The 144,179-nt window shown below is 39.0% G+C and overlaps 4 protein-coding genes across 6 annotated transcripts; 1 reads left to right on the top strand and 3 right to left on the bottom strand.

The window, feature by feature from the left end:
* Positions 1-18,993: 18,993 nt before the first annotated feature.
* On the bottom strand, positions 18,994-46,766 carry suclg1 (succinate-CoA ligase GDP/ADP-forming subunit alph). Its single transcript, XM_056236876.1, has 9 exons — positions 46,656-46,766; positions 45,135-45,235; positions 38,146-38,262; positions 35,759-35,971; positions 33,653-33,710; positions 32,290-32,373; positions 32,035-32,186; positions 26,938-27,126; positions 18,994-19,321 (listed from the first exon to the last, which is right to left on the bottom strand). The coding sequence occupies exons 1-9, from the start codon at positions 46,687-46,689 to the stop codon at positions 19,295-19,297; spliced, it is 975 nt and encodes a 324-aa protein (XP_056092851.1). The 5' UTR covers positions 46,690-46,766; the 3' UTR covers positions 18,994-19,294.
* A 1,586-nt stretch (positions 46,767-48,352) lies between these two features.
* cisd2 (CDGSH iron sulfur domain 2) lies at positions 48,353-50,816 on the top strand. Its single transcript, XM_056236880.1, has 3 exons — positions 48,353-48,538; positions 49,187-49,401; positions 49,812-50,816. Exons 1-3 carry the CDS (start codon positions 48,436-48,438, stop codon positions 49,899-49,901), a joined length of 408 nt encoding a protein of 135 aa, XP_056092855.1. The 5' UTR covers positions 48,353-48,435; the 3' UTR covers positions 49,902-50,816.
* Positions 50,817-56,527: 5,711 nt separating this feature from the next.
* Positions 56,528-115,415, bottom strand: si:dkey-162b23.4 (sodium/hydrogen exchanger 9B2). 2 transcript variants are annotated; one of them, XM_056236875.1, is made up of 14 exons: positions 115,404-115,415; positions 80,174-80,194; positions 79,402-79,579; positions 78,157-78,370; positions 75,297-75,467; positions 70,661-70,803; positions 70,367-70,494; positions 70,106-70,281; positions 67,507-67,613; positions 67,229-67,378; positions 66,315-66,423; positions 64,880-65,016; positions 64,524-64,707; positions 56,528-56,666 (listed from the first exon to the last, which is right to left on the bottom strand). In XM_056236875.1, exons 3-14 carry the CDS (start codon positions 79,492-79,494, stop codon positions 56,605-56,607), a joined length of 1,674 nt encoding a protein of 557 aa, XP_056092850.1. In that variant the 5' UTR covers positions 79,495-79,579; positions 80,174-80,194; positions 115,404-115,415; the 3' UTR covers positions 56,528-56,604. The 2 variants fall into 2 exon arrangements, with proteins under 2 accessions (XP_056092850.1, XP_056092849.1); XM_056236874.1 differs by lacking the exon at positions 115,404-115,415 and having other exon boundaries at positions 80,174-80,238.
* bdh2 (3-hydroxybutyrate dehydrogenase, type 2) lies at positions 81,090-88,773 on the bottom strand. 2 transcript variants are annotated; one of them, XM_056236877.1, is made up of 10 exons: positions 88,696-88,773; positions 88,064-88,151; positions 86,988-87,066; positions 85,200-85,296; positions 84,851-84,959; positions 83,817-83,877; positions 83,450-83,563; positions 83,294-83,352; positions 81,420-81,512; positions 81,090-81,256 (listed from the first exon to the last, which is right to left on the bottom strand). In XM_056236877.1, the coding sequence occupies exons 2-10, from the start codon at positions 88,133-88,135 to the stop codon at positions 81,203-81,205; spliced, it is 738 nt and encodes a 245-aa protein (XP_056092852.1). In that variant the 5' UTR covers positions 88,136-88,151; positions 88,696-88,773; the 3' UTR covers positions 81,090-81,202. The 2 variants fall into 2 exon arrangements, with proteins under 2 accessions (XP_056092852.1, XP_056092853.1); XM_056236878.1 differs by lacking the exon at positions 88,696-88,773 and adding an exon at positions 88,334-88,351.
* Positions 115,416-144,179: the final 28,764 nt, after the last annotated feature.

Raw genomic sequence — 144,179 nt, 5'->3', positions numbered from 1 at the left:
TTCAGCCATCCACACATGCACAGGAAGCGATTCACAAATGAGTTGTGTTTGTGACATAAAACTGTTTATGTTTATTTGCAAATCTCATTTTATTTATTTGTGAATTTGATTCATTTTTGTGAATCTCTTTGCATTTATTTGTGGATCTCGATCTATTTATTTGGAATAATGCAAAAATTCGAACCCCATAGCCTATTACAAAATAGATATTTTGAAATGAAAAAACACACACACAATGGTCAGAAAAAGAATCTTCAAAATAAACTCTTGAGACACTTTCACCCAGTTCTCTTTCTCTCCAGGGTAAAAAAAATAAATAAACACAGAAATAAGACATGCACAAAGACTGAACCCCTGTGGTGTAAACTTCATTCAAAATCAACACTGTCTGCACAGCGAAATAAGTCCAAAAACAAATCTATTGCGACTAGGATTGTTTCAAACAACACAAATAAAAAGACAACAAAACCCAAGAAAACAACACATCATTTTCAAGATACTAAATATTAAATGTCTTGAGTGTTAACGTTTCCTCCATAGCACTAATGGAAGCATCATTTCATTTGATTGAAAATGCAAGAAAGATACTGATGCATTCATTTTTAGCTAATGACAAAACTCACAAACTTAAATTAAAACGTCTCACTTATTTCAACAATGTTAAAAGCATCTCGCTTTAATAGCTCTCCAAGATGAGAGCTCTTTGACTTTCTCGATCAAAAAGATTAATTGACGTGTTTATTTGGATGCCGGGGTTGTATTGTCTTCTTTTTTTCACGGGGTGGGAAGTTGGCAAGGAAATGGCGCAGCTCCTAATTTCATGATGTGATGGGATCTGCCTCCCTGCCTCTTGACTGACGAGCTTATCATGTGGATGGATAAGTGATGGTAAGTAAACTGTTTATAATAAAAAACGGTCACAATGATGCAATGCCATCGCTTTCTTTTCACAGGCGACAAACAAAAAGCCTCGGGAACCCTCGGCAGAACCATGATGAATGGAGACGCCTTAATCAGTGACTAGACTGCAAAATCCACCATCAAATTAGCTCAGGATATCACGGGGAGACAGAGACATGGCAAAAGTGAGAGGGGGAGACAAAGATGAATGATATTCTTGAAGCGAGATGATAGAAGCCCTCTCGCTATTTCATGTTTTCAGAAGTGTCGCCTTTAAAAGATCGACTCGAGATGCCTTTGCATCAGTAATAAGTTGCAGCCAGGGTGTTTTGCTGCTTGATGAAACCAGCATGGATGTGTGTAGGTTAAATTGAATTAGCATGTGGCTGCGCGGGGAACGAGGCTCTTTGAAACAGGATGTGATCAGGCTGATGCTTTGAAACGTTCAGACGTTTGCCGTCAATGTAAGCGCACGCCGGTGTAATCACAGACCGAACTCAGAAACCAACCGCGGGGAGCTCAAGCAGCCTACTGCTTTTTGAAGTGTAAAAACAGAAAGTATTTAATCTTATTCCAGCGCTAAGTGGGCAGCCGGGCTTTATAGCTATCTTATACGAGCACTTTACCTTCTACGATTCCATGAATTCCGAAAGGCATAAAATAAAAATGGCTGGGGACTCGAGGTGGTAGAGTTCTGAAGCCAGTGCCATGAAGCTGAGCACTGCTTAATGCGTGTAGTTGAAGCAGTTTTGGCTTTAAGTAAGATGTCAGGCTGACTGCTTGACCAGGGCGCAGAGGAGTAACTGTATTTCTCCATCTACTGAGGTGAGCACAGCTGAGAAGAGACTAGATGAAGCACTGTATCACAGCATGGCTTTTTACGGCCTGGAGCTGCTCATCTAGTTAACAGGGTTGAACAAAGGTTCCCCTTGAGGAAGAATTAATCACTGGATTTGCATTAGTGGCATCAGAGGCACTTAGCAGCTAAAGTTATGTAGCTATCGGAAAGGGCTGTATTGGGGCTGCGTTTCTCAATCATCAAGTGGATCATTTTGGTGGCAATGGTTCTACTTAGGCTTACGATGCTTATGGGAAACAAAGGTTATGGTTTGTAATGGTTTGGTTATGTTTGTGAAATATAATTTGCAATTTTTAATCAACCATTCACTATAGCAGACTTTATTGCAAACAAAAGACTGTCTATGTGAGACTAAACAACATCAGTTTTTTTTTTTTTCAAAATGGTCAACAGAATAATTTATATTTGAGAAGCTAAAGAGTAACAAAAAGTGGAAAGGTCTTCAAGGTGCATGCTTAAAAGTACAGAAATCACAGCAAAATATGAATGAATTAAAATTACAAGTTATTAATTAAAACATATATCAATAAAAAATGGATAAGGACGGATTTTATTCAGAAACAAGCTATATGGGCATGGTACAAAAAAATAAAATAAATATACAACACTGTTCAAATGTTTGGGGTCAGTAAGATTTTTTTATATTTTTGAAAGACATTATCATTATTACATGTATTATTTTAATTAGGCATTGTTATTGTTACTCAATGATGCGTTAAATTGTAACAGTAAAGGTGTTTACATTATTCCAAAAAATAACTATTTCCAATATACGTTACATTCATCAAAGAATCCTGAAAAATGTATCCCAGTTTCCATCGGTCAATGTCACTTTATTTACTGTACAAAGCACCATTTAAAACCACAACTGTTGAGCAATGTGCTGTATTATCATATAGCATAAATATAGCATACTATAATACATTTCAACATTGATACTAATAAAAAATGTGTCACGAGGACCAGATCAGAATATTAGAATGATTTGTGCAGGATCACATCGCTGCATTAACATTTACAAATATATTAAAATAACAAAACAGTTATTTAAAATTTTAATAATATTTCACAATATTATTATTATATCAGGTCAACCGTGGCGTTTTACATATCTCATCAAAACCAAGCGTTAACAGTCAATATTATTATTAATTAATATTGTGTTTTTGATAGATTACTGTGACTTCGCCATCCTCGCATTCAAGGCATTAAACATTCCTCCTCCGTGCCTTGAATCCTCAGAGTTGAGTTGAAAGAAACAAACAAAAGCATCTGTCCACGGAATACAGAGAGATATGAGCAGCGAGATGCCACCTTATGAATTGCACCCAAAGAGCTGTTTTTTGTTGCTGTTTTAAGGAAGTGATAATATAATTTCACAGGTTAAAGTTATTTTACTGTAAGATGAAATGAATACTTTTATTTTCTGTAGCACAACAACTTAAAAGTGCTGCAAGCGCTGTTAGCCATCTCACTCATTTCTGCCAGTCTGAATTAGCTCTCCAAAAACTCAAAATCAACCTGAAACCTTGGAAAAACAACCTGATTGGCTAAACAACAGCATCCTGCGGTCAGATTCGGTTTTACCGTTTACAAAGCCTAGGGTGTGATATCTCAGGACACTTATTTTAGTGATATCTGTCAAGTAGGAAACACTTTTTGTGAGCTATTCAAAGTCGTGGGTTTGATCCCTCTAGAATGCATGATAAAATGTTTGGCTGTGTAAGTTGCTTTGAATAAAATTGTCTGCCAAATGCAGAAAAATAACGTGAATGTTATTTTAGCAACATCGTCAGCTGTCAACCCTCAAATTTGCAATAGACGGAGCAGACAATCAAACCATCTTGTACTCTTAATTCATTCTTAATCAAAGTTAAATGCTAGATTTGTCAATATTCATACAAATCTTGACATGAGATTAACTAAATGTTTTTCTTACATCTGACAGTTTCGACACATAATGAATGAAAGACAAAGAAAACATTTTGTGAGAAACACTCTGCTTAGGTCCCTGAGAAGCCCCTCCTTCCAAAAAGAGCAATGTGCTCTGATTGGTCGGCTGTACCAGTGTGTTGTGATTGTTCAACCACTTCGAGCATGTTTCAGAAATGTCACGCCCGCAAGTTTCAACTCTATGCTACTCAAACAGGCCTATATTTTGCGTATGCCTTGGCCAGGAATTATTTGGGATATTGTGACGTGTGCGTGAGAAACCTCAAGACTAATCGAGGACTTTGTGCTTTGTAACTTAGCAGATCTTTTTCATGGTTAAACAGCAACATTACCCACTTTAGAAAGTTAAAAAAAAGTGACCCTATAGGTACTACAGTAGAATGCAGTGCCCTATTATATACTTTCAGCTCCCAAATAGTACTATCACATTGATAGCAATAATACAAATGATAATAATACAGAGGCTCATCAGCACATTAATAGTACTGTCCCTTTGCGCACTTGAATTGAAGTATAGGGTTTCAAAAGCCACAGTTTAAACCGTGTTTGCAACAATAGGCGATGTAGTCATTTGCTGGTATAGATTTGAAGCCAATTCTGTTCAAATGAATAAAGAACTTTAGTAAAGCTATCACAGCCTCTTCAGAAACGCATTAGGAGGGAGTTCTTTCCATTTAAACCATGATCACATTTCTCAAGTGAAGTGTCACAGTGGAAAAACAATAGCTCATTCCTACAGAACCGTCTCGCTTTGTACTCATCAGCTTCGCAAGCGTGAAAAATGAAACCTTATTTTCGGCGCAGTGCAAAAATCATCTCTAACTGGCTTCAATAGGAGCAACTGTTTATCTTTTCCCACCCATGCTCACCCTCCCTCTCTCTAACCCTCCTCTTCATGTTTTTTTTTTTTTTTTTTGAAGCGCTGCGGTAAGTCTGAGTCACTGCTATTCGCATACAGCAATACCTCATGCAAATTGCATTTTTTATCAGTTTTTATCGCTTCTCTCTCTCTCAGGTGTTCATTTAAGAGGATTGTGATGAACAGCCATTGCAGCGACAGAGATAAATCATATGCCCAGTGAATTACTCCATGTTTACCTCTAGAACGAGCAGCAGTGTCTAATTACATGCATAAACACACAAGAATATTTACTACACTGACTTACACTGAGAGAAAAAAAACAGCATTTCGAACAAAAAGCTGAGAAAATCGCGTTTTTGTCAAAGACTTTGTCCGGATCGGATACAGAATGACGATCAAATCATAGATCGAGTAGATAAAGTCTATCAACACATTCAAAGCTTGCACAGTTGTGTACCTCTTCATGGGTTTGGGTGGGGGGAGCGTTAGGCAGTTTTGATTTATAAGTTGTTGAATGTTAGGTGATCACATTAGCTTACTTGTGCGTAAAGCCCAATTATACTTCTGCGTCGAATTCATGCCGTAGCTACGTCGTAGGCTGTGTGTGTAGCACGTGTAGCCTACGGCGTACCCTGACGTGCACCTCTCTAAAAATGTAACAATGCGTCAATTCTACGCGGACCGCAAGCGCTGTGATTGGTCTGCTAGAACCCCTCCCTCGGGTTTCACATGCTCCCTCTGTATGTGTAATTGCACGTCAACGCGGACAACAACACAGAAGTATAAATCAGTCTTAAGCAACTTGTTTCCGCTCCTGGTAAGGTTTACGCAAGGGGGTAATCCATCAGCCGGAAACTGAAGTTTCCCTTGGGGTCCGCCATTGTAGCAGACCTTCACCTGCTGTTAGCATTCCATTGACTCTCATTCATTTTGGCATCACTTTTACAGCGAATAACTTTGCATTACGTTATGGCCCCGTAGAAGCCGTTTTTGTAAAAATAGGCTAACGATTGCGTCATAACCACGCGACTCTCTGTCGCACAGTAGAGAAATTACCGTATAGACAAGAGGAGAAAAAACTCATACACCTGGCTGCAGCCATACCTAGTCTGATTGGCTCGATCGTCCTTCATAAGCATGTATGATAGAAAATGTGTTCATAGTTGGTGTAGGATGTCGTTCAAATCTATATGAACTGGAAAATCTAAAAATCTATGAGCAAAAAAACATTAGTGTAACGGGGTTCAGTTGTTATGGGAAGAAGGAGGTGGGAACCGGCGAACATTCAACACTTTAATAAATAAATAAACAAATACAAAAACGAAAGTATAAGCTAGCAGCCCCTCATGGTCGACTGCTGGCCACATAAAACAGAAACAAAACACAACATAAAATCAGACCTATTCCTCTCTCGATCTTCACTGTCGTCGCTCCTCCTTTATGCCTCCGCTCCTCCGTGAGAGATGCTAGACCGGTGCGTCTCACAGGTGTCGCTCATCAGTAATCACGCCACCGGCCTCGCGCCGCTCTCTCACGGCCCTCGGCCTCGTCCTGCTCGCCACAATTAGCCTTTATCTTGCAATGTCCCTGAAATTATTGTTTTGCTAAATTAAGCTATTCTTTATGTTAATGCACGAACAATCCCACAACATTTGAACAAAAATGTATTGGTTGATAATCCACAGCAGGAAAGCAGGTAGAGGAATGAATTATGAATTAAATTATTCATGAAATGTGATTACTTCATATCACCATAGTAGAAAGGAAATGAAAAAGATATATCAGAATCATTTTAATTTAAATAACATGGCAAGACACTCTTATAGTTGCGTGTGTTATTGGTTTTTATAAGCCATGTCGGCAGTTGTAGGATAACTAAATGACAATGTAATAGGCTGTAATAGGCTTTTTTACTTTTTTTCACTATATTGCATAGCATAATATCAGACTTTTTCTATAATGCGGTTCCTCATTATTTTAAAGTGAAGAAATCGAGACCCATAGTGATGTCCGTTTGGTGAGCGAATCTTTTGAGCCGACTCTTTTCAATCAACTGGTTCACAAATAATATCAAATGGTTCATTTGTGAATTCGACTGATCCAGAATATTAAACTTGCAGCAAACGAATCAAGTGAACAATAAACACTTGATTTGTTCCCGCTCAAATGAGCCAAGATCCGAGAGTAATACAGTATTCTCAGATCAAGTGTGCTCCTATTAATTCATAATAATGTCAGACTTGTCACAGTCACCACCATCATCCTCCCTGTCCCACACCTGCAGGCACTCTTCAATCACTGATCACCTCCACCTGTTTCCCATCATCAGGCCCATAAAGTGTCTCTTTCCCCTCACTTCTGGGTCTGATCTCGTCCTTACCAGACGCACAGACTCCTGAACCTCCGAGCACCTGTCTATCTTCATCAGCCTCCAACCTACCATATCCAGTGAATCAGCCATTATCTTCTACCTGCCATATCCTGATCCATCTGAACCACCAGCTAAGTTCCATATCCTGTCCTGAACCTTCTTCATCATCCTCCAGACTCATCTATTGTTTATCTCCGTGCCTTTGTATAATAAACCCCTTCGTTCACTACTTACCTGTCTGCCTCTCTCTATACTACTCAAGTAGACCTGAACCTCTACGTCACAGTAGATCAATTCCTTGCGTGACAAGACTGAGCTCTAAAGTCTATCTTATTTGTGTCATATTAGAAACCACACTTTTACTGGAGTAATATTTGATTAGTGTTTCTCTACTTTATCTTAAGTGCAGGGTTTGTGTACACCGTCCACCACGAATTAACATTTAAATTAATTTCTAGGCAAATGTTGTATATGTGCATAATAGTGAAGACAACTCTGAACACATTTACTATCATGTATGCCTATGAAAGGCGACCGAGCCAATCAAAGTAAGTATGGGGCGGAGCAACACATGTAGCCCCGCCCCATTCTGCAGGCTGCAGCCAGGTCTTTCTCAAAAAAACGTATCAATGGCGGGGAAGCGTTCTGTCAATTGCTGAGAATGAGTTAAAGTAAAAACATTATTTTTCTGGCTATTTTCAATTTGATGCATTTTCTAAAATGTCTCCCCGTCATTTGCATAGTTCTACGGGAAGTGGAGCACGGTTAATGACTTTTTCATGCAGTTCAGCAACCGAGGACCATTGCTCGCACACTGCAGCTCCACTCAGAGTGGCAGACTTAACAACCATGAGACATTAAAACAAGAACGCATGCTGACTTATCACAGAATGAACCGCACTTAAAAATGGCCTAAAGCCTTTTGGGATTGGAGAGGTGGTAGGAAATCAGAACTTTTGTTGCCTTTAGACCCATAATGAATGGCTTGAAGAAATTTGCATGCATGCCCAAAATCATTCAGAATAAATTAGTCATCTCATAGTACGCATACATTTTGCTTGCCGGAGGGTCTCTGGTGTCTGCGGCTTTTGTTAAAGAACAGTTTTGGTTGATTGATTTTGAACAACTTGTTGTAAGCGCATTGGTGGCTCTAAATTACAGATCTATTAGGTCTCTATTTCTAAACACTGCTTCATGATACACTACAGCTGATTTCCCTGTAGAAATGAGGGGTGGTGTTGTTAAAGGACATGTGTGGGATTTTTTGACTGAACTGAATGTATGGTGAAGTGGTAGCTGCAAGTATGTTCAATAAGTGTTATATAGTGACCCGGGACGTCATTCACTACCCTCCTCCTCATTCATTTTTTAAAGTTAGACACCTTGTCATGTGGTTGAAGGAGCGAACCCAAACTAACAGGCAGACTAACAGGCAGACTAACAGGGATTTATTGAGGCACAAAACAGAAAACAAAAACCCACGAGGGGGCAAAACAGGACAGAAGGGCAGTACAACTAGACTAAAACAGGAAATAAACTAGGACTAGAAATAGACCGTTACTGACAAGATGAAGAGAACAAATAGCAACACTAACTCACAATCTTAATGCTAGATACTGACGAAGTACTCACAGAGAGTCACACGCAAAGGTTGACAATGTACCGACACAGGACAGCAAACACAAGGGGATTAAATAGGGAGAGACTAATGAGGGGAACAGGTGACACAGACTAGGTAATAATGAGTAAGTATAAGTAATAAGTATCTAACGAGACAACACAAGCACATGGCCCAACAACAGGCCATGCGTGTTATGTCCGTTCAGGACAAATTAATCTGTGTTTTTGGTAACGCCTTGATGCATGTGTTGAGTATGCAGCTGTTTTGGTCTGAAATGGGAGTTCCCGTTTTTCTAAAAGTAAAGTGAGTTGTCTGCATTAACCTCTTGTCCAGCGTCCTTTTTATATGCAACAATGCGCTTGTGGTTCTGCCATGATCCTGCCACAAGACTAGGAAAATCAAGAACATAATGGCAGAATCATGACAGACCTACTTAGTATTCCTCACTTAATTCATTATAAACAATATAACAAGAAAAAATTATAAAATTAGAATAGAATGTCTGTTTTCCCATTCATTTTATCTAAAAATTGTATAGGGTCGCTAAAGACCCGAGGCGTGCAACAGTGTATGCAAGTATATTTTTTCTGCACAACAATAATTGAATCTTTGATGACAGAATAAGTACAATTCACCTTATTTCAATGTCTGATACACAATGATGAAGTGACGTTTCAGAAAACAAAAGAATAGGAAATATCATCAGCAAAATTTGAAATGGCTCAGCAATTTACTGCAGAAGTACTGAACGCAATCAAATATTAGTGTCACTGTCACTTGATGGTGGATCTGGCGAAGAAGCTGTCAACAATCAAAATATTGATTTTAAAGATGGTAAAAATGATAAAAGCCAGATGTTGAATGTACTGGGAAATGAGCTCTGACGAGGACAGTGATGATGGTATTAAACATCTGCTCAAACTGAACCCTTCCAAAAGTGAACAAAATATGCTTTATTTTATTCTTCTGTGATTGTTACTCTAATATCAGGAGAGTTTTATATTATTGTGACAGGTAAAGATTCCATCCGTGTTAGATATAGATTCGGGTCGCTAAAGACCAGAATATGCAATTATGATTGGTGAAACATTCATGCATTTAAGGCTTAAAGCTGCAGTCTGCAGTTTTTCCTCTTTGGCACCATCTCTGTTCGAAATCTGCAATTGCAGTTATTCGTGGAATTATCAACTTTACGTGGGTTGTGCCTCGGCACGGCACAGCACGGATGAATCCAATGTTTTGAGGAGAGTGTGCGGCTGTCAGTCACCGCGCCGGTGTGGATACTGGTATTCAGAATCACAGATTCTTCTTTTTGGAAGTATGACCAACATAATAATTTTCACCGGAAAATGTCATCTGAACAAGTAAGTAACATCCACTTTTGTTCTGACCAACTAAGGGGGAAAAAGCATTGCAGTAAATCACGCTGATTAAATCTAACGATCACTTATCATATCCCGTCAAACCGTGCAAATTATACTTTGTTCTCAAATTGTTAATGTTAACAACATCAGCATTGCGTGACTACATTTAATGCCCTTCCGATATTTATCCTTGTTTTCGCATGGGCCGGTTGCAGTCTCTTTTTTTCTGTAGCCACTTTTTACAACGGGTGAGTCTCCAGTTGTCACTGGTGATTTTCGTTTGAATCTTTCTGGATTTGCCATAAAATTGATAAGTTTAATTATATCAAGTGCTGTGAGAAAAGACTATAAATCTCCACCTCCAACATCCTCACACGCAATACAGCCTACTAGCCGAGACTCCTTCTTTATGTGTGCAGATGTGACGTAATGACGCAAAGACATGCACGAATATCTTGCGGAAATCCACCAGTACCACTGGAATTAAAAACATTATTACAAGCTTACCGCTTTGAATCGAGCTAAGGCAAGGAGATAGCGTTGAACACTGGCTGGTTATGTACATGCTCAAAAATATATTTTGGATAATTTTTAACACAAAAAAGTTACGGACTGCAGCTTTAAATGAATGTAATGCAGTAATATGAATAATTATTAATTTAGCTAATATTTTTTCATTCAACCTTAAATATTCAACACACACACACATTATATATATATATATATATATATATATATATATATATATATATATATTTAATTAACTCAAACAAAACTGAAAGTTACCAGGCTGCCACAAAGTGTGCCAGATTTGTGGCATCAAATATTTTAAAGACACTCTAGAATTTTGATTGAGGCAGAAAATTCCAAGTAAATAAGATGTCCCATTGCCAAACTACCATTTTTGGCACAATCTGTCCTGAACCCTAATCACCACATAAAACCAGACAAAGTGTGAAAGGTGGTTTAGGTTGTCATTCAGATGGTCCCTTTCTGAATGAACAGTTGAATGAACAGATAAATAAAGAGCATGCACCAGATTTTATTTTGATAATCCAAATTTACCCTATATGTGATTTGTCTGACCCTTTTAAACTGTTTCCACTTGGTTCATTTTAATATGGCCCATAAAATGTCATTTACCATTCAAAATATTGCAGTTCCCACAAAAAGGATGGAGGAAGTGCTCAATTCAAACAGTCTTCAGACAATGACCTATTTAAGTCAGGTGTTCCCTAAAATGGCACTAAAACACAAAAACAGAGTAATTCATCTAAAGCAACAAATCACTCTACCGGCGGTCACAGGATTCACAAACAATTACCAGTATTTTATATGAGCTGTTATATAAGCGAAACATTGATTTGTCTGAGTGGCGGAGGATTGATTGTGCAGTTGCGTCCATATAGACTGAGGTATGGTTTAACTACAGGAGGAGAAAGAGAGATGGAGGTGAAAAAAAGATATATTGTATTGCTGAGGCCACAATGAGATACTTGCAGTCTGGCTACCCTGGAGTGCTGAATTTATTTGACTTCATGAAACAGCAAGCGTGTTAACTTTCCTTACAGACACATTCACATGTAACAACTGCAATCGCACAGTCCAAAAAAGTTGAAACAAACTGTAGTCCAAGGCTATATAATAAGTATTGACATTTCATTGTAGAGAATATTTTGGAGTTGTAATTAAAAAAATGGAATAATAATAATAAAAATAATTTTGCCGCTGAGAACATTTTATGAAAACAATTTAAAAGAGGCATCAGTAAACTAAATAAAGTTTATCAATACAGATTTGAGTGATTCTGACAACGTAAAGTTGATGAAAAAAAATATATTTTTGGCTCTAAACATTCATGTTCAAAATTATTCAACCCCCAAAATTCTAAATTTGTGGAGAATCTTTTATTCTTTATAACCTCCAATAAACTCTGTATGTGCTTTGAAGCTTCTGTCACCCCTCTACTGCAATCTTGGCCCATTCCTCGCTTGAAAAAGCTTCCAGATCACTGATAATCTTTGGTTTTCACATTACCACTGCTTTCTTCGAATTCCCCAATATTTTCAATGAGATTTATGGCATTTTACGTTCTTCTTGTTCAAGATTGGCATTCGGCAAAATGTCCCAACATGAAGGCCATGCTTGTCGTGTTCTTCTTACTCTGCATTGAAATGTTTTTTCTTCCTTTTTCTTGCAGGTCAAATTAGCAGCAAATTGAGGGTTTTTCTCAGTTACTCTGCTCAAACATTTTAATGATATTGTGCTTTTTCTTCAACACCCTCGAAGGTTTTCTGGCATAACACATTTTAAACTTATGAATTAGGCTGGCAGCTGTGTCTATCTTTTGTGTTTTGGAAATTTTCTTTGTAGCCATTGACTTTCTAATGTAATAAAACAATTTGTTCTTTATAGCTTTTGTGAGAGCTCTTTTGACTTGACTTAACCATACAGTGCTGTATGAAACATCAAAATCAAAACAAAAATGGGTCACGAGCACAAAACCAAGCATCTTGGCCATCCCAGTCCCTGACCTGAACCCTATAGAAAATGAGTGGGCTGAACTGAAGAGAAGAAGCGCCAACATGGATCTGGGAATCCGAAGGATCTGGAGAGATTCTGTATGGAGGAATGGTCTCTGATCTCTTGTGTTCTCCAAACTCATCAGGCATTATAGGAGAAGACTCAGAGCTGTTATCTTGGCAAAAGGAGGTTGCAAAAAGTATTTAATAAAAGGGGGCAAATAATTGTTCCCAACGTGTTTTGGAGAAAAACATTTATTAATGTGATTTTCCCCCCAGTTTCAATTATTTTACTTCAATGAAAGGATTTTACGTCAATGAAAATATAAAATATCAAAAGGATTAACGATGCAGATTTCTTTTTTACAGACATTGTTGATCATATTTACCAAGGGGGCAAATAATTCTGACCAGCACTGTATGTATAAAATGTATGTAGGCTATGCCTAACAGCACAAGCTAATTCAGTTTTGTTATAGAGTTTCCAAAGGCTTAAATTGTGTATAACACAATTATAAAATAAGTGACTTAAAAACAGCAGTGTTGGGAGTTGAATAATTACGACATGGCGTACTATTACAAAAAAATAAATAAAAAATCTCTAAATCCTATAACATTACACTCCTAGAAAGAAAGGTACAAAAGCTGTCACTGGGATGGTACCCTTTCAAAAAGCTCACCTTTGTAAGAGAGCATATTAGTACCTTTTCTTTTTTTTACTCTGTATCTTTAGAAAAGCTTAGCCTACATTTGTTAAGTATTACAGTCAGGGGGTTGAATAATTTTGATTGCAAATTTATACATCTCATCATGGTCACATTTAACACCTGAACATGAGATATCGTCACCTTCCTAAAATAATTGCCCAAGTAATTTTTTCAGGTTTCTCATAAAACACAAAAAACTGAACCAATAATTGAATATATTATATTTGTTTTCGTTCTTCTTGATGCAGCTGCCATCTTGAAAAGCTTGTAAAATTGCCTAAGTGCCATTGTCTTTTGACTTAGGCAAAATAAAACGGCCTAAGTGGGCGATTTTACCAGAGGTGGTCAACATCATGGAAAAAAAAAATCATTTTTGTCAAAAAATTACTTAGGCAATTATTTTAGGAAGGTTACGCTATAAGGAACATGTTCATATGAATCTAAAAGTAAAAGCCCACCACACACGTCAAATAAACACCACTCAGGCAGGGAGGAGGCTATATCGTGACAGGCGTGGGTACGTGTGCTCGAAAGAGTTCAGTGGGTAAGCGACAACAAAACCTTTTCTAAAACTTGACGTGTATGAAAAAAAAGCTAGTTTGTATTATCACTTGTCACACTGCCAGTGCGCAGCTCTTCATAACCAAATCGAAGTCACTGAGGTATGAATGGAAAAAGCAGTGTGCATCGCAGCTCTGCTTCATTAGCTATGCGCAAAGATAACGACTGCCACGGCAGTGTTGGCCACAGTAACGTTCCGGGAGAGTAGATACCCTAAGCCCCCAAACAAATAAAGTCTTAAATTCGACCTCCCAATCTTTATTATGGTAATTTCTCTAATGCAGATTGGGACATAATTGGTAACAATATGTACACAGCATAATCTTTTCCTAGGCTGCCTGACAGTGACGAAATGGAGATAAGAGTACAAAGAAGTCTGGTGAAAGAGGACATTCATAGGCTCCATTAGCATCTATTTTTTTCTGTTTCTACAAAATGTAGCAATATTTAGAGCATTGTATAAAAAAAAGTTCACCAAAATATGAAAATTCTATTGTCGTTTACTCACCCACATGTCGTTCCCAAAGTCAAACATTGACTCTGTGGACCACTAAATAATACATTTTGCTACTAGTCACACTTTTCCACGAAAAGATCGAAAGTGCACATAAGAGCTTCTCATGTCAAACATATCAAAATTAATTATTTAAAGGGATACTCCACCCAAAAATGAAAATTCTGTCATCATTTACTCACCCTCAAGTTGTTGCAAACCTGTATGAGTTTCTTTCTTCTGCTGAACACAAAGGAAGATATTTTGAAGAACGATTGGAACTTTGGCACCATCACCATATTTTTTTTTCTACTATGGAAGTCAATGGTGCCAAACAACTGTTTGGTTCCAATCGTTCTTGAAAATATTTTCCTTTGTGTTCAGCAAAAGAAAGAAACTCATACATGTTTGCAACTACTTGAGGGTGAGTAACAGAATTTTCATTTTTGGGTGGAGTATCCCTTTAATGATTCAATACATTTTCCCGGTGAGCTGTAACTGTTGCAACCAGATTTAGTCGAGAACCAGATCAGTCCGATTTGTAAACAAATCATAGCCTATACTGTTTTTGCTAACTCGATCAGTCGTTTTATTGAGGGGGGGAAAAACAGATGTAAAAGAACATTTCATTCACGAAATCAGACATCACTATAATGAAGGGTTCAAGGGAGAGCTATGGTGGATAGGCCTATATCAAGAGGAGTGACTTAAATGTGATCCGTTTCTTGCTCAAACCGGAATATAGGCAAAAAATTCACATGACTTGGAATGTAGCCTACAGTAGCCTAAATGACAATGTTCATTTTTGGGTGATTATCCTTTAAAGTCTTATTTAGAGGAATAAAAAAATGAAATCTTACCAGACTCTTTCATTCTCAAAGTTATTCATTCATTTCTATAAAACGGTTTATACCAAGCTCCCACGAAGCCTTGTTTGAAAGGATACCGTGTGGAGGAACTGTGAGGAATGGTTGTGGAAGTGGTGATGATGACGCATGACAATGGAGAATGGATCTTTATGATAATATATGAAGGGCTTGCGTCTGTATTAAGTAACAAAGAACTTCCATTTTTCTTCCTTTGTCATGAATTTATAGAGCTTCTCTGCTAAGCTGCCACTGATGTTTAATATAGCCTACTGTCAGGACTGTATGAAGTAGGCTACCTGAGGAGGAGGCATGTAGTTTATTTTAAGACATTTCATGTAATCATTAGCATCTGTGATGACCAAATGGAAGTTCAATCTATAAAAAGTGAAACCCTTTTACAGACGCCACTGTCAAAAGTGGTGTGGTTTAAATGATAAATTTCTCTGTGGACCTTGGTTGGCGCAGACAATATACATTGTATGTAACTTTTCATGAACTAAAACAAATCTGTGAGAAATAAAAGTACAGCCTGTTCAATAGACTAGCCTAATATATTATATATTATTCACAAATATATGATGTTAACACAGTACACACACAAAAAAAAAAACTAAATATATATATACACACTCACCTAAAGGATTATTAGGAACACCATACTAATACTGTGTTTGACCCCCTTTCGCCTTCAGAACTGCCTTAATTCTACGTGGCATTGATTCAACAAGTTGCTGAAAGCATTCTTTAGAAATGTTGGCCCATATTGATAGGATAGCATCTTGCAGTTGATGGAGATTTGTGGGATGCACATCCAGGGCACGAAGCTCCCGTTCCACCACATCCCAAAGATGCTCTATTGGGTTGAGATCTGGTGACTGTGGGGGCCATTTTAGTACAGTGAACTCATTGTCATGTTCAAGAAACCAATTTGAAATGATTTGAGCTTTGTGACATGGTGCATTATCCTGCTGGAAGTAGCCATCAGAGGATGGGTACATGGTGGCCATAAAGGGATGGACATGGTCAGAAACAATGCTCAGGTAGGCCGTGGCATTTAAACGATGCCCAATTGGCACTAAGGGGCCTAAAGTGTGCCAAGAAAACATCCCCCACACCATTACACCACCACCACCAGCCTGCACAGTGGTAAAAGGTATGATGGATCCATGTTCTCATTCTGTTTACGCCAAATTCTGACTCTACCATCTGAATGTCTCAACAGAAATCGAGACTCATCAGACCAGGCAACATTTTTCCAGTCTTCAACTGTCCAATTTTGGTGAGCTCTTGCAAATTGTAGCCTCTTTTTCCTATTTGTAGTGGAGATGAGTGGTACCGGTGGGGTCTTCTGCTGTTGTAGCCCATCCACCTCAAGGTTGTGCGTGTTGTGGCTTCACAAATGCTTTGCTGCATACCTCGGTTGTAACGAGTGCTTATTTCAGTCAAAGTTGCTCTTCTATCAGCTTGAATCAGTCAGCCCATTCTCCTCTGACCTCTAGCATCAACAAGGCATTTTCGCCCACAGGACTGCCGCATACTGGATGTTTTTCCCTTTTCACACCATTCTTTGTAAACCCTAGAAATGGTTGTGCGTGAAAATCTCAGTAACTGAGCAGATTGTGAAATATTCAGACCGGCCCGTCAGGCACCAACAACCATGCCACGCTCAAAATTGCTTAAATCACCTTTCTTTCCCATTCTGACATTCAGTTTGGAGTTCAGGAGATTGTCTTGACCAGGACCACACCCCTAAATGCATTGAAGCAACTGCCATGTGATTGGTTGATTAGATAATTGCATTAATGAGAAATTGAACAGGTGTTCCTAATAATCCTTTAGGTGAGTGTATATATACATATATATATATATATTGGGTTACACTTTATTATAAGGTGTCATTGTTACAGTGTAATTGTTTATAGGCTACTGAGTAATTATAATTAACAACATGTACTTACTATAGGGTTAGGGTAGGATTAGGATGTGGTTGAGAGTTATTTGCATGTAATTATGCATAATTAACTGTTATTATTATGGTAAGTACATGTAACATGTAACAAGGACACTGTAAAATAAAGTGTTACCTTATATTGTTAGTGAATATTATTTGGTCCTACTTTATATTAAATGTAACTACTTAATTTAAAATTAATTTGATTGTGTACGTTTTTTTAAAAATCCCTGCATGCAATTACAGCTGTAATTAATTTCTGTAATTATCTATAATTGAGCCTTCCTTCTACTCGTATCCCACCTCAACAGCAAGTGTTTTTCGATTTCAAAGAGTCAAGAGTCGATTTTCAAGTGTGACCTATAATTTACAAATTTACACTATTGTATTTCATAACTATCCATGTATGAGTTTTCAGTTTCTCAGTTGAGTTTCAAGAAGCAAAAGAAGTTTGAACATCAAACTGAAATACTCAGCTCCTCAACAGATTTTTGGATCTACAAAGATAAATGTTGTATTACTCGACTGCACTTTATTTACAGGTGGGCTTATGACTAACTACCTGCATTAAGAACAAATGGTGCAACTATTTTAAGTACAGAGCTAGGTACAAACTAAACTAGCTGTGAACTTTCTGTCCCAATTTAAAAGAGCTCAAGAACTGGTGCCAACTGACTACCCTGGTGAACACTAATAAGCTCGAGTCTTATATCTAAGAATAAAAGTTGGTGCACATCCACAAAATTTGCACAACTGTAACTTTAGATATCACACAGTCAGCGAATCTGTGATCATTTTCCTCAAAGTATGCGTCGCAATTCCTGTTCGCCACAAAGGCAGATACAGAGATGTGATGTGTCAGTTCAAGAGCTCATCTCAATGTTTTTCCCCCTCCTGTTTCTTACAGTTCAGCTGGAGGGCTGTAATGATAGTCAGTGTAAGATACATTCGGTGACATTTCCATGCTGACCTCCTCCCACTCTTTCCACACAAATTGGTGTTATTGAAATCTGAGCAAACTCGCACATTTTTCCGACAGACAACCTGTGCAACCTCACATAATTGAGGCTGATAAATATGTGATTCAAACTAAGAATATTCATCAACTCTGAGCACTTCTGAAATGCACCTGGCAAGAGAACAAATTTGCATTTTCATTCTTTATCGGAGTAAAATGTGAATGCATGTCATTAGGCAGGAGAGATGCAATTACAGGGCGAAAGGAGAAAGTCCTCCCACACACATTTTTACCTTCCAGGGGCATGTCAGAATTAATAAACCTGTGTGCAAATGAAAATCCTTGCTAAAAGCATGGGACAGGTGACATGTAGTTTCGCTCTTAACGATGCAAACTAAATTTCAATAATTTGGCCCATTTAGCTCTGCAAATTCGTCACGCTAAAGTGAAAGTTGTCATATGAAAAGACTAAAATAATCCATCTGCCGTCCAACTCTCAATGATACTTCATGACAACATTACCTGACACTTCATGACAACATTACCTGACAATGACGCCGCCTTCAGTACAGATTTTCCAAATCTGTCGCGGCTATCTTCACGTGTATAATTGTACCTGCCACATGAAGTAGATGCGGAAAAAATATCTTTGCTTTCAATGCCAAAGAAAAATGACATTTAATGCACTCAAAGACTCAGAAGGTCACGCTGAGCCCGTGTGAATTGCAAAAAGAAACTCAAAGGCTTTCAATTGTGCAAATGAGTTCCAGCGCAAAGGGAGAACAGCATTCTAGAGCGATTCAGTAAAACAAAAAAAAACAAAATAATAATAATTCACACATTAGATCTCACAACAGAGGGGCGATAGATTTATCAAGACTGCCCAAAGGATAACACGCATCTTTCAAGTACACCATCGCCAGAGACGTGCAATTGAGCTGCAGTCGGTAAATGGAGCGTAGACAATGATGAAAACGTACAAATAAATTAACTACTACAAGGTAGTGTATTAGAGATATATTTTCTGGGGGAGGGGGAAGAGGACATCATCACATAAAGCAACAAATGGCTGACATTGCTCCGAGTGTAGCTGGATTACAAGGTGGATATGCTCCTGTGCCGTACACTTCTAAGACAAAGGCTGTGATAGATTTTGAAATGTTTTTATTTCCTCTGGTCCAAATATGGACCATGTATTCATAGAATCAGCTGAAATGTGTGCCCGGTCGAGCCTGGAGGAAGGTGCTGGACTCCAGCAGGGATGAAGGTCCTAAGGCAGGGAGGGCAGTCTGTTTCTGACACGTTACAACATCTTCCTCTTCTCAAACTCCTGCAGAGAACAGGGAAGTGCAAACAGGAGTCAAACAAACATGATCAGCAAGGGTCTGCCTCGAATATGTCCAGAGCAGGGGTCTGTTATGCGGTTAGTTTGTGCGAGTCAAGAGTTTACTGGTTTAAAGGGCTGAAGTAGACAATACAGAAGATAAATTAGGTGAATTAAATATGGAAATGGAGGGAAACATAAAAGAAAAGAGAGATTCATAAGGCAGTCACTTGATCATTTTAAATCTTACCTACAAACGTTTTATGTGCTGTTTTTACTATGCGAAGCACTTTCCGAAACCCATTTAAAGTGTATTATTATTATTATTAAAACAAAAAGTAAAAACAAGCAAATTTATTTGTTCTTTATTTCTTCAAATGGAACACAAAAAGAGAATGTCCACATTTCTATTTTCTCCTTTTCTTTGGCTGCACAATTAATTGTATTTTAATCGTGATAACTATTTCTGCTTCACTAGATTAATCATAAAATAACCGCCACAATATTGGACCACAATTTATACTGAAAATCCGTTTTCCTTTTAGTTTGATATTTCCGCATTGGTAACAAACCTCCTCTAGCGTTCATGCTTGGGGTTGCCAGGTGTCCCAAACAGAGCTTTTCTCTTAAAAGAATACATTTCTTCTGTTTTACTTAATCTTTGCAATCTGTGCATGCTCTCTGTGTGTGTGTGTGTGTGTGTGTGTTTCTACCATTTTTTAAATTACTAGACTTTTCAGGCTTTATTCAGTCATCTTGGCATCTCTAATAGTCTTTCTTTAGGAATCTATAGCATTTTTTTTTGTTCATATATGTGGAAATTCTGAAATGCTGAAAAGCTCCCTCCATTAAACAGGAGATGGCTTTGTGAGTCTCAGGATTTGAGGCCATATAAAGGTTAATCGCACAAAAAAAACATTTAGAGAAGCTGTGGGTAAACACACAAAGCTGTGAGAAATGTACAATGTATGATGCAAAGACAAATGTAGATTGTTCCAGTCAGAAATAGCTATTTACATAGTTAATTTACAAAGGCATACAGCTACAGGGTGATGCATTGTGCTTTTGAAAATGCATTTTCCTCAACTAAGGGTGACGGAATGGTGCATTTCAGAGAGAATTCCCTTATGCAAATGTCATGTTTTAGAAACGAAGATGCTCGGGATCTTCAGTAAAAATACTTGAAGCTCTACTGTCATCTAGTGGTCAAGCAGTGCATTGTCTCCAGCACTCTGAACTAATATAGCAGGAAATGGCCTTGAGTAAGACAAGAAATTAAGTATTTGCTGTGATTACATCATTAGTAATATGAGAGAGGATAAATGAATGAGAGCATGATTAGTATCTTCCCGTGTTGTATCCAGTAGTACACACTAGTAGGAATGGATGGTTTACTGAATATTCACAATATGTTTGCCTACATGTGAAATTAAATGAATGATTGGGCATATTAAGTCATTCATTTTCTTAAAAAGTTAAAGCGTTAAGAAAGATACTTAAAAAAATAAAAATCTAACACCATTTTTGCCGATAAATTTCCATGAATCAGTTAAAATTGTCTGCTTACCTTAAGTTTTAAAACACGGATTCAAAAGTTTGTTTGTATCATCAGTCAAAAATCTTTACAGAAGCGTCCCAGTGTGGCATTTTACACTCTATATAATGTAAATATTGCTGTAAACTACTTGATATCATCTTGAAAAAATGAACATTTTTAAAATAGCAATACAGTTTTCAAAAGTGATGGAAAAGCTGATTGAGTAATCATTACTCCAGTCTTCAGTGTCACATGAGCCTTCAGAAATCATTCTAATCAATCTTATTTGGTGTGCAAGAAACATTTATTATTATTTTGTTGAAAACGTTTGTGCAGCTTAATATTTTTCTGAAATATTTAAAAAAATTTCAGGATTGTTTGATGAATAGAGTCTCTTCAGAAAATTTGGACTAAACCGCTCAATTGACCGTTCACAAAAGCTACGCCCCCTAGTTATTGTTACTACGCCCGTCAAACACGACCAGCGCGTCAGATTGCCATGACGGGAAGAGGTATACCCGTGCGTGTCAGTGACCTTTTTTTGGAGCAATACTCAGCGATATCCTCCAGATCGAGGCACAAGGGGTTACAGTATGCAGTGGAGGGATATATTCAAAATATAAAAATACGCAATGAAGGAGACATGACTACTATCGAGGTGAATGCTTATACCGGTCTCAAGCGAAATCTGAGAAACCCCTAGTCTGGTTAAAACCAGACCATTCTCAGTTGTAACTGAGTTATGGTCTGGCAAAGCGTCATAGACAAATCATTTCCAGAGGGGCGTCACCAACGGACGTCGCGGATAGACCTAAAACCAATCAGAGCGATGAAGGAGATGACGTATGCAGAGCAGCAGAAACATCTCCGAGTGTTGTTCTTTGCTCGGTTTTTAACAAAAAGGAAACGTTCAAATCGCTTAAAAGAGACACGATAGCTGATTCGAACGAGTGATGTTCGACGGCGGCATCCATCTTTGTAATGTAGGCTACAAAATCTGTTTCAAAATCCCAGCGCTGTCGTCATCATGTAAAGCCCGCCCCAACGTTTCTGATTGGTGCCTCGATTTTGACGGATTGGAAATGTGCTTGAATGAGCTCTTTGGCAGACTATTTTTCAGAGCAAATCTAAATTTGCCGGAAGTTGTCTGGGTTTTTCCAGGCTAAGAAACCCCATGACCTGTACCTCAAATGCAACCAGCACAGCCTTGAAGAAGATTTTATAAGCTGGTTCATTGGCTATTGTTTGGAGTTAGAAATATATAACTCGAGCTGCATATTTAGTAATTTTGCCTCAGATACAGGATTATACATTCTCTTTAACAAGCAGTTGTTCATTACCACGGCAACCGCTTGCATGTCATGCTAAATGCGATTTTCGTGTTTAAAAAGTAACTATACACAAGAGACGGAAAGATGCAGATAACCATACATTATTTAAGGTTATTTCTATTCGTTACGATATTGATATATGAACTGATGTTGTCAAGTAAGCTTCATGCTTTCCCCGTTGCGAGCGTACACTCCTCTAAACTGTTAGTCTACAGGTGCTGCACTGCTAGTTGACTGCTGCTCATTTCCCCCCGAGAATATCACGTTAACAACAACCCTTTAGAAAACGTAATTCCTTTGTGGATCCTCTTGATCTGCTTTCTCCATGTTTCTTTGACTAATCTCAGTGTCTCAGTCTCACGCACGCTGCACGCGAGTTAACCATGTTCGACACATTTAACTGGGAGTGGGGCCGTCCACACTGTTTTTATCCATTGTAGGCACCGCTCACGTTGTGTTTTCGGCTTTGGAAACGGAAAGAACACAACTCCTCCAGACAATCTCTCGGGGTATCTAGTGTCCGATTTACAAATGACGTGGGCGCACCGCTTCACCATCTTGCTTGGAGTCAATGTTTGACGGACCTGCTCACATAGTAACAGTTGCTATGATGTGTGATTGGACAATGGCTGTTTTGGGGGAGGGGCCGGCGAAAGGTCAATTCATATGGATTAGTTTTATGATCTCTTTATAAATTTTTGAGACCAGAAAGGTCTCAGATTTCATCAAATAGATCATCATTTTTGTTCCGTAGATGAACAAAAGGTATTTCATTTTAAATTTGATTTGGTCAAAATGATGCATAAAAAGAGATACTGAATAGAGTCATAAAGCTGACAAATATTTCTTGGCTATGTCATCCAGGCAGAAACACAAGGAATAATGAGAAACACTGTGGGATAAAAGGTCAAGACATCGTAAGTGAGTTGCCAACATATGCATGTGTGATAACATGGAGAAAAAGCTTTGAGGTGTGCGTATGTGGCATCATTATTAAATCGGCCAATGAGATAAACACAGATGTATGAACACAATGGGCTGCAAAATTAACAACCAGCCAGAGTGTTTTTCATCATTACTTCCAATGATTACAAATTAGAATCCAGGGGTGTGGTGGAAGAGGAAAGAAAATGGTATTGATGCAGAGGAAGGAGCGTTTGCTAGTGCTAGTAATGAAAGGCTAAAATGATGAATGAGTGTAATACACGCTTTCACTTTTTATACATCTTGTTAAAAACACTGGCTGTGATAAATTGAGATAAAGAGGCAGAGCTGAAGAGGCAGAGCTGCTAACTCACCAATACAAATGGAGCTTTGTTCATTTTCTCTCTTGCGGTGTAGCTTTCTATTGAATACCTTACGGTAAAAACTGCTGTGATTGTCTAAGGGGGCCCTTTATATAAGTCACTATATTGGCCCACAGAACAGTGGATTTCCTAGAGCCACACAAACCGATAAAAATACTTTACAAAGAGTTCTCAGCAAGCTGACCTCACAGTGAGGATTCAAACTAAAAGGAGGGGAAATAAAAAAAACAGATTTTTTACTAAAAAGAACATCTTTAGCCCTATTCGCACGGGATTAGTACTATCTGGGGAGCTCGTGTGATTTAGAACAGGGGTTCTCAAACATTTTGGAGCCAGGGACCCCTTACAGGGGAAAAACATCTCCAAGGACCCCCTCATATTTATAACAGTGACTGAGCCTAAAGTTAATGTGGGAGCGGTTAATTAAATATTTTGACACAAATAGTCTCCACCCAGGGTCATTTGCAGGGTTTTCTAAATAGCATACTGAGGTCCCAAAAGTGATCTTGCTAGGGGGGTCCGGGGGCATGCCCCCCTGAGGAATTTTAGATTTTCTTGATCTACACGTGCATTTTAAGGTGTTTTTAAGGCCAAAAATTGTACTTTTATTCTTGATATACCCAGAAAGAATGGAAGTGCAATGTGACAACATGTCCCATAGGTGGGGCACATTGTAACATGACCATATGACAGATTAAAATGTTATCTGATCTAATCAAACAAATATACAAGACAAACAAAAATATTTTCTCAATAAAATACAATTAACTTTTTCATATAAAATAATGGCATTTTAAAATAATTAAAAATAAACTAATTTTTGAGTTTGACAACGAACACATATACAACATAGTTCAAAACATATTCATTGTAACGCAGTGTGACAACATGACCCACTTGCACAACTGGGATTTACGTTGTGCCCCGCTATCCCCTATATTTCCTTTCCCGGTTGATACTTTGCAAACTGATTGTTTCTGTCGTTCGTTTAAACTTCTATCTTAAACAGCTGTTTAGTTTAGCGATTTACATCTTATCTCGCACTTTATGACCGAATAACTGAAGCGTCATGCGGAAATTCGCGCTCGGCTTGCAGCTTCTGTGAACATAAACCAGCCTACTTTGATTTAATCTCCGACTCAAACATTTTGACATTGACGAGCGCTGTTAGTCTGCTGAAGCAGCTCAGATGAGAAGCTCAGTTATCATCGCGATGTTTAATATCCTTGCAGCACCAAATTAGAGTTAATATTAGGCAATTATTTCACAACTTTCATTATACACATAGAAAAATTACAGAGGCCCGGACCTCAGGGACCTCAATTGTGGGTATACGACACTGTCCCTATGCACAAATTTATAATTTACTGTATTTTCCAGAAAATAAGTTGCACCTGAGTGTGTAATACTTTGTTGCGCTCTTGAGGCGTAGTAGGCCTACTTCCCCTCACTCCACAGCAAATCCTTAAATTAATGGTATTCAGAACAAAACGAGAATGAAAAATTATACTATTAATAGATAATAATACAAATAATAATAATAGTAGTATACAGACAACATTTATTTAAAACATCAATTCTAAACGAATTAAGTTGAATCGAAACTGAAACTGCAGACGTTGGGCTCGTGCATCTCTCATTCGGTCCAAAGTTTCCATATTTGCGATGTAGCCTAACATTTGGATGCTTAACTATTTATGTAAAGAAAGCTTCATGCTTCAGTCCCAATATAGGCCTACACGTATCAGCATCTTCACATTTTGGAGAAATGAGATTGGAACAATAGCAAGTCGACAGTATATGATTGACCGTCACTGCCTTCATAGTGTACAACTGCAACAGACAAATTAAATTAAGCAGAACTTTTTATAAGTTCGGTGAGTATTTTATTTTGACAATGAACAGGTTTTGATGTCAAATTAGCAGTGCTAGAACTGACATATTGTGCGCGCACACGAGACGCCGGCGCGAACACTTGGATTTTTCCTCAGCAGTGGAAACAAAGGAATACTCTTATTTATGGTCATACAGATAAGAGTACATCATTCAAAACGGCAAAGTGTCTATTTTTTTATTTGTGTATAGGCCTACATTAAAAATGACTACAAAATGTCATGCCTTTTAAAAATAAAGAACACAACAGGATGCGCGTTCTGCCGTCTCCGTCTCCTTAGCTGGCGCACGTGCCCAAAAATCGACCAAAACACAGCGAATACTTGACGCACAGACATAAGAAATATAGATAGATTATCTATCTATAGAAACCTTTAAGAGCCTACTTTTTTATTATTTGACATTAAATGCATTATATAAGTCACGTTGGAATAAATAGCAAGTTTTCAGATGCTAAAGAAAACATGACTTATAGTCGGGAAAAACGGTAGGCTGTTATAAATTATTTCGCGGACCCCCTGGCTATAGTTCACGGACCACCAGGGGTCCGCGGACCCCACTTTGAGAACCACTGATTTAGAAATTACCCCGCCACATCTGAATTTAATGTGGCGCATTCGCACGGGATAACCGAAGCCTGTGATTTTACTCAAATTTACTGACTTATCTCTCGGATATGACGTCAATGAGACGTTCTGATGATTGGAAATTTCTTTTCGTTATAGGTCTAGCTGTATGATATATTATGATATAAACAGAATAAAGTTCCTTACCGCATGCTGCTATACAGTACATGTCATTCATATCCATCTAATCATTCTTTTTGTTTTTGCTCTTGTGGTGATTTTCAGCTTTCTTTTTCTGCAAATTGTGTAGTTGTGTGTAGCGATATGACCCAGCACCCAATATACTATCAAAACACTCCAACACAGGCTCCATTCTTCGCGAAAGATGGATAAAAAGGCGCACATGAAACAAAAACCTTGAAAAAATGATATACGATCCGGCCAAATCACAGAGATGCCGATTCACACGGGACTAATATTATCACAGGACCTCGGTGTTCGGCGAAATATAGTAAGTCATTAGTGGGGGAATTTTTACTTTACAAATTACAGACATGGCCGATTCGCACGGGATTAAGATCTCAGACAACCTCCGCAATTATTACAAATGACTAGAGGTCACCAGGTAATACTTATCCCGTGCGAATAGGGCTTTTAATGGCTTGCTCTCAGCACGCTTGAGTTTGCAGAAGCTCAAAAACAGTTGAGCATTTAGACCAGTGTTTCTCAACCCTGCTCATGAAGGACCCCCAACATTGCAGATTTTCTTTGTCTCCCTAATCAAACACACCTGATTCAACTCATCAGCTCATTAGAAGAAACTCCAGGACCTGAAATGGGTGTGTCAGAAAGAGGAGACTTTCAAAATGTGCAGAGTTGGGGGTCCTCCAGGACAGGGTTGAGAAACACTGATTTAGACAGTGAGGTGTGAGCTCTGTGGTGACTCTGCCTCTGAGTTACAGCTCACACTGAGAGAAAACGGTCTCACCTTGAACATGGTGCTGCCCAGCTGAGCCGGAGACATGCTTACGACGACTCCAGCCGACTGCAGGGCGGCGATCTTCTCTTTGGCACCCCCCTTGCCTCCAGCAATGATGGCTCCTGCGTGGCCCATTCTCCTTCCAGGAGGGGCTGTCAAGCCAGCAATGAACGACACCACTGGCTTAGCATTGGCACCCTAAAAAAAAAAAGATGACATAAGTTAAAAGACCTTTTTTTTAACGAGATTAATACTTATATCCAGAAAGGATTCGTAAAGACTTTTACAATGTTACAACTTTTGCTTTCCCCCAAGAAAGTTTGCATTTAATCGCAAAACATTCGCATTTCCCAGAGAAACGTTTTGTTCGCTCTCAAAACGTTTGTATATTCCCGGAGAAAAGTTGTTCACTCGCAAAACTTTAGTGTTGCCCCAAGAAATGTTGCGTTTGCTCGTAAATCTCCCAGAGAAACGTTGCGTTCGCTTGTAAAACTTTTGAGTTCCCCCAAGAAACGTTGTATTTGATCGTAAAACTTTTGCGTTGCCTCAAAAAAAACGTTGCGTTCGCTTGTACAACTTTTGCGTTCCCCCAAGAAACGCTGTTTGCTCGTAAAACTTTCGCATTGCCCCCCAAAAAAGTTGCGTTAGCTTGTTAAACTTGTTCCCTCAAGAAACATTGTGTTTGTTCGTAAAACTTTTGTTGCTCCAAAAAACGTTGCGTTCGCTTTAAAAACGTTTGTGTTCCCCTAAGAGCTCCTTAGTTTTCAACATTGATAATAAGAAGAAATGATTCTTGAAATTATTGAAATAAATACAGCCTTGGTGAGACTTCTTTACTAAAAATTTTTTTTTTTAATCTTACCGACTCCAAACTTCTGAATGGTAGTGCTTGTGTGTGTTTATACAAAATTAGTCTTGGGTATCATTATGTCCAGCAAAAATGTGTTTTAATATGACCACTGCATTATGGGTATCCATAAAAATAAGTATGGTCATAGTAAAGCTAGGCAAGGCCAACAAGAATAATGTTTTAAGACAATTACAGGAAGTGAGTCTATTTTTATAGACTTGTAAAATAAGAGGCAAAAATAAGTGCAGGGGCTTTTAGATGGTGCATACTGTGCACAAAATTGGCATTACAAAGGAGGCAGATCAAGGCATCTAATAGCGTGTGTGGGAGTAAGCAGATGGGCAGACAGTGGTTAGAGTCTGTCATTTAATACAATCTCACTTTCATGGAAGGTACTGTAATTTGTCATGTCCATGCCAATTAACTGCCATCGCTGATGGACCATCATGCTCAGGCTGTTTTTTCTTCATTCCAAACATATTTTGTCCTCATGAATGGCATCATAATTCCAGAGTGAGATGTGGGCTGTTGTAATCGCACCAGCGTGGGGCAACAGGTGGATGAGAGTGTCTAGAATGAAACCGTAGACTAGCATTTTGGATGTTTTTAAGGCCGTTTTGACAGCTTTTCTTAGAAAGGCTGAAATACTAAGCTAAATACTAACTTTGAACTCTGATGAGGCTGTACCGAAAAATCAAGGCTTGGCTGGTTAGCATCAGTCAGTCCCATAATTCTGGGGGGAAAGCATATATCTGTAATGACAGCCACTCCCAAAAGAAAAAAAAAGCTGTGTATTCTGATAAAACTATTTTTTCTTATAATTATATTACAGAAGATATTTTTCAGTTGTATACTTCTGGGGGTTCCTGTCCTGTGTCAGCTGAGCTATTGCCAGAGATCAATAGGAATGCTAATGGTTGTTTTCTACAGTGTAATAGACCTCCCTGGGCTCAAATGGAGCCAGAACTAATTCAGACGTGCCCATTAGAATCTCACAAGAGGGAAGGATCCTAAACTTCACAGGCAATTTTTGATTTCACTAAAAACTTTAAATGGGAATGCAAACTTGAGGTACAGACGATGAAATGAATGTGACCGCCAGTCAAAGACAGTCTAACCTAATACTTGACAATCTTCAACTACCCGCTAACATTATAATGCGCCACAGGAGCCGTATTCGGTTCAAAGCTCAAGCTCTGCTCATGCTGTTCATGTTCATGCAGCCGACTGCAGACTAAAGCCTAATCTGGGAAGATTACGATAATGAATTGAGGAAATTACATTTTGTTCATGCACAAAACCTTGTGAGAATGCTGAAATGGAACATCATCCTTTCATTTTGTGCTCCTTTTTTGTTGAATGACAATGACTTTCTCAGACACTCTCCAGACAACCCTATTTTAAAAGAAACTCAAATGCTGTCATTATTTACTCGTTGTTGCGAAAATTCTTAAAGAATAATCCTTCTGTGTCCACAAAAAAAAATGTTTGGAACTATGTGGATGAGCAGATAATGACAGAATTGTAATTTTTCGGTGAGCAATCCCTTTAGAAGTGTGTGAATTGAATGGATTTTTACAGAAAAATTGTTGATAGAGACATGCAATGAACATTTGCAGAAAACACAATTTGTCAGGTTTCCATGTTAACTATTGGAAAGCTTCCTGTAGATCATTCAGCAACTCCCAATATTGTTGCGGTGACTGCGGACTGCAAGTGGATCTTAATGGGCAACATTCCCTAGGTGACAAATGTTAGCAATAAGCAAAAACAGGCACATAGCTGACAACCACTTGAGAGGAATATTCATATCAATATGCTAATTTGACTGAAAAGCAATTTTGCAGTTTGCCTTGGCAATTCTGACACAAGGACTTACTGGTGTATGTGTGTAGTAGGGAGTTGATAAATTGACAGAAAAGAGGAAAACAGGGTACTCACACCATTATTTGCACAATGCCACCGCAGCTAATAAAAAGAGATATGGATCCAACAGGAAGTGTGGGGGCGTTTAAATGTGCTGTTAAGTTATGGGATTGGACCATGAGCTTTGTCACTACTATTATAAAAAAAAAAAAAAACAGACGCTCTTCCTAGGCCAGTCTAAAAGGGTTCATGCAACATAAATCCGACGTAACTTTTTCAAGAGCTAAAAGTTTACAAGCTCCTGTATGGATTGCCGCTTCCATTACCGCCTAGAACCTATTGTATCATCCCTGTCTGCACTTCTTAATGAGACTGGCATGCGTTTAACAGTCTGATCGATTCAGGTCTTGTTAACAGCGGCACAAACGGAAAATTTCATAACTGCCAAATGCTTCTCCCAAGGCTGAATCCACTGCATGAAATGTAGCATGACCATGTATTGATCTCCATTATTCATGGCCAAGGCCATTTTTGGAGCATTCCCTTAAAAACTACCTTGTTGAGGTAATGAGAAAAGTTTACCTGAAAGGACCAATTTCACACAATCTGCAACTAGTCGGCGAGGAATAATTCAATTCCCCCAACTAATTTAATTGACAGGCCGGAAAAGAGAAAAGTTTCACAGCGCTAATGCGTGCTCAAAGAGCTACATGCTCGCTTTTCTCAGAGTACACAAAAACGCTTAATAGTTTCTGCAACTGTGAAACTTCTCAACAATGCTGAAAATTGCAGGTTGACATTTCGCCGTTTCAGTTCAATTCAAATGTGGCAACAATAAAAACGAGCTCTTTAAAACAGTCTGATTCACAGGATGGAGAAGAGGCTCTTTGAACATGAGGCACTTGTTCATGCAGTTAACATATTCAGAGCGATTTGCTTGATTTTCCTGAGGTTACCGTGCCCCTCCGCTGCCACGCTCTCAGACTTGAGTTCCATCTGAATAACGTCTGGCTGTCTGAGTTCCTCTTGAGAAAATGGACTTTCGTGCATCAGTTTGCTGTACGCAATTTGGCACAATCAGCACGGCTGAGTATTTCTCGTGCCAACGCTTGTTTTTAAACATCACAGACAGAAAAAATTCCTCCCAATGCAAGAAACTTGTAAATGCATCAGCTCTCTCTATGGCTTTCAGACTGGAGGAATAAATATGACATGCTTAATGATGACACAAACTGAGGCGCTGTTAGAGTCTTTGATTGTGAGTGAAATTCAGCCAGGCTGGTCCAAAGATCACAATGAAAACCCTGTAGATATTTCTTCACAGCCAATACAGATCAAAGAGCAGTTGGAGGCTGTATTCTCATTCACAGAAACAATGTGAGCTCAGGGGTGAGTAGCTCCAGCCAGCAAAGAAAGAGGAGCTTCATGTGAGGTGAGGGTTCCTGTTTGTTGGAGAAAGCTGCCGATATCCAGAAGATGAAAAACATTGTGTACGTCCCAAGGGCGAAGAAAAAAGTAAGCACTGATTCATGGTTCTAAAAGTGATTCATGAATGAATAGCAGTGATTCTTAACCTTTGAGTGCTGTGTGTGTGTGTGTGTGTGTGTGTGTGTGTGTGTGTGTGTGTGTGTGTGTGTGTGTGTGTGTGTGTGTGTTCTTAAAGGCAGTTAACCAAAAATAAAATAAAACTAGCATAAAATATGCATGAGATGTCTTTTGAATGGATAAAATAGCTTTCTGTGATGAACAGACGGAAATATCAAACCTCATTTGCATTAAATATGGCATCTGATGTTAATGACGCCAAACATCATCAGTTCTCAATGTCTCATAAAAGATCATGACTTGTCAATGAGATGTTTTCCATTGACTTACAGCCTACATTTTACTCTGTTCCTCACACAAAACTATAATATGACTTCAGAAGACTTGACTTTAGTGAAAGAGTCAAATGGATTACTTTTATGATTGACAGCCCCTGGTCTCTCTATTCAGTGTTAATGGTTTAGAAAAAGAGTATTGTGAACATCCTGACTAACATTTCCTTTTGTGACTGACAGAAGAAAGTATATGGGTTTGAATGAATGAATGAAGAAGGTTAATTTTAGGGTGAACTATTGCTTTAACGTTACCTGTATACAGCCAGAAATATTGTTTATTTTACATGCATTTGCTGAACAAAATTGGCCATTTGCTGGAAGTAAGCCAACAAAAGGAGGTTGCTGTTGTAGAAAAATTTGGAGATAGCACAAAGATAGCCTTGTGTTTTGAGGGTAAGTAAGTGTTAAAAGTTTGAGGTAATATTATTAGACACATTCAGACATATAACCTTTAAATTGAACAGGATTTCTCAGTTAAGAAATCACGTGTGAAAATTAGAAGCAGCTTACAGAGTTGTGCTGTTTCAGGTACTCTGCCGCATTCTCTTCTGCATCTCCTCCAATCTCTCCAATCAGAATGATGCCTTCGGTTTTTGGGTCGTGCAAGAACACCTCCAGGCAGTCAATGAAGTTAGTGCCATTAAAAGGGTCTCCACCGATACCTGAAAGAAAAGACACTTTATTCAAAGACTTCTCTGCACTAAACACTTCCTGTAGTCTAGGCAGATGTATTATAATGGATGACTGATGGCTAGATTGCCATACCAATGCAGAGCGACTGGCCCAGACCCACTTGGGTCGTCTGATGTACTGCTTCATACGTAAGAGTGCCCGATCTAGATACAATGCCTGAGAAAATAAAAAGGAGAATAGAGCAAGATAAAGATAAATAGCAATTTTATAATGTAATTTGTGTTATTAATTGAACATATTCATTTAGTGCAACTAATTATTAGATTAAAAAAGCATGACTAACAATTGAAATTTTCACACTGCAGTACTTAACAGGCAAAGGTTCAAACATATGATTACTTAATAGGTACAGTATATAATGTAATTAACAGACAGCCCTAAATTAATACAAAGTGTGAGTCTCTACTTCTCCTCCATTGATTATGTGTTCTGCAGACCATACAATTAGAAGAAAAGGTTCTATATAGAACCTTAAAGGGTTCTTTCGGGTGCTACAAGATTTAGTTAATTAATTTTTATGAAATTTTATGAATTAAACAGTTTATAAACATACTTTATCACAAGAAAAAATGTAAATGACCATTAAACATGACAGTATTATGTAACCATTTAAGACATTTCTCCTTGTATAGAACATTTTCGGCATTAAGAGTTCTTTAAAATTCAGAAGGTAAGAAATCTAGATTTCTATATAGAACCACATTGAATGCTTTTATTTCTAAGAGTGTAGTTTCCTGTCTTCACAATATTCTAGAGCAAAAATGTAAATTCCTAGTGGGATTTAACATTTTAATGCACTTTTGCTGCTCTCAGATCTGTTCCTAATGCCCAATGAAACCAGGGGGCAACTAGCCAGCGTTAAACAAAAGAAATCTTTCTAAATGTCAAATGTAACCTAATAGAAAAACAGTACTGGAAAAGGCCAATTTCTATTTCCAGACAGACGAGGTCACAACTCTTATTATAGGAACAGGCACCAAGCTGAACTCTTGAGTACTATTCTTCAGAGCTCCTCAAAAACCTGTGTTATCTGTCTAGTGATGTGATGGCACAGCCCTGCAGTTTAAAATTCCTTGACAGAGCACTGATGAGAAGTGATCTGCATGCTCTCTTTTTAGCAGTCTGAACACTGCGCTACGGTCTACATCTGAGTTCATGTTCGAGCAGAGACTTTTCATCATCCCTGACATGGTGAGACACTCTTACAAATCCAACACATTAAAAAGGGTCCATTTCAAATCGAGACCCTGTGGCTCTGTCTGTCTGATGCTTCTTTTATGAACTTGAAGACAGGAGGAGCGCTAGGCTTTGCAAGGATCTTTTAAGATTCTATTCAATCAGTATGTGAGCTGCTCCAGTGTCAAACTCTTCTGGAAGGATGACTGAGTGAGTTTACTTTGTCATAAAAAAAGGTGTCATCCAGTGGAGCTCTTACCAACTCTTCCTTTCTTGTGGATGTGTCCAGGCATGATCCCAATTTTGCACTCGCCAGGCTGTAAGTAGAGAATTTTTTTTTTTTACTTTAGGCAATTAAAAATTACAAGCAGTAGGTTTTTGAAGTCAAAATGAAATCAAAACTGACCCAATTCAATACACATTCCAGGGGCCATATAAATATATATATATATATATACACACACAGTAAAGCCACTCAGAATAAAAATTTTGTTTTAAGTGTGTCAAAATTCTAAGAATTAGGTAATTTTATTTTTATTCCTAGACTTAAGAATAAGTGTGATTCATTAAGCTTCTTATGTGTTAAGACTAGGTCTCATCTCCTAAATTATATAAGAGTGCTGGAGAGGTGTCCTAACCTAGTTAGGAGAAACAAGATGGCAGCAGAGAGGAGGAAACCACACACTTTAATTTCACACACTTCGTCAACTTCAAACAAATTTGAGCCCGATTCAGACCCTGACAATATTAAAGATCAAGAGGATCGTCCAGAACGGATTTCACAGGACGTTTATGGTATATTTTTTTGTAATTTTCGTATACATTATAGATATGATGTTATCCACCATTTAAATGTGATATTTGTCAGAAAACTAAGGTGATACAAATATGAACAACCATGGTTATTGTCCTAAGGAGCGGTGAACCGTCTTACAAAAGCGAGAGCTTACAAAAGCAACAGAAAACAACGCTGTTCTCCATAAAAAGTGTAGCGCACAGATAAACGTTTGGGTTTATCTATGTTCAGGAACAGTGTTTAAAATAAATTAACCACTTTAAGTTCCTCAGCCTTCGGAAGGTCAAACAGAGTTTTGGAAACGTTCTGGAAAAAACATAGCAGCAGCTCAACCAGGCCTCGTCCACTTTTTTGCGTATTCCGTTGGCGTGGATTATTTAAATGAGTAACAATGTGACTTCATAAGATCTGGAAAAATCATGTTGTAGTGCAAACAATCTAAGTGTATCCATCCATGATAAAAGTGCTACACACGGCTCTGGGGGGGACAAAAAAGGCCTTCTGAAGTGAAGCGATGCATTTGTGTAAGAAACATATCCATATTTAAAACTTTATCGTCTAAAATAACTAGCTTCCGGCAGACGGCCTACGCAAGTCGACTTATGCCAAAAGAGTAAGTCAAAAGTTTCTCTTAATGTTTTTGTTGATTTTCTGAATGCTGATTTACTGCTCAAAATCTTCTTCTTTTTATCAATTCTGAAAACAGTTGCATTGCTAAATATTTCTGATTCTAAGAATAGAACAATAGAACAGCAGTTAGTTGAGATAGAAATCTTTTAAAATCTAAAAATGTTTTACTGTCACTTTATCAATTTTAACATGTCCTTGCTGAATGGAAGTACTAATTTTACTAAAATTACTAAAGATATATATATATATATATATATATATATTCATTTTTTTCCTAGAAACTTTAAAATGGTAAGAGTATAGAGACCACTTCCCACAATCTAAACCATTTCAGATGGATAAAGTCACAACCTACGTTTCCACAACCTAATATCTTGATTCATCTGTCACATTACGGAAGTAAAATGGGTTGTGAATGTGTTCCATATTGACTTTAAACAGTGTTTTTAAGAGAGACAGTGTTCAAAGAGTGGCTTCTTTGTGTTAATATTACATCTACAATTTTGCCAACTTCAACCAATTGCCTTCTACTCAAAATTTACAGCATTTTAATCTCATAATACAAATCCTGTGTTAGTTGACTAAGGTTTCCAAAACACTGTGTGGGTACAAAAAAAGAAAGAAAAGGATAACACTTTAGTTTAGGGTCCAATTCTCACTATTAACTAGTTGCTTTATTAGCATGCATATTACTAGGATATTGGCTGTTTATTAGTACTCATAAAGCACATATTAATGTCTTATTCTGCATGAGCTTATTCTACATCACTTAATAACACTACCAAAACTTAACAACTACCTTACTAACTATTAATAAGCAGTAATTAGGAGTTTATTAAGGCAAAAGTCATAGTTAGTTAATAGTAAGAATTGGACCCTAAACTAAAGTGTGACAAAAAAAAAAAAAAAAAAAAAAACCAGCATAAGTGCAGCTCTCACGTTGATGACACCGGGACAGTTGGGGCCAACGAGGCGAGTCTTGTTCTGGCGGAGCAGCTTGTGTTTGACCCGCACCATGTCCTGCTGAGGGATTCCCTCAGTGATACAGACAGCTAGAGGCATCTCTGCGTCAATTGCTTCGATGATGGCGGCTGCAGCGAAAGGGGGCGGCACGTAGATCACGGTGGCTTCAGCCCCTGTGCCATCTTTAGCCTAAAAAACAAATTAAGAATTATTCACAGAACTAAAAAAATACTTGGTCAAACATCTAATTTTAGCATTTCAGTTGCAGTTGGGCTTTATCTGAAAGGGTTTAAACTAGAGCCCGACCGATATGGATTTTTGGGGGCCGATGCCGATACCGATATTAGGGAGTAAAAAAAGCCCGATACCGATATATCGGCCGATATTATTTATGTGTATATTATAATACAGTAGCAATATTATTTATGTGTATTATAGTACAGTATACCAGTCAAAAGTTTGGACACTTTCCTATTGGTGTGTACAAACTTTTGATGGGTACTTTACACAGTAGCTATAAACAGAATAAATATATTTTATAAACACGTTTTGCAATGATCACTCAAATGTGGTAATCAAACACTTGTGTGACACAGATATGTAATGGAGGCAGGGGGAATGATAGAATGAGAATTATACAGCTGAGCTGTAACCAAACTAGTTTGCATTGCATGTTATATTATATCATATTCTAAATACTGTTGCATAATCTTCACTAACGACGACTTTGTCTTTTAATTTAGTCATAACTTGTATCAATAAATAAATAAAAAGTGTCACTGACAAAACCTTATTATCTTCTATTTTTACTCTTAATTCCTCTAATCTCTACCAGTGGAGGAAGAACTCAGATCTTTTTACTAAAGTAAAATTAATAATATCATAACGAAAACGTTTTTAATTACATATGTACAGTACTTTTATACTATTTTAAATAATTAGTAAGCAAAATGTACTAAACGTGAAACTAGGCTACTCTTAATGCAAAATGGCCCTATATAAAGTGTTATAATTATATACATTTTTGGAATATTGCTTGATGTTGTAACGTAGCGTTATCAGGCAGAATGAGCTTTAACACGGTGTCTACACCGGACGCGGCCGTTACTGCTCGCGTCGCAACAGCTGTTTACCCGAGACAAAGCAGAATCAGTTTACTGTCGGAGATTGCTCGCGCCACGCATTTTAATCAATGTTTCATCAACCAATTGCCTTAATAAATAAGAAGTAGGCCTAAATATAGCAGACAATATAATCAGGACTTCTCAGCTGCGCGCTTGCAATAGTCACAAGCTCACACAATACGTGACAGAGGCTTGTAGCAGAGAAATCAATTCTGTGAATTACACTGCGCAAATCACAAGTAGGCTACTACCCACCGGATGAAAAAGGGTTGGCTCTCAGTCTCCACAGGCTACATAAAATATTCATTTTATTTTATTTTATTTTTTGTGTTCGCATTTATGAGGAAAAAACAATGTTACAGACGCAACAGTTCAGCACTACGGACGTGAGCGCTCTGAAAGCGGCACTAATGCTTTGAAACTTTCACATATACATCAAACAGAAAGCACAAAACCTTTCGTTTCAAAGTGAATTTCGTTTTGTATTAATTGTATCTTAATTTTAATCAATGTTTCATCAGCCATTTGCCTGGATTTAATTTATAAGAAGTAAATTTAGCAGACGATAGATAATCTCGACACGGAGGCGCCTGCGGGTGAACTGGAGCTCGTCTCATGAACCGAAACTCAGCGTATAGACCTGAGAATAGAAATATATCTATATTGAAATGTCTACTTTTAAACAGAACAATTCAAAACGAAAGACAGACAGACTCATGTAATCGTATGAAATGTGCATTTCTCTCTGGCGCGCGTTCACTGAAGATCGCGAGTCAGCATCGTCAACTTCATCTTTGGCTGACACTGACTGAAAACACTTGTTTATTAATAAACAACTAAAATGTCTCCTTGCTATATTTGTTGTATTCATAATCATTACTTTTGCCAGTTCTTGTGACAGCTTTTAGGTGCTTTATTGGCAGCGCCACCCTTACATGAATCACCGCACCCGCATTTTTTTAAATATTCATTTATCGGCCATTATAAATGCCGATAGTTAGGAAAATGCCTAAAATCGGCCGATAATATCGGCCCGCCGATATATCGGTCGGGCTCTAGTTTAAACTGATAAAGATTAAACAACCAGCCTCTGGCCTTTAACACTTCTGTTACTGTTGGCATTGCTTGCTCTAAATAAGTCCCCTTAAATGTCCCCTAGTACCCTCAGAGAATCAGACCAGCTGTCCAAAAAGTAACTGTGGCTCAAAGGAGACTGTCAGCAGTCACACAGGCAATTACCTCTTTCACAGAGTTGAAGACTGGCAGACCCAGGTGTGTTTTGCCCCCCTTGCCTGGGGACACTCCTCCTACTAAGTGAGAGCCATAGTCCAGAGACTGCTGACTGTGAAAGGTGCCCTAGAGACAGAGAGAGAAAAAAAGAGATCATTTAATGAAGGAAAGAGATGAATTTGGCTTACTGTTCAGCATAATCAGCTTGTAATGAATTAACATTAAATGGGTCACATCACAAAACAAAAGGAAAATCTAGGTTTCCTTTTGAGTAAAAGATCTTGGTGTACTATGAAAACATACAGTAACTTTGAGAGTGAGAACACAAAACTTCATCCCCTGTCCAAAAAGATTGTTTGTTGATACAAACTACTCATTCTGAACAGACAGATACTATCATTACTAAACACCAAAAGAACTAAAGATATAAGTGAAGTGTGTGAAAGTTCACTAAACCTTGAGCCATTTCTGCTCATGTGAAGCACCTGTTGTTTTGCAAATCTTAGCAGTAGAAGGAGTGGCTGAAATTTATTTTTAACCAGGTCCATGATCATTTTATTCAATTTGATCTTAACCATTAATACAGCATAATTTTTGATTGGTTTGTGACCACACAACAAGTGATATGTTGTACACCAAGAAACTGCTAATAAAAAACATTGACGTTTGTATTGAACTCAAAAGCAAATCCTCTGCCAAAGCATGAGCAGACCAAAGTGCAAAGGTGACATTTCTCACAAGGCAGAAGTATAAAAAAAAAAAAAGTTGTCAAAAGAAGAAAAAAAAGTGTCAAAGAGTGTGTGGGAAAATGGCTTTGAATTTTTTTTTGACAAAAGTACAAAAATTATAGACAAATGTACCTCAATAAAATAAAACAAATTAAAATAAAGTAAAGTAAAATATAAATAAATAAAACAATAAGGAGTAAATGGACCCTAATAGAATACAACAAATTAAAATAAAATAAAAAGTTAAATTAAAAAAAGTCTGTAACATGTTAAATTACATATTTTGCGTAATGGTCATGCATAGCATATTTTAGGCACGATTTTGCAAGATTTGCAGTATGTAGATAAATCAGTTCACATTCAGCTTGGTTATTAAATTACAGACTAAATGTAAAGACACTAATGTGGAACATGATATATATAATTTCCCAGCATGCAGCCCAGAACATAGACTTACAAATGCCCTTTCATTATGTGAAGCACTTTAAAATCAATGAATGCTGTAAAATAAAAATGTATCAGTAAAAAACTATTTCCCCATGATTAGGGATTTGAACAGTCTGTGAAAATGGTACGTCACGAACTTTAACCTTCCTTTCCCGATATGTGCATGTTAATTATTACAAATTATTTTGAAACATCACAGATAAGTCCAAAGGTAAAGGGTCGCCCGTATCACATCAATATCTACCACTGTAATGTTTTATATACAATTAGAAGGAATGAGGAAACCTGGCACGTTTTCGATCCATTTCCCCTCCGAGCGTCCAACTTGCCAACTTTCTACCATCATTTGTTCTTATGCTTTCATTAACGCTGAAGTGCTGAGCTAACTTTGCCGTTTTTCCTGCACGCTGCCTCCGTTAACAGTGTAGCCATTAATTTGAGGTATGGTTTGCTTATGTAGCCGAACAGCAAAGTTAATATGCCGAGATGACACTCCAGTCATTCCTCATCCCCTTCTAATTATAATGAGTGTTCATTAAAACTTCATCTAATAACCCTTTATTATGGTAAAGAGCCGTTTGTAAGAGGGTGAAGGAGAGTTAGAGAAATGCAATGAGAGATTGGAAATAAATCACAGGGGTGAGAAAAGCAAGGTTATTGGATGCTGTAGACAGCAGTTTTAGCGTAAAGGGCCTAAGGGCACATATCAAGAACAATCGTGCCTGTCTCTCCTCACATTATAAAATAAAGCATGAAAGGATAGTACATTTAAAACCCAACCCAACACATAACAGTAGTCTTTAAAGCGGTCATGTCATATTTTTATTTTATCCATTTAAAGTGCCCCTATTATGCTATTTTAAAGGTTCCTGTTGTTTTGTTGGTCTCCTACAATAGGTTTACAGTAGGGGTGTGCCAAAAAATCGATTCACAGAAGAATCTAGATTCTCATTTGCAACGATTCAGAATCGATCTGAAATGTCCAAGAATCGATTTAATAAATAAATAAAATCAGCTGGCTGTTCGCCTCCATTTTTGTAACTATAGCCTATACGGGACGTCCGGACGTCATGCACGCAGCCGGTTTTTGAACGTGAGCGGCAAATCAGAGGAAGCAAATATGGATGCTTTTATAGAGCTTCTGATGCTTCTAAATATGATGCTTCTACATTCATTCTGCCGTGGCGGGCCGCCACACCTAAAATAATCCCGCCACGGCTGCAGCTTCTCAGTGAGGTCCGATATTAATGTGCATATTGTGTTATTGTTAAGCTAAAGGCATAAAAAACATTGTAAAGCACCATAAAGTGTTCGCACTAAATTCCAAGACTTCTAAAGTCATAATAGCATAATGTGAGGTAAAAATGAATATTTAAGTCGTTAGTTAAAGTTAATGGAAACTCATCTCTCCTCAGTCATTCTCCATTCGGCACTCACACAGCGCGTCGCGTTATAGCGTTTTCTAAATCATAATCCTTTCTCCCGGGTGTCTGTTAGATTACAGCACTGGAGAGCGCTATGAATTGTTCTTCATCCGCACTGTAACTGAAATTAAATGCTCAATAAACTGTTGCAAATAATACATTAAGCATAGATAGACAGATATAATCTCTTCGCTTTGTGCTTTGAACTTTTCAATCCGGAGCGCTGCGCGCTGTGACTTCGCGTTGCTTCAAGTGCATCATTCTGCACACGGGATGCGCATAATCGCTTTGCCGCTCTTATTCGAGCCTTTCATGTTATAATGTTATAATACTTAGGGGAGGTTTAAACACCTGGGGTAAGGGGGCGTGGCCAATGGCAATCACTCATGGGCCACGCCCCCTCCCCCTGGCGAAATGGGCCTGCCACCAGAGCTGGAAAAAATCCTAGAGGAAACACTGGTCTCCGTTTGTCATTCTGTATAGCAAAGCAGATGAGAGTAGATCATGATCAGAAACCCGATTAGAAATCATTATGGATAAAATCGAATCGTTTTAAATCGAAAATCTTTTTGAATCGAAAATCGATTTTGAATCGAATCGTGGCCTCAAGAATCGGAATCGAATTTAATCGTGAGATGGTAAAAGATTCCCACCCCTAGTTTACAGGCATCAAAGGTAAAAATAAATAAATAAATAAAACACTTTCATTTAATTTGTAATTTTTTTTTATTTTAAAGGGGAACTTGGCAACCATTTCACTTAATAAAACCGTTTAGAAATCATTTGGATGGTTAAATAACCTGTTCTGGTGAAAATGGTGACTTTCCCCGCTCCCCCCAGCGTCACCAGGCGGAAAACCATCCTTGCAACATGGGGACTAACGTCCTGGTAAGTTGGAAATAGGAAGTCTCGTGAGAAGCGAGAACGAGCGAGAAACACGAACTGCTTTATGGAAATTCGACATAATTCTATGATACTGTGTATGATGTATTACCCACCTCGGTAGACATAGCTCCACGCGATAAAGTTGGCCGGCTCCGATAATAACAAATGCACATGAGCAGCGGTAGAAAGGGGGAGGAGGGTGCCACAAGTGAGTTTTTTTACGACAGTGTTGGGAAATATATGCCCCACAGCTGTAGGGGGAGCTCGATGAGAAAACATGCGGCAACAAAAGTGAAAATCAGCGAAGAAATGGCTAGAGTTGCCAAGTTCCCCTTTAAATTGCTGATCACCTTATTTCTTAGGAACTGAAAACAGTTTGTTCGAAGATTCGGTCTCTCTAAACCCCTGCTTTCCGTGAGCCTACTCTGCTCTGATTGGATCATATGGATGATTGGTCTACCTCTCGGAAATGAAACGCCTATTACCATAACTGAATTTCAGCTCTGGAGGCTTCCTCAGCACTTGTATACACAGTGATACGATCAGGAACGATGGCGTCGGTTATTCCATATCAATTCCAGCACGAGTCGTCATCCTTTTATGTGGATTCGCAGCGCTAAAAACAGCATCTTCTTGACATGTTGACAACACGAACCAAACTCTTTAATATATTGATTTATAAACAAAGGTATTTGTTATGAATTGAATTAATCTGTTTTTTTTTTTTTTTTATATTATTATTTTTTAAATGTTTCCTCCCACTTATGTTTTTTTGGGGCGTCAAAAACCACTTTGCATTCAAAATGTTGTGGCCCACATAGTAGGGTGACCAGATTTCTCGGAGTTGAATACGGGACCGACACAGAACCGGGGGGGGGGGGGGGGGGTATAAGACGCATGCGTATTAATGCATACTATAGCACACACACGCAAGATCTCTCGCTCTCTCCCTCTCTGTCATGCGCGCGCTACACGGTTTTGAACATAACATACATACATATTCACGTAGCCTTTCGAAAACGAAACCTATAATATATCAAAATATATATTAACGATGAAATACGGGACAAAACATGATTTTTTCATAATAAGTCGGGACACTAAAATTACAGTTGAAATACGGGACTGTCCCGGGAAAAACGGGACGTCTGGTCACCCTACCACATAGTCACAAGCAAGAAAGAAAGACTGAGCACTAGCCTTCAGATCCTTAAAGGTCCTGTATTATGCCCCTTTTCACAAGATGTAAAATAAGTCTATGATGTCCCCAGAATGTGTATGTGAAGTTTCAGCTCAAAATACCCAACAGATCTTTTTTTACAGCATGTTTAAATTGTCATTTTTTTGGGCTCAGAAAAACGCGCTGTTTTAGTGTGTGCCCTTTAAATGCAAATAAGCTGCTGCTGCCGGCACAGGGGGCGGAGCTTCATGAGCTCGCGCTCAGTTTCTCAGGACAATTTCATCTCACGGAATGATGATAATATCAGAAACTCTCAGTAACGGTGTTCATTTCGAGTCGGACAATAATGCCTACTGAGTCAGAGTGCTGTATAGAGATGGAACAGGTATAGTTTAGTAGTTTAATTACGGTTATTATAACATATTTGTCATCTGCTTGTGTGTATCCATTATTTATTAATAGCCTACAAGTCTGCTGTTTTGGACCAAGTCCGAATGATGATCAAACATATACTGATGAGTTTAATAAAGTTTATTGTACATCACACAAAAGATGAAGCGTCAGTTTTACTTCAGAAAATCACCATAAGAGCTGAGTAAACACAGTAAGTTATAAGAAGTGCGCAAGTTGAGGGAGTTGAGGGAGCATTCCTGTGGGCGGACGTTAGTCAAAAAACTGTTCTACTGACGTCATTAAAGAAGGAAGTAGAGGGATGCAGTCCAAACGGGCCGTTCGATGTAGGCGACTTCTGTTAAATAAAATATCTCGCTTGGCATTGAACTTTGAGCTTTATAATTTTACAGATATTATTTATACTCTAAAAACAACATTACACACTAACTAAAGTTTGAAACATGGGATCACGAAGAACGGGACCTTTAAAATTATGTGCCAAATTATAAATGTTGGGGTTTCATAAGCATGCAGGCTTTACACATCCACCTCATCAGATTCATCTGTTCTGTGGCTCACTGTTTGCATAACCTGATTTATCCACTTTTTAATATTTTGGGTTAAATAAAACTTTGGCTTTATCGACAGAATCTGTGGCATGATGTTAATTACTATGAAAATGATTTTGAGTCCCCCAGTTTGAAAAAAAAAAACTACTACTAGGGTGGTTGCCCCGAGAACTAATGGTTCCCATAGGAACGTTTTCCTGTTGCATTCGCACTGCCAGTAGGAACTCTGAAGTGAGCTTGTTGCTGTGACCTTTATTTTGACAGCGCTCAGAGTCAGAATGCCAGAGCCTGAGCAAACAAACAGTCCTCGCATTCTCCGTTCATTATAGTTTACGATCTGTCTAACAGTCCCGTCTAATACGTTATTAGATAGAACTGTTATACATAGAAAGTAGACAGTATATTCAAAGTTATTAGCATGTACTGTGTGGTTGATGTCCAGTGTTGCTAGCTGAGCAGAAATACATAATCATGTTTCTCATGGTCCCTCAAAGTTGCGTTGGATTTTCTCCTCCGCGTTAAGGTTAAGAGGGCCATCTATCACTGTTTTCCATGTTCGTATAGTTAGTTTCTGGAGTAAATATTGTATATAGGCTATAATCTGTGTGTTTACATACAGCTGTTTTAAAAATGGCAGGTGCTGGTGTTTCGCGTGCGTTCGGCCAATCCGCGTACACTAACGTCACGGATAGTTCCTATAGTGCTGGTTTAGACCCTACTCTGAAGTAGGAGCTAAATTAGTTCCTCCAAAAGAGTTCCTAGAACTAAAATCGTTCCTAGTTCCTGAGGTGCGAACACGCCGACATCCGGGTAGTTTCGCCAATAGTTCTAAGACAATAGAACTATGAAAAGGTTCCTTCGGTGCGAAAGCCCCTAATGTTTAGTGAAGTTTTATTCATGCATAAACTGAAAGCTGCATTGACCAAAAGTCAGACAAAAATTCCCTATCATCCACACAGATGGCAAAATTTATGCACAATAGACGCCAAAACACACCATCGAGAAGAGCTAATTAAACGCTCCCATTGGGATCACTGATTTCAGCCTTCCAAAACGGTTTCAGCTGAAAATGAATTTTTCAAATACTTTTGGTTGCGGAAATTTCAGTGCATCTCTACATCGCCCTTATGGTCAGGTATGGTGAGATGATCAAAATCAAAATACAGTGAGATTTCCTGTAATCGCTCAATGCTCAGCCAGTTTCCTGTCATTCAAGTAGGCCACAACCAATGAGACAGCACTTCAATCAGTAACTAAATGAATAAGACACTACTGTAAAGTGAAATAAAATAACTAAAAAAAAACAGACCTTTTCACATAATTTGGGCTGTAATGCAGGGTGTTTTGGGGTGCATAGACTGGGGTTACACACCTGTTTTCCTGTGAAGCCTTGACAGATGACCTTAGTGTTCTTGTCGATGTAAAGGTTCTTCCTGTTTCCAGTATAACAGTGTCTCACCCCAGCCTGCTGCACTGCAAATACAAAGACAACAGCCATGGAATAAGAACCAAGGATCAAATACATACACATCTAAAAGTGTATGAAACGTTTAAGATGTTTTTTTTTTTTTTTACATTCTTAGTGAAGTCTGCATGATGACTTAATGTTGCTGTTTGTATAAACATTGGATTTCATGTTTTCATTTTGTGTCCAACACACCTGCCTGCAGTTTATTTATTAATCTATCACACTAAATGCAAAGTCAACTTGGTGGCTATATTAGTAAACTTAGTTTAGGCCTATAAGAAGTAGTTGTTGGCTTCTCTTTCACATTACTCTATACGTTCCCAACAGGGTCTGATGTCCAAAGGTCAAGCTGCCTTGACCTCTCAAAGAGTTTAGAAATAATACAGGGTTGGAACAGACGACAATAGTTGAACCAAAAAATCCAATAAGTTTATCAGTGATCAGCAAACAGTTTTGACTCTTTTACTCTTAATAGGACTTCAAGAAATAGGCTATTGATCACAGCTGACAGGATTAAACAGCCCTTCCACATTTCTCTAGGTTAAAGTTCACCTAAACCACACATAGACCAGGGGGTTTCAATCTTTTAGATGCCATGATGGACCCCCAATATGATCATGCTTCCAACAGATATGAAATAACTGCAATATTGCATTAAACTGTAATTTAATTAAGTTTGCGATTTACGGTTCTTAAAAAGCACAGTATGCAGTGTATCACACAGGGAAGTTAGTCAACACTGCTTTCTGTTCAGCTGGAGTGAAAATTCCATTATTGACAGACAATTGAATTGCACAAGACTGGAAGAGTTAACCAAAAGTTTCAAAAATGGCAACACACTTTCACAGACATTGTAAAATGCTCAGAGCATTTTGATTTTCTACATTATTATTACAGAATAAAAATAAGTAGGCTATTTCAAATGTTACGCACATACAGTCAGTGAAGTAAGTTACAAGCAACCACAGACCTACATGTCACACTGTCAACACGCGTTCAGCAGACTTATGAAGAATAGTGTCATCCTAGGTGAGGATATGAGCAAAATTGTGATCATAACGGTTGCAAAGACACAGTCTCTGTCCCTTACAGCATATAAATAAGCACTAAGTTATATCAAATGATAGTGCTGTGTCTGTTACCTTCAAAGTTACTCAGATACCATCATTAACATATTAGAGACATTTTAAAAAGACAATTAAACACATTTACCAGTACAGGTCATCCGTTCATAAGTTGACCGTTAATATGTTACATTTGGTGCTGAAAACAGCAACACAACATTAGCATTAGCTGACTGTGTGCGTTTAATCGAAATAGAAATAAATAAATGACTCCCACGTTTACAATATCTGCTGGAACAACGTCAAAACAAAGACAGAGATGTGTTTAAAATGTAACAACGCTCGTGTTCGTTTTACTTACAGAGGAACCGGGCAAACAACCTGCTATGAGACATCTTCGGTCATTCACCAATGACACCGGACAGACATGGACCTAAACGTCAGTATGCATAGTAGTCCTGCTAGATGCCTGAAGAGATATAATCGCCTTCATACGGGGTAAATGCATGTTTTACAGTCTATGGGTAAAAGACATCTAAAACACACTATAGCATTAAATGCGACTTTAGAAATAAATGTAACTCTGTATTTAGAATTAATCCATGAAAACGGGCATTATTTGCTTAAAAGCGCAAGGAATTCTGGACAATGTTGTTCTACATAATATAATATAATATAATATAATATAATATAATATAATATAATATAATATAATATAATATAATATAATATAATATAATATAATATAATATAATATAATAATATAATATAATATAATATAATTATATAATAGGATATAATATAATAGCATTACTTTAATTTGATTATTTGCAGTACTACACCACTAAAATAAAGTGGTATTACAGTAATAAACAGTATCCATATTTAAATTTTATTTACAGTTGAAAACAATACTTTTTTGTGGGGGGTTAAATGAAAAGAAATAAGAAGACAGAAAGACACTGTGAACATGACCACCCAGTCTACTAATGATCCACATGATTGCAAAAAATAAAAGTTTAATAGCTTCCATTTTCTTTTCAAAATGACTGAAATTTCTGTGAATAGGTTGGGGGTAGAACTACAAATAATGAATTATTTTGTACAAATAAAACAAATTGTCTGTACAATTCATTTTTATAAGCAATTTATTATATTAAACCATATACAAAATGAACAGCTCACATCAGATGCTTACAACAAGTGTTCAATGAAATAAATAAATGAATGAATGAATGAATGAATGAATGAATGAATGAATGAATGAATGAATGAATGAATTAATTAATTGATGGATGGATGGATGGATGGATGGATGGACGGACGGATGGATGGATGGATGGATGGATGGATGGACGGATGGATGGATGGACGGATGGACGTATGAACCAACGAACGAACGAATGAACGAATGAATGAATGAATGAATGAATGAATGAATGAATGAATGAATGAATGAATGAATGAATGAATGAATGAATGAATGAATGAATTGTGCCAGGAGTAAAATCACAATTTACAATAAATTAAATTCAATCAATGTCAGGCTATTTATTTACAAAAAAGTAAATAATAATAATAATTAAATAACATAATGAAACTCAAATTGTATTAAAAAAAAACCAGGGAGGTTCTTGACGGAATGTTAGAGAAATCTATCTAAAACATTATTGAGTATAACGTTACACACTACAAAAAGTATGTAAGCTACAAAATATGCAAGAATTAATTAATCTGAATAATTTGTTTAAATAATTGTTTAACAGTACTCTGTGTGACATTTGAAAGGATACATCTCTAACTTTATTAATTATATAGTCTTTGTTCGATATTGTCCAGATCCCTTTCCTTGTACAAAAGAAAGTAAAGAGCTATTAAAAACTGAAAGCAAGTGGCGCGGTGAGAGACGAGCCAATCACGCTCAACCAACTCTGCAGATGGTGATTGGTTAACGCTTTTACGGGGCGTGGTGCACTTACGCTTATTCATAGTCAAACCTACGTATATTCTTCCAGCCTTGAATAGTCCCTCTTCAGGGGCAAACGGAAACGACTACGCAAGTACACTAACGCGATGACGTAGAACGTCTCAGGAAATATCCTGTTGGGTCTCTCAATTAGAAGCGCACAAAGTCATTCAAGATGGTGTTAGAAAGTATCTCCAGGATTATCAAAATACAACTTCCAGCCTACCTCAAGAAACTGCCCCTTCCAGAAACAATCGGAGGGTTTGCGCGACTGACAGGTATGTGTTTCATCATCATACAAAATGTCACAAGCGTAGGTGGAAAGTTACGCGCGCATGCCTGCATAGAAAGAGTGATGTATGTGTCTATGTTTTGCATCTATTAAACACTAAAATAACGCATACATTAGTAATTGGTTGCCTTCACGTGTTTCTGGGTAGGAAAAAATACATGTTTTTGTATTATCTTTCACTTATTTTCATACAATTGCATGAGAAGATTCTCAAGAGGCAGAGCTTTTTTCAAGTGATTCTATTTTCATAAACAATGTAACGTTAACGACCAGTGTGTGTCTATTTTAGAAATGTGTGAAGAACAAAACACGCAAAGCATCTGAGAGACATGGTTTATTGTAGTATTATAGATGATGGCACAAGAAATGCAGAAATATTTGCATCTGTAAGTTAAATATGTTAAAGTTGTTTGGACAGACACCTAAAATGAGCAATCTTCAGGGTCCAGCAACTGTCATTGTGTAATGCAACCGTTCATCTATAATGCACTTGTGTGCAAATATAAAGTGTATTAATAATCACTGAATATTACTTTATCTGACATGCACTTATTTTTCCACCGTACGCAGAAGAGCTTTCACTATGTAGATTGCTGTCATTAAGTATATAATATGTTCTAACACCGTGTCTCAGTTTCAGAGTGGTTGCGGCTTCTGCCATTATTGGGGATTTTGGCTCTGTTGGGTTATCTGACCATCCGGCCCTTCCTGCCCAAGAAGAAAAAGCAAAGAGACAGTCTAATAAATCTGAAGATCCAAAAAGAAAATCCTAAAGTGGTGAATGAGATCGACATAGAGGATCTGAGGACTCCAAATGTTTGTTACTGTCGCTGCTGGCGATCTAAAACGGTAGGAATGCCTGAGAGAAAAAAAATTATGTAGAAAATCAATTTATCTAGGTAATATTAAGTGGGTGATTTTTTTTTTTCCTAGAACTTTTGCGGTAAATTGGTTCAATGAACTATCAAAACATGCTGTAACAGCACCAAAGGGGGGAAATGAACATAAAACAACTAAATTCTGACTTATTGGCACAAAACAAAACCTTGATTAACTTTATACTTGGAGCTTTGGGGAAAATACATTTTATATATATATATAAAAGTAATAAAAAATGTATGATATGACCCCTTTTTAACTGTTAATTTGTGTTGGAAAATGTGTGGTTTTCTGCTTCCTCTTTGAGAGTGTGAGTTTTGTCAAAAGTCTAAGAGCCACGGTCACTATCAGCACTTAATCTGTTCTTTCTTATCTTGCAGTTTCCTGTTTGCGATAAATCGCACATAAAGCATAATGAGCTGACGGGGGACAACGTTGGTCCACTTATTCTTAAGAAGAAGACTCTGTAGCCCACCTGTTTTGGCTCGGAGTGGCATTTTTTTAATGCATATTTTTCTCCATGGAAAAACTTACTGTAATTTTGTTTGTTGTACTTACCCCAAACTTTTTCCAACTTATTGTGTAGAAATATAGAGCTGTAAATTCGGACTATAATGCTCAAGATATTGTGGTTGATTCAGAGAGATTAATTATTTTGATTTACGTTTTGTTACATCGTTGTGTGTTTATTGTGTGTGTGGCAAATGTAGTTTGACTTTTGAGTGCAATATAATAGGACCATAAGGAAAAATGGCGGTTATCGTCGCTAATCAATCTTTGTGGCCATGAAAGTGTCTTTTCCAATCTTAATCTACATCTAGATTCAGTTTTAACTAAGTTGCCTTAGACTAATACTATTTTATGTGCGTTTGACATTTTGTAAGACAACAACAAATCATACTTTTAACTTTTCAATGTGAAGTACATTATTAGGATTTGCTTTTGCTTTTCGTTTTCTACAGCATTATTCTTAAACCAACAATAGTTCTAAAATGTTTGCTAAATTATTTTAACATTTTCAAGTGCAGGATACTAAACTTGACTTTTGTTCGTATACCTACAGACATTTCCCGTTGCATTTTGGTCACAGCAATTGTTACACATCATTCATATATTACAACATTCATCCTAATGTTACAAAGAAATGTGCCCTCTTTTCTCTGTCCACCTGAACCAACATGCTGCGACAATTACAATTTATAGGATGTGTGCCATTCTTCATATTCAAAGTTATAAATAGTTTGACAATCCCAATCTTTTTTTCTTGTGCCACTTGGTTTTGCATTTGATGGCTCTTGTTCATAGATGTTTTCATAAAAAACACATTTGTATGATAACTGGAATGTGCCTAATAACTTTTATAAAATAAAAGGTAACCAAACTTGTTTTATCTTCCTGAAAATTCTTTCTGTGACGGATGAATGTGAGAGGCCATGTAACAGTCTATTTATTTCTTCTGTGTACTTTTCCTAAAACACACAATAGTGCAACTCCACTACACTGATGCTCCATGTCTTTAAAGTAAAAGTGATGCTTATTTACATCTGCTTTGCCTTAGATGATAAAACAAGATATACTTCCAAATGCAAGCAGGGGGTTTTGCCTGTCATTTATTAACAAGGCATGTCATTCATTTTCTGCAGCAATACATCTACAAATTAAAATAACTACACATACACCATACAATATAAAAATAAGGGTCTAATACTCTTAACAGTAGTCATTTAATATGAAAATAAATATAATGAACAAGACACCCAAAGTACTTGTTATTTAATTACATTCCAAATACGTGTTTATCAATAATTTTTCTTTAATAGCCTACAGACATGTGTTTTTATATATATTGTTTTAATAAAAATGACATCACATAACCCACATCGCACTGTCAGAGAGTTTATTCACACAAAACATACGTATAGCTACACATAAAACATGATATCAGAATTTTCAAATCAAACATTTAAGAGAACAATACATCACGGTTGTTTAAACCAATGAGCATTAAGCTGTGTCGTCAGCAAGTCGTTTCCCATCATGCTTTTGATCAGTGCAGTCGGTGGAGAGCTTGGAGAGCAACTGCGCGCAGCTGCAGAATCAGACAAGTGCGCCTTGCGGTCGCGAGAGTTTTTTTGACATACGTCAGCATGACATTAGCAAGGCGGACCGCACTCGGACACATTTCTAACCGACATGCATCTCGCGGTGATCACCGGTGATCGGTTCTGCGCAGATTTTGCTCATCTCAAACAAGCCTATTAACTCGCGATTGAGCGAGTAGCCTCTCGCTGCAGCCTGCGGTGGACATCCAACCCGGCCCACATCCAAGTGTGACGTCAGAAGCCACGCCCATGCCCAAATTGGACACATTCTCATTAACATTTAAAAACAGGAAGAAGCATCGAGAAGAGAAGACTAGAAGACGAAGGTAACTGCGAAACAAAATGCACAAAACACACTTGCGGTTTTAAACACTGTTCAACATAATACGAATGAGTTGTATAAGAATGAGATGTTACCTGTTGAAAGCAGCTCTTATCACTTTATTAATAGTTTGTAATGAGGTCAGTGCGGTTGATCACTTGACTAGCATTGTCAAAATATCGATGTAATTCAAATCAATAAGGTTTGATGATGTTGTTTTAGAGCTATGAATTATCTTCAACTTACATATTTGGTCATTTAACTCCCCTGTAATGTCTCAACTGAGTTGTGTGTTACATTTGGCTGAGTGAATTTCGTAACAGTAACTACGTTAGATTCTCAACTGAGAATTTTGTTTTGTATACTATTACTATTATACTATACTAACTGCATTATTATATCACCAATTTCATGTTGTTATTTGGATTAAGGGTAAATATGAAAAAAATATTATTTCAGTGCTTATGTGTGACGTTACATCCTGTAAATCTTATTCTGCTTGTAAAGAATATGAGATTTGATTGTCACTCTGTCAGTTGTAAATACTCCATATTGAAAAAGTTTGAAGTTGTTCAGTCATTGCTATGCAAACATGTTTAGATAATGTAATGTGATGATAAACTGTTGTAATATGAATAAGTTTTATTATTGATTCATAGTAAATACAGTGACAGCAAGCCAGCCATCACATCAGCAGTCTTTCCTAACTATATTATACTTCTTTTCAGGAGTACTACAATTTTGAAAGCAAGTGATTGTTTGCCATGTCGGTAAGTACAAATAAACTTTGGTTTGTATCCTAATCAAGTTAGCGTACTGTTAACTGTCGGGCCAAAGGTTTGTCTGAATTGGAATTAACAACTTAACGATAGCTAGGTTAAAACGTTTTGGTCTGATCACTTATCCCTTACAACCCTTGCAAAGTAACTTGGTTGAGCAACCGAATCATTTCACTACATCTTACTTGATAACTCTGTGTATGTGCCAAATTATCTATCTATTCTAGATTAATGGAAAGATCACATAATTATTGTCATTGTCATGTTTTACAGCATCCTACACATTTTCAGTTCAAGCCTGATGCAGATCAATTCTGCCTGGATGGCTGGTTCGAATGTCCCTGCTGCAGTTTTATGACTAAAGAGAAATTCTCATTTTCTATTCATCCATTGCAGCTCAGAGTAGATTATTAATTATTTTTGCACAATGCCCAGTGCACCCTTTTGTTACTGATATTTCTGTTAACACAACAGTGACTGTTCTCTGAAAACTATTTCAGTGAAGTGGAAGATTTTAACCGACAAATTGACAAACAATTGAGGAAAGAAGGGAGACCATTCAATTGATGGGTGTTGCTCTTACATTTACACATTTGGAGTTTGGAATTAGACGTCAGTAACATGAATATTCTATTTGACTTTCTCTCTCTACAACTCCAACATTTCATAAGTGTTAAATCAGAAATAGACATTTGTTTAACATGTTCAACTGAAATATATATTTCTCTCTCTCTCTCTCTCTCTCTCTCTCTCTCTCTCTCTCTCTCTCTCTCTCTCTCTCTCTCTCTCTCTCTCTCTCTCTCTCTCTCTCTCTCTCAGAGTTGAAGCCATTCTTGCAGCAACTGGTGGAAAAGGGGATCTTTTTGGTGCTTTTGTTCTAGCACAAATAATTTTGTTCTTTCATATAATATAAATAAATACATGTGTATATATAAATAAATGCATGCTTGAATCATTCTCGAGTTTTGCCTTCTGATATCTGGCCATATCCTTTAGTGACTGCATATGCTGATTCCATTGTTATTTTACCTGATAATGAGCAAATTAGTTAAACTTAAGGAGGTTAATCATACAGTATAATTCAAGAAACTAAGACTCACTCCACTTTTTCAGTTGTGTTGATATACATTTTTAATTTGTTTTGTGTAAATTTAAAATTTTCAAAATGCCTCTGATACATTTTGAATAAAAAAAAACACATTTTATAAAAATACTCCTGAGATTAAATGTCTTTCGAACTATGTATGTACAAACTAAAAAACTAGGGTCCTGTACCCGGGGTCCTAAAGCTGCAGCCTTTCGATTGTGCAGGAATATACTATTGATTTTAAGTAGTATAGTGAATGTGTTGCTCTGAACAACTGTGACATTGGTTATTTTAACAAAAAGTTATTACACTTGCATAGATGGGTCATTTTAGATGATGTATTAACACAAAATATTAAATAAAAAATTAATTTGTGACCAAGATATTTTAAACTATGATGATATTTTGATATGTTAAACTCATAAAACCTGTACAGTAGGTGAAGCGAGAGATTAACTGTTTTTTATGTATTAGAATATTGTCCAAACGTTCATTTATTTCAGTAATTCAACATAGCTGTAAACCATAATCATCAAATTTATAACACATAAAGGCTTGAAATGAGCATGTAATGAGTCTATATTATATATTAGTATCAGCTTTTAGTTGAATTACTGAAATAAATGAACTTTTGCACGATATTCTAATTTTTCGAGTTTCACCATATTGGTTCTTTAAGGTTTACATAAATTCCATTCTGCTGTTTTATTATTTGATTTCAAAGTCATTTGCTATAACAGGCATTAACTAATGAGTGAATTCTTAATTTGGTTGTAAAAATGCAACATTTCTATAACCACATAGAAAGAAATGTACAAAAAAAGTTTACATTTATTTATTTTTATTTAGAAGGGGTAACTATAAGTGCAGTTTGGATCCCATATAATTAAGAAAGTGACAAAAACTCGTTTTAGTTTAAGTATAGATGCTCCCTTATACGTTTATAATAGCAAAACCATGATTATTGATTACCATTTGTGTAACAGAAATACAAGAGAAATACAAAAATATCGTTTTAAGGTACATTGTTTACTTGTACTACCATGTCATTAACTTACAAAACCAGTGAGCAATGCTCACTGTTAAGGGAGTGATTGTGATTTAGACCATTCCAAGCCTGCCAAAGCGTCACAATTTAACTGCATCAATAATCTGCAGCGTCACACGTCTATACAAATAACCTCATCTTTATTATAAACCAATAACTATGATAACAGCCGTAAACATATTTCCGACCTTTCCGACAGGAAGCAGCGCCATTTGCGCATGCGTACAACAAATCGAGTCACGTGCCGTATTTGGACATGGGCGAGGCTTCCGACGTCACACTTGGATGGGCGTGGCTTCTGACGTCACACATGGATGTGGGCCGGGTTGGATATCCACCGCAGGATGCAGCGAGCTGTACTTGGATTGAGCGGCAAATTGATGTGAATGTGCTCTATTGTTAGGGGAGGGGCCAGCCTCAGTGCGTCATCAAGTAGGGGCGTGTCCATGAGCTCAGGGCTCAGGGCTCCAGTGCGTCATCGAGCCCCGTTTTAGCCCCGCGGCCGCCCAAAAAATCCGGAAAATAGCAATGGTGAAAAACTGTTTAACGGTCTAACTCCACAATTCAGTAATTCACAGTTCACACAGTCCTTGTAATATGTTTTAGCAATACATTTCTAACATTTATAATGGGTTTAGATTTTTTTTTTTAGAATTGCATTTACAGGGACTTTAAAGTAAGAATGACTGTATGCAGCATTACCAATACTCTTATTTTGAGACAAAACCATAATACAAAATCTTGTAAAAATTCAAGCAGTAAACGTAATCCACTAATACTGTTCCCTTCACGTCTATAACATTCAAATACACATTTTATGAAAAAAAAAAACTCTTCACTATAAATATCGTTCATGAAAAAATACCATGATGAACTGTGCAAAGGGAAATATATGATTTTTCTTTCTACTTCTAATTTAAAAAATAAAATAAATCCCTAAACTTTCTTTAGGTCCTAAAATTACTTCCACTGTAGACACAAAATATAATTGAGCTCCAAACTGACTTCAGAATATTTGCAGCTACAGTATTTGACTACTGTATGTGCAACAGGGCTGACAAGGTACCTGGAAAAATTCGTAATCTCAGAATGTAGGTCCATGACTATGTCCGGAATAGTAAATATGTATTCAGCCAAAATGTACGTATTCTGCAACTTGACCTTCCACTTCCAGGTTGATGGATGAGCTGAAAGAAACCTCTTTATCTGATCAGACTGCCAGATATACTGAGACATTTAAAAATGTTAAATGTTTAAGTAGCATACCAAGAAGTCAATGTTTTTCTGGTTAGTATTGGGACTATTCTTTTGGTGCCATCAGCCAAAGACAGGTTGTGTGACATTTTAACAATACAAATGGAACTAGAAGGCTGTATACAGTATATACAGCAAAATAAACGGAGCTAGTATTCCATTCTGAATATAGTCATGACAAAACTGGCCACTACATGACTTTCTGTAACACTAATATGCAGTCGCTGCAGACTGATATATTAATATCTGGTATATTTCTAATTTAATATTTAAAAATGTAATAATATTCATAAACAACAGTTTTTGTACTCTATAGTGCTAAAAATGATCAATCCTTAGCATAACGTAATCCTTTAAAATCCCACGTTTTAGAGGAGAATAAGAACTTGAAATAAGAAATGTTCACCTTAGAAGGTAAAAAAAAAAAAAAAAAGTTGGGTTTCTTCATCTGAAAAGCATGTCTGCCCGCTTTCGCACTCTGACTTCAGAGGGTTGTAGTAAGAATCAAACTTCGAGGACAAAAAGGATGATCGGCAGCCTTGGACGCTGGGGTGTCACTTCCCAGAAGCATTCCAGAAACGTCACAGGGCACTTTCATATGTCACCGGTGTCCCTGATGCAGACAAAGCACCTTGACTGACAGCTGTAATTCAGAAAATGACAATTAAAGCAATGCACACATTTAATACAATGAAGAATGTTAGTACTAAGCTAGTGTCAGATTTCAGTTACATATATCTATGTAAATTTTAGACGATTTATTTACACATATATGTGCCTGTCAAAAGTTTGGAAACATTTTTTTTTATGTTTTTGAAAGAAGTCTCTTATGCTCACCAAGGCTGCATTTATTTATTCAAAGATAACATAAAAACAGTACTATTGTGAAATACTATTACTATTTAAAATAATCTATTCCTGTGATGACAGCTGAATTTTCAGCATTATTAGACCAGCCTTCAGTGTCACAGATACTGTGTGTGCTAATATCATTTTTGCACAAAACACAGGTTTATGAATTTGAAGCAAACTGAATCTACTGGTCTTAATTAAAGGGGCTGGAGCATTTGATCTATTTTCCCCAATTTAACACATTAGCAAAGTTGAGAGACCGCATTGTACAAATAATAAAGCAAACGCAGAGTGAAACAGGACAAAGGGTGACCTGCTAGCATGCAAATTCTCCAAGCTGTGGTGATACATTTCCATGTGCATCTCATGTGGCTTGTTTATCAAAATGGATTAGTTGTCATCCACATTGTGTGACATATATATATATATATATATATATATATATATACACACTCACCGGCCACTTTATTAGGTACACCTGTCCAACTGCTCGTTAACACTTAATTTCTAAGCAGCCAATCACATGGCGGCAACTCAGTGCATTTAGGCATGTAGACATGGTCAAGACAATCTCCTGCAGTTCAAACCGAGCATCAGTATGGGGAAGAAAGGTGATTTGAGTGACTTTGAACGTGGCATGATTGTTGGTGCCAGAAGGGCTGGTCTGAGTATTTCAGAAACTGCTAATCTACTGGGATTTTCACGCACAACCATCTCTAGGGTTTACAGAGAATGGTCCGAAAAAGAAAAAACATCCAGTGAGCAGAAGTTCTGTGGGCGGAAATGCCTTGTTGATGCCAGAGGTCAGAGGAGAATGGCCAGACTGGTTCGAGCTGATAGAAGGGCAACAGTGACTCAAATAACCACCCGTTACAACCAAGGTGGGCAGAAGAGCATCTCTGAACGCACAGTACGTCGAACTTTGACGCAGATGGGCTACAACAGCAGAAGACCCCACCGGGTACCACTCATCTCCACTACAAATAGGAAAAAGAGGCTACAATTTGCAAGAGCTCACCAAAATTGGACAGTTGAAGACTGGAAAAATGTTGCCTGGTCTGATGAGTCTCGATTTCTGTTGAGACATTCAGATGGTAGAGTCAGAATTTGGCGTAAACAGAATGAGAACATGGATCCATCATGCCTTGTTACCACTGAGCAGGCTGGTGGTGGTGGTGTAATGGTGTGGGGGATGTTTTCTTGGCACACTTTAGGCCCCTTAGTGCCAATTGGGCATCGTTTAAATGCCACGGCCTACCTGAGCATTGTTTCTGACCATGTCCATCCCTTTATGGCCACCATGTACCCATCCTCTGATGGCTACTTCCAGCAGGATAATGCACCATGGCACAAAGCTCGAATCATTTCAAATTGGTTTTCTTGAACATGACAATGAGTTCACTGTACTAAAATGGCCTCCACAGTCACCAGATCTCAATCCAATAGAGCATCTTTGGGATGTGGTGGAACGGGAGATTCGCATCATGGATGTGCAGCCGACAAATCTGCGGCAACTGTGTGATGCCATCATGTCAATATGGACCAAACTCCCTGAGGAATGCTTCCAGCACCTTGTTGAATCTATGCCACGAAGAATTGAGGCAGTTCTGAAGGCAAAAGGGGGTCCAACCCGTTACTAGCATGGGGTACCTAATAAAGTGGCCGGTGAGTGTATATATATATATATATATATATATATATATATATATATATATATATTTATTGTATATATATACAAAAATCTACAAAGTCAGCAAACTTTTATCCTAACCATCATATCCTTTTTTTGAGCATGTGAATGTGTAGATAGCAGCTTAACGGTCACTCACACACACACCACACAAACAATGTTTGGATTTTGTCACGATTGTGAACTATTTAGCCACTGTCATTCATGATGCATTGAGAATTGCCATAGTTACTCACATCATCCTTCAGGGAGAAAACTGGACAATGTAATGCGTTTTGTCGCCTTTTCTACATGTAAAAACACTAAGGAAGCAGGTTGAGGGGGGTGATGAGAATTTATACAGCAGTCAGTGTTATCTTACATTTGATTACCTTTTTCAATTTCTGTATCTGAAAACTACTGTTAGACCAACCTGAAAAGCACAGTTTATTTCAAATATATATTGTTTTTGTTGTATACATGTTATGTATGTGTTATGCATGTTAAATGTTAAATGGATCCAATCCATGTTCATTGAAGATGATTTGATGATGTGTCATAACGTCATAACATGTCATAACATGATGCAGAAATAAACTAGCTAGTCTATCTTAATGCATGCGTTTTTGAACTTTCCTATTTAAAACATTTATCCATTTTAATTGTTGTTTGTTAAAATCAGTATCGGACAAAAAAATACTATTGGTGCTACTATCCCTAATATATACAGTACCGGTCAAAAGTTTGGAAAAATTACTATTTTTAATGTTTTTGAAAGAAGTCTGTCATGCTCAACAAGGCTGAATTTATTTGATCATAAATACAGAAAAACAGTAATATTTTGAAAAATTATTCATTTAAAATATTAGTTTTCTATGTTAATATAACTTAAAATCTAATTCTGTGATGCAAAGCTGAATTTTCATATATATATATATATATGAAAATTCAGCTTTGCATCACAGAATTAGATTTTAAGTTATATATATATATAACGCATTTGCTGAAAATGTAATGGCTGTACATTCATGATGTGAATCTCCCATTCCAGCACATACCAAAGCTGCTCTACTGGGATTGAGATCTGGTGACTGTGGAGGCTATTTGAGTATCATGAACTCATAGTCATGTTCAAGAAACCAGTTTTTGAGCTTTGTGACATGGTGCGGTACACTGCACCATGCAGTGTACACTGGTATGGTACACTGTGGTCATAAAGGGATGGACATGGTCAGCAACAATACTCAGGTATAGGATGTGGTGTTTTAAAGTAACACCATGTAACTTTTGCTCTCGGGGTCCCCCTACAGTTGGGAAACAGTATTGTCTTCTACTACTGTCGTTAAATCTGTCATGGTTACACGTGCATTTGTTTACAAGCCGAAACCCCCAAACTCTGCAGTTCTCACGTCTTGGGCAGACTGCCCTCGTTGTGTGTGAAATGTCTTCATCCCAGGTACAGTGGCATATATTTCAGCATGTCATATGAATATAATTTCATGGGTTTTATCTTTTTCAAACGCCAAAAGATCGCGTAGCTCACGTTTACAAGCCAGCGTCATTATAGTAACCTATTGCCGATTGTTTTACAGAATGGATATGCTAATTCAATTCAATGTTTGTGTGGTAGGTAATAGGCATATATCGTCAATATTATAATATCAAGCTACCATAGATGAATCTGCAAATTTGAAAAATCGATTTGCATTATAGCCTGAGGCAAGACACTTTCACCAAAAAATAAATAAACAAACATGACTATCAGCCTGCAGTCATTAGGATAGTTATCCTAAAAGATGATTTTGTCTGTCTAATCATGTATTATTTACTTGCAAGAATGTAGCCCCTACCAAACTTGTACACGCCGTTTAGACATAGGCTTACTTATGACTTTTTTTTTTTACCTAAAAAATAATACACTACTCCAACATTAGACACCCCTCCTCCTCCTTTAGCTCACGCCAGCGAGCGAACGCTGGACCAATATTGATCCTCGTCCAGCCTTTGATTCTATCACTCTCCCTTTTTCTCTTTCTAGTCTCCTCCGACAAAACCTTCGCCTTCTTTGGTTTAGTTGCTGCTTCGGCCATGATGATGATGAATCATGACAACAACATCCGGCAAACAAACGATAGTTGGGCTCTCACGTCCGAATTTGAGAAAGTGGGGGGTAGTGGGGGAAGTGAGAGATGCCGTAAAGCAGTCGAATTTTGTAGTTCCTTTTGTTACTACCCGAACCCTGAAGTTACGTAGTGCAAGTAAAAGCGATACAGACCCCGTCAGGCTATGGCAGACGTGTCATTCAACCTATTGTAAGTCGATGTACCATCACAAGGGTTTTGGAAATATATTATGAAGGTTGAAAAACTACATAGTGTTGCTAGCCTGGGTTTCCCCATACTGCCTTGCTGCAGCGTGATTTTATTCACGCTGCTAGGTAGTCTGGATACCATGGACCAAATTTTCGCCTCATCTAGGGAACCAATCACAGAACGGGGAGGGAGCAGCAAGACGATGACGACGTCTATGCGACACACCGAAGCAGTTTGTTTATACCTATGGATCCAACATGGCAGCAGACGCGAAGTTACCTTTCGATGCAGCCTTTACAGCCGTTTCACACCGCAAGCGGCACTTGAGCAGCGCGTCAGCGCAACTACATCGTCACTGCAGCTGCAGACGCGCGAGAGTATTCACACTGGAAGCGTTTGTACAGTGTCACAGCAGTGGCTCCAAAGCTACATATATAAGCGAGCAATTCTTTACAAAGACAACTATCCATTTGTTTTTAGAAGTTGGTCTAAATAACTAAATAACTCATAAATTACCAATAACTTGGTCATTTATAACATTGATAGTCTTGAAAGTTTGTAATGGGGAGGTGTACAACATTCGCATATAAATGTTAAACAAAAAAACAACCCAGAAAATAGCTCCAATCTATTAGTTTCAGTCATACTTTCGATATGTTTACAAGACTGCAACTAAAACGATTTGGGTTGTGCTAGCCTATAGCTGTCTGTATGTTACATAAACTAAAAGAACGTTTATATATAATATTTTCTGGCTAGTTTACTTTAGTTTATTTTTTTTATATAATACACAACTTTCACCCAAACTGAATAATTAAAAACAAGTTTTTACCGGGTAGCCTAAATCTTCTATAAATATTTTTGAGTCTTCATTTTCTTTTATTTGCCTACTCAAGTTCATGTTAAAACTCACTAGACATCATTTTGGGAACTTGTTGTGTGAAATCATATTTATTTGTGTCCATCAAAAGTGTGCTTTTGCATAACCGGCACATCTCTGCGCCGAAACCCCCGCTTCACTGCTGCTCACGCGTCGCTCCTGCTCCCGGTGTTAATACACTCATTGATTAACATGCACGGCGAAAAAAATACGCGCCGCTCACGGATGCGGTGTGAAACGGCCGTTAGATACACGCCATCGTGTACACATAAATCTCTGACCCATCGTCTTCTTCCTCGTCTAATTTCTGTCGCTCTACATACGCCATCTGGTATAATTGAAACGGTTGGCTATGAGCTACGTACAGGCGCATTTGATAGACATTCTTAGCACCCAATAAACGGCTCTGGGCATTCGTAAACCACGCCTCAAATACGAGAAAATGAACATGTGGTTCACAGACCCAAGTCTCAATGAGACTTGGGTCTGACGTTAGCCAGGCTATAGTGTTGCTTTAATGATGCTCAATTGGTACTAAGGGGCCCAAAGTGTGCCAAGAATATATCCTCCACACCATTACACAAGCAACAGACTGAACCGTTGATACAAGGCAGGATGAATGCATGCTTTCATGTTGTTTACCCCTAATTCTGACCCTTTCATCTCAGTGTCGCAGCAGAAATCGAGACTCATCAGACCAGGCAATGTTTTTTCCAATTTTCTATTGTCCAATTTTGGTGAGCCTTTGTGAATTGTAGCCTCAGTTTCCTGTTTTTAGCTAACAGGATTGGGTCCAGTGCGTCTTCTGCTGCTGTAGTCTTGATCTGGTTCAAGGTTGGATGTGCGTTCAGAGATGCTCTTCTGCATATTGCAGTGGTTATTTGAGTTACTGTTGCCTTTCTATCAGCTCGAACCAGTCTGGCCATTCTCCTCTGACATCTGGCATCAACAAAACATTTTCGCCCACAGAACTGCCGCTCACTGGATATTTTCTCATTTTCAGACCATTCTCTGTAAACCCTAGAGATGGTTGTGTAGGATTACAAATTGACCGTTCGCAAAAGCCACGCCCCCTAGTTATTGTTACTACGCCCGTCAAACAAATGGTCAAACACGACCAGCGCGACAGATTACCATGACGGGAAGAGGTATACCCGTGCGTGTCAGTGACCTTTTTTGGAGCAATACTCAGCGATATCCTCCAGATCGAGGCACAAGGGGTTACAGTATGCAGTGGAGGGATATATTCAAAATATAAAAATACGCAATGAAGGAGACACGACTACTATCGAGGCGAAAGCTTATACCGGTCTCAAGCTAAATCTGAGAAACCCCATGACCTGTACCTCAAATGCAACCAGCACAGTCTTGAAGAAGATTTTATAAGCTGGTTCAGTGGCTAATGTTTGGAGTTAGAAATATATAACTCGCGCTGCATATTTAGTCATTTTGCCTCAGATACATTCGCTTTAACAACCAGTTGTTCATTACCACGGCAACCGCTTGCGTGTCATGCTAAATGCAATTTTCGTGTTTAAAAAGTAACTATACATAAGAGACGGAAAGATGCAGATAACCATACATTATTTAAGGTTATTTCTATTCGTTACGATATTGATATATGAACTGAAGTTGTCAAGTAAGCTTCATGCTTTCCCCGTCGCGAGCGTACACTCCTCTAAACTGTAGCTAACGTTACGGGTGCTGCAATGTTGACTGCTGCTCATTTTCCCCCGAGAATATCATGTTAACAACAACCCTTTAGAAAACGTAATTCCTTTGTGGATCCTCTTGATCTGCTTTCTCCATGTTTCTTTGACTAATCTCAGTGTCTCAGTCTCACGCACGCTGCACGCGAGTTAACCATGTTCGACACATTTAACTGGGAGTGGGGCCGTCCACACTGTTTTTATCCATTGTAGGCACCGCTCACGTTGTGTTTTCGGCTTTGGAAACGGAAAGAACACAACTCCTCCAGACAATCTCTCGGGGTATCTAGTGTCCGATTTACAAACGCGTGGGCGCACCGCTTCACCATCTTGCTTGGAGTCAATGTTTGACGGACCTGCTCACATAGTAACGGTTGCTATGATGTGTGATTGGACAATGGGCGTTTTGTGGGAGGAGCCTGCGAACGGTCAATTGATTTAAATGTTTAATTTAGGTTCCAGTACAATAGTATATAAAACTGAGAAAGTTCTGTAGATTGAATTTAGCATTCAGCTGTTGAGCACGAGATTCCTGTCCTGTTCTGTTTCTCTCTATACAGCCGCCAGACCTGTTTCTCTCTATAGTAAGTTAAATGAAACAGATTACTGAAACTCTTGGGGACTCTCGTGAGCTTTTGTCTCAGCAACAGAGAGTCCTGGCATTCCTGTTCTTGAGTCTCAGTGTTTGAATAAGTTATCACTCTCAGTTTCAATACAGGTTTCCTAAACCTGTATATGAGTTTGCTCCACCTCTATGTAAATCCCTCCCCCTAAATGTATAAATTGCAATGTAAAAGTTCCCTTAGTCAGACGAGATTGAGATGCTACAGCGACGCAATAAAGAACTTCTGCTTGAAAGATACCTAAACGTCTCCTGGTCTGCGCTTCTGACTTTTCTACACTTTAGAAGAAAATAGTTCACAACAGTTGTGCGTGAAAATCCCAGTAGATCAGCAGCCTAAATGCATTGAGATACTGCCATGTGATTGGCTGATTAGATATTTGCCTTAACGAGCAGTTGAACAGTTGTGTCTAATAAAGTGGCCAGTGTGTCTGTGTGTATGTACAAATATCTCACCCCACTCAGGGTTCTTTGGTTTCTGCAGGAGTCGAGGGCCGAGCAGGCTGATGACAAGCGCTCCAATAGGAGCAGTGATGAGAATGGACAGCACAGCCACAGTGAGGACATCCATGCCGTACTTCTGCAGCTCAAGATCATTCTTGGAGCGTGCCATGTCTAGAGCTGTAGAGCCTATGGCAGCCTGAAACCAATGACATAACGGGATTGCTCTGTTAGGAACTTAGAAATGCATTTCATTTTTATTTGTCATTTAGCTCACTCTTGTCCAAAGAAACAGAAGGAATGGGTGGAGGATAAAGACAATAAGACAAAAGTAAAATAGAAGGTCTATTTGTTATACTAGGCAATTTTACCTGTACTGTGGCTTTCGGCATCCAGGCTAGAGCGATAAAGATTTTCTCTTTCAGGTTAAAGCCAGCTCTCAGTACCGAAACAAAAGCGATGAGCAGCCGTACCGTGAGTGCGATGAGCAGAGCTGCTATACCCAGAACTGAGGACATATTACATTAGAGAAGATCAACTGCATGTTGGAAACACTACACATGTGCAAATGTGCACACTGCTTACATCCCAGTTTCTTTAGGGCTTTTCACACTGCGCCTTAATCCCGGGTTATCGTCACTGCTTAGCAACCGACAACCAATCGCGTTCCCTATATTCACATGCTTTGGACTGTCACAGACACACTGCATGTTGTATAAAAAGCAGTTTCAGCATTTGAAGGAAAAATTTTAAATGGTCATGGAAAAGGTGCCAACTGGAGAGAAGAAAAGGCCGTTTCATTCTTACCTTTATAAGTCAGGAAAAATTAACAGGCAAACAGGTCACATGCTCTGTTCGTCCAAACAATGACATTGTCACCATTAATATGCAAATAAGAATTTAGGAATATATAGTGTGAAACGTCCATTTATTAATACCCAGGATTAATTGTTAACCCTGGGTAATTTATGAGCAACGTGAAGTGTGAAGCAAGATAACCCAGGATTCTGTTTACCTGGGGTTTAGAATGACCCAGGGTTAAAGGGATAGTTCACAAAACATTTTTTAATTGTCATTATTTACTCACCCTTCACGTAGTGAAACTGCGCAAAGCTTCTGTGTTGTACGTCACACGTAGGCTCACGATTGGCCGACGTTGGTTATGTGTGTGATGCGTGTGACGTACAACCTAGAAGCTTTGCGTAGTTTCACTACGTGAAATCTCACGGCCCACAGAGAAGGAAATGAATAGTTGAATTAAGTCGTTAGTCACTTGGACTATTTTAACGATGTCTTTAATAACTTTTGGGCTGGCAAGTTTCGATCTCTTTAGAAGCCTATGGAGGAGTGAGACAGCTCTCAGATTTAATCAAAAATATCTTAATTTGTGTTCCGAAGATGAACGAAAGTCTTACGGGATTGGAACAACATGAGGGTAAGTAATTACTGACAGAATTTTCATCTTGGGGTGAACTAACCCTTTAAGTTCTTCCAAACATGTATGAATTTCTTTCTTCAGCTGAACACAAAAGAAGATATTTTAAAGAATATGGGTAACCAAACAGTTGATGAAAAAAAAAAAACTATGGACTAATCAAACGGTTGATTACCGACATTCTTCAAAATATCTTCTTTCATGTTCAGCAGAGGAAAGAAATTCATACAGGTTTTGAACAACTTGAGGGTGAGAAATTGATGACAGATTTTTTTTTTTTTTTTTACTATCCCTTTAACTACTTCAAGTGTGAAAAGCCTTTTGGAGTGTTTCCCAATCATCTCTGTTACTTAAACAGCACAGACACTCACACACAGTCGTGACCTCCAAAGTACTAATAACAATCTCAGCACCAATGAGACCAAAAAGAAGAGGCTGAAACACATGCCAAAACCTTTCCACCACCTCCTCCACGGGTCCCTGAAACACACATACACAGAGAAATCAAACATGTGATGTTAGAAAACGTGTTGTCACACTCTTATATTTTATAATTCTAATACTTGCCGTTGTTGTGAAAAAATGTGAGTGTGTATAAGGCCATGTTTACACGGAAACGATCTGAAGAGAAAAGTGGCGTTTCGTTTTCACTTTTTATTCTGCGTTTAGACGAGCGTTATGGGGGGGGGGATCTGCGTGCATATGGAGACGCAAAAGTGTTAGAAATGCGATGTAGTATGCACTCCAGGCGGCTAGGTGGCAATGTGAAGCACTGCCACACAACAACAACAAGTCCGTGCGCCTGCGTACAACCTTCCTTCTACTTCTCTCCCTAGTAGCGCGAAATTGAAAAGACTCTTGGACGTTTATCAGAGCTGCTAGGGCAACTTGAAGGTCCGACGTATGGAAATAATCCGACATGTTGGTTGTTATTTTCCTGTACTGGCGCATGCCTGTGACGTAAATGCGTACGCGACGAGAGCCGCCATGAGCAGATTTGCGTTTTTACCCGTTTAGACGGAAACGCGACGGTGGAGCGTTTTTAAGATTTCCACTTTGGAGGGTGGTTTCACTTTTTTGCGTTTTTAAGCCCCAAAAACGCCGTCGCCGTGTAAACGAAAGGCACATCCCATAAAATATTATTACGTTTTCACCCGGAATCGTTTTCGTGTAAACAGGGCCTAAATATGCGAATGAGAAAGAAAGTAGTCAAAACTCTCTTCTCTTTCACAGCTATTTTTGATATTTTAGTAAAAATTGTGTGTTTGGGAGAAGAGATTCAGACCTTATCTTTTCCCCAGCCTATTCCAGCCACAAACGCCAGCACCAGTGTACAAAGACCTCCTGCGCCAGGAATTCCGGCCACATTACTGCCAAACAATGCAAACACAGACAGCCCCAACACCAGAAACGAACGTTTCAGCACAAGGTTCCCCTATGTGGAAAGACAAAACACACAAATCATCAACAATCATGAAACCTGTTACCCCTGACAACATCAACTCCACATCAGGTTTTGAATTCAACATGACCTTCATAATCATAAAGTTGCTGCTCACGTACCTGGTCTCTGCTGGGGAAGTAATGTAGAAAGTACCCTAAGGCCACACCAGCGACGGCACCACCTAACACCTCCAGTGGTCCTCTCAGCACATTTAACCACACGGCGCCTGCAGAGGGCAACAGAGAGCACTAAGACAAACTGGACCTCTAACAACAAAGAAATCCATAAAACCTTTATATCCTTAAAGCTGCAGTCCGTAGCTTTTTTAAGTTAAAAATAATCCAAAATAATTACATTAAAAAAAACTTATTCTGCCAGTGGTCAAAACTATCTGCTTGTCATAGCTAGATTCAAAACGGTTAGCTTGTAATAATGATTTTAATTCCAGTGGTACTGGTGGGTTTCCGCGGGAAATTCGAGCATGTCTTTGCGTCATTACGTCACACCCGTACACATAAAGAAGGAGTTTCAGCTAGCAGGCTATACTGCGCGTGACGAGATGTTTAGATGTATAGGCTTTTCTCGCAGCACTTTACATAATTAAACTTATGGCATCCAGAAAGATCCAAACAACAATCAGTGTCAACTGGAGATTCAGCAGTTATAAAACCCAAAAGACTTCGTACTTCGGACTTAAGGTGGCTAGAGAAAGAGAAAGAAACCGTCTCATGCGAACACAAGGATTTAAACATCGGCGGGGCTTTTGAAAAGTGCGTGAACTCCGTGTTTTGAAGGGGTTCAAAACGGAAGAAGAGACGGCCTTTTTCTGCTGAACAAGTAAGACATTTCAATAGTTCAATCGTGTAACAGTACGTTTTCTTAATTCACACAGTTATGGAGTTTCCTTTGTTGTGCCTTTCTCGTTTTGCTATTATGGAGAATCTGAATTCTGAACTACACAGGTAACCATAAAACACATTAAATTTAACATTAGTCACGCAATGCTGATGTTGTTAACATGAACAATTTGAGAACAAAGTAGGCTATAATTTGCACGGTTGCTGTAAATCACGTTGATTAAATCTAACGAAGCTTATCATGTCGAATGCTTTTTCCCCCTTAGTTGGTCAGAACAAAAATGTATGTTACTTACTTGTTCAGAAGACATTTTCTTATGAAAATTCTTATGTTGGTCAAACTTTCAAAAAGTGAATCTGTGATTCTGTATGACAGTATCCACACAGCGCGGTGACTGACAGCAGCACTCGCCTCAAAGCACTGTGTTCATCCGCGCTGTTTCATGCCGATTTACAACCCACGTAAAGATGATATTTCCGCGAATCACTGCAGTTACAGATTTCGAACAGAGATGGCGACAAAGAGGAAAAGCTACGGACTGCAGCTTTAAATAGGGCTTTTTTTTTAGGGAACAGACATTTGTAGTGGTGTCCGAAACCATAGTGGATGTTATCGAGTGCACTCATTCAATCCCACAATGCACCTGAATAACAAGTGTACAACCGATGTACGCTCAATGGCTAGAGAATACCCATAATGCAATGTGAGAGTCACGTAAAATGAATTCCTGTGTCTCGCCAGAAGATGGTGCCAGCAACTGAATCATCCATCTATTTTCCAAACCACTGGTCCAATGTGGGTACAGCATAATATCAAACAGGTACCTTTTTAACTGATTATTATATTGTTTAATAAAGATTTATGCATAGTTCCCATGATCTTTTCATCACTACTGGAGCTGCAGTTTGCCCAGTTTCAAATGATTATTAAACAGCAAGCACAAGCTACGCAAAAGCAGCAGCCCTTTCGGTGCACTCAGTGGCCAAATTTGCTCACTTGTTTTCGCTCACTCCTATATCAGTGGACTAATGCAGGGAATAGTGAATGAGGGTATAATGGGCGATTTCAAACACAGCCCTGGAGAAAGGGCACTATCAAAGAAGTATCTAAAAAACATGTTCAGAAACATTTACATTTGTATGCGTTAATATACAAAATGTACAAATTCGTATACATACACTATTAAAAGTGTGGGGTCAGTTTTTTTAAAAGAATGTCATATTTTAATCCATTAAATTGTTCAAAAGTGACAGCAAAGACATAACTGTTTGAAAAGATTTTGCAAAATAAATGCTGTTCGTTTGATCTTTCTACTCTTCAAACACTCCTGAAAAAAAAGTAACATGGTTTCCTGAAAAAAAAAAAAAAATACTCATGCATAGAAAAAAAAGAAGAAGAAATGTTTTCCGATCACCAAATCAACATATTAGAATAATTTTTTTTGAAGGATCATGTGACACTGTTTCCTGAAAATTCAGCTTTGCCAGCACAGGAATAAATGACATTTAAAAAAAAAATGTTTTAAATAATAATAAAAACGTTTTTACAATATTACTGTTTTACTGTGTTTTTGATTAAATAAAAACAGCCTTGGTGAGCATACGAGACTTTTCTTTCACAACTATTTAATACCAACCCCAAACTTTTGAATGGTTGTGTAAATGCAAAGTATTTTTTAGAATGTAGCACAATGCCGTCTATTCTAAACATGTTCTGTGCATCTAAAAGCGCTTTGAATTCCTCTGTAAGACTCTGTGGTTAAATTATTGATATCATGTCAAAAATCTCTTGCTGTATTAATTTAATTTAACTTAGGAATACCCTATATATATATATGCTACATTTAGTCTTTTGGCGTACCTGTGGCGAAAGCTATGCCCAGGCAGGTGGTGAAGCAGGTAATGGCAATGATGTCATCAACGCTGCATGCTGCCATGAGAAGAGTAGGTATACCCTGCTCTAAACCGTACCCATCCTTATGCAGAAGCAGGATGGACGGAACCACAACAGCAGGAGAAACAGCCCCGAGAACAAACCTACAGAGCAGAAAATCAGAGCTATTGAGTTGGTAACAGCAGACCTTTCAGAGAGGTTCTTATCTTATCAGAAACAGCGCTTTACCCTAAAATAAAGCCCCAGATCCATGGAAGTCCCAGTATTAAATAGGAGACCACAGCCATAGTGGTTGCCTCGCAGGTGAGAGGGAACATGGACAAACGTAAACACACAGCTTTCAGCTTCTTCAGAGCCTGAAACACACATAAAAGTATTATGTTAGTACAAAACAATTTAGTGAAAGCAATTTTTCTTACTGTACAACCTTCATTAAATGAAAAGTCTTAAAAAAACAATTGTGTTGGCTGAACTTTGAAAGAGTATGAAGGCAAATCTTCTCAGGCCGATGCAGTTTCACACCTTGCCGTCTAATTGCAAACCAGCCTTGACCAGAATGACACCCAGGGCGATGTTCCTCAGAGAAGCAGACCATCTAACATCAATGTAAACCGCATCTGTCACCACAGGGATGTTTCTGAGGATGAAGCCTGCCAGCAGCATGCCTGCGGACACACACAGAGTGAAATAACACAAACAGAAATCCCATAGTTATTCATAACACTGACAATGAAACTGACCACTTTGTCAATACAGGAAAAAAGAATAACACAGTGTGTTTATCTTTGAGCTGAGGGGGAAATTAAATTATACACTACCGTTGAAAAGTGTGGGGTCTGTAGAGCATGTAGAGTAAAAAAAAAAAAAAAAACTCATACCCATCGAGGCTGCATTCTGTTTTTAACAAAAATAAACAAAATAATATTGTGAAATATATAAAAAATATATAGAGAGAATTTCAGCAGCTATTACTCCAGTCTTCAGTAGCTATTTCCATCCAAAGTTGCGAATTTAACTTGTGAGCAAAATTGGAATATCGCATTAAACATTTGTGAATAAAGCACTGTTTCAATCCCATGTGTTCGAGTGAACAAAATTGTCACTTTCTGGGACATTGGCGCAAAATATCTGTAATAAAATCAGAAGTTCCTGCAAACGAGGAAGTCTGTGGCTCTTTTTTTGTACATTATAAATGACTTGCACCTCGAAAATAAACACGGTCATGTTATCTTGCGTTCGGAGGCGGATGCCTGATGCTTGGGATCACAATTGTGTGAGACAGGGAGGTAACTATACCCAACTATTTTGATAACAGACTTTGGCTCAGGTGTTTCAGAATAACAAAACAAAACCAACTTTTGTGATGCTGTGCAAATTACAGTAAATTAATCAGCTGGTTAGTCCAGAGTTTGTTTGTTTTTGCACATTGAGGGATTTATTCAGTAAATGTGTTTCCATCGTAGTTTATGCGCATGTCTCCTTATTGGATCAAAAAACGATCCGCCTCAACTGAGCACAGATAAGTTTGTATGCATATTTAGAGAATTTATGCACATTTCCATCCAGCATTTCTTAATGCGATAACCCAAAATTCATTAAATGAAATGCATGAAATAATGGAAACATAACTAGTGTCACATGATTCGGTGCTCAAGAAACATTCTTTATTGTTATCAATGTTTAAAACAGTTGTGATGCTTAATATTTTTGTGAAATCTACAATACATTTATTTTAGGATTTTCTGATAAATAGAAAGTTCAAAAGAACAGCATTAATTTAAAATAGAAATCTTTTGTAACATTATAAATGTCTTTACTGTCAATTTTGATCTAAATAGTACATCCCTGCTGATTAAAAGTGTAATGTCTTAAAAAATGTAATACAATTTTACTGACCCCATACTTGTACAATGTACAAGTATGGGGTCAGTAAAATTGTATTACATTTTTAACTTTCAAATAAGTAGAAGATTAAGAAGTAGAAATTCAGAATTAAGGTTCTTATCCAAGTAAGCATCAGAAAGACTTTTTTTTTAATTCACTACGGAAATATTGTGATTTATAAAAATAACAGGTAGTATACAGTATATGCTGTGAAGTATGCAGTAGGTTCAATTTCCATCCCTAACATAGACATGATTTTCTTAAGATGCAGTTACATTTACCAAGACTTTACGGTCGAGATCTAGTCATTTCTATATGAATCTGTGCAATTGCAGTTTTTCGTGAGGGCACTTCACTACTGACCATGGACCTTTCTGTTACGAAGCATAGGAGACGTTCAGATCCAAGTGCAGCTTGTCCTTTATTTAACAGAGTAGTCACCAGGCAAGGGTCAAACACCAGCAAACACAGCAGAGAAGATCAGGCAAAATCGTGGTCAGTAAACAGGCAGGATATCAGGGCAGGCAGCAAACAGGAAGGATACAGGAACCAGGCAGAAGATCAGGAACAGACAAGGTCAAAACAGGCAGGAATATACATGGGAAAACGCTTGGAAATGTTCGCAGCAGCAAAACAAGACTTCGCGGTGAGTGAATGAATGAGCATGGTATATATGGACTGAGACTAACAGGATGATGACACACAGGTGAATGCAATCAGAGAATGAGGTACAGGTGATTGTGATCAGTGATGAGTCCGGGCAGTGAGTTATGGGAAATGTAGTCTGTGAGTGAACGTGAGAGTCTGATGTGGAGTCCCCTCTGGTGGCTCTCAAGGGCACTCCAGCTGGTAACCGTTACATAGCCCCCCCTTTAAGGAGCGGATTCCAGACGCTCCTCAAATTGTCCAGGAGGGAGGTGGAGCGGAGGCGGACCTGGGGGCGGGATGGAGGGCCAGGCCCATGGAGCGGAAGAGGACCTGGAGACTGCGGCAAGACTGGAGACCAGGGCGGAGCAGGCAGTGCAGGCGACCAGGGCGGAGCAGGCTGTGCAGGCGACCAGGGCGGAGCAGGCTGTGCAGGCGACCAGGGCGGAGCAGGCTGTGCAGGCGACCAGGGCGGAGCAGGCTGTGCAGGCGACCAGGGCGGAGCAGGCTGTGCAGGCGACCAGGGCGGAGCAGGCTGTGCAGGCGACCAGGGCGGAGCAGGCTGTGCAGGCGACCAGGGCAGAGCAGGCTGTGCAGGCGACCAGGGCAGAGCAGGCTGTGCAGGCGACCAGGGCGGAGCAGACAGTCCATCGGGCGGCCAGGGCGGAGCAGACAGTCCATCGGGCGGCCCAGGCGGTGAAGACCCTTCGGGCGGCCACAGCGGTGAAGACCCTTCGGGCGGTGAAGACCCTTTGGGCGGCCACGGCGGTGAAGACCCCTCGGGCGGCCACGGCGGTGAAGACCCCTCGGGCGGCCACGGCGGTGAAGACCCCTCGGGCGGCCACGGCAGTGAAGACCCCTCGGGCGGCCACGGCGCAGGAACAGGCACCGGCTGAGGAACAGACACCGGCTCAGGAACTGGAACAGACTCTGGCTCTGGCTCAGGAACAGGAACAGACTCTGTGACGACGGCCATCTTGTCCGTAGACACTGGCTCGGAGGCGGCCATCTTGTCCGTAGACACTGGCTCGGAGGCGGCCATCTTGTCCGTAGACACTGGCTCGGAGGCGGCCATCTTGTCCGTAGACACTGGCGTGGAGTCGGCCATCTTGTCCGAAGACACAGGCGTGGAGTCGGCCATCTTGTCTGAAGACACAGGATCAGGATCAGGCTCAGGATCAGGATCAAGATTGGCAGAAGTGATGTGAAGCTCAGTCGCTGGATCGGCAGAAGTGACGTGAAGCTCAGTCTCTGGATCGGCAGAAGTGACGTGAAGCTCAGTCTCTGGATCGGCAGAAGTGACGTGAAGCTCAGTCTCTGGATCGGCAGAAGTGACGTGAAGCTCAGTCTCTGGATCGGCAGAAGTGACGTGAAGCTCAGTCTCTGGATCGGCAGAAGTGACGTGAAGCTCAGTCTCTGGATCGGCAGAAATGACGTGAAGCTCAGTCTCTGGATCGGCAGAAGTGACGTGAAGCTCAGTCTCTGGATCGGCAGAAGTGACGTGAAGCTCAGTCTCTTGCTCGGCGGTCTCTGGCGGGACGGTCTCTGCGGGATGAGACTCTGGCTGGACGGTCTCGGCAGGACGAGACCCTGAAACAATGGCCCTCTTGGCACCACGTGCAGACATCAGCGGGGAATCTGCCACGCTGGAAACCAGTCCTGGGCGGCCATAGACCGATCTGGTGGCAGGCTTTATGGTTGGTGTGACGTGGAGAAACTCAGGCTCGTCGTGGCTGACGTGAAACTCAGGCTGAGGGGATACTGTGGGTTCACGGAGTTCCTCATCTACCACACCCACCGTATACACTGAACCGCTTAACAGAAGGGCCAGTTCAATATAGCTCTCTAATGTCCCGTGAGGGTCATGCAAGGGCATGAATGAACTGAGCGGTTCAGATAGTCCTCCTCGGAAAAAGATCATCTGGCACTCTGTGTTCATTGAGGTGAGATGTGCCAGTTCAATAAACTCCGCGACATAGTCTTCAATGGACCGATTCTCCTGACGGAGACGCATGATTTGGACGTCTGGACTCATAGTTGGCATCGCTGCTGGATCTCGGTGTGGCGAAGTCTTCTGTTACGAAGCATAGGAGACGTTCAGATCCAAGTGCAGCTTGTCCTTTATTTAACAGAGTAGTCACCAGGCAAGGGTCAAACACCAGCAAACACAGCAGAGAAGATCAGGCAAAATCGTGGTCAGTAAACAGGCAGGATATCAGGGCAGGCAGCAAACAGGAAGGATACAGGAACCAGGCAGAAGATCAGGAACAGACAAGGTCAAAACAGGCAGGAATATACATGGGAAAACGCTTGGAAATGTTCGCAGCAGCAAAACAAGACTTCGCGGTGAGTGAATGAATGAGCATGGTATATATGGACTGAGACTAACAGGATGATGACACACAGGTGAATGCAATCAGAGAATGAGGTACAGGTGATTGTGATCAGTGATGAGTCCGGGCAGTGAGTTATGGGAAATGTAGTCTGTGAGTGAACGTGAGAGTCTGATGTGGAGTCCCCTCTGGTGGCTCTCAAGGGCACTCCAGCTGGTAACCGTTACACTTTCCCCCCCCCCGCAAAATTTTACTAATGTGACATCACCTTAAATATGTTAAGAAATTGCTCATACCAAGAAGGGGAGGTAAAGGTGGCAGGTTCGGCAAGTGTATGCGTCCAAACAGCTTTCCCCCGGCTACGCAACAAATAAACAAGGTCACGATGCCAAAGAGGTTTCCGCCCGGGAGACATTCCTTCTCTGTAATGGACCACACCACCCCAAAGAGCACTGCGGCCATGGTCACTGCAAGAACAAACAGATACTGGGTTCAATCTACCAGCAGATAGCTTAGTAAACATAATACATTTTTATCTACCATACAGCACTGTTCAAAAGTTTGGGGTCAGTAAGATTTTTTTTTAAAGAAATTACTACTTTTATTCAGCAAGCATGCTTTACATTAATCAAAAGTAGGGGTTAAACTGATCGTAGTTGATCCGTGATCCGTACGGACCAGGCCCTCACGGTTTCACCATCAATTCAGTACTCGTGCGCTGTTATCTGTGAGCATAGCCGCACACACTCCTGAAGCGCGCACACACATAGGGGCGCGTTTCAGATAGTGCGTGAACAGCGAATTGATTACTCTTTCGCATCTCTGTGCGCTTGAACGGACACATACACACAAAACGGGGTCAAAATACCCGCCTCAGCAAGTATTGTCGTAAACAGTCGGTAAAGTCTTAAATGAACATAAACGGTTGAGAAATAAATCAAATGTGTATCATTATACTGGATCCGTGCATTCGCTCTTAAAGTGACAGCAACCTATAAATACCTGCTGCTGTCATTAAAGGCACACTGTGGAACTTTTCAACCTTTATAATATATTACCAAAACCCATTGAGATGGTACATCGACTTACAATAGGTTGAATGACACATCTGCCATAGCCTGACGTGGTCTGTATCGCTTTTCCTAGCACTATGTAACTTTGGGTTTCGGGTAGGAACCCGAGCACAAAAAGAACTACAAAATTCGACCGCTTTACGGCATACGTCACTTCCCCCACCACCCCAACTTCCTCAGATTCTGACGTGAGTGCTCAACTCGCGTTTGATTGCCGTCTGTATGTTTTCGTCATGGCCGAACCAACAGCTACAAGGAAGAAGGCAAAGGTTTTGTCAGAGGACACTAAAAAAAAGAAAAAGGCATAGTGACAAATGAAAAGCCAGGACGAGGATCACCATTGGTCCAGCGTTCGCTCGCTGGCGTGAGCTACAGGAGGAGGATGGGTGCCCGACCGATGCTGACGCTTGCCTGCACACAAATGCCGTTTCCAAGGTGACCCAGATAAATCATATAAGCAGTGTAGTATTTTCTGGTATTCCGGCCACAGCCGATGGTGTTATGAGTGTAATAAAATGCCCACAGCCCATTGTTCATTTCTACACACAAACACAGCCCGCCACAGTGCAGGGCTCGAACAAATAAAATCGACTCATGTCAAATGTACATTAAATGTAGTGAACGTTCCCACGACTCAGTGCCCACAAACACTACACACAACATGTCCCACGGTTTCTGTAAAACGAAACCAACACACATAAGTTACAGTCAGCTCAGGCCGACGGTGTTTTTAGTGCAGTAAATGTGCCCGGCCCGCCGTCCCGCACCCACATTCACTCACAGACATGTTAGCACTAAGCCGCTCGCTCTCTCTCAGCAGACTGCTATAAGGGAATCGAGCGCGGCCAGGCTGCCCGCCTCAAACACTGCAAGCACACACAATCTAAAGACACGGGAAGCTGACCCACTGTCTATGGGCTGACCGGTTGACTGTTTGTTGACTTTTGCGACAGTGCTGCGGAGCTTGTGGCCTCTAGGGACGCTAGACGTGAAAGTTACAGGTCGAGCGCCACTATTGGCCAAAAGTTCCGCAGTGTGCCTTTAATGTTACCGTATTTTTCAGATGTTTTTTCTTAGAAATACATCTGAAAAACCAGGTTTGTCTTATATTCAGGGTTTAGAATTTTATGTCAATAATACAGCTGCAACTATAGGTGGCGCCAAATACATGTAAAATGAGTGTGCCAAGAAATACGGTGTCAGAGTGTCATATTAGATGATCGCGAGCGCAAAAAGTCACAAACAGTCAAAGAAAAGCTTACCTAGCCGTGTGACTGTCATGTTTGCATGCCTCGCTGACGTATATGATTTTAAAATGTAAGACGGTACCCTGATTTCAAAACTAATAAGATTTCACTTCTACTGTTAATACAATTTTGGTAGGCTACATGGTTTTCACTATGAGATAGTTAGCCTAATTGTTATATAATTCAGATGGGCTACAGCTTAGTTTTATGGTATTCCATTTTAAACGTGATCGTTAGTACATTTGACCAGTATTTACCATACTTTCAATACAAAAAATGAAATATGAAAAATATGCAGTATGAAAATTATTTTTAAATCAAAGCATTTTTTCCAAAAGGCGCATCGTCGTCTTATAATCAGGGTCGTCTTATACTTAGAACAATACGGTAATCAGACAACAAAACACAGCTTTAACAAAGATTAATCTATATTTCATTTATACAGTGAACACTATAGTGTTATTTTACATTTAGGCCTAATTATCACATTTCTGTAACCGATTACACTACAGTTAGACCTCACTTTATTTGTAACTTTGTTATATTATATTTATCTATGCTTAAATTTTGATCTTATCTTTTTAATGACTGTTCACTTGTCTTTAATAATGTTTAAACCTTATTAGTTAGGCTAGTAGTTTTTGTGGTGGTATTGAAGTAATAAGTAATAAATGGAAAGCAAAGTTACATTTGATCAAATAAATGTAGTCTTGGTGAGCATAAAAGACTTTAAAATATATATTTTTTAAAACTTTACCGACCCCAACATTTTTGAATGGTAGTGCACATGCAATCTCTAGCATCAGGTTTTGGAAGATTATAGACTCTGTTCTAACCTTTGGTGATAACTGCAGCCAGCAGGCCTCTGGGTGGGCACGGGCATAGTCTGCGCAACCAAGGGCAGTATTCGTACGGAGGGTCTGTGTTGGTGTAAGCGTCAACTGAAGACACCGGTCGTGGGACATACGTCGTCTCCTCAGTCATACTCAGATTGGGGCTCTCTGGGCGCTTCGGAACCACAAGGACTGTCTGACTGACAATAAGGTGATGCTGTATGAGAAAATGAAGAGTGAAAAGAGAAGCAGTGATCTTAGTAGCAAAATTCATTTAATTTGAAGTCGGCAAGAAACGGAAGTTGTGATAGTCTTTCTTTCCCTATTGTGACGTATATACGAGTGAACGGCTTCTCGAACTCGAAGACAAAATGTAGGGGCGAGACTTGATTTTGTCCATCGAGAATTGATTGCATTGTCGTAAACACGTCATCAGAGAAGAGAAGATATGGTTACACTTTATTTTAAGATGATGTAGTTACTCAAATAAGTACTGAGTAATATATTAATTAACTACATGTTCTTACTATACGTTTAGGGTTTGGTTTAGGTACTTGTTATTATGCATAATTTACTGTTATTACTATAGTAAGTACATGTTGTAACGTGTACATCACCTTAAAATAAAGTGTTACCGAAAAGATGTTATTTGAATGTGGAAGGGGAAGTTATTTTGATTAGATTACGAGGGTACTAGTTGTAGTCATTAGTAATAAATACTGCAATCATTTTTCCATTAAAAATAAGAATTGTCAATTGTTGATTTCATGGTGACGTAAACCTGGATATAAACAAAGGATTTTGGGGGGGGGGGATTTTGACTGCTGTTATTAAAGGGGAACATACCAAAATACTTAAACATGCCAATGTTATTTTTTGGAATCATTTTTCCAGTCAATCAAACTGACAAATATGTAAATAACATATTGGACTTTAATTTAAAAAAGAGTGCAATATAGAATAATATATTGTCAACACTGTACACTGTCTCACTGTATTTTATCATTCATATTTGAATGTACATGGACTACTGATCTAAAGCATTAAAATGTTTGTTAATTATCTAAATTAAGGTTATTAAAAAGTATTAAATCTTTCATATTGTCCCTTAAGTCTTGAGATCAGCTGTGAGGATACATAACATGTCGGCTAGATAACAACAATAAAAGGCAACTGTCCCATTCCATAGAATCAATTTTACAGCAAAAATAGACAGCAAAAAGTGGGGAAGTCTGACAAATAACCTACTTCAGCATGATTTCCCAGGGCGGAGGGTGCATCCTCAGTCCTCTGTGAGTATGTGGAGTGAGCTGAATGAGGTCTGGACTGGGCATCCTCCATGGCACTACACTTCTGCTCTATCTTTGCTCTGGTCTTCCAGCCATTGCTGGTGCTCAAGACCGGCTCCTGTTCATTAAAACTTCACCTGTGTAAATAATTATAAATAGCTATTACTACATCAACTTATCGATAAAGCCTGCTAATGTGTAATCAATGAGGAAGTAGCCCGAGTAACGTTACTAGGAGGGAAAAGCGACTGGTTTGTTCAACAAGTTAATCGGATTGAAACAGGACTAAACGCGACGCCTGGGCCATATGGTGGTTTATGAGACTGAAGAGCGCGTGGCATATGGTCTCTGTTTATAAGACTGTAGTAAACCACTCACTGAACATCTGAGCATCACTGACATTAACGTGTTAAGTCCATTTACGCACATTTTTCTTCAACTAGTCGACTATAGTGTTCATGACTAAAGTCATATTGTTTTGCGTGATAGAGACATTGTCTTTTTCTAGTATGTGATGATTATAATTGTTGTGATCAAAAATAAATCAGTTGACTGACATGAAATGAAACAAAATCTCATGCTGAAGTGTCTGTAAGTTTGACGTCTTCAAGTGATTAACCGGCATGTGGAGAGCGAGGTCTATACATACAAAAACAAATAATATTGAAAATATGCGCGCTCGCGCTTGATCGCAAAATGCGTGGATACATTTAATAAGGTTAATCTTTTACCCGGTGGAGGCATCCGGAAGTGTGAGTGACAGATGGAAGGTGTTGTTTTACCGTTCGTCCAACCCGTCTATGGTCCAACCTATGGGTCCAACCCAAAGAAATAAAATGGTCCAATCAGTCTATCTTCACAGCCCCTTTTCTGACAAGTCCCGTCTCCTGCGCAGCATGATTGGCTAGATTTGACAGCAACGGACCAATCACAAGCCTTCGTCAAAAGACTGTTTATTATTTATGATCCCCTAATCATGCGGCATCCACGATGTTTTATTCTTTATGTGGTTCATTCTGAACATATATAAATGACACATATAATAAAACTAAAGCCAGGGGATTAATACAAAAAAAAAAAACACACTAATGGCCGGTTTCACAGACGAGCTAGTCCCAGACTAAAATGCATGAGCTGTTTTAACTGAAAGCAACTTTCCTTGACATATATTAAAATATGTTAGTGCCATTGTTTCGTCTCAAAATGCATACCATAAAGGTTTTTTTTTTTCCTAAGGCATGTTTATAAAAGCTACTTAACTGCCCTAAATGAACTCGGCCTAATCCTGTCTTAATCTAAGCCCTGTCTGTAAAACCAGGCCTAAGAGTTTTAAAGATTATTCTTTTAAATTACTAATTGTCTTTAATTATGGGTTTCAGTTTTTTTTTTTTTTAAAGCATACACACAAAACACGTAATTGACAAAATAATTTAATTACATTTGGCATATTATAATTTCTTTAACCATTATTTTGGAATTTTTGCTAATTCATTTTTAAACCAAGCTGAACATTTGATGACATGTTCAGCAATAAGTGAACTTGAAATCCAATATAGTAACACAACCCATTAATAGAATATGAAATACAGGGGTGTAATATCACATAATTTGTAGTTTATAAACTGCAAGCCTTTTAACGTCAATGACTCAATGGCTAAGAATGATTCAATATTAAATGCAATCAAGACATGGATTCACAGGACTCAGGAAGAGCCCACAGCTGCATTAACTTTTTAGATTTGGCCAGTGATAAAACATCCTCAGAGTCTCCATCCTCCATCAATGATGGCTTCTGTTCCTGTTACGTAGGCAGACTGCAGGAATAAAAATTATTTTTAAACTTGAAAGCATGAATAATAAGTGTAGAAAGACATATAAATATCCAAGTGAACAGTAAAAAAAACAACATCAGTACCAAATGTTGTGTCTTAAAATGATATCATAGAAAAGAAGAGGGTACAATGGTCAAATACTCACCTCATCTGAGGCCAGGTACACACACAGATGTGCCACTTCCTCTGCCGTGCACATTCTACCAGTCTTCTGTCTGGCCATAAAGTCTTTAAAAGCCTGAGAGTTGAAAGACAGGAACTATAAAACAAAGAGACTGAAAGACTGAACTGTGTGTTTATATGATTAGCACAGCTGTTGGTTAGTGTTTTACTGGTTATGTAAAAAATAAAAAAAATGATTTTTGTATTCAGTCAGGCAAAAAACTCTATAGTAAGGGTCTTCATTGTTCAGGTGCTAATGCCAAAAAATAGGAAAAATAAAAATATTTTCAGAGAGGCATTGTAAATGCACAAACACAATCATTCTCAGACGTTTGCAAAGAGCAGATGTGTCATGACTCATGTTATTCTGCTGACCGTTGGATCACAGAATTCAAATTCATGGTGGAAAACGTTTTACAATTTTTACAGCCCAATATTACTCATGCATCCGTATATATATATATATATATATATATATATATATATATACACATACACACAGATTGTGTGTGTATATATATATGTATATATATATATATATACACAGAATGGGTCTCATTCATGAAATATTCGTAAATATACGAGTAAATATGCGAGTGATTTGCGCGTAAAGAGACCTTCCCGAAAACTCATCTCCTGATTCACAAATACTTCGTAAACGTCAGATGTGATAGTGAAATGTGTGTGTGTGTTAATGAATTCCAATCAGTCGTAAATGGGATGCGCGTGCATGTTCATTCTCAATTACCATTAATCCCGCCCATTAAATCCGACTGACAACTATATATGGGCATCATATTACGACATGAATGCGAATGAAAAAAAAAATTCTCAGATGCAGAAATTGAAGTTTTATTATCAGAAGTTCATTCAAAACGCCACATTTTATTTTCAAGCGTACATAGTGGCGTATCGGGTCCTAAAAAAAAGGAAGCTTGGCAGCATATTACAGATGCAGTTAATGGAGTTTCATCTGTTAATCGAACATTCCCAGAAGTGAGAAGAAAATGGTTCGACATTAAGCTTGAGAGCAAAAAACGAATTAGTTCACTTCGGAAAAATAGTATTCAAACTGGAGAAGGACCACCATCGCAGCTGCTATTACTGGCTCTCATAATAAGAAAAACCGTCTGTAATTACTATATTTAATATTTTTTCAAAATGCTGTGCAAATATGTACCCGATTAAGGTGAATTAAAATGCAGCCTTATTAATGAGCAAAACGTTCGGGTGTTAAGCGCACTATTTACGCGTGGCTGGGAGCAGGTGTAGATTTCTTGTGTACCAACTAACATTTGGAAAAAACAAACATTTTAATGAATCCGAAAATTTACGCCAGAACCACTTTACACACGATTTACACAAAAATTCGTTCTGCTCGTGTTTCATGAATGAGACCCATTGTGTGTGTTTAGTGTAAAAATTACAACCTATGTAATGCCACTGAAAACCAAAGTGACTCATTTCACTTTCATCACTTTTATTCTCATGCACTGACTCGTTTGCAAAACTGAACAGCCAATCAGAGCGATCTCTCTCACCGATGGCCCGACACTGATTCGACATGGTGAATCTGGTGGACTGTCGCCGGCGTGAGGAACACACCGCAAAAACTAGACCGAAAGACACTCACCGAGGTCCAACTGTCAGCTTGGTGTGTCAAGCCACTTAGCTGATAAAGAGTAACTGCCATGATTCATGTGTGAAACGCCTCTGTGCTTCAGCTGGCTGTTACCTATCTTTCCTGAGAGCTCTCACATTAAAAACTGAGTTTTGCATTTGTAAAAAAACAACAGCTTTAGATTACTGTGTCACTTGGCTGTGTAGCACAATGTCTTTGTAATGGGGAAGCAGTACCTGCTCTGGATCAGGTCTAGCCTGAATTCTGCCACGTAAAGATGGAGTATCTACAGTTCCTGTAGAGTTCAAAAGTTCAAGAGAAGCAAAATGACTCATTTAATCATTAGGTACAGAGGGACTCAATAGAGGGAAACAATCAATAAAGTAGCTTACCAGGGCAGACACAATTGCAGCGGATCCCTTGCTCCAGGAAATCAGCTGCCACTGATTTGGTCAGTCCAATGACGGCAGCTTTAGATGTGCTGTAGACACATCTGTTAGCAACTCCTGGACATGCAATTAAGGATGAGCAATTAGGAGAGGGCAAACTTCACTTGACCTGGCATTTATCCATGCATCAGCAAAATTACAGATAATGGGGGTAAAATAATATGCCAAGAGCTACATGGAACAATGTCAATCACCACATGTAATTAAGAGCAAATGGCCAAAACTCGATATACAACATGATGTATTACAGCAGCCCATTTATAATTCAGCATCAAAATGCAAATGGTTTGCAACAGAATATAATATTTACCTTTGATACTAGATGCCACAGATGCCATGTTGATGATATTACCAGATTTACGAGCCAGCATCTATATAGAGATGGATAAGGGGAATTTAGTTTAAAATGGCTGACTGGTTAAAGTAACATTCTTCAAATCAGATGACAGGATTATTGTGTTCATGCAGAACAGATGCATAACCTGATATACATTACTTTCCAAAGCACAATTAATGTTTATTAAAGAAATTAATATTTGAATTCAGCACGGACACATTAAATTGAACAACAGTGACAGAAAAAACAGTGTTTTAATGTTATATTTACTATGTTATAATATTATAAAATATTTCTATTTCAAATAATTGTTCTTTTGAACTTCCTATTTATCAAAGCATCTTTAAAAAAAATGTATCACGGTTTCCACAAAAAATTAAGCAGTACAACTGTTTTCAATAGTGATATAATAGGTACGTTCACACTATGTTGGAATTACCGTAATTACAAGATGATAACGTGAAGTTCAACTCGGAGCTGCTCACGTCCTCGGAATTATGCGTTTCTATGTCAATGCTTATCAATGCCAAAATGAATCTGTACAGAGGTCATGTTGTACAAGTCGGGGCTCTTAGAAAATTACGTGTTTACAAGTTGTAATTACGAGTTCTACGAGGACGTGTTGCTTTTTAAAATTCGGAATCTCGGAATTAGGGTAATTCCTACATGGCGTGAACTCACCTAATAACAGTAAATGTTTCTTGAGCACCAATTCAGCATATTAGAATGATTTCTGAAGGATCATGTGACATAGTAAGGTATACAAATTTTACGAATTTGACAGACATTTATATTTCATCAACAAAGGAACAATGTTTGCGCAAATTTATGCCGTCAGAGGGATTAAGTAGTTCACCGCAGGTTACGGGTCGGCTTTGTACTCTTAACCAAAAGAACAAAAGAGATGGGGATGAAAAAAGAATCTCTAAATGTGAAGGTCTAAGGTCAAAATGTAAGAGCTAGCATGTGTTCTGGTCTAATCCTAGAGAGGAGAAGGATAAGATGACCTTAGGAAGGAAGGCCTTGATCATCAGGTACATGCTACGAACATTCACGTTCATGGTGAAATCCCAGTCTGATTCCTCACACTCCAGTATTGAGCCGTGATGGACAAAACTGTGTGAAATAAAGAAGAATGAGAACCTTTATGCACTCTAAAGGAATAGGAATAGTTCACCCAAAAATGAAACAAAGTCATGTTTTTTTGTCATTCCTGAAAAGTGATTTCTGGAGGGTGGTGTATTCTGAAACTAAGCAGGATAGGCTACATATAGAAACTCCATTTAATATCCATTTTTTGTGTCTTTAGAAGTTAGCTGAAGTTATATATTCACTGATTTAAGGAGAAATACCAACCCAGCTACATTGAAGAGCACATCCACGTGGTCAAAGTCATTGGCCAGGGCCTCAACTTGGTCTTTCTTGGTAACATCAACAACTTTGGTTTTGATACCTAATAAAGCAAGGGGGGAAACAACATTCCAGGAATCAGAAGAGCATACAAAAGCCTGAGGGGAGAAGCACCCTTGAACTAAAACAATTTGTTTCCAACATAATGGGATTATGTGTTAAAGCAGAGCGGTATGAAAAGGGGGGCTACTGGAAGGCCCTCAAGCCTTTGAAATCTCTTGTGGTGGAAAAGTCTGATACAGACATGCTCAAAGACCAAAGAAGATGCTTGAGCAAATTAAGAAGCAAACACATATGACCAGGTGTCCATCACAAAAGTTTGGATTTTAAAGATATTTAGACATTTCAGGTAATAACAATATAATAAAACGTAACACTTTAGTTTAGGGTCCAATTCACACTATTAACTAGTTGCTTATTAGCATGCATATTATTAGGATATTGGCTGTTTATTAGTACTTATAAAGCACATATGAATGCCTTATTCTGCATGACCATATTCTACATCCCCTAATCCTACCCAATTCCTAAACTTAACAACTACCTTACTAACTATTAATAAGCAGTAATTAGAAGCTTATTGAGGCAAAAGTCATAGTTAATAGTTAGTTAATAGTGAAAAGTGACAAAAAAAACATTAAAATGTTTCTGTAAACACTAACATACTTAACATACTTAAGAGACAGTAAAGACATTTAAAATGTTACAAAAGATTTATAGTTCAAATAAATGCTGTTCTTTTGAACATTCTAGTCATCAAAGAATCCTGGGGGAAAAAGTAGCACAACTGTTTACAACATTAATACAAATAAATGTTATTGAGCATCAAAATCAGCATATTAGAATGATTTCTGAAGGATCATGTGACGAGACTGGAGTAATGATGCTGACGATTCAGCTTTGCCAACACAGGAAAAATATTACAATTTAAAATACAATAGAAATCAGTTATTTTAAATTTGAATAATATTTCACAAGATTACAGTTGTTACTGTATGTTCGATCAAATAAATCCAGCCTTGATGAGAATAAGAGACTTATTTCAAAAACCGTAAAAAAATGTATCTTACCAGCCCAAAACTTTTGAACAGTAGAGCATGAGCTAGATTTTGCATAGTGATGATGTATACAATCTAGACAGACATTCATATTCCATCCTTTAAAGTCAAGTGCATTGGGTTCCTATCATTAAGATTTTACAGCATGTTAATTCATTAAATTAATTCATTAAATAATCATTGTCATACATAATTGAAAAAATTTGAATTGTTAGTCCAGACTCGAGTCAAAAGTCAGTTTGAGTTGATGTCTTCATTTTCAGTTCACAGACACCTAATAAATAGCTGGAAAATAACAGTTAAAGGGATAGTTCACCCAAAAAATGAAAATTCAGTTATCATTTATTCAACCTCAAGTTATTCCAAATCTGTATGAATTTTTTTCTTGTGGAGAACACAAAGGAAGATATTTTGAAGAATGTGGGTAACCAAACAGTAAATGGGCCCCATTGATTTCCATAGTATGAGAAAAAATCATTGGGGCCAATCAACTGTTTGGTTACCAACATTCTTCAAAATACATCACAAACAGGTTTGGAACAACTTGAGGGTGAGAAAATGATGACTGATTTGTCATTTTTGGGTGGACCAAAAAATCTAAACAGATCCCTGTTTAGATTTTTTTTTTCACCACATTTCCCACTAGGTGGCAATACATAGCTAGTCAATGAGTTACCTGGAATGCCATCCAGCTCTTTAAGTTTCTCCTCGTTGATATCTGTAGCGGTGACTTGAGCACCTTCCTTGGCAAAAGCCTGTTACATTTAGGAAGACTACAGTTAAAGTAAATAAACAACAACATGCATAATTAACATTAAGTAAGTCTAACCTTACAAATAAAAACATGCACTTTGTTTCAATGAATGAGCAATCAGTGTGTGTTCCGAGTCTGACTCTTGTTCATCACACTACTACTAAACCACATGATGTTTGTTAACTTTCTCAACGTCTTTGAGTCAGGTTCATGCTCTTTACTATAAGATGGACAAATGTAATGCAATATCATGGCAGTGGATATAAATTCATCGAACCAATTTCACCTGACAGCAGGTATTTGGTATTTTACAGCTCATATTGAGCAGGGTTAGTGCAAACAACAGGGCTTAGGTAATAAACAGTACATTTTTTCCCATATAAACGTTTCAATAACACTCTACAAATGAGATTTCATTTGACAACAATTTGTGCAATGGCATGCGTTTCCTCCATGTGATCTGCCAACTGGCTCAGGGCTATGGTGTTTCCTCAATCTGCAGTTTCTCTCATTTAATAATCATTTGAATATTCACTTGATATGGAAATGTATTCACCTAGCAGGTGTGCATCTTAACCACCTCTAGCGCTCTGCTGATAACGTGCCATTGACTCACAGAGATCAAATTTGCCTAAATGATCTGAGACACTATTTTCTTCACCCCTTAATGATTCATTATAGCATTTGTATAATACAATTTTTTGGTAAAAATAGAAAACAGGTTGCAAAAGCTAGAAAACTTCTACCCTCGAGATGGGTTTAACATTTACCACAGTGTTACTATGTCCGAATTCTGCATCTACAGTTGACAGACTCAAAAATACCATGCTGACAGCCCTTGCATGACAAGCTTTTATTCAAAAGGGAAACCCCTCAGAGTAAATCCATTTATTATACACATCAAAGTGGCACACAGGGCTGTCAATAGCGCCAAAGCAGAGTGCTGCAAACTTATAGAGCTGTAAGGAGGAAGTGATGGAAGGAAAATAAATGGTTACTATTGCAGAGGCTTTTCCAATGCCTTGTGCTGCTGCAGAAAGGACAATCACTTTCCCGTCCAAACGGCCCATGTTCTTCGATAATAACCTAAACGTGAAAAAGCATAGGCAAGGTTCGTTAGTTTGATTAAATGCTAAAATATATGAAGACACAATTACCTTTTTAGTCATATTGAACAGTTAGTGTTTAATATCCCAATGAAAGTGTTATATTCCATGAAAAGTCATGTTTATATCCCCCATTTTTACTAAAATATCCAGATAGCCTACCTTTTATATTCAGAATGAGCAACAATGCAGAGGAATCAATGATTTTAATGAAGAGTTCTCGTTTGCAGCAAACAAATTACTTGGTTGATAATAAGTTGATGGGTCTCCGAGGCAGTGTACGATTAATCTTGGATCATAAGAATGTATTATGTGACGATAATTTAGTTACGTTTGAAAATGGGTCTAAAGCGTGTCACGTGACGAGTGTAAAGGTAATTCAGTGCAGCAGTAAGTCTTATAAATGACTGTAAACATAATAATAAAAAAACGCAGTTCACGCTTGAGCGCACTAAATACTTCACAATTAGAAACGCTTCAGGTAGAGTCTGTTTACAACAACGAGGAAAAGTGGAACAACTTACTGTCAACTTGAACTTGTGTGCTCCAGAAAAACACACGTCACGTGAACAAACGCCCCTGTCTTTCAGGTTTCAATTTTCTATCAAAATAAAAGTCATTAAAATAGTTATTTTGTACTAGAAAAAGAATAAATGAAAAGCATCAAATGTGATTATTTGTTATACGGTAAATACGTATATGGTAAAAAAAAAAAAAAAAAAAAAAATTATAATACTACAAGATTTTATTTTATGACATGTAGCCTAAATGTGTTTTTTTTGTGTTTCATGAATAATGGCAGGAACTGGAAATGGGAGACGTATAATAAACCTCCATTCAGAATGAAACAGATGTTTATAATCATTCCAGTCAAATAAAATACATTACCTCACATTCCGATTGATTAAAGGCCATGGTGCAGGTTTTTTTTTTTTTTTTTTTTGCCAGTTTTCTAGTTGGTAATAAACATTTAAACAGTTATCCTTTGTATTTTATGTTGTAGGGGATTACAAAAAAGAAATATAATACGGAAAAGTCGGTGATGTGTTAGCATTTACCACTAGCCTAGCGAGGATTCTAATTTCTCCCACAATGCATTGCATGACGTCACATGAGGTACTCGCTGTTGGACAACAGACGAAAGCCCGCGAGTAGTAACTTAGCTAACGGTAGCTAGTGAAAGAGTGACAGTGTCAGATAAGTAAATATATCGAGATAGATAGATAGATAGATAGATAGATAGATAGATAGATAGATAGATAGATAGATAGATAGATATCATAAGCATAACATAGATAGATAGTGAGAGATAGCATAGCATAACAGCTTAGAGAAGAGTAAGCTAGATAATAAGTAGACAAAATGGTTTATTACTGTGTTTGTGGCGGGTGCAAAAACTTTATCAAAACTGGACATGGGGTCCATTGTTTCCCCAAGGACAAAGGGAGCTTCCGAAGCTGGGTGCAATTTGTCAAGATTAGGCGAGCAGATTTTTCAGCTAAGTTAGCTCTGTCGCCGCCTACTCGAGAATATGCAGCGCGCATTTCAAAGAGGAGGATTAATTTACCACGCAGGGGATGCCAAGATGGTCTCACTTAGTTTAAAGAGTGAGAGGATGGCTAAGTTACTTCCTACCGCCGTGCCGTCTGTGAATGCAAACCTCTCTGCTTGCCCTGTCCCGAGGTCGAGAGACACCGTCTGCCGCAAGCGAGATATTGCCACGGTAAGTTCATTCTAACGTTAATGTTTACAAGCTGCGTGTTAGCTAGCTCTGTGTGTATTTTGTATAGCTACCGTGTTCCCTTTGACACAGCCTCCACTACAAGCACGATCACTCTGACATTAGAAGAGCATTTTTCGTGATTCACGAATTTGAGCCAAAACAAAATTGCCCTGAAGTAAATGTCCATATCGTCATGAAAGCTTCATGGCTAGTGTTTGGATCAGTGGTGATGATCATCAAGCGGCTTTCGCAATCGTGTTTGCTTTTTGTGTTAGACTGCTACGGTTCTCTTTCACATTTGACCGTGACCGTGTCGTCAGGGCTGTAGTGGAGGCCAAACGCAGTTTACCCACCGCTGAAATTATGTCAGAAACAGTTTATCCACTTCTCACTTCAGAGTTTAGCTACCTCTCAGTAAATTCACTACCTCGTAGAGTTTATGTAACTTTACCACATGTATTACCACTAGTATTGGTGTAAACATTTAATTGTAACATTCAAATCATCAAATATGTTCTGAATTTCTTTTATGTATTTTTAAAACATTTAGTAGCGCATATCAGGGTCCACTGTACTGTAATCTCCCTGGCAATCTCGTAACATTCTGTTTACTGTTTATGTTTGCTATAATTCATATGCAGGACAATTTCATGTGTTTCCATTAGTGGCAATGATCTTTATACAGTATTATTATTATGTCTGCAGGTTATGCAACATCATTAATGAAGGCGCTTCGGGAAAGCTACACCAATCCACCTGCAGCTCTTCGAGAGGTTAGCGCCAGTTTGTCCTGATGCACCCGCCCCCATCGCCACATCCTTCAAACTGGTTCCTGAGGAGGCCGTCAGCCTCTACCTAACCCGGCAGTCACGCTACAAGAACCTAATTTCACATTATTTTCTTTCCACAGACAAGTCCAATGATTTAGTTGTAAGTATTCATTTAGTGGTGGTTTCCTGCATTCTGCATGTTTTTTTTTTCTTTGTGTGCTGTTGCTTTGGTTTTACTTTGCACAAAATCATTACTTTTTTTCTTAGGCTATTGATTCCCGTGATCCTGCTTATAAATTCCGATTCAGCCATTAGCCTACCTTCGTGATCACGCAAAGAGGTCTGGAGAGGCGGTCCGTTCAGAATTACAACCAACATAAAATATAAGTGTGCATGTACAAATTTGCAGTAATGTTCGGTAAATATAAACTATATATATATATATACACACACACACACAATTCATTTACTTAAATGGGTTAGGGTTATGTGTGTATATATGCATAGGCGTACAAACATACATACATGCATATGCTATGCATATATATTATAAATAATATAATATATACTTCAGGTTACCAGAAGTTAGCTAACTTTAATGAAGAGTTGGTCATGTGAGCTATAGCTAGCTGCAAGTAACCCATTATCTTCCAATAAGCATTAACTAAAACTGGCTACATAAAATATACTGACTAGATTCACGAGAGGTCGGCTAATGTGTGTAAAAGTAAAAAAAATACAGTAATTTCATTATTTTACCAGCGAGCGTACTTCGGAAGCACTGAAAATGAATGGGGTTCAATGCTGGAACTATCAGTGTTTGGAACTATCGGCCGCTCCACGACACGCGTTACTTGCGCATTTTTAAGTTCCTATGGCGGTCTATGGGAGTGTCGCAACTCTCTCTCTCTATGGCTCTGTCTGGACCACACTATTGCAGGCAAAAGAAACAATGTGCAAACGTTTCAGGTCTAGCCCTACATCAGTGGGCTTTTTTTTATATAGATTTGTTTACTTGCAACCTGTGTCTTTGTTCAGTAATCTTTGTCCTTGTTCAGTAAATGTTTAGTAACTATTACAAGCAATGCCAATAAACTGTTTTTTTTCTTTCTTATAGAAATTCATGTGTTCTGTGTACTTTATAACATTTTGAGGGCAAATTGGGCGATCACAACAGAATAAGCAATTATTATTTTTATACATTTTCATCCAAACGAGGCGATTGAAAGCCCTGATAGGTCTGGTCACGACTTTGGAATTGTTGTCTGATGGTTGAAACCACACGAGAGGCTTCTTATACTCCTGCCTAAAACTCCATAAGCCCAGGCCAGCGTATAGCCTGCCTGTACGCAGTGTACCGGTATTGCCTAGGGATAAGTAGGAAAGATTCTTAAGTTTTAAACTCTGTAAGTAGGTTGGAAACGTCTCTGATGCATGTTTATTGTGTATGCAACACATCTCCTGTCACCTATAGCTGTTGTTCAAAGGACTCCGTGTAAAAAATAAAAAGGTAAAGTAAACATAAACCATGAACATACTCGTGCGTGCTGGCTTGAAGGGGACCATTATCCTGCATGAAGTGTGAGTATGCTATGTGTAGCACAAACGGATTCAGGCATTAAGCCTCATATCCAGGATGCTGCGTTAGGCACGTTACAACTGCTGGCCGCGGGGTGAGGTCCTCGACCAGCGACCAAAACGCGCTCACCTCCCTACAACACAAGCTCTCCACCACAGTTTCCATGGGACGACACCGCCCACAACTCACTCCCTCTCCTGGTAAGCCTGACGGTGTCAATGACAGTCATGAGGAAAACTAGTTAGCACTATCAACAATAATCACACTGACTGAAGACATGACCAGCCTACTCATCGTCAGCTACGTTTGCAAACAACATTTTCACTGGAGATAGAGGTGAAAGCAGGACACTCGGCCCGGCAAACAGATACTCAAATTATACTCGAAATTTACTCGATGCCTTATTAATTTCAGTATATTTAAAGTAGCCTATGCCTCCTCTGTAGAAAATGGTTATATTACAAGACACAAATTCAGATAGCCTTCTCAGAGCCTGTTTTATTAAAGGTTTGAATGAATGAAATGTCTCTTGTATTAGAAAAAGAAATATATAATTATTACAGGTTTGAATGAATGAAATAATGTCTCTTCTATATTAAAAAAATAAATATATAAAGAAGAAATAACTAAAAGAAATACCTCCAAATTTAACAAAAATAGCTCTCACAAGCTTACAAAAACAAACTAACAAAATGTATCTTTAGTCTTCCTCTTTATCCTGTTTTTCTTCCTCATTCTCCTTGTTTGCCCATCTATGTTTTGCTTTAGAGCTGATCTTTCCCAGAAGTTTTGAAAACCAGGACATTTTCATAATAAAAAAAAAAAAAACCCAGCCAGGACAGGACGTGAAAACAGGACTGTTGGTCACCCTAACCTAGTCTAAAGTCTAGGTCTAGCGCGTACATTCAGATGCTATTTTAAGCGCGCATGCTTGGCCATAATACAGAATGAACAACGCGCATACACTGTAGATGATTCTCTCATCTACACAGATGCATTTTACTTTTTGCAAATGATACATTATTATAAGGAAAACTATTTAAACACGAGTGAAATCATTGTTGTGTTCATGACGATAGGAAAAATAGGCATAAAGCGTACACATTTACCCAAATTATTATGTGCATGTTTAACCGAAGCTAATTTGGGTGGGTTTGTCCCATCCCCGGCCCAATGTCACTTCTCTTTATTTTACGGCCCTGACGAGAACATCGATCTCCTCGGCTGTGAACCATCAGAACTGTAACTAAACCAAGCGCGCCGCTGCCTGCGTCTACCTCATGTGACGTCATCGCCGAGTCGCGTAAAAAAATAACCGTTACTAAGCAAAAACGTCAAAAACTGGACTTTAACACAATTTGGGAGACATTTCTAACTTTATATACATATCTTAACTGCTTTATGTACCCATTAATCGACAGTGGTGTTTAACCTGCACCATGGCCTTTAATCTTAACATCAGATACTGCCAGGTCATTCATATTATTAATCATTTTACACAATAGTGTTTTCCATATGGGAAGGAAAACAGAATTGCGACAAATTACATAGGTATATCTGAACCCCTAAGGAAGAAGGAAATCTCTATTTCACTTCTGCATGAAGCAATTATGCTGAGGTAATTCAACATGCATGTTGGGTAAAAACTAGCATTAAACAGTTGTGCCTATCATGACTTACATATTAAGAGCAGATCAAAATTAGATTTTTTTTTGGTCCCGCTTTATATTGTGTCTTTAGCAACTATACATAGGCCTACATGTTTTTACATTGTACTAATATTTAACTTAACTTAACTTAACTTAACTTAACTTAACTTAACCATGCTACCACCAAACCTGTCCTAACCTTACCATTTCACCTCAATAGCAGCAAGAGTGTTTTGCAATACAACATGAACATAACTACATTGTAGGCCTACATAAAAAATAAATAAATACAAGTATAGTAGTTAAAGAAACCTAATATAAAGTGTGATATGTTTTTGCTGCTTTCTGATGCTGAATGTTATGTGCCAGATGGCCAAAACATAATCTTAGTCTTTTTGTACAATTTGTAGAGAAGGAAGTAGCCCCTTGACATGATTCAGTGTGTGTTTGTATTTGCTCAAGCATACCACTTAGGGTCATGATGGTCCAATCAGAATGTTAAAGGAAAAAGTACTTTGCTTAAAGATTCGATTTACTTTCAAGAGGTGCTATAGGACCCAAATCCAATCTAAGGTCAGCGCTTGAGCAATGCTATACAAAACATGAATTGACCCACAGGCAAATGGTTTCACTCTTAATACTTTGATGTTGAATCTATCCCATCAACCAATTCAGGGAGCTGAAATGAGTACTTTGTGATCTTAGAGGCATGAAAATAAAAACAGTGCTGCACCGAGATACATATATAGAGGGTCTGTGTAGTTCAGTGGATGTCTTATTAAGGGTGTAGGAAACCTTTAATGGCTTATCGATCCTCCAAAAAAGTAAAGAGGTAAATAAGGTTTTTCTGCCTGGGGCTTCTTTTTCTTTTCAACATCACAGGCTTGCCATTAAGCCATCCATTCCTTTGATTTAAGCACATTAATAGATTTACATGAGCACAAGTTACACAACAAGGGGGAAAAAAGTGAATGAGTGCAGTAGTAGATAAATTAAACTAGCAATTGAGTAAAAAAAAGAGCTTAGAAAGACAGTAATTCAATGGCTGATTGACTAATTTACGAATTAAAATAGTAGTCAAACCATTATTATAGCTATTAAACCATTACAGATTATAAGTCCTTTTGAAATTACTTATATAACATGAATCAAATTGATCATAAAATTGTATATCAGACAAATATTTTGGCCACTCACTGGCCACATTATTAGATTCACCTTGCTAGTGTCAGGTTTTGCCTTCAGAACTGCCTTAATTCTTCCTGGCATATAATCAACAAGATGCTGGAAACATTCCTCAGAGATTTTGGTCCATATTGACCATATTTGTCGGCTACACGTCCATGATCCGAATATTCCGTTCCAGCACATCCCAAAAATGTTATGGTGACTGTGATGTTTAAATTATGCTCAATTGGTACTAAGAGGCCCAAAGTGTGCCAAGAAAATATCCTCCACATTACACCAGCAACAGCCTGAACCGTTAGGCAGGATGAATGCATGATTGCATGTTGTTTACACCAGATTCTGACCCTATCTCAATTGGCGCTTTTCCACTGCTGGTACGGCTCGGTTCGGCTCGGTACGGTTCGGCTCGCTTCGCTTTTCCACTGCGTGGTACGACTCGACTCGGTACGGCACGGTTCGGTTCGCTTTAGCTCGGTTGCTTTTCCACCGCAGTTAGTACCCCTTCAAAGTGGGTGGGACTGATCGTTATTTTGTCCCTACACTGTTTGTAGGTCCGGTGATAGCTCTCGCTGGATCCGCTCCTCGGCAACCAACGAGAGGAACGTCTGCACCTCGTCCACTGACCACGATTCAGCCATTTCTTTTTAAAGTTTAAAAAACAGATGCTACCGCGTTGGCTGTTGTCTACTGGTTATTTAAATCTAGCGGGTTTAGTGTCCAATGATGCTGGTAGTGACGATTCTGTCTGACCAATCAGTGATCTGCAGTGTTTTTACGTCACATTTTAGTACCGGTACGATACGCTTGGAACCTCAACAGACCAGGTACCATTTAAAGCGAGCCGAAGCGAGCCGTACCGTACCGTACCATGCAGTGGAAAAGCACCACAAGTGAGCCGAACCGAACCGAACCGAACCGTACCATGCAGTGGAAAAGCGCCAAAGCGTGCCGTACCGAACCGAACCGTACCGTACTATGCAGTGGAAAAGCGCCAAATGTCGCAGCAGAAATCGAGACTCATCAGACCATGTTTTTCCAATCTTCTATTGTCCAATTTAAGTGAGCCCGTGTGAATTGTAGCCTCAGTTTCCTGTTGTTAGCTGACAGGATTGGCTCTAGTGCGTCTTCTGCTGCTGTAGTCTTGATCTGCTTCAAGGTTGGACGTGTGTTCAGAGATAAGTAAGTAAGTAAGTAAGTAAAAGTTTATTTATATAGCACCTTTCACAGGTATAAGACCACAAAGTGCTTCACAACAAAAACAATTATATCATAAAATACACACAATAAAAGCATAGACAGTACATGATCATATCAACCCACAAGCAGCTAATTAAAGCCTGAACAAATAAATGAGTCTTTAGTCTGCATTTGAAGGCATCAACAGAGTCAAGAGAGCGCATAGACGGTGGGAGGTCATTCCACAACCTAGAGGCAACAGCCTGAAAAGATCAGTCACCTCTAGTACGATAGCGAGTGCGTGGAACAGTCAACAGGTTCTGATCCACAGACCTCAGAGCACGCACAGGGGTATAACGCTGAATCAGGTCACTAATATAGGAGGGTGCCTAACCATGCAAAGCTCTAAAAACTAAAACCAAAATTTTAAAATGTATCCTATAAGACACTAGCTATGTTTCCATCCACACGTTTTTATCCGCATTAAGTGATAACGAATGAAAAATGCCTTATGGAAACAGTAAAATTCGATTGAATTTCATGAATAACGACTCAAATGAAATAGGATCGGTCTCATCGAATTTTATCTTGATCGATATACGGCTTATGCGATAAACGCGGATGGAAACGTTATTATGGAAACATCACTGAAGCTTTGTATGATCTTTCCCAAAGGGATCAAATACAACAAAAAATAAAACAGGACCCAGAACAGAGCCTTGAGGCACTCCACAGAGCAAGTCCGCAGACTCAGACCTTATTTGCTTAGCTGTAACACTGAAACTATGCCCAGATAAATATGAGGTGAACCACTGCAGAACTGACCCTGACAGCCCTACTTGATCCCTTAATCTTTTCAGCAAAACCTGGTGGTCGACGGTGTCAAAGGTTGAGGACAGATCCAAGAGAACTAGAACAGTGTGTTTTCCAGAATCAGCAGACATCATACTGTCATTTGACACTTTCAGTAAAGCCGTTTCGGTAGAGTGTTGTTTATGAAAACCTGACTGAAGAGATGGTAAATGGTAAATGGACTGCATTTATATAGCGCTTTCACAGACCCAATGGCCACCAAAGCGCTTTACATTTGCCTCACATTCACCCATTCACACACTCATTCATACACCGACGGCGGTGTCTGCCATACAAGGCGCCATCCAGCTCATCGGGAGCAGCCGGGGTTTGGTGTCTTGCTCATGGACACCTTGACACTTGGTCAGGTGGAACCGGGGATTGAACCACCAACCTTTCGGTTCGCAGACAACCTACATGAACCACTGAGTTGCTGCCATGTGATTGGCTAATAGATATTTGCCTTAACGAGTAGTTGTATAAGTGACTCCCTTGAAGTGGGGACTTGGAGTGAGCAGGACACTTGCGGGCCATTATGTAGCCATTTGGAACGCACTTGACAAAGGGAGCAATAAAAGACAACGTAATTTCCTCATTATATTCACCTGGGATGGTCCCATGATATCGCAGCACGGTGTCCATCAGCTGAATAGCTGTTCTTTCAACAGAAATGTATTATTATTGCTGTTAACATAACTGTTGCAAATAAAAATACATTTTATATAAACGTTTTTGTTATATAGGCCTATGTGTGTGTGAGTGTATTTCTCTGTTCTCAACTTTAAAATTTGCTGTCATCTTTGAACCCTGCATTAACACATTAACTATGAAACTCATTTAAACATAACATGACAAAAAAGTGTGAAATATATCATGAACAAAACAAAACTACTTGAATTGCTCTGTTTGTAAGTTAACTAGAACATTTTTCCGCCATCTAGCTTTACAATGAATCACAAGTATTCACTGGGTCACATGACCATAAATTACAAAATGTCTTCCTTAAAGTGACCATCGCATGTACCCTTCGCTAACGGCCTTGTGGAAGGGCCCTTCACTGTTGCTCAAATCTGAGTTTGATCGAAAAATGATCGATCGTGAACGTCATCTTCTCTTTTCTCGCGCATCCGTCGTGGCGCTCTCGTGAACTTACGTCAGAGGCCCACACAGAAGAAAATGAATAGTTGAATAAAGTCGCACAAAAAGTATTCTCGTCGCTTGATAAACTTAAGGTTGAGCCACTGTAGTCACTTGGACTATTTTAACGATGATTTTACTAACCTTTCTGGACCGGCAGAATGAAATTGCCTAGAAGCCTATGGAGGAGTGATCCAGCTCTCAGATTTCATCAAAAATATCTTTATTTGTGTTCCGAAGATGAACGAAAGTCTTACGGGGTTGGAACAACATAAGGGTGAGTAATTACTGACAGAATTAAATTCAAAGTAAAGTAAATCAAATTCCTACTCAGACAGTATGCGGTTTCTAATGCAGCCAATAAGTTTTAGATTTTATTTTAGTTTGCTCCTCTCTCAAAACTTTGCATCCCATGTTTTTTTGTTTTACACATTACACATTTGCACTGACTTGGTGTGTTTTTTTCACCAAATAATGAAAACAGTGCCTGCCAACTAACTGTTACATGTGTGTCCTGTGTTTCCCCTTGCTTAGTGTTTTTGGTTCAGTCCTGTGTCCCAGTTTTCCCGCTCCTCGTTAGTTTTCAGTGTATTCACCTGTAAGTTCATTTGCCCCAGCTGTGTCTTGTTTCCCTCTTCATTCCTCTGTGTATTTAAGTTCCTCTCTTGTCAGTGTTCAGTGTCGGTTACTGTTTGTGTAAATGTGATGTTACCCTTGAGTTTACTATTAAATACCTGGGCCCGTATCCCTGTAGCCATGGTCAGATCTGCCATTTTCTTAAACTGCTGGTTTTGCATTCTTTTAATTCAGAGACTATGACAAAAGTAAAGGTCATGGGACTGTTGATTAGGTTACCGAGTCAATCACAAAGTCTCTCTGTTGTAATTTGCCACACAAAGCAAATGGGGCTGGGACTTGATTGAATTACTGACTCTGATTCACACACTGGCGTTTGCCACGAATGGTTAAACAAAGAAATGCATTGCTTATCACATATGACACAGACATGTGACCAAAGGGCCCATCTTGGAATCAGAATCACGTGGAAGAACCCCTCCGAAGGTGACAAGACGAACATTGTCCATTCAGATAAGCGCACACACGTGGAATCCCCCTGGGGTTTTTCGCTTACACACACAGAAGAGAATTGTAAGATTAGACAACTGGCCATTGTAGCAGTTGTTTAAACTCATCAAATTCGAAGCACACGCGCTCACACGGGACTGGTCGCGAGTTCACCCCCGTCACCATCGGTCAATGAACTCTGAACATACATACATACGCATGAACACACACACATACATACTGGACTCGATCACAAATTCACCGCGTGACCAACGCTGGTTGAACTTCTGAACACCCATTTACACACACGGAACACTCTGAACACATGGGATCAAAAATCCCCTTTTGTAAATGTATAATGTTTTGTGGTTGTGTTTTCATGATTCCCTGGTGACAAAACTGGTATAACTGTAAGCTTTTATGATATGTGATCAATTTAACATCCGTTTAATCACGAAAATCGTGTATCTGCATTTCACTAAGCCCTAGGAATGCCGAATTTGGTATGGTTGTAATCAGAATAATCAAAGAAGATTGAATCATCAACCCAAAATGTAATATGATGCATGCTTTTATTAATACTAGTTTAGAAGTGTATTTCGAACAAGTTTTATCCCCTATGCACATGATCCGGAGGGCGTGAAATACACAAGGTCTGCCGACCCGCCTTCCTGCAAACGATTGGATCAGACACGTGAGAAAGGCGTGTCCCTCGCCCCTTCAAAATAGACCGCCACCTTATCCTCTGTGCAGTTTCCTACGCCAGAGAGAGATTCCTAAACTTTCCTGCTAAACTCCAGCCGGAGTTTTCCTTCTTCGTCGTTTTTCTACTTTGTTTTAAATCTAAGTTGCTTTCTTTTGATCTACCTCAGTTGATAGTTCGGTTTCATTCAAGAACGAAACAAGTTTAAGATTAATCACCTCTCGTACGGGCCGCAGCTGAAGCAATCGCAAACATCTGCCTCCTACCGGAAGACGTGCCAGACAACTCCAACCACGCTGCCTTTGTAACACAACTCAACACAAAGGGACCGTGTTTAAATCAAGTAACGTACAAATCTCAATTAAGTGCTGCTTAAAGTTGTCTAGATTAATATTGGAATCCTTTGGGTCTCTGTTGAACTGTTTTGAACGGTCCTGTCATTCTCTCTCTCTCTCTCACACCCACTCTCTCACTCTCTCTCTCTCTCTCTCTCTCTCTCTCTCTCTCTCTCTCTCTCTCTCTCTCTCTCTCTCTCTCTCTCACTCTCTCTCACTCTAACTGTGTCTTTTTAAATACGTCATATTGCAATCCTGTATTAATTGTTTGTTTTGATATGCATATTATTTACTCCTGCGTGATTTTTAGTAGTCTATATAACCCTTAGTATTGTGTTATTAAATTCCATAATCCTTTGAATCGAATCTGTCTCATTGTCCCATGATTGAAGTCTCTGTAATATGTCAAAGATCTGTAAAGTTACCAAAGCTCTACCTCGGTTAACTATTTTAAACATCTGAAAGTGCCGTATACGAGCAGATACTTCCGTGTGGCCAGCGGAAAATATTCACTCGGTATACAGGCAGGTAATCTTGTGATATAAGGAAGTTTTCATCTCCGGTTCGCAGGACGAACCAGGATGCATGAGAAACTAATTTGGAATCACATGTAAATTGACCCTGATAATTAATCTGACTTAACTGACCTATATATCAATAATTACTACGATCAATCGTGTTAATTATTCCTATATGGTAATGTTTAGTCCATTCCCTATTTGGGATAATTTAATTTATGTATGCGATTACATATTCATTATCTAATGAATAATATTCCCCATTTGAGTTAAATAATTTCCCCAAACAAAGTCAGTGTCGCTACATCCCTAAAGAATTTTTGTGCAAAAAGTGGCTCCTAGCGGCCAAATTCTAAGAAAATTCTCAGAGTCATGACGTTTTCTTAGAATTCCCCCTAAAAGTGACACGAAAATCCCAGTTAATATAAAAGCTATTCCTCAAGATTCCTAGTGCTTAAAAGGGCTCCTAAGGCGAGATCTGCTAAGAGCAGGGAAGAGCACTTTTAGTGCCGAGTTCAGACTGCACGATTTTAGCCCCGATTTTGGCTCGCCGACAGGTTTTGAGTAATCGCTGACAAATGCCCGAAATCACAGGCAAATCGGTGCTCGTTCACGCGAGTGACAATCACGCAGTGTGAATGAGCAAAGACGCGATCTGAGAGAATCGCCGACGAGTCGCCGACCCCCGTGAGATATTTGGCATGCTTAATATCTGGACCTGTCGGCGATTCACAATCCTGCGTGTGAATGTGTTCTGACTGAAAACTAAATCGGCGATGACCGACAGCCAATGAGAGAGCAAGATACAGGGAGGAGGAGGAGTTATAGACCAGAATATCAGTATTTTAATAGATAGGCCTATATTTACAATTATTTCAAACAGAAACAAAGCACAAACATTTGCATGACCAGCAGCAACAGCAGGACATTTGCAAAATTATTTATTTACCCCCAACTCTCTTTGCAAACAGTCCTTGCTCCCCTCGTCCTCCCAACCATTTCCTGCATAAACTGTTTATTATTATTTTTTTTCATTTTCTCTACAAATCAGTGCACAGACAATTTGTAGGGTATCATTTTTAATAACAAATTCAGTGTCGCGCGAGAACTCCGGTCTCACGCATGCGTGATCGTCCGTTATTTCCTATCACTTCTTGCGTTTGTTTGGTTGTGAAACGTAGTTTGCGGACCAGGCAGAAGTTGTCGGCGATTCTTTCTTTTGTAAAGTCATGCAGTGTGAAACCTCCTGTCGCCGATCCATCGTGCAGTGTGAACACAGCAGCAACTGAATGTTACCCCAGATAGTCATGCAGTGTGAAAACAACAGTGACCCGATTATTTTGAAAATCGTGCAGTCTGAACTCGGCATAAGGAGTTCAAGGAGTTGTAGGATATTTGTTAACAAGCCTTCATAAATAGACCAGCCAGCAATCACAGACATTGATAAAAGCTGAGCCGTGCTACCCTCGTTAAGACCACACTGATTTGTAACGTTGCAATTTCAACTTCATTAAGGACAGCCCCTTGAGATAGGCCATCTTGTTTTCAATGGGGTCCATATGGGAGTGAAAGTACAAAATATGCCAGCTAGGATATTCATTTGAGCAAATAAGACATGCATCATTATTTGAACAGGGTGTAATGAGCTTAAGTTTTCATATATTTTAGATTCTAATGTTAGGCTATAACCCCTACAGCTTACTATTCATTTTCCAGATATTTTCTTGAATGTGAAATATTATTTACAATTACAGTCTGCATAAGATTAGAGTGTATAATTATGTTTATTGATTTGAGGGTACATCCTTTGCTCATTATCACCAAAAGTTCATTTTCATCAAACTTGTAGGATCAACCAATCACGGCTTTTGAAATGATGACTCATACCTAGCAACGGGGTCAACCACACCTGCTCACTAAGATAGGATTTTCCATCCATTCCTTGCTCAGAGTTCACTGAAAATGTTCTGGAATCACTTCTAAGCTAAAACTCCTGGCAAGGAATTTTTAGGTTAAGTTAGGAGCTCTCTGAGAGGATTCTCAGAATCTTTAGGGATACGGGCCCTGGTTTCTCTGAATATCCTTCGTCGTGCGCTTTCTATTACCCAGAAACGTAACACTAACCTCATTCTTCCATATGCACATTTCATTTTTAGATGACATATCAGATATTAAGCACGGAAGGCAGCAACCGCCTTTTATTTTTGAATTTCTTTTTTTTTTTTTTAAGTGGCACTATATGTTGCAGGTACAAGCAAGACGAAATCCCTTTCAAAATGAAACAAAACAGGAAATGTTCTGGAGAAATGAGAGTTCTATTTATTACAAGGGTATATTATAATATTCTGGCAGTGCACCGCAGTCTATCATCCCTGTTAAGGCTGGTATCCTGATATGACTGATTTGTCACATTGCACAGATGGTCTCAACACTGTGTGCAGAGATGAATAAAAGTCCTATTGTGCGTGTTAGATTTAATCCTGTTGAATCAAGTTTTGAGACGCGAACAGTGAAAGCAAAAATAATTCAGGCTTCTGCCGCTTACTGATTCATTCATTTTACAAGAGCAACACATAAACTGATTCCACATTTATAAGCAGATGAGTAAATGTTCCAGTTGAGTGTTTAAAAAAATACATGCACACGCAAACAACCATAAAGTCGTATTGCTAATTAGCATCTTGACATCTTAAATGGGAAGGCTGCTCCTTAGAAGACTGGATAATTGATTTCTTATTGTTTTCACATTACTGCAATAAGGCGTATCATTAATCAAGTGCCCTCAATTAGTCCAAGCTGCAGAGAGTAATGTAACTGTCTGATTCCTGCACTAACATAACTTTCATGTGAAGCTTTATCTTACTTTCTTTCCACAAATGGGCTTGACTGTTTCGATTTATCCCAAGTGATAAGTGAGTAAAGCCCTTGTCTTTTTTAATCTACTTTTAATATTTCATTGTAGATCAAGCCGCTCTCTAGTAATGAATCTGAACAGAACAATATCTTTAAAAAGAGGCCCACTGCTGAACTGTATTTCTCAATATGCAATGATTTACAACTTTGACATTTACAACATTAGCAGATTACCCACGAGTTTAGCCACTCTTCCTCAGACTTCGTTAAAAAGATAATAATATTTCCATAAGATAAATAGGCACAACATAACACGACCCAAACTATCACTTCTGCAACAATTGGTTTAAAGATTAGAAACATCAGACAATCAACATGTGTCAAATTGGACGACTAAATGAGTTTTACTCTCTGTTGGGTCGTCATTCATCTCTCAGTCGGCCTTCTGCTCTGAAAAGGCCCATATTTCCTTTAGATAAGAATGGCAATGGGTATAGAACAAAAAGATGCAGATTTTTTTTAATCTGTTGATAGATAAAAAAAAAAAACTTTTGAATGATTAGAGTCCTGAGACTGTTTCTATTTCCATGTAAACTTATCAATAGATAGATAGATAGATAGATAGATAGATAGATAGATAGATAGATAGATAGATAGATAGATAGATAGATAGATAGATAGATAGATAGATAGATAGATAGATAGATAGATAGATAGATAGATAGATAGATAGATAGATATGCAGATAGATAGATATGCAGATAGATATATAATACTGTATTATTTTTTTGTAGCTTTCATTCAAAGTTCATTCAAAACTAATCATTTAGATAGATGCTTGAAATTACTTTCTGAAATCCGACTTGACAACATGTCAAATGTAAGCCCTTAAAATGTTTTTCACTTCAACTTTGTCTATCTGTAATCTGCATTCATGGAACACCACTCAATTGAATCAAGGTAGCATTCAGTGTTAATTCCTACCTGAATGGTGGAAGCTTTCCATTGAGCGCTGTTGAAATTGCAATAGAACACTAATTGCAGGGATAGTTTCCCTGGAGCAACCAGGGTAAAGTGCCATTAGTCAATTTGAACATAGGCAGGATTGTTGAACCAAACGTTGCACTGGAATCACAAGGACATGGGCATACATGCAGAAAAAACACTACTGATTACAAGTTGCTGATACTCTTGAAGTAGTTATTATGGTCAATATAGGATTATTAAATACAGGGATTCAGAGAGCACTAGTGAAAATGCTTCTATTTTGCCCCCCACAAAATCATTTTTGTTAACAAATAAGTGGGAAATGGTTGAATGTCACAGTTAGTATTTGGTAGATATCTCACCGTTTTGTTTTGATGACAGCAGCAAATTGTTCTAAATTTGAATGTGTCACAAAACTAAAAGAACTTTATAAATATTTGCTTGCTGGGCTGTTAATAAATATATGCTATTGTTACATTTTATCTCCCAAGTCTTTGGTAGAACTAGAAATTATTCAGCTGTTGGAATTCAGCTTCTTCTTTCTTTTTACCTTGAATCCTGAAATTCAATTATGTCTAAAGAAAAAAATAATATATTAATGTAAAAAGAACAGCAAAAGAGAAATATTTTTTACTAGTGGTTTCAATAGGACGTCTATGAGGTTTATGATATAGCTTAATACAACAGTAAAAAAAAAAAAAAATAATAATAAAAAAATAATAATATGGGTAACTTACATTTTAAGCAATAGGCCTAGTTTTTTTTTTGCTCTGCCAACGAAAATAGTTCCAAAAAAAGCCACGCCATAACTGTTGCAACACAGTGGTGTTTTGTTCCTGAATGATTCCATGCTTTTGAACAAATCGATTCACTTAATGATTCAAATGACTCACTGATAAAGACTGCAATCACTCGTCTAGCGCACAAAACAGACAAGTGGAGTGAGAGATACAAACAGTGAAAAGTCCCAGTGCTGTTGATGTGCTATGTATCATACATTCTTCGAACGCCTCTCGCCCAATCATATTGGAGGACCTAACTGTTAACACTACATTGAGGTTGAACTTGTTGACATTAACTAACATTAATGAATGCTTTAGTTAAGTAATGTTAATTTCAACATTTAAATGAAATTAACTGACCTGAGCTAATAATGAACAGTTGATTTTTTTTTATAAAAGATTTATAAATACTAATGTATTGCTCATTACTAGTGTAAAGTATTACCAGTATTGGTCATTTTAATTTAATTTAGATGACATTGTATTGTTTTATTTTATAGTTAGTTAGTAAGTTTGATGTGATGTGCAATATGATCTCAGACCTTTAGATCCACTATGCATTGCACTGTTAATGTTTTTAACTAGTGTTACCATGATAGATGACAAAATGAGAAATAAACAAAATAAAAACAAAATGATAGATACAAATCAAAGCATAAATAATCTGCCAAAATTCTGTTTCATTTTTCTTTCTTATTACTCAAAAAATTGCCTGTTTTAGCATAATAATGAATGTAATAAACATCAAGGCATGGTTAGAGTTGATAAACCAAACTGTAATGCATTCAATCTGTATGACATTTTTAGTCAATAACAATATAGAATCACCATCCCTAGCAATGCCCTTCTCAGCGTTAAACTGCAGCTGAGGCGATTTCCACTAATCCTAATTGAGAGAGGTACTGAACAGGACTAAATAAACTGAATGCCCCATGTTTGAAAACACAGGTACATCATTCTCCACAGCAATGCTTCAGTGTCCAGCATCAACTGTGATAAACTAAGCTCCACTGTAGATTCCTCCAATTCCATCCTTTGCTGCAAGAGAACCAGCACAGCTGAATGTGGCTTTACCTCATTTTGCTGCTCTCTTCCAGCATCGCCTGCTATTACAGATAATATTCACAAGGAAGGTGTTTTAACTGATAATTCAAGCACTTTATTGTCATTGTGTAACACAATGAAGTTACTCTTGTGACAACCCCAAAGGGGCATTTAAAATCTGAAATCAAGAGAAAAATGTCTATTTAAAATAAATCAAAGTGCAAGTAGTTAACAATACATAATAAAGATAAAATAGTTATATGAAAGTATGAAAATAGATAAAATATGAATAATTAGCATAACAATACAATAATTCAATGCGATATAAAAGCTATGGCAACAGAACCATCCTACAAAATGTTCAAAGTTGCTCAGAATATTGAAAATTGAGTAAACAACATTATTGTTATTGCACAAATGTACTGCAGCACGAATTATAATTGCACATATTATTGAACAATGTGTCACACATTGCCAACACAGCTTATTACACATGGTTAGACAAGGGGATATCAGACAAGACAAGAGGATATAATTCAATATAGGGCCGATAAACGCAATGTCATTTTTTAAATGAAATCCAATATTATGGGATAAAATAAAAAGTGAGCAATGTCATTTAAATTTCAGAAGAGAAGTTGCCCCCCGAGCTCAGTCATTAGTGGGATGCTTTGCACAAATGAGTTTTGCTATGCGACACCCTAAATGAATTTTCAAGAAATACTTCTATTATTGCAAGTTTTAGCAATCCACAATTATTCTGATATTAAATACAAGACAATTTTTTATTAAATTGCCCTCTGTGTTTACATTACACAAACACAAGCCAATTCTATATCGTTCAGATTTTGAACAAATGACTGTAAGCCTATGAGCATAATTTTCATAATGTTGCTGCGCTGTAATATAGATTTCCCTCAACTAATTGCAGAACAGTGTGAAACACAATCTATCTCAGACTGCAGTTATTTGAAGGTTCACAACTTTACAGGCTACTAACATCTCTAAACTAGATTCTTCCTAAAGCCATATTTGAATTTAATAATGACTGACATGACCACAATGGCATTGCATACAAGGATGCCCTCTCCCGTTTCAACAGGCTTCAAGTGACAAATACTAAAAAAAATGGACTGCTCTAGCCTCTACCAATTAAAGCAGCTTCATTACACATGCAGTTTCAATTAAATTCAGCATTCAGATCATAAACCAATGCAGAAGGCTAGAGAGTTTATCACAGCCGGAGATAATTCCCTGCATTATCCAGCACTCTCTCTCCCTGCAGAAAAACTATTTGGATATTACCTCCTTAGTAAGAGGTGCTGGTAAAATAATTCAAAGATAAAGAGAGGATGCGCTTGTTGTGAGACACTCCTGAAAACAATTAATCTTTTTTAGACTTAATTTAATAATGCAAACTATCAATGCAAAAATAACTGCAGGGAAACACTGATGTGAACGAATAGTTCATTACAAAATGCAAATACTGGCTCATTTCCTCACCCTCATTTTGTTACAAACCCATATGCTGTTACTGTGACTTGTTATATAGGGGCGGTTTACACAACAACGGTTTCAACGAAAAACGTGTACATTTGTATGCGTTTTGGCCGTTCATTTACAAGACAACTGCGTTTTGAGGGCCTGAAAGCGCAAAACAAAACTTTTGAAAACGGGCTTCAAACTGCACGTTTTTGAAAACAATGCGCATGCATATTACATGTTCAGTCTATAGGCGAGTAGTTTCTTTACAAAGTGACATCGCCAACTACTGGCCTGGCATGCATAATACAGCGATTTGAGTTGTTTTCGTGGATCCGTGTGAACGGGGATCGTTTTTGACATCGTTGTCATCTGTACAAGAAAAACACAAAGGAAAAACTGGAACATTGTTGTTAAACGTACCCTTAATTTGCTTTTCTATGCCCCAGTGTTTTCTGTGTTGTTTGTCAGTTGTTGTCCTGATCAGTTCTGCTCCTGTGTTTCCTAGTTTCTGTTCCCTGTGATTGGACTATTGTTTGATTAAATAAAGCCACATTTAGATCCTATCATCCTACTCTTCCTCATCTCCGGGTTCAACCATTGTATCACCACAAAAGTGGGCAGCACTTTATTTTAGGGTGAAGTAGTTACACGTTACTACATGTACTTACTAGAGTAATAACATAAATTACTGTATGCATAATACAAGTAACTAACCCTAAATCAAAACCACCATAACCGTAATAGTAAGTGCATTAGTTAATTAATATTACTCAGTAACTATTTGATTAAGTACAATGTAACCGTCACCTTAAAATAAAGTGTAACCCAAAAGTGGTCCATTTAACTTGTATTCCATTTTTGCTGAAGCCATTCAATACCTTTATTTGTTTTTAAATTTAATTTATTATTCACTGATAATCTTGCCCTCACACATCTAGAATCCAGCACGCATTCGCCTCCAAAAAAAAACAGTCTAGTCACATGGTGTGACTGGAAACAACACTACCTGATTTATATAGCGGAGAGAGATAGCAAATCTGATCAAGAAGATAAAGGATGAGCCTAAGATATATTATATATATATAAAAGCATGGCTTAGAATTTAGCAGCATACCCTGTGTTTTCCTGCTCAGAGAAAATTTGTGATTTTAACATTTTCTTTGACAGATTTTCTTTTTTTCTACAGAATATCATGCTTCTGTCTTCATATTAGGCATAAAGCTCATCCATTAAACGTTGGAAATTGCCTTAACTGTTCTCTACAAATAATGTGATGCCACACTGAGAAAATGTGATTCCGTTATTACAACCATCCTATCCCTGAAATCCAATCAATAGCAAAATTGTGATATTATTGCAGTTGATAACCAGCTAAATCTGGAAGAGGATTTAAAATCTTTTCACTTTTCCCGAATTGGATTGAAAAATCTCTCTTCAACTTAATGCAATGTCTAAGAAATTCTAGCCTAGTAGGCCTATATTTATTTTTTCCTTCCAGAATTTTAGAATATGAATTGACCAAATATTTATGCTAATATGCATTCTAATGCTGATCATTTCATACAGTAGGCCTATTTCCAGAGACATATATCTAAATATGTAAATGTTTTCAAAGAAAAACATTCCCCTTCTCAGATGAAATTATTGCTATTGAACCAATATATTCCACATTCAGCAGCAGCTAATTTACAGCACAGTATGCACTGCTGTATGTGTCTATAAGGGTGTCCTTTAAAAGGGTGTCAGGCGTTCGATTCACAGCTGCCATTTTAGCAGAGGAACCAGAGCGAGAAACAGAACGGCTACAGAGATTCGCCTGGCAGGTCAGAACATTAATGGCCAATAACAGATGTTTTTCAAGATATATGAGGATCAAGACCACTTCCATCTCAGTCCTTCCAAAAGCATTATTACAGGGGAGTGACGGTCACGGCTCATACTGTAACTCAAAATAACTTGTAATCATTCCCTTTTTAGTTTCTAAAGCAGATAAAACTGAATGCAGTGGTAAAGAATATCAACGTTGTGGGTGCCGACCTCTCTAGCATTTCATGGACTTTCAAAAAAAGCCTGTGTCCACTCAGAAATGAGTGTCCTTTTGTGTTGTGCAGTTCCACTATAGAACATAATTAGAGAGACCACATTTTTGCCATGGTTTTGTCCACTACTTTTTGAACACTGTTCCACTGTTAAAAATGCCTTGCGATTCACATGATTAAAACACACAATTGAAGACACTTGTCTCCACATACTGGCATACTTAAGTTTCAGTTCTTTGTTCTTGTCATGGCCGGTTGCTCAATAATGAGGAGAGAGTGGATCTATTCTCAGCAGCAATAGTAATTATTCAAAATAAACTCAAAACAACACTTAAAAAACAAAACAAAATCAGGAACAAACCAATCGGTATAATCATGACGAGGGCTGATAATGAAATGAAAGAAACATGGGGCTTAAATACACAGACCAAAATCACATAATCATCCACGGGTGCAAACACTAATCAAGCCATGAGTAATATTGAAACTAACTAGAAGAGGGGAAAGAGAACAAAGGAAAAAGAAAACAGAGCAAAAACCAACTCGTAGTAAAACTCAAACACAGATCAAACATGACATAACCCTGACAGTTCTATAAGTCGGCGAGTTATTAGGTGTGTTCGACTTGAAGCCGCGCTGCTCAGACTGATCGGTGTATGACATCAACGTACCGGGAGAGCTATTCGAAAGCATTCAGAGCCGCCTGCTCTCTAATCGCTCTTGCGGTACTTTGATGTCACACACCAATCGGTCTGCGCAGCGCGGCTTCTAGTCGGACACACCTATTGATTGCAAGAACATGCATGTCCGATTCAGTCCGATTACTGAATGAATCACTCAGGGGTGCATTTCTCAAAAGCATCTGTTGCAAGTTCCGTCGTTAACAGCGTAGTTCAACGAGTCTGTGTTTCCCGAAAACATAGTTCTAACAAACATTCGCAAACTGCATCGCAAAGTTGTGTGGTTGGAACGACAGCTCTCGAGCTGTGGTTAGAAGCATAGTTTCTTGTTTGCATGACATGTGGACTCAATAAATCCTTATCTTGAGCCAAATAAGCAAGCTGACATTCAGTACAATCGATATCTTTTATTTATAATACATACAAATGTCATTTACGTCTTTTAGTTTGTCAAGAGTTTGTCACCTCGTTGATGGACGAGCTGGTCAAAGCTGTTCGAGGTCTCCAAGCTTCGTCACCAGTGCCACCACCCACACAAGCCGTCGCCGCTGCTGTCAGCCCTGCACCGGTCCCGCCCACCGCGACTCCTCTTCTAGCGCTCCCAGAAAAGTTTGACGGGGATCCCGACAAATGTAAAGGCTTTATTCTCCAATCCTCACTGTACATCGAGCAACAACCAGCGCTGTATTCGAACGACACAGGGAAGATTGCCTTTATGTGTTCGAATGGATGACGGCCGTATGGAGAGTCGATGATTCAGCATTTCCATCCTTTCCGGTGTTTCTTCAACGCCTCAGGAAAGTCTTCGAGCACTCCAGGGAGGGAAAGAGCGCGGGCGATCGCCTGCTGGAGCTCACGCAGGGAAGATCAACCGCCGCCGAGTATGCTCTCACGCATCGCACCCTGGCCGCACAAACCTGTGTCTGTACTGCGGCGAGGCTGGCCACCTTCGCATCTCTTGTCCAACCAGACCTCGTTCGACCGCTTCTCGATCGGTGAGTCCAGACCTCGATGCACTACATCCCACCTTGTCTGTGTTTGTGCCCATCGTGATCACGACGAACGGAAAGCGGATTCCCACCAGAGCTCTGGTAGACTCTGGAGCCACTGGAAACTTTATTTCTGCAGACTTTGCCCGAGAACACAATGGTCCAATAATCCATTGCCCTTCTTCCCTTGCAGTCGAGGCCATCGACGGAAGGCCATTAGGCACCGGTCACATTTCCCATCTCACCCAAGAACTCCAGCTGCACACAGGGCCGCTTCACTCCGAGGTTATTCAGTTCTATGTCTTCCACGCTCCACGCACCCCAGTGATCCTGGGCCTGCCATGGCTCCGTAAGCACAATCCACTGATCCATTGGAGAACCAACCAGATTGCCCGCTGGGGCACGTCCTGTCATACCAAGTGCCTCGCTCCGGTTGCTCCTACTCCCATCCAAGTCATCTCCGTGCCCGTGGAGATGCCTAACCTGACTGACCTCCCTACCGAATATCATGATCTGGCAGAGGCCTTTAGCAAAGCAGGTGCCTCAAGACTCCCACCTCATCGCGACAGTGACTGTGCCATCGATCTGCTACCCGGATCCGTACCTCCCAATGGTCGTATCTTTCCTCTCTCCCAACCGGAGTCCGAAGCTATGAGGAGATACATTGAGGAGGAACTTGGAAAGGGCTTCATTCGGCCCTTCACGTCTCCTGCATCTGCTGGTTTCTTCTTTGTCCAGAAGAAGGACAGAGGCCTCCGGCCCTGCATTGATTATGGTGCCCTGAATGACATCACTGTAAAGTTTCACTACCCACTCCCGCTGGTACCAGCCGCCTTGGAATTGCTCCGTACGGCCAAGTATTACACCAAGCTCGATCTACGCTGTGGACGAGTGGAAGACAGGTTTCTCCACCAACACGGGGCACCAAGAGTACTTGGTCATGCCGTTCGGCCTGGCGAACATTCCATCCGTCTTCCAGTCGTTCATCAACAACGTCTTCAGAGATATGCTCCACCGTACAGTCATAGTGTACATCGATGACATCCTGATTTACTCTGACACCCTCACAGACCATGTGCAGCACGTTCAGGCCGTCCTCCAGAGACTCATTCACCACCATCTGTACGTCAAACTGGAAAAGTGTGAGTTCCACCAGACCTCCACTACGTTCTTGGGGTATGTCATCAGCCCGGACAGAGTTGCTATGGACGAGGGCAAGGTCAAAGCAGTCCGCGAATGGCCATGGCCCACCACCCTGAAAGAGCTGCAACGCTTCCTTGGGTTTACCAACTTTTACCGGCGGTTCATAAGGAACTTCAGTGCTGTGGCAAATCCACTCACCTCTCTGGTGAAGAAGGGAACACATCGTCTTCCGTGGAACTAGTCTGCCACCCAAGCTTATAACCAGCTCAGACAACGCTTTATCCTGCACCATCCTGACCCCGGATTACTGTTCATAGTCGAGGTGTAGCCTCAAAGTACGCTGGGGCACCATAACAGGCACCTCCAAACCAAGCTCACCTAGTTTGGTTGTGACCTGACATAACAAAATGTCATGTTTGGTTTCCCCCCTTTTTTTCTCTCTCTTTGTGGCTTGGACCTTGGTATGCACTGGTTAGCTCCCCAGCCAGAGACACCACATTCAACCCAGATAGTTATTTTACATGAGAGAAGGGATTTAGGACAAAGGCGGAAAAGGGGAGGGGCCAATCAATCCAACAACCGAGTTTGTAATGACCATGCCAACATGCCAGTCGCACCCACAGACAGCACCCACAACAGACCCAGACCATTTATATTTTATAAAATAATGTTTACAAATTATATATTTATATGTAATGTTTTCTGAAATGTTATTTATATAGGCGAAGATAGGGAAGTCAAAAACTTGTATAGTATCAATACAAATACCACCATCCCTACCACCACCATCACCGACAAAAATAGATAGCGATAGCAAAAGTATGCAGATTTATAAATAATAAATAAGCAGAAGTATAGCTTATCGAGCACTATATATATATATATATATATATATATAAATGACATCTATCCATAAATAATTGTAGAATGATGTATTCAATAATACTCTTATTTTTTATTATTGAGATTATTTATTATAAGTTTGTGAACATGTGGTTGGGAGAGTGCGTGGGCCGGTTCCAGGTAGCTAATTTATATGGAGATGAGTTAGGAATGGTTTCCATATATCAAGAAATGCTATAATATTCTTGTAAGTGTATGTTATTTTTTTCTAATGTGGTGTATTCTGTGAGAAGATTAGTCCAGTGATTCATATGTATACAATTTTTTGGATTTCCAGTTTTGCTAAATTACTTTCTTGGCGATAGTTAGAGAAATGAGGAGTGGGTTTTTATATTTGACTGGGAGATTATCAACTTCTATGCTGTTATTGAGTAAACAGAGTGAAGGAGATGTAGGGATCCCACAACCTATGAAATTGGAGAGTTTTGTGGTCACTGATATCCAAAATGAGTAAACTGATTGACAGTAAACTAATCCATGTAGCATGAAGTCGTCTGTGCTCCCCAATGTGCACTGTGAACCGATATCCGTATTTCTCTAGCCCATTATAAACTTCTTTCTTTCGGTGATGTGAGTCCTGTGAATAATCTTGAACTGTATGAGCTGGAGGTTTGTATTGTGAGTCATTGAAAATGTATTATTACAGGTGTTGGGGGAGAAGGCTACATATTTTTCCCAGTATTACAAATGTTACATCATTATTTAATATAATTTTGTGTACGGTAGTTTGGATATTAATTTGTTGGAGTGATTTTCCTTATCTTCCATTAACTGAGAGGGATGAAGTGGGTTATTGATTATGTTGATCTTGGATTTAACTATGGATTTAATTTGTTGATATTGGAGAAACTGTTCTCCCCAAGACCGTACCTCTGGACTAGTGTTTTAAATGATGCAAATTGGTTATTTTCAAATAAGTGATGAAGGTGAGTAATTCCTTTTTGTTGCCATGATGGAAAATGTATAGGTTTATTGCATAGTTGGAAATCAGGGTTGAACCAAATGGGGGGGTGTCAGCATGGTGTTAGTGGTGAATTATTAATTTTATTTACTTTCCACCTTGCTGTCAGAGTTCATGCAATTGTAATATTCTTAAAATAGTGCATTTTCTTAGTTGATTTTGATAGGAAGACAAGGTCTGATAGCCTTCTAAAGTATTTTGCACTGATTTTGTTCCAATCCCATTCATAAAGTATTATGATTGTTTTTATGAATCCATTTATATAAATATTGTAGCTGGTTTGCTAAAAAGTAATATTGGAAATTTGGAGCTTCTAGGCCGCCGTGTGATTTTTGTCTTTTGTAATTTTCCAGCGATTATTTTAGGTGTTTTATTCTTCCAATAGAAGTGAGAGGTTAATGAATCAAGTGATTTAAACCATTTATCGGTGGGTGTTGTTGGAAGCATTGAGAACAGGTAGTTGACTTATGGTAAGGTTTTCATTTTAATTGTAGCAATGCGACCGACAAGTGATAGTGGTAGGTTAGTCCAATTGCTTACTTTCTTGAGTACGTACTTATTTTAAACAAGTAACTACTTCACTATCGCTAAAAAAGTGCGTTCTATATAGTTTGAATTTGTGTAGTATGAATGCAATCCAGACGTACTGCATTTGCCATGTTGTCATTATCATGTGACCGTTGCGTCAGTTGTGTCACTTCACTGTAATTCACAATTCCTCACCTGTGGCCTCATGGGATAGTAAAGTGTTGCACACTTCAGAATCTCGCCGGAATAGGAGGTCATTCGAGTACTTTTTGCTTCCCTTTTATGAGCACTGTGAATTCTGACTTATTTCTTTTGTCACATACTGTTTTTCACCTACTATATGCAATTTCGGATGCAGCCAATATCAACTTCCATTTCATGTCGGAACTCAATGGAACTTCTAGGTCCTAGTGCCCCTTTTTGTATTTTTTTTTTCCTCACTGTTGGCAGCCAAACGCAGTTGTCCAAGGCCGTGGGAGGACGGCGCGAGACAGAGGTGGACAGTAACAAAGTAGCTAGATTTACTTGAGTACTGTACTTAAGTACACTTTTTGAGTATCTGTACTTTACTTGAGTATTATTTTTTCTGGAAACTTTTTACTTTAACTTCACTTGAAAGACAAATATCGTACTTTTTACTCCACTACATTTCTGTCAAGGTCCTTGAGTAGAAAGTAGTAACGTCAGTCAGTGGATGATTTTGGTTGCAGGGGTTGCATTTTGGATGGAAATGACACTCAAGTAAGGAAGTTGTGTAATTTTTCTACCTCTGTGTATAGCCTATATGTTTTAGATATGTATGCAGAGTATTTTAGTACACAGATGATAAGAATACATTTTTTAGATGTACATATAATAAAATTCATATATTGTATGTTAATTTCATTTTTTTATATTTTATTTCTATTTCTATATTTGTTGTAAAAAAAAATCTGTCACCTCTACAAAATAAAAATAGCTATTATTAACAACAACAACAATATAAACCTTAACACTTGAAATGAATATCAATGCCACATTCAAACATTCAGTTGAAAGCTATTTCTTGTTAAAAAGTCTTGCAATTTACATAAAAAGAAAAACAGGCATATAGGAAATTCTGTACTGGAAAAAAACACCTCCCCATGAGTCACTGCTCACGAAAAGATTTCTGCAAGTCTGCTCAAGATAAACACATGTGGATTATTGAAAAGGTCTTCATGAGAGAAAGCTACAATAACAGCATGCATGAATATATACAATTAACTTTGAAAGAATTTAAGAAGTTCAGAAATGTTATTATATTTTCCCATACGCTAGTGTAGACCTACTCATTTTCAAATGATACACAAATGCAATAATAAGGCCAACAGTATTTTTATTATATTGTCTATGGGGTTTGTCATTTTATTTATAACAACCTTGGAATTAGCTTTTTATATTTTTCCTTAAATTCTCGAGTGCCTTGTCTTTATATGTTTTTATAACCTTGGAATTACCTTTGAGAGGAAATTGGTGTTGTTGTTAGCGTTGCTTTTGGATTTCGAGTTACTTGTTTTTCATGAAAAGTCAGGCAGCCATGAATCTGAAAAATTAATACTTCAATCATTGCCACAACACAGCAAGCTCCCAAACCAACATACACATTTTTGGAAGACACTGAAACCAATACCCAGACAAAATCTGAAAAATAATTGAGGTAAGAATTGATTCATCAGAAATTTCACTGGAAGATTCAGTGCCGAACTGAGCAGAAGCTGTGACGAGATGAATCCGGAAGTTTTAGCTCCTTGCCCTATGGGAAAACCATCCATGCTTAAAAGAGATTTTCATTACATGGACTTTGATTCTTTCTCCAGTGACCAGAAGGAAAATAAGCAAACGAAGTTTCCCATTCCATGTTTTGAACAATCATGCATCTGAAGCAAATACGTGCAAATCCTGTCTGGAGACTTGTAAACTCTGAAAGTAAATATGTGGCAGGCAAATACAAAATGTTCCTCATCTCTCTAACTCCCTCACTCCTATTCTCCCATGTATCATACTAAGATTTGATTTCTTGCTCAACTTAGCAAACTCAAATAGAATAGGTTAGATTTAAGCATGTCTTATGCCCTAAAGAGTCTGTTCAGACATATCAAGGCCCTTATCATGACATACACCCGATTAAAAAAGACCAGTGAACTAAGATCCACCATCATGCTCATTTCATCTATGAAATCGTCAAAGCCTCTTAAACCAAGCATGCCACAGCTATCTTCATCTACAGTATGTCGATGTAATATGTGTTGTATTTAGAATGAAAGGTTACGAGTTATAAAACTACTTGTTTTTATCATTCTGTTAATGCTGTACTCATTAATAAATTGATTTCTGGTTGAATTAATGTATAATATTTAGAATAGAGCAATTAGATGAAGCTTTTTATATTAGTTTTTCAAGCCTTTTTAGGGACAGAGTTCAAATTAGCCTGTACTTCAATTAATCGCTATCTAAAAATTTTAAGTTTTGTGTTGTTGTTTTTGTGCTGATTGCAAATAGCATAATAAAAAAAATATTATAAAAAAATATATGTATTATTATTAAACCACGAAAAGCAGCAGTAAAGGTGTCATTATTGTGCTTGGTTATGTTAATAAAATTTAATCTAATTGTTGAAATGTTGAAGTATTTATTTATTCGCAAAATAACAACAAAGCTTCAGAGAAGAATCTTATAGAATAATTTAGGGAAACTGTGATTACAGATTGTATCTATCAGTATAGAGCCTTATGTGGGAAATTCTTGAATTGAATTTCACCTATTTCATTTCATGAGCAGTGTTGAACACTCCAAGTAAACAGCCTGGTCTCATCTTTTTTTTTTTTGCCAGCAGTCCTTCATTGTGTAATTTCAATCTGTCACTCCACTTTAATTCATTTTCTTTCTTTCTGGAGGACAGCTCACAGTAAGATCCCGTTGAGGCTCTGCATGCCAGGTTAGCCAGAGTCAGTATGCGATAGAAGCAGGGCAAATTCATCTGCTGCAGCTAAAAGACAACTCTTTATCTCAAAACATGCCATTTCAGGAGGCTTCCCCAAAGGCACTTTTTTGAAAAAGTTTTAAAAAGATGCTTTTCTTCTTAGTATGAGCAGATCTGAGATGAAACTTTTGGATTTAACACAAATCAAAACAGGCATCTTGTCTCTAAAATTCAACATGAATTGTTACGGGACCTAATTTTATCCATTAGGAATTAATGGAATGGTGAAAGAAGGTGATAATGCACATTATAGAGAAAACAAACATAAGAGTATCAAAAAGGCAAGTGGCTATTTTAAAAGGATAGTTCACCCAAAAATGAAAATGTAATCCTCAATTCGTTGCATGTCTTAAATTTATTCATTTATTTTTATTGAATTTTTTTTTTTGAAAATCAGTCAAATGCTGTTTTGTCCCCCATTGACTTGGCATGGACAAGGACATGTGAAACATTTTTGTGCAAATTAATTCTTAAAACTTCCATTCTTAAAGATACCAAGATTCCATTCTTATTTTTTTATTTTATTTCACCCATTCATATTTCAGAGGTGTCATTATCATCCCCTTCATAAAAAAAAAAAAAAAACCTGGTATAATCAATGCTCATATGGTCTGTCTGAATACTCGATTCTGATTGGCTGCAAGGTCACCTTCCGAAGGTGTGCAATAAAACCATTCAATACCGGTAGTTTCAAGACCGTTCTATATTAATGCGCTGTTTTCATTGAAGCATATACACGCACGTCACTTGCTCTGTTTTCATTGAAGCACACACACACAGAAGTCACTCAGATATCGCTGCGCACACACAGAAACATCCATGAACACAGAATATTTCACTCTGGTTCTTTGCTTCCACGTCGTGCATTAAAATAGTTTATAAATAAATTGAATGTGGGAATTTGGTTCTATCCATCAATGGTTGATTGGTTAATTTTGATGAATCATTACGAGGTCAAAGAAAATAAAAATAAAACAATGAAACGTTTAGATGGATGAATTGTTCACATGACTTTAAACAATAGATTTTATCATTTAAGATTAGGCTTGGTTAACATGCTCACCATCACTTTCACCGCCACCTTCAGGACAACAGGTACAAAAGAACAGGTGTATTGGTGGCAGAGGCCTTCCTATTCATACAGCAAACACTCTCAAAGAGAGTGGGGGCCAAATCAAGCCCTATGAAGGCGACAACCATATCAGCATGATGAAAAAGTGTCTCGGTCCCTGAATTCTCCATAGGGGGCTGTGAGGAAAAGCTCCAGAGATCGTATCTTTCTGATAGAAAATGAAAGGGCAAATGGTCCAATTCAGCAGTGTCTTCTTTGGGATGTCTGGACACAAGCAATCTAACGTACAAAACAGTCAACAAGCAATCTCATCACTTCTTAAGGGCCATTTATTGTGGCTCCATTGAACATATGATCGTGACATCAGGACCACGGACAGTGACCAAACAAGTGCTTATGATGGGACAAAAGGGATGCAGTTAATAACAGCCTTGAGAAACACGGAATAGTTTAAACACCAATTTAAATGTTAACATTAAGATGTATGACAACCCACTCCACTGGAATTTATGATATGTTATCATCCCAAAAGGGGACAATAGCGTGCCTGGTACTGTAAGTGTAAAGCAATATCATATTGTACAAAATATGCGAAATAAAATCATCATATCAAACGCCTCCCATGAGATCAAGAGCACCATATCATTACATGTCCCATGCCATGTTTAACAGCAGGCGACAGACAGATTGTGTTGGGATCCTGTGCTTTCTTTAAACATTAACAACATGCATGGAGATGTTGGAAATAGAGTAGCTAATGACTCATCAGATCCTGTTGCTTTTCTAAAAAACTTTTTTTTTTTTTTATGAAAATGATTGCAAGAGAAATGAACATTTTGTTTTTTTAAAGCTGACAATTAATTTAGACTTCAACCCACTTTTTAAATGTTATTATATTAATGATAATATTTTTGAGTTTTAATTATATATTAATTATCATGCAAAAAAAAAACGTCTTATACAATATAATATAAAAATACAAAAAGGAGAAATGGGATGAAATCCAAGGTCTTTGTCAGGTAAGTGGGACAAGGAGTCACAGATAATCAAGTGTCCCAGTTGAGTCACTTTCAATAAAGGGAGAAATGCCTTATGGGAGTTTTTTGCTCATCTCACAAAAACACAGTGGTGTACATTCTTCCATTGATTAGTAACAGCCCTCAAGCTGTGCAGATGAATAATCTCTGTTTGTTGTGCATTTATGGCTGCTGTCCAGGGAAAAAAACTGACACATCCACAGTGTTATCGCACCAGGTGTGCAGTTTTGGGGCATGATCATAAAGTATAATGCTACATGCAGTAAATCAGTTCTGACCTAAGGACAAATTGATTGAGTTCTTGTGTGGCTCTTGTGAAGTGAAGTTTGAGATCAACCAGCTTGCACTTTAGTAAGACAAACCTTTAATTTATAGTGGCCCTTTAGAGTTTATATCCTTTAGCTTGTGTCTTACATTTCTTCCCATTTCTTAGAATACCATGAACATCATCCAGCTATTATATTTGTTCTGTGTTTGCCATAAAAGCAGTTCCATCAACTTGATATACTGTATATTATTAACAGTTTTTTTTGTTGGTGTTTATTGAAATGATTTCTTCAGCAAACTATAAATCTTGCATACCCCATGAAATTGTAATGTGACATTTTACATGGCTTTGGTGCGTCTTTCCGCCTACCATTGTGTGTTGAACTTGTATACTGTAGCCTACTATTACGGACATGTTCGGCGCATGCGCACAACAACTGCTTGGCAAAACTCCATCTCCCCACAGAATAAAACATTTTAAATGATAATTGACCGTTCGCAAAAGCCACGCCCCCTAGTTATTGTTACTACGCCCGTCAAACAAATGGTCAAACACGACCAGCGCGACAGATTGCCATGACGGGAAGAGGTATACCCGTGCGTGTCAGTGACTACGTTTACATGCAGCCAATATTCGGGTTATGGTCGGGTTAAGGTCACTATTCGGGTTTCTGAAACATTAGGAATAACCCGTTTACATGCGTGAGCAGAGAGAGTTACTCCTGTATACATGGAATTGCAATATCCCGATGTAAACGGCAACGCACGGTTAGCGTATGGACGTACGGACAACGCAATATGCGTCATTTCCGATTCTTCTTCCTCTATCCAAAGACAACAACAACAACAGCAGCACGCGGATAATGTATAGTTCGGGGCAGATAGCGTTCGCCTTTGTTTGCGCTTTGGTGCTGGTACTGACCCACCAGCAGCACTTGACACTACTGTGCCTCATGGTCTTCATTAATAATGGCGTCTCGCCATGTTTACTTCCGGTATACTGCACGCGGGTTTTTGTATGCGTCGAGAACTTAAGTTCCTCTACTCAAAAGACCAAGATTCCTTGCGAATAGAACATGCGCAGAACACAAATCTAGGCCTGTCAAGATAACACATTTTGCTGGACGATAAATTGTCCAAGAAATTATTGCGATAAACGATAATATTGTCATTCCGAGACCATTTACATCTAAAATAATGATAATGGCATAATAATGCAGGTACACCTTTTCAAAGATCAATAAACTTTTATTTCTAAAGACTATTTAACACTGAAAATGGAAAACATTTTAAATATCCACATTAAATGAACAAAACAAACAAAAACAATAAAAGCAATGTCTTTGTTAACAAAAAAAAACCACTTGAATAAATACCAAAAACAATAAATAAAATGGATGTAAACAAAACCCAACCCTAAATTATTTGTTATTAAAGCAAAGTGCGCTCCCTTAATAATTCCTAAAAAGCTGACAGTTCATCGCGATCTCACACATCTCTGTTATTATCAATAAAGCTGACTGCACAATGAATCTTTCATAATATCCACACTTTGTTTGTTATAATTAGAGGATTTGCCAGCATACAGAATTCAGCACTGAACAAAAAGTCCGTTTAGAGCGGTGAGGGGAGGCTATCTTAAATGCTTCTGATTGGCCATTGCGTTTAAGACATCAACACATATGTCTGTGATTGGCTACATCGCTCAACGCTACAGACATGTTATGAATAGAAACTCTGGCCTGTAAATAGTTTCTATTTTGTTTTATTTGTTCTTGTTGCTTTTCTGCAACAGATAAAAATCTATTAGTTTTTATATGTTTTATTCATAGATATTTCTAGTTTGCGGGAGTCCCGCGAATCGTTTTATTCTCCCGCAGCCCGCACACACAGAGTGAGTGCATTACCGCCCGCGCTCGCACTCGGCCATCAAGTCTAGTGCCGCGCCGCACTCTATTGCGTTGGGAGTGCACGTCTCTAGATCAAGGACCCGGCCCGAGGATAGTGTCTTGCCGGGTCGGGTCAAGTTTAAGCTCGGGCAGAGAATCTAAGCTCTAGTTCAAGCTAAGGAACCGAGAGTTGTCATCCAGTCTCTTTGGTAGAGAGAGAGAGACACGATGAAAACAAACAAGCATGCAAATGGAAATTATCGCGTCCGGAAAAATTATCGAGCTCATTTTTTTTATCGTGCGATTAATTGATTTATCGACTATCGCGACAGGCCTACACAAATCTATGTTCCTTTTGATGGGGATATGCCGATACACGTTTACATGACCAAAAATTCGGGTTTACGTTTACATGCAGCCAATAACCCGTTCAAAACCGGGATATTAGCAATAACCCGGTCACGCACGGCTATGTAAACACCGGCAAAAACCCGAATATGCTCATATCCCGGATTTTAAAAACCGGGATATTATACCTGGGGTACCCCTTTTCTAACCCGAATTTTTGGTCATGTAAACGCGTATCGGCATATCCCCATAGTGATTTGTGTTCTGCGTATGTTCTATTAGCAAGGAATCTTGGTCTTTTGAGTAAAGGAACTTCTCGGCACATACAAAAACCCGCGTGCAGTATATCGGAAGTAAACATGGCGAGAGGCAGCACAGCGTACTTTTGGAGCGAGGTCAGTACCAGCACCACAGCGCAAACAAAGGCGATCGCTATCTGCCCCGAACTATTCATTATCCGCGTGCTGCTTTTGTTGTTGTCTTTGGATACAGGAAGAAGAATCGGAAATGCGTATATTGCGTCTTAAGGTTGTCCGTACGTCCAGACGCTAACCGTGCGTCGCCGTTTACATCGGGATATTGCAATTCCATGTATACAGGAGTAACTCTCTCTGCTCACGCATGTAAACGGGTTATTCCTAATGTTTCAGAAACCCGAATAGTGACCTTAACCCGACCATAACCCAAATATTGGCTGCATGTAAACGTAGTCAATTACCTTTTTTGGAGCAATACCTCCGCGATATTCTCCAGATCGAGGCACAAGGGATTTCAGTATACAGTGGAGGGATATATTCAAAATATAAAAATACGCAATGAAGGAGACACGACTACTATTGAGGTGAATGCTTATACCGGTCTCAAGCGAAATCTGAGAAACCCCATGACCTGTACCTCAAATGCAACCAGCACAGCCTCGAAGAAGATTTTATAAGCTGGTTCAGTGGCTATTGTTTGGAGTTAGAAATATATAACTCGAGCTGCATATTTAGTAATTTTGCCTCAGACACAGAATTATACATTCGCTTTAACAAGCAGTTGTTCATTACCACGGCAACCGCTTGCGTGTCATGCTGAATGCGATTTTCGTGTTTAAAAAGTAACTATACATAAGAGACGGAAAGATGCAGATAACCATACATTATTTAAGGTTATTTCTATTCGTTACGATATTGATATATGAACTGATGTTGTCAAGTGAGCTTCATGCTTTCCCCGTTGCGAACGTGCACTCCTGTAAACTGTAGAGTGTAACAGGGTGTAACACTTATAGGCCTACCACACATTTAACTGGTAGTGGGGCCGTCCACACTGTTTTTATCCATGTAGGCACCGCTCACGTTGTGTTTTCGGCTTTGGAAACGGAAAGAACACAACTTCTCCAGACAATCTGTCAGGGTATCTATCGGGGTACTCCAGACAATCTATCAGCCGTGGGCGCACCGCTTCACCATCTTGATTGGAGTCAATGTTTGACGGACCTGCTCACATAGTAACGGTTGCTATGATGTGTGATTGGACAATGGCCGTTTTGGGGGAGGGGCCGGCGAAAGGTTAATTCCTCAAATTCTCAGAATTGCGAGATATGAACTTGAAAATACGAGTTATAAAGTCAGAATTGCGTGATATAAACTCGCAATTGCGTGAAATAAACTAGCAATTCAGACTTTTTTTCTCGCAATTTAGAGTTTATATTTTGGAATTCTGACTTTATAACTCCCACTTGTGACTTTATATCATGCAGTTCTGAGATAAAAAAAAGAATGTAAACTTGCAATTGCGAGAAAAATAGTCAGATTTGTGAGACAAAAAGTCGCAATTACCTTTTTTATTCTGTGGTGGAAACAAGCTTCCATAGAGGACAGCACAGAATTGTGTCATCTTCATATCCTTTCCATACTCGAGATGTATATGATCGCGAGTACCTTTTATCACCTCGCATATCCGTTTGTGTGGTTTCCACAGGCGTCTTCTACCGTTTTTATTGGTATTTTACACTACCGTTCAAAAGTTTGGGGTCGGTACGATTTTAAATACTTTTAAAAGAATTCTCTTCTGCTAACCATGGCTGCGCTTATTTGATTAAAAATACAACAAAAATCAGTTATAGTATTAAATATTATTCCAGTGTAAATCAGCTGTTTTCTGTGTGAATATATAGTAAAGTGTTATTTATTCCTGTGATCAAAGCTGAATTTTCAGCATCACCAGTGTCAGTGTCTTCAGTGTCCAATGATCCTTCACAAATCAGTATAATATGAGGATTTGATGCTCAAGAAACATTTATTATTATTATCAATGTTGAAACAGTTGTTGGTCTGTCAGTTGTACATTTTTTTTTTCTTTTTAGGATTCTTTGATGAATAGGAAGTTCAAAAGACTTTTGTAACATTATAAATGTCTTTACTGTCACTTTCGATCAAATTAATTATTCCTTGATAAATAAAAGTATTGATTTCTTTCCCCCAAAAAATAAAAATAAAATTCTCACTGACCCCAAACTTTTGAACGGTAGTGTATTTCGTCTTAGAGTATTTGTTTAAAGCAACAGTCCAATTGTCGGTGTTGTCCCGGCACTTGCGAAAAACTACGCGTTCACAATCGCACATAAAAACAGTTCTGTCAGGACCACTTTAGCATACAGTTTGCATACAATTAGCATACAGTTTGGATTGGTGGTATGGCTCCGTTCTGGGCGAGAAATGGAAGCGTAGCGTAAGTTCCGCCAGGAAGACTCAATTGTTACGTCATGTATTACCTTCTCATCTATCCAATCACTTTCTAATACGTGAAGTATAAAAGATCCTTACTTCCACTCGTCTGAGTTCGCAGATGCTGACGCTTTCACTTCGACGATGGATATGTCCCGCCGTATCTCCTGCTACACGTCGCGGTTCCCGCGTTCAGTGCCGCATCTCCCCGTAGGCATAGCGGTCTTCGGAGAGTTTTGATCAGCCAAGGCCTCTCTCGAGAAGTTCTGCTCCTCTAGGCCTAAAACACCCTGGGTAACCCATCAGTTTCCACTTCACGTCATCAAAAGCTTCAACAGCGTCAGCTCAGCCAGGATAATCCGGCAGGAAGAAAACTGCAATGTCATCCTCAACAACTTGTCCAGCAAAAGAACCTCGCTGTCTGCACGGGTGCCATTATCCCGCAGATCACGATCCACCGACATGAATCAGCAACTCTGCAAGTCACGAGAGGCGATCTTCTCTCGCTGGTTTCATGTCAAGCTCCACTTTCAAGGCTTTCAAGTCAGTTTTTCAAGTTGTTGGTAGGCGCTTCACCAGCCACTGCTAATATGTCCCCTCTATCATGTTTAAACTTCATCCAGGTAAGTATTTCTCCGTTGCTTCCTACACCAGCGGCAGAGTTCAAATTGGTCTCCACGGTGATGTGGCGTGTTCCTAATTACTACTGATCTGCAGACTGCAACGGGGCTGGATAAGCTTGCCTTAAAGGGGAAATGTTCGTAGCAAGTTTCGCGTCACCGATATTCCACAGTATAGTGGAAAGTTTGCAAATACCCACTAACAATTGAGTAACTGATTGTAAAAAAAAAAAAAAAACCTTTTGTAGCCTACTTAAGAACTGTTATGCATACTGTAGTGGATATCTCTACAATGGCAGTAATTAATACTTAATTCATATAATAAGTCCCTTAATACCTACAATTAGATCTTCAATATTGGAAAATGTGTTCAATTGCTGTGATACTCAACCTTTCCTGGTGACTACTTAATCCACTGATATGTGTGATAGAAATAATTTATGTGATGGGTATTTCCACATTAATGTACAGAGAAATGCAGACTAAGGATGCTCCGGTCAAAGACCACATGTACTCAGCCAAAAAACTGCTATCTCCTTAGAACTAACGGTCATATTAGTTTTATCATGTTATTCCAATCACCAGAACTAATCAGTGAAGGAGAGTCGAGGGACATTGTCTTTGCTCAACTGTATGATTTACATGTTCATGTATCTTTCTATTCAAGAGTCTCAACTGTTTGTTGTGGCCAGCAATCTGCCAGCCATGAATGGGGCTATTTCTGCAAAGAGCAACTTGGGAGCCAGATTAGGCATATGCTGCGCATCTGAGAAAAGGATTCTACGCTCAAAAAACAAAAGATCAAGTATCATTTAGGTAATGATAGTAGCTTCTTGACAGGAAGTCGTCACCTTACTTCAGGTAAGTACCGTATTCAGAAGTCAGAATTTGTCGTAAAAAAAAAAAAAAAAAAAAAAAAAAAAAAAAAAAAACCTAGATAAAGGGTGCATGGCCAATCTCAGATTCGGATATCTGGATCAGTAAAGGCCAGATGAATCTTCTAAGCTCACTCAAGCTTGTTTCGTCCGCTCTTCACAAAAATCATCCTATAGCGTTCGTTAGCGTCCTTTGGGATTTGACGTGGTCGCAAAACATATTATATCGTTGTGCTACCGAAGCATGGTTGTCATCAAGGCAGATCTTATTGTTACGCGATCATGCCATTCCTGAGACGTTAGTTTGGCTATCAGTCGTCTTCGATTTGGTTGGGCTCATTCCTGCTCACTGCAAAGCCATAGCTACGAACGACAGCGCGTCACTCTTTGTTTCAGGCTTTCAGACGGCTTTGCCCTTTAGCAACCCGGATCCATCACCCGGCCCTCCTCTAACAGATTATGTTAAATTAGTCACTCTGCTCAATCCAGCTAGACTTTATATCTCTGAAGGTGTGGCTCCCTAACCTTAAAAGCTTATATTCTGCCGTCATTGTTCATGTTTTGCTTTTCTTCCAGATTCCTCTTTTCGCATCCTGATCAGGGCCGTTTGTTCCTTCCTCGTTTACAATTACAAAAATCGTAATTAAATATTTCTTCCATTCGTAGTTTGCTCGCAGGCATTCAAATTCACGCAAGTATTTTAATCCTAATTATCCAAGTTGTTCACCGTACCTTCTCTTTGTTTGCTACTTAAGGCTTAGCCAAGTCCTGTAGTAAACCTCCGATAAATGCCTGCCAATCACATTCAGGGGCGGACTGGCCATCTGTGTGATCTGGAGTATCACAGAACGGCCGGTACTCCAGGACGGCCGGCGGGCCGGCCCACCACCCGCCACACACCCAGTCATAACCTGTTTCCCCCCCCCCCCACTAATCTATTTCACACTCCAGTAGTGTAGGTGGCAGCAATGCACCTTTAAGTTGGATGCCAGCGCGGATCATTATCAGCTCGGCCCAAAAAAACTGCGATCGCGGCCGAAGCAGCTGTGCGGACTGATCTCGATCACGCTAACATTTTTACTCAGAGTTGCGCGATCCACTGAGAAGCATTTCAATTCTGTGCAGAATTCTCTATCTCTATTATAAACCCACAGATGGCTGTGATTTAAGCTAGTTAAAAGCCAGATTAAACAGCGCTGATATTCTCAACATCTTGACGCAAAAAAACAGGTGAAACATTGTTCCAAGAACAAACCAGTTAGAAGACATTTCACTCCACAACTTATGAATTAACTGTAACTTAGTAAAACAAATTTTTTGGCAGAAATGTGCCTGTATTCATATTAAAAATGCTGTTATATTAATAGTCATGTAGGCCTATAAATGTAGGCTATTAAATGTAATGCAGTAATGTTTTTGTTTAGAAGTTATGGCAGTTTATTTATTTGTTTTGCATTAAATATTTATACTAAATGTTTATGCTACAATAGGTTTTTAGAGAATAATATATATATATATTACAAATTTTTCAGGAATTGTTGAACCAGAATATCAAGATATTTTATTATTTCGCATATGATGGTGAAAAGTAAAAAAGTTAAAGTTAAAAGTAAAGGTAAGGTAAAAAAACACCACCATGTTATATGTATAATAAATATTTTTGAGTATAGCCCCTCTAGATTATTTTATCCCTTTAGCCCTCGCACACAAAAAGGTTGGAGACCCCTGGTATATAGTAACTATATGTTTTATAATTACAAGTTTGTGTAATTAGGGTTTCTGTAGCCAGTGACATTTCATTATTTGTATTTTATTTTCAATGCAGATATAATGGCATTGTACATTTTGTTGTTTTTTATTTGAAGACTGAGGCTTCATTAATAAACAAAACCCCAATTGTCATCATTGTTTTTAAGATATTACTTGCTGTGAATACCTTGTCTGATATAGGTTACAGTATTGTGGCATAGTATCAGGACATCCTAGTGGCTAGGGGCGAATGGCTGGATGATTTGGGAGAAAGTCCAGGGCTGTTTTTTAGCCCCAGTCCGTCCCTGATCACATTGTACCACAAAGATAAAAGGTGTATAATTGTGCCCTTTTCACAGGATATGTGGTGGGTTTCCGGTGTGTATGCAGGGTTTGGCTCGGAATGCCCCACAGATAATTTTGAATAGCATGCTGGAATGGTCATTTCAAGGGTGAGTAAGTATATCATTTATGTCTATCCCTATGGATGTGGTAGGGCTGCTGCTCCCGGCACAGGGGTCGGAGTTTCAACAGCTCATTTTGCAGCTTCGATTACTTCTCACCGACAATTTTAAAACTTTTCGCTTTGTTCAACCGGTATCATACAAGATGGGGACTCAAGTGTCAACATATAGACAATATTCCGAATGGTCGTTGATGAATTATGTAGCTCATGCATAGCTATCTCTAGTCACTGATGGGCTTATTATGTCTCGATAATCTATAAATCATATCCCGTGGGCAGATTCATGCAAATTAGGGTTGTGATGCATTAACCCAGGAGGAATGTCGTTTAGCTCCTCTCAGCGTTGTTGTAGTCTTTAAAAAGCAATTCCTTTAATGGAATTCTCCCATTGCTTGAACTTTGAGTGTTGTAACCTTGCGGGTGTTGGTTATGCTTAAACGGCAACATTTCACACTAAGTAAGTTAGAAAAGGAAATCCATCCAACCCCCTTTTATGACCTCCCGTCCGCAATGGTCTATTTTCCTATTGTCGTATTCAGATCGTAGCTGTGTCTGTTACAGCGTTCATGGCTCATGCATCCAGGGGCTTCACTCCAGGAGCTAAATACTCCGATTTTCCCCATGGTCTCTTCTGATTTAAGTTTTCACCTAATTCTTTACTCGCTTTCTTAAGAACTCTTAAGAATGACTCTCAAGGCTCTGTATCACATTATCATTTATAAATTAGTAATAAATTCCGTCCCTTCTCATCTATGATTAAATTCCCCTCTATTATCCTAACTAACGGAGCACTCCTCTCTAAGCTGGTTCAGGACTCATCAGTTTCTGTCCTCAAAAGCCGCAGTCTATCTCCCTCCCAGTATACTGGTTATTCCTTCAGGATCGGGGCAGCCACTACAGCAGCTGATCGTGGCATTTCTACTTCAGCTATTAAGAGACTGGGCAGATGGTCATCCTCGAAGCTCAGCAAGCTCTCCAGTAACGGTTCAGGTAAATACCTATGCAACTACTGGTGGTGGTGTCATGCGTAGACTATCTGGCGATAGTCTCAGCTTGAATAATTTGTCCTTGCGTCTATTGCTGGCAATGCGGTCCTTAGGGGTCTGGCTTCACGCAGCCTAGTGGCTTTTCTATGCGCTTTCGTTCATGCGCAGCATTAGCGGCCTAGCGGCTCAGCGAACCTCGTCCATGCGTGGCTCTGCGTGGCTCAGCATGGCCTTGTCTCTGCGTGGCTCATCATAGCCTTGTCTCTGTGGCTCAGCGTGGCCTCGTCTTCGTATGGCTCATCACGTCTCTGTGTGGCTCATCGTAGCCTTGTCTATGTGGCTCAGCGTGGCCTCGTCTATGTGGCTCAGCGTGGCCTCGTCTCTGTGTGGCTCATCGTAGCCTTGTCTATGTGGCTCAGCGTGGCCTCGTCTATGTGGCTCAGCGTGGCCTCGTCTCTGTGTGGCTCATCGTAGCCTTGTCTATGTGGCTCAGCGTGGCCTCGTCTATGTGGCTCAGCGTGGCCTCGTCTATGTGGCTCAGCGTGGCCTCGTTTTTATGTGGCTCAGCGTGGCCTTGTCTATGTGGCTCAGCGTGGCCTCGTCTATGTGGCTCAGCGTGGCCTCGTTTTTATGTGGCTCAGCGTGGCCTTGTCTATGTGGCTCAGCGTGGCCTCGTTTTTATGTGGCTCAGCGTGGCCTCGTTTTTATGTGGCTCAGCGTGGCCTTGTCTATGTGGCTCAGCGTGGCCTCGTTTTTATGTGGCTCAGCGTGGCCTTGTCTATGTGGCTCAGCGTGGCCTTGTCTATGTGGCTCAGCGTGGCCTTGTCTATGTGGCTCAGCGTGGCCTTGTCTATGTGGCTCAGCGTGGCCTCGTCTATGTGGCTCAGCGTGGCCTTGTCTATGTGGCTCAGCGTGGCCTTGTCTATGTGGCTCAGCGTGGCCTCGTTTTTATGTGGCTCAGCGTGGCCTTGTCTATGTGGCTCAGCGTGGCCTCGTCTATGTGGCTCAGCGTGGCCTCGTTTTTATGTGGCTCAGCGTGGCCTCGTGGCATATATAAAAAAAAAGAAAAAGAAAAAAAGAATACATATATATAAATTTAATTAAATAAATAAATAAATAAACTTAATTAAATAAATAAATAAATCCTAAGCGTCAGCAAATACGTAAATGTCTCATGTAAATTCAGCAGCAGAAAAGTATCTTTGAAAAGTATCAGTGATAACCTGATGCTTATAAAATATGCAGATGATATGGCACTGGTGGGATGTGTGAAGGATATCCAATCACTGGACATTTATTTGGATTTTGTTGATTCTCTCACAGCCTGGATGGAGGAGAGTTCTTTGCAGCTTAATATTAACAAAACCAAGGAAATGTGTTGTGGGGCTAATAATGCAGGTATACTCTTTAAGCCTTTGATACTTAATGGAGAGGAAGTTGAGCAGGTGGGATCTTTTAAATACCTGGGTACAGAGATTGACTCCCAGTTTAAATTTGATAAGCACTCATAAAATGTTTTTAAGAAGACGTATCAACGTCTAGGTTTATTGAGGAAATTGAGGAGTTTTAATGTTGAAAAGGACATTCTGATAGTGGTGTATAAATCACTTATCGAATCTGTGCTTACTTTCAACATTGTATCCTGGTTTAACTCTCTTTCTGTCAAAAGTAAAAATAGACTGTTAAGGATTGTAATTATGGCTGGTAAAATTATTGGTGAGAAACAAGTAACTCTGTCTGATCTTTACACTGCGGCAGTGAAAAGGAAAGCGTCTGTTATTGTGACAGACTCTACTCATCCCCTGCATAGTTCATTTAATGTACTTCCATCTGGTAGACGATATAAAGTACCTTTGGTGAAAAAGGCCAAGTATAAGAAGACTTTTATTCCGACTGCCATTGATATTTTAAATAGGAAATAGGGGAGCGGAGGGGAGGGGAGGGGAGGAGGGGGGAGGCGTGTCTTAAATAGTGTGGTTGTCTTTTGTATTGTACTGTTTGTTGAGCCCTTGTCTAAAGACAATTTTCTACCCCCCTGTGGGGATAGACAATAAAGCTTTTTTGAATTTTTGAATTGAATTTTTGAATCTTTTCATATAAAGTTAAGCATGCTCCACTTTTAGATTGTAGAGTTCCGTTCCCACGACGATAATCGATGGAACTCTACTATCTATGGAAATTGACACATCCATGTCTATCGCTGTTTGCTAACTCTTTTCTTCTTCTATTTTTAGGAACCACATAACATACGGCTGGTGGGTATACTTTTCTTTCATGTTCTTTGGGGGTGGGCTTCGTCCAGTGGAATTATTCTTCCACCCATTCTTGGGGGTTGGCTGCGCCCCTGCCTTCATCTTCAGGCAGGATATGCAGAATCCGTACCCTCGGATCGCGAGTTATGGACGGGGCCTACGCCAAAGAACTTTATTGCATATATGGCTTGCTGGGCTGTTAATAAAATGCATTATTGTACAGTATCTTATCTCCCGAGTCTTTCTGGTAGAAATGGAAGCGTAGCGTAAGTTCCGCCAGGAAGACTCAATTGTTACGTCATGTATTACCTTCTCATCTATCCAATCACTTTCTAATACGTGAAGTATAAAAGATCCTTACTTCCACTCGTCTGAGTTCGCAGATGCTGACGCTTTCACTTTCCACCATCCTCCCCACCTCCACCAAGACGGTCTTCGCTCCATCCTTTCCACCACCACCAGGTCGGCCCCTTCCAAAACCCCAAGGGGGGGTCGGCTGCGCCCCTGCCTTCATCTTCAGGCAGGATATGCAGAATCCGTACCCTCGGATCGCGAGTTATGGACGGGGCCTACGCCAAAGAACTTTATTGCATATATGGCTTGCTGGGCTGTTAATAAAATGCATTATTGTACAGTATCTTATCTCCCGAGTCTTTCTGGTAGAACTCCCTGCCCATCCATGCAGCCTAGCATGGATAAGAGCAGGGAGAGCAGCAATAACCCCTCTTAGGGTAAACAGAACAGAACCAACATGAATGTATGCAGATATCATTAATTCAAGATTTTAAAGTACAACATAATTCGAGAATTTATTCTGATTCAAAGGGCACTAAGAAGGCCAAATCCTGACTGGAAAAGAGGAAGAGCTGGGCATGAATGCGTCTGAAGCATCTATGTCAACTAGTCCAATGGAAAGAATGAGCGTCACGGGCGGTTGACGTCATGACCAGGAAGAGATAAAAGCACATCCGGTGCAAACCGGCATTAGCTTCGAAAGTTGCCGAAGCAAGCCGATCACAGGGATGCAGGAAGTATGGCAGGGTGACGCATCGTCTCGTTCCCTTTCTCAGGGAACTATGGTTACAGTCGTAACCTGAGACGTTCCCTTTCGAGGGAACTCGCGATGCGTCAACGACACTTTGGGAACGAGAATACCCAAATCGACAAACTTTCAAGTACCTGAGTGTCAGGCTGTTGTACGTTAAGCACTAAGCACCTCAGAACCTGGGGCAGCATCCAGGTCCAAGCTGTAAAACCTGACGAATGTGAGCGGTGAGGACCAGCCGGCCGCATCACAAACGTCTTGGAGAGAAACCCCAAATAATAAGGTTGTAGAGGCCGCCATACCCCTAGTAGAGTGAGCCCTCACCGCCAAAGGGCACGGCTGGTCAGAGTACTCGTAAACAAGTGAAATAGCCTCGACTATCCACCTACTAACCGTCTGTTTAGAAGCAGGAAGACCTTTCTTGGGTGATCCAAAAAACAAACAAATAACTGGTCGGAGTTTCTCCACTGAGAAGTCCGATGAACATAAGTGTCCAGTGTTCGCACTGGACACAAGAGGTTCAGCTTTTCCTGGTCCGCAGATGTAAAAGGAGGAGGACAGAAAGCCTGCAGCACAATAGGCCTCGGAATCATGGTCGGCACCTTAGTGACATATCCCTGTTTTGGATATAAGAATGCCTTGACCATCCCTGGTGCAAACTCAAGGCAAGTGGGGGAAACCAAAAGGGCCTGAAGGTGTCCGACTCTTTTGAGGGACGAAATAGATAACAGAAAGATAGTCTTAAAAGTAAGAAATTTCTCTGAAACCGAGTCTAAGGGCTCGAATGGAGCCCTAGACAGGCCTTCCAAAACTATTGCAAGGTCCCAGGCCGGCACCCTAGTGCGAGTTGCAGGCCTCAGCCTCAAGGTGCCACGAAGGAAACGAGTAATCAGGGGGTCTCGACCCAGAGATGTATCACCCACCAGGGCGTGGGAAGCCGCAATGGCCGCCACATAGACCTTGAGCGTGGATGGACATAGACCTGATGTGAGACGCTTTTGTAGAAACTCGAGTACTGTATTTACTGAACAGTTAACCGGATCCCACTGGCGTTGGTGACACCAAGAAGAAAAAACTCTCCATTTTAGCGCACAAAGTTTCCTCGTAGCAGGAGCTCTGGAGCTTAGAATGGTCTCAACAACGTCAGTTGAGAGACCACTCTCTCTAAGTAGGCCCCCCTCAGAGGCCAAACCCATAGTTTCCAAATCTCTGGTCGGGGGTGAAATATTGTGCCCCCTGCCTGAGACAGAAGGTCTCTCCTGATCGGGATCCCCAAGGGAGGGCCGTCAAGAAGATGAATGAGGTCCGCAAACCAAATTCGGCTCGGCCAGCGTGGTGCTACTAGCAGTAGGCTTATTCCATCCTGACGGATTCTCTCCAGAACTCCTGGGAGCAGAGCAACAGGGGGAAATGCGTACAGACGTAGCCTCGGCCACGTCTGCACCATAGCATGGGGGCTGGTTGAGTGAGGGAGAACCAGAGTGGACAGTGCGTCGTGTGCTGAGACGCAAACAGATCATCTCCAGGCAATTTATGTGCCAAGAGAGATGATGACTCCTCCACAGACCCTGAGCCGAGTGGCCTTCCATTACCGCACCCCAGCCGGTGAGGGAAGCATCTGTCGAGATAGCAACTCGATGGCAAAGACCTCCCAACACCGGACCCTGGGTTAAGAACCAGTGTTTCCACCATATAACCAAGGCGCGGAGACACCGCCGCATTATCTTGATCATACGAAGTGGGTTTCCCCTCGGGGAGAATCCTCTGGACCTGAGCCACCACTGCAAAGGTCTCATGTACAGCAGGCCAAAGGGTATCACATTGGACGCTGCTGTCAAGAGGCCTAACAGTCTCTTGAACTGTTTCACAGTGCGTGACTGGCCTAGCTTTAGCTCTTTTGTGGCTGTAAGGATAGCAGCTACACGAGTGGGAGATAGAACGGCTCGCATCGTGACTGAATCCCATACCACACCAAGAAAAGGGGTTCTCTGTACTGGAGAAAGCACACTCTTTTTGGCATTGAGCCTCAACCCCAACATGACATCATGACTTTGCGTAAACATACACGCCACTTTCAATTCAAGTGGCGTGCTATCTATACGCATTTTGAGCTATCCGCGTGTATGTCCACGCCGAAATCTTTTGCGTGTATGTCTACGCCATTAAATGTCCGAGTGATTCCGCGTGTATGTGTACGCCGTTAAATGTCCGAGCGAAACGAAGCAAAATCTATATCTACATCTGTGGAGCGATATTTCTTTTCCTAGGATGGTAGGAGAAGACTCATAAATGGTATTAACCCCAGTGACGGGTAGGTTTAGGGACGGGGTTGGGGTAGGTCATATATTTATATATACATAATACAGTAATATAACGTTAAGTCAAAGGCGTTGATAAACACGCTGAAAAGCGATTATGCGTGTTAATAGCACGCCAAAAATGGAAATACGAATTGGCGTGTCATACATACGCCATTTCATGAGATCAGTCTGTCAACCCCAACATTTGCATATGAGCGAGAACGACACCTCGGTGCCGAACTGCTAACTGTTCTGTTTCCGCTAGAATCAGACAGTCGTCTATGTAGTTCAGAATACGTATGCCCTGCAGCCTGAGCGGGGCCAGAGCTGCATCTACGCATTTCGTGAACGTGCGGGGTGATAAAGCTAGACTAAAAGGAAGTACCCGATATTGGTATTCTTTGCCCCCGAAAGAAAACCTCAGGAACCTCCTGTGCTGAGGGAGGATGGAGACATGGAAGTAAGCGTCTTTCAGATTTATCGTGACAAACCAGTCCTCGGATCTGATTTGAGTCACGATCTGTTTGAGTGTTAGCATCTTGAACTTGAGTTTCTGTACTGAACGATTCAACAGGCGAAGATCTAAAATGAGACCCTCCATCCTTTTTTTGGAACAATGAAATAACGGCTGTAAAAACTCGACTCTCTGTCGGGTGAGTACACCTGTTCTATAGCTTCCTTCGCTAACAGGGCCTTTACCTCTTGCTCCATTACCAGAGCCTGCTCAGGATGTACTACTGTGAGTAACACCCCATTGTAGCGTGGAGGACGAGAACCAAACTGGATTCTGTATCCTTTCTCTACTATCTGCAGGACCCATTGAGATATATTTGACAGTAGCTTCCATGCTGCCAGAAAATCTACTAAGGGAACCAGCCTCTCGAGGCTGGGCTCTGGTGTTATAGAGACAGCCAGTTCGGGAGCCTGAAACATACCGGCAAGAACTACCTGAACTGACTGTTTTTGAACCCCCCTCAGAGGGTGCGAGTCTGACGCAATGACGAGTTGACATTGCGCCAGAAGCTCGCTGCAGACCGCTGCGCACCGAAGCACCAAGGGTGGCGGGGTTGGCAGAACGGCCCCGTGAGGACACTGAGATGGAACGGGCACGTATTCTGTAGTGTGTACTGTTCCACTCCTGTTGAGGCTACCCTCACAGGTCTGACACCAGGGACGTCAGGACCTTTTCTTTTGGGCCGAAGCCTTCTTAGCCTGAAGAATGGTCCTCAGATCCGGCTTAGGCTTCAAAGACTTCGGCTGAGAGTGTTGCGACTGTTTTCAGTGTTTCTGTGGAGCTGGACGAGACGCAACACTCTCATTCTGTTGAGCACGATATGAGGAGCCCCAGCAGCCCCAGGGGGTAGAGACACGGCGAGGGAGAAACTTTTTGAATGCCTCTGATTGTTTTTTAAATCTGTCAACTACGGCGCTCACATAGTGTGAAGGCATGCTCCAGCCTGACCCGCTGCCGTATATGCTTTGCCCATTAAAGTTGATGTTGTCTTTAATGGCTTCGTGGGCAAAGCCGAGGCTTTCAGAGAAGATGCTGGACCAGGTGACAGATAGCTCGCGAGCGTCTGTTCAGCCCGGGGCATCGACTCATAACCATACTCATTCAATCCCCTTATACCTGAATAAATATGCACTTGGGGACTAAACACTCGTGAAGAGTATGGCTTATTCCAAGATCTGGACAGCTCACTGTGCAGATCAGGGGAAAAAAGGAAGGCCTCGTGGTGGAAGTGAAATATTTGAAGGAAGGAAACGCTCGTCTAGTTTGCTTTTAGGACGAGCGTCTCTTTTCTCGGCTGGCCATTCAATATTTAATTTCTCTACAGCGCGAGTAATCACTTCCACCAGCTCCTCATAAGCTGGGGAAATAGGTGGCGAATCTTTTTCCCCCATGTGTGTGCTTACACTTTCGACGTCCAGCACATCTAACTCCTCAGAGCTAGAGCACTGAAGCATCGGGCTCTCTCCCCGGGCAAAAGGAACCACAGCGCGGGCTTCCGACACCGGAGGGAGAGCACAGGATCCTCCAGATAGGGAAGGAGATAAGATCCGGGGACCCGTTTCCAACCCCTCTGAAAGATCCTTTTGTGATCCCCAGGAATGCATTCTCTGTGCTGCCTCAGCAGCAGCGGGTCCTGCACCCTGAGGATCGCGAGCCTGGCCACTTTCCTCGAAAAGAGCGAGAGCGGAACATGCGGAGAGGAAGCATCTCGCAATGCTGGCAATCCACCCCCTCAAAGGCTGACACCGCATGCTCCACTCCCAAACAAACTACACAAAGCTCGTGTGTGTCCCCACCCGTTAAATAACGCGGGCAGGGAGAAGCACAGAGTTTGTAAAGTTGTTTCGCCATACTTTCCAATATAAATACAGACAACAGTAAATATAACAGACAGAGACACAGATCGCTTGCTGAGGCAACAGAAGCTAATTGCCGGTTTGCACCGGATGTGCTTTTATCTCTTCCTGGTCATGACGTCACCCGCCCGTGACACTCATTCTTTCCATTGGACTAGTTGACATAGATGCTTCAGACGCATTCACGCTGGGGGCGTCCCCAAAGAGTCGTTGACGCATCGCGAGTTCCCTCGAAAGGGAACTAAATTTCTTTTTTCAAAACCTTGCAATCACCTGATTTTACAGAAATCAAATGGAGGACTGAAGTATACTTTCGACTAAGAATCTAGTTCTACCTATTTCTACTAATTCTTAAAATTTCTTTTGTGTAAACAAAAATTAAGGCATTATAATCTTTTTTGACGTAAACCAGTTTAGAATAAAAGTAAAAAGAAAGTTTTGTTTTTACCACATGAAGCACATTTTAGGTTGCCCGACTAAACATTTTTCACAGCATTTTCTTTTTGTGTAATTTGTAAGTGAAATTCAGTCACCTGTAATGGATCATTAGCTCCTGGTTCCAAGAAACTTAGGCAACACTACTTGTGCTTTTAACTGTGAATAAAAATGTGATATAAATTGGTCAGGGATCAACTGAGGGATCAATTAAATTCTGCCAGCTCATTTAACTTATTTTAGAGGGGTTTAAACTATGCTGTGCTGCACAGAACATTTCCATTTTATCTTGGCTAGCTCTTCTCTTTTTTACTATTGCAGTATATTACGCCCTCATAAAGAGATGGCAATGTTGTGATAAGGTTTATCCCCTCAATTTTACCCTGACCATTTCCAGGGTCTCTGAAATTGATTGTCACAGATTAACCAATACATATTATTCTTGCGGTTCTTAACAGTTCACTCACTGTGTTAAATCTTGGTGGCTAGAAGCTCAGTGTTTGGTGAACAGTGGTAAACACACATAATTTTAGTGTGGGAACATTCCATGGCAAATAGAGCAAGTCAGGAGAGAGTATCTCCGAGTGGGAAAAGATATACACCACAAGTGTTATCAGAGGGGGTTATGGATTAGTCTCATTTGAGTTACACCGGATTTAGTAAAAATCCCGTGCACACATGACTGATGCTGAACTATTCTTAAAAGTACTCCACCTAGTGCCTCAAGATGAGTGTAAATCAGTGGTTCAGAAACAACACCTCCTCAGCTACGAATCACAAACATATTGAATCCAGAGGGGATTTCAGTTTATATTGCTCAGCTGACCCTATTTCAACTTGAGTAACAGCAGAGGCAATTATTTCCTTTCAAAATAGCTTTTCGACTTGGATGTCAATTGATGAAATCTCACATTTGTCATTTTAAAAGCATTTGAACACATTTATTTCTATGAATCACAGTTTGGCAATTACAATACTTGTACTAGAGTCAACATATCTAACAAAAAATATAACTGGCAGTACAGAGTTTTTCAACCAAACACATTAAACAAACAAACCAAAAAAAGTTAAGAATCACAGTAAACATTACACTAATTAATAACTATCATGTGCAAGATCAGACAACATCATTATCGAAAAAGCTATTGTGCATGTCCAACATAATAGACAGCTTTGTCCCCGTTTTTTTATCCTCCCCTAAAAATATGAATGCTTGTAAACAGTATAGTCATTTAATCTAGGAAAATGGCAATGGATACTTGTTTATACAAGAAGCAGTAGCTGAAACATTCAGTTAAAATGCTTATTTGTTAGAAGCTATCAATAAAGCATACTAATACAGGTGAAACTCGAAAAATTCAAATATCGTGCAAAAGTTAATTTATTTCAGTAATTCAACTTAAAAGGTGAAACTAATATATTATATAGACTCATTACATGCAAAGTGAGACATTTCAAGCCTTTATTTGTTATAATTTTGATGATTATGGCTTACAGCTATGGAAACCTTTTCACAATAATTTTGAATTTGGGGTTTTCATAAGCTGTAAGCCACAATCATCAAAATTAAAACATATAAAGGCTTGAAATATCTCACTTTGCATGTAATGAGTCTATATAATATATTAGTTTCACCTTTTAAGTTGAATTACTGAGATAAATGAACTTTTGCACGATATTCTTATTTTTCGAGTTTCACCTGATATGAGCATATAATGTTTTGAATGATAATTATACAATCATTTTTTTTATTTAAATGTAAAATCTAGTTATAATATAATACCATTTTAGTTAATACATGTAAGAACCTGCACAAATATCTTCCACAAGTAGACAGTGTTATATTTACACTACACGTAGTAAAGCATTATATCCTTGTGTTAAATTATTATTAGGACCGGCTCACGTAAAGCCGCAATGTCTTGTCAGACCTCAAACAGATCATTAATGTACAGCACAATTAGGCATATTTGTAAAAAAAGAAGAAAAAAAAAGAAAAATTATGTGTCTGTATACTATGGAATCAACAAAAGACATGCCAAACTATGACATACAGTTGTTATGCGTTCCATTAAGGACATTTGGAGCATTTTTTAACATACAAAAGACTTATGAATTTTAGAAACACACTGATAAGGCAATAAGGACATGCTTTGACACGTTTGACACATTCTCCATGGTTCACTCAGACTGCTGGGAGTTGATAATGGCGTGATCAGTCAATTGTTGTTATTGTTTAGAGATACTAGGAATGTACGACACTATCAAAATATGTCCATGATGTTTTACATTCATAGTTAATACTTTCAAATGGTCTCAGCACATTCACTAGGCAGGTGAATTGTCCTATTTACAAGAACATCGGTTAAAGGCTTGTCTAAAACAGCGATGTGGCTATTCACAAATGAAAGGTTACTGATATGCAATATACTAAACATCAACAAAATTAACACTGAAACAAAGGGAAGAAAAAAAAAAAAGATTCGAAACAGTCAAGGAAAGTCACTTAAAGGACATGTGCAAGTGTTTGAAAGAGCTGATAGAGACAAGAAACCAAGCCACAAAATGCCAGACGTGCTTTGTTCAAAGAACATCAAAAGACAAAGTTGATGTTCTTTGATATTGTCTCTTTGTCTATGTGAGATTCATTAACCTATATTATTTGTACATAAGTTATTGAGTCCATGTTCATAAAGGTATAAAACCTTGATTACATTTTAAAGTTTATATACAGTGAAATGCACACTAAAAGTTTGGGGTTCACTTAGGCTGCATTTATTTGACAAAAAAATGAGTAAAAACAAAATAAAATAACGTTTTTTAAAATGTATTATATTTTTAAAATGTAATTTATTCCTGTGTTGGCAAAACTGAATTTTCAGCATCATTACTCCAGTCTTAAGTGTCACATGATCCTACAGAAATAATTCAAATATGATTTGCTGCTTATCATCAATGTTTATGGGTATTCACATACTTTTTCCTGTAAATAAACAATTATTTTAGTTCATTTAGTTTATATTAGGCACACTTTCATTATGGCTATACGCACATTAATCTAACATACATACTTTTACCATGACGATGACACAAAGTGTCACAAAAATGCACAATAAGGACACAAACAACAATTAAAATAAATCACTATATTATGATGAATATATGCAGCATGCATGCATTAATGCATATGTGTCTGAGAGCACACGCATGCACACAGTGAGAAGAGGTCATGTTTATCTGAAGGGCCACAGCTGGCTTTCCTCACCTGGAAAAAAATCCATTAAACTTGCATTTCGTGGTGCAGTGAGGGTGAGCATACCAAGGCCTCCAGACATGTTTTCCAAGGAACAACTAAAGAGTTCAAGTTTGTGACCAGCACTCCTCGGGCTTGACCGATCAATGCCTGAGGCTAGGCCAGCTATAGATCTTGTCTTGTGTTTATTAGTGGTGGATTACTGAGCAATTGCTTCTAAATGGGTAAAATGAAGGAAATTGAGGAAAATTCCCTTCATGGAGGAAAATATATCCTCTGGAGAGCCTTCCACTGGGACTATGCAAATCTATAACAATAAAGAGAGAACACCCAAAATGACAATTCTGCCCCTATTTATCCACCCTCATGTTGTTACAAACTTTCTTTCTTCTCTGGAACATAAAAGAAGTTATTTTGAGAAATGTCTATTTTATGTCCGTGCAAGTCAATGGTAACTGTGAGTGACACAAGGGTGAGTAAATGGTGACAATTTTCATTTTTGGGTGAATTATCCAGTCCTAGATTCCCGTAACACAGTATAAAATAAAAAGACAAACCAAGAGCATAGACTAGGAGCATATCATGAAAAACCCTGGAAAACAACCTAAGGACAAGATAAGACAACCATTTAAATGTGGCACTTATATCACTCCGAGGTCAGGCAAGGAAAGACTCTGGCATTTCCACCCAGGAAAAATGCTTTCCTCCATTTTAAGCAAAAACTCTTATCTTTAACCTTGTTTTAATTGATTTATTTACTTATTTATTTTACAAGACTACAATGAGGTGCAACAACACAATACAACTGACAACAATAATAATAATAATTTATTTTGACTATTAAATTATTAAAACTTTTTGAAATAATTTGAAATTTTTCTTGAGACATGCAAAGCCATTTACTCCAGTTTTGTGTTACATACATGTTTAAGAAACCATTTAAATGTGCTTATTTAGTTCTCAAGAAACATTTCATATTATTCTTATTTATTCGTTATTATTATTGCACATGTCTGTGCTGCTCAATGAAGTTGTGGAGAATTTAATACAATGTCTTTTTCACAGTTGCTGAATTATATTTGGTCGGTCATATTTAGAAATGGCCAGACACAAACATATTTTTCCAGAAACTCATCAGTCTGTTCTTTTGAGAAATGAAGGCTGTTCCATGTCTACTGTCTATTAAGAAGAAAGAAAACTGGATCTAACCAGGACAGCCCCAATGCACAGCAACAAGAGGACAAACACATCACAGTCTCTAGTTTGAGAAACCGACCCCTGACTGGTACTCAGCTGGAAGCTTCATTGAAGAGTACACAGGAAACACCAGCTTTGCTGGCAGAGTTTCAAACAAAATGCCTAAAAATTTGAAAAATAAGAAGCAAGGGGTAGAATAGACAAAATAACTCAAAGATTGGGAGGTAAATGATAAGAAAAGAGAATTATGGATGAATGAATCTAAGTTTGAGGTGTTGGTCTGTTGTGGGAACTGATAATATGGTTGATAAGATTATAATATTACAAGTAATGATGCAATACCAATGAAATCTAACAGACCAGATAAATCACACCAGTTTCAGTCTCTGTGGCTTACCTGACTTAAGTTAACAAACCTGGCTATGTTGACACTATACTACTGTTTACACATTAAACTCGTGGCCACAAGAAAAATGTTGTTCCCTTGACATTTCGAGGCCATGACTTCACATCGTTCACACATGACTTCACATCGCCACGATATATATATATCATCACGTTCCCACGAGTGGAACAGCCTACACTAGCAATATTCGTAGTATGTAGCCATTTTGAGATTAGCCGATTAACTAACCATATCTGCTTGGCCGATTATCAGTAGGTTAACAGCCATGTCAATGGATAATATACAATTAGCTTCTTTTTTTAAAGATCAGTGAATTTGGAATAAAATGAGAGTCCATTTCACTTAAGCCTTTCAATTACGTTCCAGCCAGCATACTATTTGCTATCATAAAAAAAACCCAGTATATTAGGTACGTACACTCCCTTTCAAAAGTTTTGAGTCAGTAAGATTTTTGAAACAAATTAATAGTTTCTTGAGCACCAAATCAGCATATTAAAACCAATTCACACTGCACCGACAGATGCTGACCAACGCAGACAATCACCAAATTACAGTGCGTCACTTCCCAGACATTGCACGACCCGAAAAGCGCAGATTCAGTATGTTCAATCGGCGAAAACAAACTCCGACAGATGTAAAC

The sequence above is a fragment of the Rhinichthys klamathensis genome, unplaced genomic scaffold (assembly GCF_029890125.1).
Source record: "Rhinichthys klamathensis goyatoka isolate OS25496 unplaced genomic scaffold, OSU_Roscu_1.1 h1tg000469l_1, whole genome shotgun sequence".
In the NCBI taxonomy this organism is placed as follows: Eukaryota; Metazoa; Chordata; class Actinopteri; order Cypriniformes; family Leuciscidae; genus Rhinichthys; species Rhinichthys klamathensis.
This window is presented reverse-complemented; position numbering and strand designations above follow the sequence as displayed.

Coding starts and splice junctions, on each gene's coding strand:
- suclg1 (XM_056236876.1), bottom strand. CDS start 46,689: ATGTCTCATAGCAGGTTGTTTGCCCGGTTCCTCT. Junction 45,236..46,655: donor GTTGTTTGCCCGGTTCCTCT/GTAAGTAAAACG, acceptor TTGTATTTGCAG/TGCAGCAGGCTGGGGTGAGA. Junction 38,263..45,134: donor AAGGCTTCACAGGAAAACAG/GTGTGTAACCCC, acceptor CTCTGTCTCTAG/GGCACCTTTCACAGTCAGCA.
- cisd2 (XM_056236880.1), top strand. CDS start 48,436: ATGGTGTTAGAAAGTATCTCCAGGATTATCAAAATACAACTTCCAGCC. Junction 48,539..49,186: donor AGGGTTTGCGCGACTGACAG/GTATGTGTTTCA, acceptor ACCGTGTCTCAG/TTTCAGAGTGGTTGCGGCTT. Junction 49,402..49,811: donor GCTGCTGGCGATCTAAAACG/GTAGGAATGCCT, acceptor CTTATCTTGCAG/TTTCCTGTTTGCGATAAATC.
- si:dkey-162b23.4 (XM_056236875.1), bottom strand. CDS start 79,494: ATGGAGGATGCCCAGTCCAGACCTCATTCAGCTCACTCCACATACTCA. Junction 75,468..78,156: donor GGCTGCAGTTATCACCAAAG/GTTAGAACAGAG, acceptor TTGTTCTTGCAG/TGACCATGGCCGCAGTGCTC. Junction 64,708..64,879: donor TGCCGAAAGCCACAGTACAG/GTAAAATTGCCT, acceptor CATTGGTTTCAG/GCTGCCATAGGCTCTACAGC.
- bdh2 (XM_056236877.1), bottom strand. CDS start 88,135: ATGGGCCGTTTGGACGGGAAAGTGATTGTCCTTTCTGCAGCAGCACAA. Junction 84,960..85,199: donor GTGCTCTTCAATGTAGCTGG/GTTGGTATTTCT, acceptor TATTTCACACAG/TTTTGTCCATCACGGCTCAA. Junction 81,257..81,419: donor TGTACCTGGCCTCAGATGAG/GTGAGTATTTGA, acceptor TTATTCCTGCAG/TCTGCCTACGTAACAGGAAC.